This window comes from Peromyscus californicus, unplaced genomic scaffold (genome assembly GCF_007827085.1).
Source record: "Peromyscus californicus insignis strain IS unplaced genomic scaffold, ASM782708v3 Scaffold_10__1_contigs__length_136768540, whole genome shotgun sequence".
Lineage (NCBI taxonomy): Eukaryota > Metazoa > Chordata > Mammalia > Rodentia > Cricetidae > Peromyscus > Peromyscus californicus.
The window spans coordinates 34,306,754-34,450,932 of NW_026294391.1; the positions used below are offsets into that span (position 1 = coordinate 34,306,754).

General features: G+C 38.6%; 1 protein-coding gene across 1 annotated transcript; it reads left to right on the forward strand.

Moving 5' to 3' along the window:
- Positions 1-51,537: 51,537 nt before the first annotated feature.
- Ptchd1 (patched domain containing 1) lies at positions 51,538-104,365 on the forward strand. The gene is made up of 3 exons (XM_052730433.1): positions 51,538-52,171; positions 87,565-88,225; positions 99,041-104,365. Exons 1-3 carry the CDS (start codon positions 51,653-51,655, stop codon positions 100,693-100,695), a joined length of 2,835 nt encoding a protein of 944 aa, XP_052586393.1. The 5' UTR covers positions 51,538-51,652; the 3' UTR covers positions 100,696-104,365.
- Positions 104,366-144,179: the final 39,814 nt, after the last annotated feature.

The window sequence follows — 144,179 nt, forward strand, 5'->3', positions numbered from 1 at the left end:
CATCACTGGTGCAGTAGTTGAGATCTTTATGTCCTGATCCACAGGCAGCAGGGGGAGTGAGAGGGACAAGAGGAGAGAGAGAGAGAGAGAGAGAGAGAGAGAGAGAGAGAGAGAGAGAGAGAGAGAGAGAGAAGAGGGGAGGCAAGGGGAGAAGAGGGAAGGGGAGTAGAGAAGAGGGGAGAGACACTAGGCCTGAAATGGACTTTTGAAACCTCAAAGCCCACCCCCAGTGATACACCTCCTCCAACAATGCTACACCTCCTAAGCCTTCCCAAATATTTCTACTGGGGACCAAGCATGCAAATATGCCTATAGGGCCAGTCTCATTTTAACCACCACAGTAGTTATGCATGTGAAAGCCAGGAGTTGATACCAGGTGTCTTTCTCAATACCTCTCCATATTGTTTATTGAGGCAGGGTCTCTTGCTGCACCTGGAGCTCATGGATTTCAGCAAGTCTGGGCAACCAGCCCACCCCAGGGATTTTTCTGTCTCTACCATATTAGGAAGCTGCCATGCCAGTGAGTTTTGAGGATTCAAACTCTAGTCATTACATTTACATTGACCTAAAAATTCTCTGCTTTCATTTGTCTTATTATGGGGGAGGCCAAGATGAAATTCTTTGAACACAGATGAACTCCTGTCAAGCTTTTTAAGGTTATCTAACAATTGCTAGAGACTTGCTTCTTAAACAAGACACATTTCCTTTTCTCCTACATCATTTTCTCTCCTGGTGGTAAGGGAATACCACAATTCCGAGTCTTTCTTATGACAAAAGGGTAGTAGAATAGAGTGGGGTGCTAGCCTCCAAGTATTGAATACATGACTAAGCAGTCACACAAGCTTGGGACAGATTCTACAGTGGCTTCTGTCACTAGTCATGAAAAAAAGATGTTTGGCCACCCACAGTGCTAACTCATCTCACATGGAAAGGGAGCTGGACTTAAAAACAAAGAAAAAAGAAAAAGAATGAAAATAAGTGAAATTTGATTCTAATAATTACATTTAACACACCCCATTTCAGTTATATTATGTCCCTAGAATCCCATAATCACTTTATTCTCAGTCACAAAAAGAAAGGCTGAGAAGACAAAAGAAAGTAAAAGTAAGTGAATACTATTCACAAATCAGAAAAGAATACAACTTCTGATAAGAACAGGAAAATTTCTACTGCAGGGATGTGCTAAACTGCTCTAGTAGATAGCCCCCTAAATATACAGCTCAATTAATAGAAGTATACTCCTTGCTTACATAAAACTCCAAAGTTCATGCCCTAGTCAGTGGGTGACTCTTCTCTTACGTGGCAATTTGTATATTCATAGCCATTCCTCTTGTGTCTTTAACATCCTAATAGCTTTATCATCTGCATTGAGCTGAAAAAGGACAGAAACAATGATGGAGCTATCTAGAGGAAAAAGAGAAACAGTGCTTCCACTCACATTCCATAGGTAAGAAATGGTCACCCTGACATACTCAACTATAAGGGAGACTGGGAAATATAATTGAGTTGTGTGTGACCTAGAAGAAAATTAAATACAGCAAGCAATCAGAAATCTCTACTGTAGGGAGGCTATATGTACCTATTTCATTTGTTTTGAAATCTAACATTTTTGTTCAATATTTAACATGATAAGCATGGTGTCTTTGACAAAATGCCAGGTGAGCCTCCGTTTTCTGGGAAACCCACAGATCCACACAGGACCCAGCCTGCCTCCTTTACCCCTTCCCTCTAGGTCAGCTGCCAATATCCAGAGGCACACTCTTACCTGGGAAGCTACTGACCACTCCAGCCTGGGACTCAGGTAGTTCGTCTTCACTCTCCTTCTGGTTCTCCACTTCCAGTCCAGTGTCATCCCCAGCCCTGTAGCAGACCACATGCAGGGTCCTCTCTTCTCTTTCAACTCTGTACCCTGGGCACTCCTCAGATCCTCCTGACAGACCCAGCTTCCCTCCCTCCTGTGGACCTTCTCCATCACCCTTTTGATTCCCATTATTTTGTGTCAACCTCCAATATCTAAAAGCACACTCTACCCAGGAGCTCCAGTGGCCACACCTGGCAGAGTATCAAAGGCACACCCTATCAGGAAATCCACACCTACCACACTCTCCTAAGATTCAGAGAGGGCAAGAGAAACCAAGGAACAGAACACATACCCAACAAAGACAAGACCAGATATCAGCACCTAGAATTACAATCATCCCAAACCCAGATGCCTAGACACCAGCATATAAACACAATCAATAACAGCCAGGACAATATGTCTCTACCAGAACCCAGCAACCCTACTACAGAAGGCCCTGAGAAACGCAATATAGCTGAAGCATAAGACAAGGACTTCAAAATAGCCATTATGGATATGTTCAAGGACCTTAAAAAGGAAGTGATAAATCCCATTTTTAAAAATATCTATAAAAACCTCAACAAACAGTGGAATGAAATGAAGAAAACAGGTCAAGGCATAAAAGTGGAAATAGAATCAACAAAGGAAACCCAAACTAGGTTAAAATGGGAAATGAAAATTTTAGAAAGTCAAACAAAAACCTTGGAGGTAAGGCTGACCAACAGAGTGCAAGAGATAGAAAAGAGAATCTCAGGCATTGAAGACAAGATAGAAGAAATGGATACTTCAGTCAAACAAAACATTAAATATAGAAAAAGTTCAGGCACAAAATATCCAGGAAACCCAGAACACCATGAAAAGACCAAATCTATGAATTACAGGAATAGAGGAAGGAGAAGAAACCCAGGTCAAAGGAACAGAAAATATTTTCAACAATACCAGCGAAGAAAATTCCCCTAACCTACAGAAAAAGATGCCTATCAAAGTACAAGAAGCACACAGAACACCAAATAGACTGACCCAGAAAAGAAATTCCCCCTGACACACAATAATCAAAACATCAGACATAGAGAACAAAGAAGAAATATTAAAAGCTGCAAGGGGCTGGGCATAATGGCACAAGCCTTTATTGAAAGCACTGGAGAGGCAGAGGCAGAAAGATCTCTGTGATTTCAAAGCCAATCTGGTCTACATAGTGACATAGTGAGTTCCAGGATAGCCAGGGCTACATATAAAGAACCTATCTTTAAAAAACAAATAAGCTGCAAGCGAGAAAGATAAAGTAATATACAAAGGCAGACTCATTATGGAGACTTTAAAACAAAGAGACCACCAAAGATGCCGGCACATATTACTATACCCAGCAAAATTTTCAATCACAATAGAGGGAAAAAAAGAAATTCCATGATAAAACCAAATTTAAGCAGCATCTATCTATAAATCCAGCCCCGCAGAAGATACTAGAAGGAAAATTTCAATCTGAAGTTAACTACATACAAAAACACACAAGGAAAAAATAATCCCAGACCAGAAAATCAAAATGGAAAAACCCACATGTCTTGGAGAGGTTAAGCATACAAGTAACATACCTAAACTTAATAAAGGAAATTTACAGTAAGCTTGTGTTCAACATCAACTTAAAGAAAAGAAACTCAAAGTAATTCCACTAAAATCAGGAAGAAGGCTAGGCTTTCACTGTCTCTATACCTATTCAATATAGTACTTGGAGACTTAGTTCACTGGTTCTCAACCTTCCTAATGCTTTAATACATTACCTCATGCTATGATGACTCCCACCCATGAAATTATTTTCATTGCTACTTCATAAATGTAAATAAACTGTTGTTATGTACCATAATATAAATATCTGATATGCAATCCCTGTGAAAGGGTCATTTGACCCTCAAGGGGTCATGACCCACAGGTTGAGAACCACTGTCTTAGGTAGAACTATAAGACACCTGAATGAGATGAGAGGGAAGCAAATTGGAAAGGAAGAAGTCAATGATCTTTATTTGCAGAAAGCATAGAAGTATATAGACATGACCTGAAAAATCTCACTAGGGAACTCCTATAGCTGATGAACACTTTCAGCAAAGTAGCTAGATACAATATTAACTCACAAAAATCAGCAGCCCTCCTATATATAAATGACAAATGGACGGAGAAAGAATAAGGGAATACAACACCTTTCACAACAGTTCCTCCCAAAACAACATATCTTCAGGGGTAACTCTAATAGGAGACCATGGTAAATGAAGACCACATGAGAATAGGAAGAAGCAAAGTGCTAGAGAGGTCCACAGAAATCCACAAAGATACCCACACAACAGACTGCTGGCAATGGTCGAGAGACAGCCCGAACTGACCTACTCTGGTGATGGGATGGCCAAACACCCTAATTGTCATGCTAGAAACCTCATCCAAGTACTGAGGGATCTGGATGCAGAGATCCATGACTAGGCCCTGGGTGGATCTCTGGGAGTCCAATTAGCGAGAATGAGGAGGGTTTATATGAGCGAGAATTGTTGAGACCAAGGTTGGATAAAGCACAGGGACAAATAGCCAAATGAATGGAAACACATGAACTATGAACCAATGGCTGAGGGGTCCCCACTGGATCAGGCCCTCTGAATGGGTGAGACAGTTGATTGGCTTGATCTGTTTGGGAGGCATCCAGGCAGTGGGACCGGGTCCTGTGCTCATTGCATGAGTTGGCTGTTTGAAACCTGGGGCCTATGCAGGATTGCTTGGCTCGGCCTGGGAGGAGGAGACTGGACCTACCTGGACTGAGTCTACCAGGTTGACCTCAGTCTGTGGGGAAGGCTTTGCCCTGGAGGAGATGGGAATGGGGGGGGGCTGGGGGGAAGGTGAGGGGGATGGGAGGGGGGAGAACAAGGGAATCCGTGGCTGATATGTAGAACTGAATTGTATTGCAAAATAAAAAAAAATTACAAAGGAAAATAAAAAAAAGAAAGTGAAAGACTTGTATAATTAAAACATTAAGACACTGAAGAAAGAAATTGAAGAAGATAATAGAAGACAGAAAGATCTCCCATTGCCCTATAATACCAGTATAAAGAAAAGCTCATCCTACCAAAGCAATCTACAGATACAATGCAATTTTGATGGGGATCAAAATTTCCAACACAAATTCTTCACAGAACTTTAAAGGACACTTTTCACCTTTATATGGAAACACACACACACAATAATATGTGATAGCTGAAATAATCCCGAACAATAAAAGAACTGCTGGATGTATCAGCATATCTGGTCTCAAATTGTACCACAGAGCTTCAGCAATAAAAATAGCATGATGCTGTCATAAAAGAAGACACGTTGATTAATAGAATTGAAGACCCAGACATAAGTCCACACACCTATGTACACCTGATTTTTTTATAAAGAATCCATAAATACACACTTTGACAAATGATGCTGGTAAAACTGGATTGTTACAAGTCAAAGAATGCAAATAGATCCATATTTATCACCTTACACAAAATACAACTCCAAATGGATCAAGGACATCAACATAAGGCCAAGTACATTGAATCTGATAGAAGAGAAAGTAGGGAATATTCTTGAACTTATTGGCACAGGAGATTTTCTGAACAGAACACCAATAGCACAGGCACTAACATTAACAACTAATAAATGGGATATCGTGAAACTGAGAAGCTTCTGTATGGCAAATGACATCATCACTTGAGCAAAGCAACAGACTACACAATGGGAAATGAATTTTATCAACTGTACATCTGGTAGAGGGCTTATATCCAAAATACATAAAGAACTAAAATATGTCTATCAAGAAAATAAGGAGACAGTTGTGTAGCTGGGTCTGTTTGAGGGCCCCCTGGCAGTGTGGTCAGGATCTATCCCTGGTGCATGAGCTGGTTTTCTGTATCTCATTGCCTATGGTCAGTTACCTAATTCACCCTTGATAAAGTGGGGAGGGGCTTAGTCCTGCCTCAACTGAATATACCAGGCTTTGCTGTCCCCCCATGGGAGAACTTACCCTGTTGGAGGAGGGGATGAGGGGTGGGGTGAAGGGTAAAGGTGGGGGGAGTGGGTGGAGGGATGAGAGGGGGATCTGTGGTTGGTATGTAAAATGAATTAAAATTGGGTACAGATCTAAACAGAGAGTTATCAATAGAGAAAACACAAATGGTTGGGAAAAACTTTAAGAAATGTTTGACATCCTTAACCACAGGGGGATTGTAAATCAAAACTACATTGGGATTTGATCTCATGTCCATCAGAGTGGCCAAGATTAGTGAAACAAAAGACAGCTAAGTTGCTAAGATGTGTGAGGTAGGGGAAACACTCATCCACTGCTGGTGAGAGTGCAAACGTATAGGCACTATGAAAATTAATGTGAGGGTTCTTCAGGAAGTTGGAAATTGATCTACCTCAAGACTCATTCTTAGGCATATACCAGAAGGATTCTCCATACTACCATAGGGACACTTGCTCAATAGTGTTCATTGCTGCTCTATTTGTAATAGACAAAAATGGAAAACAGCCTAGACATCTGTCACTTGATGAATCAACAATCAAATTGTGGTACATTTATACAATAGAATACTAACAGATGCTAGAAGAAAAAATGATACCATGAATTTTGCAAGTAAATTGATAGAGCTAGAAAAATCATCCTGAGGCAATCCAGACCCCAAAAGACAAATATTCGCTCATATGTGGGTATTAGGTTTTAGGTCTTCAATAAGGAAACTACAATCCACATAAGGCAGAGGTTATGTATAGAATAAGGGACTAAGAGGTGGAAGGAAGGATCTTCCTAGGACAGGGAAATAGAATAGATAGTTATGGATGGATTGGGGAAGGGAGACGAGAATGGAATGATCAAACAGAGAGATAGAGGGAAGAGGGGGTTAAGGAAGGGAATACGGTGAGGGACAACTAAAAAGAAGTGCCATTTATGAGGTTGTATGGAAACCTAATACAATGGAAGCTTTTTAAAATATATACGTATATGAAAGAAACCTAAATGGAATCATTAAATATTGGGGGAAAGAAAACCACAACTAGACATCTCTTGCTAAAAATGAAACTTCCAGGACCAGGAATGAGTTATATCTAATTGAATTGTGACCAGAGGTCCGATGGAAACTCCTTAAACAACCTAGGCTATTGCCAAGGTGATCAGTTTCTCTCCACAAACTGATGGTAAGGCCCTATTGCTGAAAACAATGCTTGTATAACTCATTAAACATAGATAAGTCAAGCTGGTGCCTACCTAGAGCCTTCACTTCTACTGATTGGTGTTCATATTACTAGAAGATATTCTGCACACTACCAAAGGAGAAAGATAAACAATAACCCAATTACAAACCCTGATATCTACAATGGTGACCTTCCTGCAAGATATGATGGTGCAATAGCGGCACAAAAGTTGTGGGAGTAACCAACTACTATCTAATTGGAATTAAGTCTGTGAGATAGAACCCATGCCCAACACAGACTGGTGGCCAAAAGCATGAGACTGGATAGGCCAGGGACCTAGAAGAAAACCAAATACTACTGTTCTGATAAAGGAATAGCAATAAAAGGAGTTCTAAGGACATTCTACTATACTCATAGATGAGTGTCTTGCTCAGCCATCATCAAGGAAGCTTCCTCCTGAAGTAGATGGGAATAAATACAGAGACCCACAGCTGGACAGTGTGCAAAGAGTGAGAGATCTTGGAACATTCAGTCCTAAATAGGATGTTTCTATCAAATCCCTCCCCTCAGGACTTAGGGAACTCTGCAGAAGCGGAGGCAGAAAGATTGTAAGAGCCAATAGGTATGGAAGACTCCAAGGAAACAGTGTCTTCCAAGCACAACAGGGACTGATGCACATTTGAACTCACAGAAATTGTTTCAGCATGCATGGGGCCTGCAAAGGTCTAAGCAAGATGGGGGTCCCAGTGCTGAGAAGGAACGTAGACACAAGCCTCCATCCCTAACCCAGAAGCTGTCTCCAACTGATAACTGCTTGCAAAGGAAAAATTACTTTTCTCCTATGGAGTCTCACTGGATATCCAAACCACACACAAGGGCAGGTCCCATGCCCAGCACTAGATGGCCAACACAAAACAAACTCAATGGTATTTTTGAGGGTTTTTTTTTTTTTTGCCTTGTAATGCTTTGTCTGGGCTTTTTTTTATCACATAGATATTTTGCTTATATATTGTGGTTTCTGATTTTGTTTCATAGGTTTTCTCTGTGTGTAAATGTGTGTGTGTTTCAGCACCTGTATGTGTTTCTTGCACTTTGTCTTTGGCTCTTTCCCCCATTTGTTTGTTTTGTCCTATTCTGGTTTTCTTGTTTTCTTTTACCTTATTTTATTTTATTATTTTAAGATAACTTTATTTTCTATTGAGAGGGAAAGAAAGGGAGTAGGTTTGCATGGATGACGAAGTGGGGAGGATCTGGGAAGGGCTAAGGGAGGGGAAACTGTAATCAGAATATATTGTATGAAAAAAATCTATTTTCAGTAAAAAAAATGCTGGATGAATGTTGTGAGTCAGGAGGTGAATCATTTGATATTTCATTTCATATTATTTCATGTAATTTTATGTATTAGATATAATATTTCATTAAGGTTATTTTAATACTAAGGCAATGTAAAAGTCATCACTGTCTCTTTTCAAGTTCCAATCTCTGGGTTAGAAGATGGCTCAGTGAGTATGAGTGCTTTCTCTGCAAGCATGAGTACCCAAATTAAAATCCCTATCAACCACATTAAAGAAAAAGTCAGCAAGAATGTACATTCCTGTAACTGAAGTACTGAATAGGTTACAGACATGTGGCTATCAGAGGCTTATTGGAGAGAGAGAAATGAAGACAGACACCCAACATCTTCTTTTTTGCCTCCATGTATGAATACACACTTGTACGTGCAACACACATACACAGATACAATTCCCAATCTCACATTTTATTCAGAGTCTTTGAGCCTGAGTGTCCAGTGATGACCCTAGAATAGGAGTAAAACAAAGATCATGGAGGAATGCTATCCCATATACTGTACCCTTTTCCCAGACACACACACCACACACACACACACACACACACACACACACACACACACACACACACACACACACACACACACACACATATGAGGAGAGAGATGAGAAAGAACTTTTTCTTACATTTCCTTTGCTTTATTGTTGACAGTTGCTTAGTGATTATGATGAGATCATTATACTCTATTTTTTTTAATTAGTGTCTCCATTTTTTTTAATCTACCTGACCTTGGGTTCCTGGGTACAAATTCAAATATTGGTTCTCTGAAGTAAGAGAACAGAACACAGATTCTCCAGAGGGACCCAACGGCTATCTTTCTTGACCATTATCTTATAATGTAAGAGCCTGCTGAAGTTGGCCTCTTTCCCACTCCTCCTCAGCATCGTCTCTGTAGGGAATTGATAGTAGTACTCTATCACTATGTTGGCAGACCTCTTAGGGTGGTAATGAAGAGCGTTTTAGCTTTCTTAGGCACAGGAGACTCTTATACACCTTTGTCATGCCAAAGGATGGAAATGCTAACCACATCTGACACTCTGCCCCTCAGATAGAAGAGATTATCTTATTTTCTAGCTGTGATAATTGTGCCATCTTCAGTCTTGGAAGGAAGAGACAAGCTGAATGTTCTGTGAAGAGGAGAGAAGGAAGGAAAAGTTGTCACTTTTCCAATCTCTATTCTTCCCATAATGGCTTTATGGCCCATAGTCATATTTTACTTTAAGGGTAAAGCATGCAAATAGGAGAGAGATTTTGGCACCTGATCTACTGAAACAGTGCTCTCACTAGGCAACCCCCAAAGACTGTTCCTAAGGACTAAAAATTCTCTGAACCAAAAGCACTGGGGACTTGGTGCTTTTTGTTCTCATATGTGAGTTCTAGTCAAAATTCCAGGTAAAAGCCTACTTTGCACTTCACACCGTGACTGTGAAAGGATTTCTTTGTTGCCTGAAGCTTTGACATTTTGGAGCACTGAATTTGATTTCTGGCTGCCTAATCTGTGGGGTATCTTCAAGTGAATGATAACAGTCTCTTATCAAAAAAAAATGTGACTATTCAATACATATAATTCTTGCCATCCCGTCTAGGAAAACAGCTGACCTTTGAGCATACAAAGCTGAATTCAGAGCACTTTTACTTTTGATTTTTTTTAACCTAAGATAAACACAAAATCAGTGATACATCATCCATGAGGCACAAACTGAGAAAGTACCATGGAACTGAAAGCAAATTATCAGCAAGAAAAGAATTTTAGTTGTGGTGATTATGAACTGTCCACATAGCACCGTGGGAAGAAATTTGGATACCATTGTGAGGGAAGGGAGAGAAGAAAAAGCCAAGCGTAGTTGGAAGTTGTAATAAAAATCATGTTATAAATGTATGAAAGTGAAAAAATGAAACTTATAATTTTATATAATGAATATATGCTAATAATAAAAATATAGCCTTTTAAAAATATTTTAATAGTTTTCTACAAAAGCATATCTGAGAAAAACAAAAAGAGAGCCAAAATCAATATGTAAAATGTCTACTAATATATAAGAACTATATAAATGCTGTGTTTATTAATATATGGGCATATTTGTGCACTCTTTCATATATACTCATATATGCACGCATATATCTGTGTATGTTGTGGTGATATTGTGTTCCCCAAAATATTGTGAACCCTAATAAATTTATCTGGGGTCAGAGAACAGACAGCCACTAGACACAGAGGCTAGAAAATGCATTCCAGAGACAGAAATCCCTCTGGATCTCTGTGAGTTCAAGGCCACATTGAAAACAGCCAGGCATGGTGACACATGCCTTTAATCTCAAGAAGTGAGCCTTTAATCCCAGGGAGTGATGGCAGAAAGGCAAGATATATAAGGCGTGAAGACCAGGAACTAGAAACATTTGGTTGGTTTATCATTTGGCTGGTTAAGCGTTCAGGCTTTCGAGCAGCAGTTCAGCTGAGAGCCATTGGGATGAGGACACAGAAGCTTCCAGTCTGAGGAAACAAGACCAGCTGAGAAGTTGGCCAGGTGAGGTTAGCTGTGGCTTGTTCTATCTCTCTGATCTTCCAGTGTTCAACCCAATACCTGGCTCAGGTTTGATTTTATTAATAAGAACTTTTAAGATTCCTGCTACAGTGTGTATTAATAATAGTTCTTTCATTGATACAGCCCTATAGGCTAAATTTTTAGGCTAAATTTTTCCTTGTACATTTCTGTTTTACAAATATGTTGTTAATATATATTGATAATAAGATGAATAGTGGCTACATATGTTGAATTCATACATCTGACATGCTATGATAAATTTACACACACATCACAAACTTTAAAAAATGACAATAAAGTTGGAACTATGATTTATCTTCATTTTATAGATGAGATTTTCTATTGCACAGATGGAAAAATGGTATGGCTAACTGGTGGTAAAGCCCAATCATGAGTCTGGGCCTGTTTTACTCTGTATTTGCTTCCTTTCGTCTCTGCCATCTAATTACACAACTGATAATGGACACCAGATAAACTACAGATCAGAAATGGTTCAATAGTGATCCACGTGTTCAAGGTGAGATAAAATGGAGGTATGCTTTCCATTTTAAGGCAGATTTACGAAGAGGCAAAGAAGGTGAAGAGACACTGGCTGCACTGTTGGCTTTATTCCCCTACAAAAGAGTTATAAATCATGGGAGAATAAATGAAGACAGGTGATCTGGGTACAGACTGGAGACTGTACTGATAGCACAGCTGTCAATGGAAGGTCAATAATTTATGAAAATTCCACTTGCCTATAGACTCAACTTAGAGCTTCCTATACTGGCCTGTAGCCCAGGTCATTCCCAAATTACTTTAAAGGCCTTTTCTATAGATGCTCCAAAAAGTTAAAATCTTAATCATATTAGATATACAAGAAACCACTGATGTCCTCCAAATCACAATGTTCATGAAAAGCAGCAGTGGGTTACAAACAGCAAGACACTGACAGTTAAAGAAAGCATATCAGGAAAAGCCAAAAGGTCTTCAACCCTAACCAAAAAACCTATAGAAAATGAAGAAATCTTGCAGCAAAAGACTTAGCCTTCCCCAGAGAAGAGCACGCCAAACACACCTACCTACAGGTAGCATTATATGGACTGAACTGGTTATAATTTAGGAATATATATAACAATTACTTGGAAAAAAGGAGTCCATGAATTTAAAGGAGAGTGGGGAAGGGTATATGGGAGGATTTGAAGGGAGAAAAGGGAAGGGAGAAATATTGCAATTAAGTTAGGATCTCAAAATATTTTTTAAAGTATATATCTAAAAATAAAGTAAAGAAAGAAAGCCCATCAGGGCTGAAGAACCAGAGACCACCAAGCAGGCAGAACTATTTAGGCAGGATAGTTGGACAAGAGATAGGACCATGTAAGCCCTCCTTATTTCAGCAGTCCCTAATGACATAGTGTCAAGTGCAGTATAGTATAGTCCAAGACAATACCATACAGAAGAGAAACATTAGAACAAGAAAGGATTGCAGAAGTCATTGGTGGTCACCTAGTGCACTCCTCATTTTATAAGTACCATGATGAAAGCACATAGCTATTGTTCCTCTTAAACACAGTCTTGAATCACTGAGAAGAAATAATGGTGATGTCAGATATTATGCTTATGAGGTTACAAAAATCAAAAGAAGGCATTTACACACTCAAGCTTCTGGTTTCTGAGAAACATTCTTTTCTGAAATATTTTGTTCTCTGATGAGGTCAGATATATGAGTCATTGTGGTAAAACCTTGGAATTATATTAGTGGATGACATTCAGCTTTTTTAAAATCTACTATCTCTTCTCAACTTCACACTTCTATGAAATTTCCAGGATGCATAGTTGATACTATTTTCCTCACTTCATATATTTGTCTCAGTGATGGTTACATTTACCAGAGCTATCATGAATATTTGGGTCTCATAATGGATGACTTTGGTATTTTCTTCTGTGTTTTACCATCTGACAGCTTCTTTTGAGGAAGCTAATACTGGAAGTGAAATTGGTAACTGAGAACAGCTGGCTATGCAACATCATTCATGCATTTATTCTACAAATATTCATTAAAAATTTGAACCAGATATTGCCACAAAAGTACTATATGGGACACATCAAATCACAGTTTTAGCTGACAATCATTATACTCTCATATGTCCATGTTGAAATGAGGGTCAGCTAATTAAAGATAGACTCAGCTAAGCAACTCTGCTGATCCCACGGAAGGGAGACCAATCTGCTCTAGCTTAGCCCTGCTCCCTATGTCTCTCATTCTTCTCTTAAGACTAGAAAGTGTACCAGACATAGAAAGACAGACATCATTGGTTTTCTCGATATGTGGAATTTAGACACGTATGTGTGTATATGTGTGTCTCTATGCGTGTGACATGAAAATGGAAAGTGCAATATCAAAGAAAGAGCCCTAACACTAAAGGGATAGGGAGCAGGAAACAAGAGAGGGCATTTAACATGAAGCAGACTGCTTAGGGAAGAAAGGAAACTAGTAGAAAGGGGGAATAGGGAGATAGGGAGAGTAAAAGTATAACTTGTCCATGAATTTTTTTTTTAGTGAAACCATTACAAAAAAGAAAAAACATAATGTGAGCCTTGTACCTCTCTCATAGCCATTGCTGAGGTACAAACTGACAAGTTCTATTTGCAAGCACCTTTTGATCTTCCAGTCTGCCTTTCAAACCTTGGAACTAATGCCATCACATTGGCCAAAGCAAGTTGCACAGACAATTCACAAACAAAGGAAAGAAACATAGATCCTGCCTTTTTAATGGTACAAACTGCAGAGTCAGTTGACAAAGGATGTGGGCAAACAAAGAATGGACCTATGAATGCAATTTACAATTCCTACAATATTCCAGGTGCTAGGGACACACTGCCGAACATGACAGACGTTGACCCCTTGGAGCTTACAGTGAAAACTGATAAAATTAGACATGAGTTCCATTGCAGCCTGCTACAAATGCAATCAAAAGGTACTAATGTAGGTAAATCTTCTGTGCCTAACATACATTTCTGGGAGGAGTATATTCTTTGAGGGATTATTTTGAACTCTATTAGCAAGATGATCTGATATGATATAGTAGTTCAAGGGAATCATTGTTTTCATTTAAAGAACCAAAAGAATGGCACTCTGCACTCTTCTGCATATTTGTCAGCCTAGGAATCAGAAAGTTCTCATCTAAGAAGCAAAGGTGTTCATTCCACTCCTCTGTCCTTTACAAGCATGTTGCTATAAGTCCTGTTGGCATTGTAGTAGTCTCTACTCAATTCAAATATTTTGCTGAGACCCATCTATGTACCGGGCTTTTTAAGGGAATCTCCATATAAGACTCATCTACTTCTCTTGATAATCTTGTGAGAAAAACTAATACAAGATTTAGCCCATATTCAACAAGTGATTATTAAAGAACTAGTTAATATGCCAGGCACTGGGTCTGCCAGATAGGAAATATATGTATTTCTGGCCCTCCAAAGCTCACATTCTATTATAAGAGACAGACTTGTAAACAATACAATTAAAATATAATGAGATAAGTGCCTTTACAGGAGACAGTATACTTTAAAACATTATGCAAATGTAACATATTATAATTAAGCAGAGCGCTAGGTCTCAAAGACCTCATCCTGTTTTCAGAAGTGCCTAATTTATCTAGAAGGAAATCTGTGGTGCTGAGACAATTTGAAGTGGAGGGAGGAATACCCTGATTCCAAAACCATATGCCATCGCTGTTCCTACTTTCTGAGAAAATATGATTAAAAAGAAAAAAATAATGCATGCCAGCCCAGCTGATAACGATAATCTTTGAAGATTCAAGGGAAGACTCAAGAAGTACATAGGCCCAGTACAGGGATAGGAAAAGAAGAAAAATATAGAAAACCAAGGTATTGAGGGAACCCAGAGCATTAACCTAAAAACTTGAACATGAAGCACACAGTGACCTTCTCTGGACATTTCCTCTAATTTCTTTGATAGGAAATAAATGTCTGTGAATTCTAGTCACAAACAAGAATTTATTTATCAGCTCTGGCCCTTACAAATAATTGTTTGCACAAACAACCTACCTAAATGTTTCTGTCCTTCTCCTTACTTTTATTCTGCCCATAAATGATTTGTAAAATAAAGCATGCTGGTTGCTAGAAGGGACATGATGATATCAGCTACCGAATCAGCTTATCTTACCCGAAACTTTCACTGACAGATATAAAATGGTTTTAATAAAGCAATACTCTCAGACATGAAAGGAGTTATTTATCACAAATCATAAACACCTAGAAGCCCAATCACTGGTGATTAGAGATGCTACTGAGAATATCAATGCCACAATCTCAGTCATTAAATGACTTTGCCAAAATCATGAAACTTTTTTAATTCCATGAAAAATGAATGTCTCTAACAATAACATGTATAATTAAGCAAATATTGCTATGCAGTTGGAAAACTTCATTGTCATCTGCATCAGCCTCAAAGATAAATTTATATATGTAGATCAAAGAGAGAGCCTTACAGCCTGTTGATTAACTTAAAAGTGAATGAGGAGTTTAAGACCTTATTAAATTCCTCAAAATAATCGGAATAAAAATGTTTTGACTTGTAAATAGTCAAGTACGGCATAAGAGATTGTGAAGGAGATATTGTTATCTATTGCTTGAGTTGAACTTTGCGCCTATGGTCACTTTCATTCCTTGTCTCTCTCAAGCTTCAACATTCTTAAACCTTGCTTCAATTAATGATGTATTTAAAGCCAAATCAAAATTATATTATTAACATATGAAAGGTCTTCCAGGATTGCAGGAACAGAAACATTAAGGAGAATTTCCCTCAAGTCCCCCTTAGTCTTTATCCTTCCAACAACTATATAGTCAATTCTTACATTAAATCCCTCTCTTTTAAATTCCTAGTGTACTCTCTCCCCGACCCCTTCCTGATTCCCCCTGTTCCCATCCCCACCCTCCAAGGTCGACCTTGGAGATCTCTTCTATTTCCCCTTCCCAGGGAGAGTCAAGTGTCCCTCCTTGAGCCCTCCTTGTTACCTAGCCTCTCTGTGTCTGTGGATTGTAATAGCATGGTTATCCTTTACTTTATAGCTAGTATACACTTATAAGCGAATACATGCCATGTTGGTTTTTCTGGGTCTGGGTTACCTCACTCAGGCTTTTGGGACCCTATTCATCATGCTGGTTCATCTTGTCCAGTCTTAATGCAAGAGGAGTTGCTTAGTCTTACTGCAAATTGATATGCCATGTTATGTTGATATCCATGGGAGGCCTGCCCTTTTCTGAATAGAAACAGAAGAGGAGTAGATTTTTTTTGGGGGGGGGAGGGCAGGACTTGGAGGAGAAGAGGGAGGGGAAACTATGGTTGGAATGAAAAACAAATCAATATTTTAAAAATTCCTAGTGTAGTTTATCTTAACTTAATGAAATTCTGACAAATATTTCACCGAAGTGGTGATTTTCTAAAGAGACTGGATTTTTCCATTACTACTGAAATACTGGAGAGGGGAACAATATGTTAATTTTAGAAGCTGTAGAGGCAATTCTGGTAATATTGCAGTCCCCCACTCTTATGTGATTCTTTCAAAGACATACTATTTACTTCTGTCTCCACTGGAAAATACGGCATTCTGCAAGGAGTTTCTTTACTTGTTAACTCCAATGTTAATTGCACATGTGTTTACAGTAGTAATCTGTGACGATGCTAGGCCAAAAATGACCATATTTCTTAACCATTTCTTCAAAAGTTGCCCAACCTGGCACTAAAAGAAGGAAATGCACCAGAATTCCCATGTCCTTCTCCAGAGCCTAACCTAGTGAACCTCCCTGACCACCCCATTTACTCCTTCTCCACAACCCTCAAGATCTAGTCTAGTCCTGGCCACCCAGGCCTGCACTGCAGCAAACCTCTAAGCTTCAGCCGCAACCTGCCCTACTTGCAACCACCCACAGTTCCATTCATTGCCACCTACAAATACCTCACCCACCCAAACTTCTCCTCCAAGGTCTAGCTTGGTGAGTCTCCCTGACCTTTCCATCCACACCTACTTCCAACCTGCCAGATCTTGTGTAGGTTCCTCATTCAGTGCCCTGCCGTAGTCTGACCTCTCTTGCCTGCTCCTCAGAAGATCTCTAGGCATTGGCAAAGACCCTCTCTATATATCTCCCAGCCCAAAAGACACTCCATGCCATATCCAACCATTCCAGCCAGACAGACCTACTCCCACACTCGAGGCTTAAAGGAGGAATAACATTCTATATACCAGCCTAGTCTCCAATATTCACCTAAATTCATTCCACCCAAGCCATTTCCAACTTCTAGGTCCCACCTGATTGAAAAGTCTTTCTGCTTCTTCAACCTGCTCCATCTATAACAAATTCAGAACTAACAAAAGAAGCCCATGTGCCAAGATCTCAACCAAAAATACAAACAATTTGAAAAACCAAGCCAGTATATTCTTTCTAAATCCCACCCATACAAGAAGCACACAGAACACCAAATGGACAAGACTAGAAAAGAAAATACCCACAACATAGCATAGTTGAAATACTAAGTACACATAACAAAGGAAGTGTATTGGAAGCACCAAGAGAAAAAACACAAGACAGATATAAAGCAATATCCACCAGAATAACAGCTAATTTTTGAAAGGACGCTTTAAAAGCCAAAAGAGCCTGGAGCAATGACTTCCAAGCTGTAAGACTATGATGGCTATCCTAGACTTATATACTCAGTAAAACTATCTGCTGTCCTTAAGGGAGAATTTTCTAAAACATAAATGGCCCCCCACCCAATTTTATGTTCAACAAAGAAAACCTTAAAAAAAAGTACAGCAAGTATTATTATTGACTGAACTAAAAGTGAGCACAGCAGAGAGAATGTGGGAAGAAGTATGAAGCCATAATTATTAAAACACAAAATATCACTGAGAACAAAAACATCATCAAAATTAAACAATAAAATGAGCATGATTAACACAAATAATTCAATAATAACTTTAAACACTAGTGCCTTGAATTCTTCAATCAAAAGACACAGGCTGACCCAATGGATGGAGAAACAAAATCCATCCATCTGTTTGTCTACAAGAAGCTCATCTCAAATTTAAAGATAGGTACCACCTTATAGTAAAAGAATAGACAAAAGTACTCCAATCAGATAGGACAAGGAAGCAAGTAGGCATTACTAGCCTAATATCTGACCAAATAGACTTCAAACTAAAACTAATCAGAAGAGATAAAGCGGTACACTTCATTCTATTCAAGAATTTTATTCATGTCTATTCAAGACATTACTATCTTAAACATATCAGCACTAAATTCTAGGGCACCTGATTTCATAAAAATTCTACTACTAGATTTAAGTACACAGATTAACATCAATCCATTAAGAGTAAGGAATTTCAATACCCTACTTAATCCAATCATCAGGTTATCTGGACAAAATGTAAGCAGAGAAATATCAGCATTAATTGACATCATCCATCAAATGGAATTAACATACATCTAAATAATATTCTACACAGAGACAAAAGAATGCACATTCAATCAGCAGCATATGGAATCTTTTTTCTAAAACATACTACATCCTAGAATACAAACCACATCTTTACAAATTCAAAGAGATTGAAATGATTCCTCATATCTTCTCTGAAAACAATGCAAAGGAAAAAACTTAGTAAATACACAAATTCATGGAGATTAAAGACCTCCTTACTGATAGATGAATGGGTCAAAGAAGAAATCAAGAAAAAAATAAAAAAATTTCCTACTAAATGAAACTAAATGAAAATGAAAACACATTGAAAGCAGTCCTATGAGGGCAATTCATAGCTGTAAGTGTTTGCATTAATAAAACAGAGGGGTACAAGTAAGTGGCTTAGCAAAGCAACTCAAAAAGTTGGAAAACAACAAATCCAAACCCAGTCTATGGAAAGAAATAATAAAAATCAGAGCAGAAATCAACAAAATTCTAGCAAAAATACAAAGAATCAACAAATCTAAGAGCTTGTTGATTAAGAAGGTAAACAAGATTGACAAACTCCTGGACCAACTAACCAAAAGAAAGAAAGAGAAGACCCAAATTAACATAAAATTAACAGAATCAGAAATGAACCAAAATTTAACCAATAAGATATCAACAACTTAAACAGATTCATAACAAATCAGGAAATTAACAAAATGCCTTTCAGCATAAACCAATAAAAGCTAAGGCCAGATAGCTTCACAGGAGAATTCTCCCAGACTTTCAAAGATTTAAAGTCAACTCTTCTTAAACAATTCAAAAGAAATCAGAAGCCGAAGGAGCACACCAAACTCCTTCTACCAAGCCAGTATTACTCTAATACCCAAGTCAAATAAAGACACAACAAAAAATAAAATTAAAGGCCAATACCTCTGATGAACATAGACTCAGAAACATACAAAAAATACCTGCAAACAGAATACAAATATACATGAAAATGATTATACACCATGACCAAGTTGGCTTTATCCCTGAAATGCAGTAGTGGTTCAACATGTGCAAGTCAGTAAATGTAATAAACTACATAATTAGACTTAAAGAAAAAAAATCACATGATCATCTCAATAGATGCAAAGAAAAGTCTTTGACAAAATCCAATATGCCTTCATAATAAAAGTTCTGGAGAATGTAGCCGGAAAGGAATTCATCCCAACACAATAAAAGCTACCCACAATACAATAAATCCACAGCCAACATCATCCTAAATGGAGAAAAGCTTGATTCAATACAACTGAAGTCAGGAAGGAGTCATGAATGTCCACTGTCCCCACTCTTTTTCAGCGATGTGCTTGAAGTACTAACTGGAGCAATAACGCAAGAAAGAAAATAAAAAAGATTCAGATAGGGAAAGAAGAATACAAACTATCTGTATTTGCAGATGACATTACAATATATGTTAGAAATCTCAAAAAATCTTCTAGAAAACTTTTGAAATGATAAACTCAGCAATGTGGTAGTATACAGAATCCACTTGCACAAATCAGTATTTCTTTTATACAACAACAAGCATACAGAGGAGACTCACAAATATACTCCCTTTAGCCTCAAAGAAAATAAAGTATCTAGGAATAAGCCTAACTGAGGAAGTGAAAACTTTAAATCTCTGAAGAGATAAAGAAAGGCATTAGAATATGGAAAAATATCCCATGCTCATAGATTGTCAGAGTTAACAGTACGAAAATGACCATTGTACCAACAGCTATCTATTCAGCAAATGTAATCCCAATCAAATTTGCTATATCATTCCTCACAGAAATAGAAAAATCCATCATAAAATTCATGAAGAACCACAAATGACCCCGGAGAGCCAAAACAATTTTGAGCAAAAAGAACAATACTGAAAAGGTTACAATTCCAGATCTTAAGCTATGTTAGAGAATACTAAAAGAATTACAATTCCAGATCTTAAGATATATTACAGAGTCATAGTAATATAATAGGTTACTAGCACAAAAACAGACACATATACCAACAGAATAAAATTGAAGACCCAATCATGAGTACATATAACTTCAGTCACTTAATAGTTGACAAAGTTGCAAAATATATTAACTATAGAAGAGACACTTCAAAACAGAGCTTGGAAAACTGGATGTCCACACTCAGAAGAATTTGACCTGTATCTATCACTTTGCACAAAAACCAAGTACAAATGGATCAAAGACCTAAACATGAATACTGATACACTGAAACTGATAGAAGAAAATATAGGCAATAACCTACATGATAAAGGTGTAGGAATGGGAGAGAATCTTTGCCAGCTATTCACTGACAGAAGATTAAAATTCAGAATATTTAAAGTACTCAAAAAATGAATGGCCCACTCAAAAGGGGGCCTTGGATCTAAACAGAGTTCTTAAAATAAGGAATAAAAATGGCGGCTAAGAAATATTTCAAAAAATGTTCATGTTCCCTAGAAATTGAGGAAATGCAAATCAAATCAAATTGACTGTGATTCCAACTTCCCCTGTCACAATGGCAAAAATCATTGGAACAACTGAAAACAAATGCTGGAGGGGATGCACAGAAAAGAACCCTTTCTGTCTGCTGGTTTGATTACAAAGTGGTAGAGCCATTATGGAAATCAGTGTGAAGAATTCTCAATAAGCTAAAATAAATTTATTGTATGACCCAGATATAGCACTCTTGGTTTATGCCCAAAGGATTCAACATCCATACTTGTTCAGCCATGTTCATTGCTGCTCTATTCACAATAGCTAGGAAATGGGAACAACCTATATGTCCTTCAGTCAACATATGGATAATGAAAATGGTGTACATATACACAATGGAATGTTATACAGCTATAATGAAAAATGAAATCAGGAGGTTTTCACATAAATGGATGGAACTAGAACATATCTTATTGACTGAGTTAACCCAGACCCAGAAAGGCAAACATTGCATGTTCTCTCTTACAGGAGGCTCCTAACTCCAAATCTTCAGATGTGAGTATAAATCCTAGAATAACTACAGAAACCAGCGAAGTAAAACTGGATCATTGCCAGGATATGGGGTTGGGGAGAAATAAAGAGAGGAATAACAGAGTATAAATTATCTGATAAGGGAAATGGGAAAGGGGTGCTATTTTAGGAGTGACGTAATACAGAAGAAGGGAGGAGGGTAAAGGGGAATAGCAGGATACACATGAAAATGGGGAAATGTGTGTATGGGGGGGACATAAATACAGAAGAAAGAAGGAGGGTGGCTGTAGCTGAAATTTTCCTGGTCCCGCCAAGCTTCCATGGCCCCACAGTCCCACAGCCACTCAGACCCAAATGAACATACAGAGGCTTATGTTATTTACAAACTGTATGGCCTAATGGCTCAGGATTCTGCTAGCTAGCTCTTACATCTTAAATTAACCCATTTCTATAAATCTATATTTTGACACATGGCTTATGGCTTACTAGTATCTTTACATCTTGCTTTTCATGGCAGCGACTGGCACATCTCTTCTGTTCCTCCTTTCTATTCAGAATGTACTGCCTAACCCTATTATGCCTCACCATTGGCCAAACAGCTTTATTTATCAACCAATCAGAGCAACACATATTTATAGCATACAGAACGACATCACCCATCAGATAGCAAAATAGTAAGAATGTCTAAAATAATCATAAGAAATCATACTATTAATTATTTATTTTTAAAACATCTGTTATAGACATTATTCTGTGTGTGAATATACATATACAATTTAAATGAGTTTTTCTCATCGGACTGACAATGTTCATTCCAAGAGCCAAAGATCACATGACAAAAACTCCAGTAGCAGACATGACATGTCCTCTTCTGAGTTGTCCATAGGTGTTGAAGAGACTCCCAAAACATACAGTCTATTGCTGTTGCCGTTGATACTCCCAGAGGTGCAAAGTAAGTCTCTGTTGATGAAGACACCATGCACTTCAGAAACAGAGCCTAGAGGCCTTGAGCTGGAACTGGCCTGAATGCCTCCTCCCTGAAGACTAGCTTTCATGATAACAGAAGGCACCATGCATACTTCCAAAGGAGAGAAGCAAATAACAATCCTACCTAGCTATAATAACTATAAAGCACAACAGCAAGCAGCATGGCATAGTAACTCTAAAAGTGCAGTAGAGGCATATATACCTTGATGGAAACCAACAGATCTCTGGTTGGACTTAAGACCTATTTAACAAGAATGAAATTGTGCTTGATATTGGAAATATAGCTAACTACTCAGTGTTAGTGAAGTCATGGATCTTGGAGGAGAACCTACAACCACTACTTTACTAAAGAAGCAAAATCCCTAACAACAATCTAAAAACATTTGTTTTTATACCCACAAATAAGTGTTATCCTCACATCTCATCAAGGAAGCTGGAAACCACTACAGAAAACCACAACCAATCAAAATGCAAAGTTGTGGAGCCCAGTCCCAATGGACACATCTACAAAACACTCTTGCACCTAAGGCTTAGGTAATATTGCAGAAGAAGAGCTGGTAAAGCCAGAGAATTGGGGAGTTTGCTGTGAGATTGTGTCTCCTAGGAATGTCAGAAGCTACACCCATAAAACCTCACCAATATGACTGACTGCCTAATCATGAGCTGAACAAGGACAGGGGAAGCCTACTAGGCCTCAATCCTACACAAAGAACTGCTGTGGGATGTTCTGTATGGCAAATGTGTTGCTAATTAGTCAATAAATAAAACACTGATTGGCCGTTGGCTAGGCAGGAAGTGTAGGCGGGGCAAGGAGGAGAATAAAGCTGGGAAGTGGAAGGCTGAGTCAGAGAGACACTGCCAGCCGCCATGATGAGAAACAGCATGTGAAGGTGCCGGTAAGCCACGAGCCATGTGGCAAGGTATAGATTTATAGAAATGGATTAATTTAAGCTGTAAGAACAGTTAGCAAGAAGCCTGCCATGGCCATACAGTTTGTAACCAATACAAGTCTCTGTGTTTACTTGGTTGGGTCTGAGTGGCTGTGGGACTGGCAGGTGAGAGAGATTTGTCCTGACTGTGGGCCAGGCAGGAAAACTCAAGCTACAAAGAACTACAGTCAACTATGGAATCCTGAGTCTTCCCCCAGGGAAGGGCACACCAATTGGTTATCCAATACCAAATGATCAGCCCTGAAAACATACACACAAGTAACATTATATAGACCGAGCAGGTTATATTTAAGAATATTTATGTATATCCATATATGCATACAAAACAATGAGAAAAGAGGCCATGAATTTGAAAGAGAGCAAGGAGGGCTATATGGGAGGGTTTGTTGGGAGGAAAGCGAAGGGATAAATGTAATTATATTACAGTATAGAAAATATATGAAAAATTTAAAAATAAATTTAAATAATTCCTTCAGAAGGGAGCACCAAAGTTATTAGCCCCCGTGGCCATTAGAAAGTACACATATAACCATACCTATACTCAAGGACATGGACAATCCCACAGAGATAGTGAAGCAGCACTGTAGTCCATGGCTTAGGTATGGTTTCCAAGCACTTGATATTGAACAACTATATCAATAACTGCACTTTAGAAGACAGGACTGTTGGGCTGAGGAGATGGCTCCTATGCATGGGTTGAGATTTCCAGCATCCAGATAAAAAAAATCAGCCATGACAACATACACACTAATAACCCCAGCACTGGGTAACTGAGAAAGGTTCATTGGCCAACCAAGCTAGCCCATCAGGAGCTGCAAGATACCTCAGGCTTCCACATGCATGTGCACATATGCACACACAACAGATACACACACACACACACACACACACACACACACATGAATACAACACACATGAAAGAAAGATACTTTGAAATAAAAAGAAAGCAGCTCTAGACACACTCCTTCCCAATATAGATCATTGGTCAGAAATGAGTTCATGCTTTTTAAAGTCATTTAGAAAATTGGAAACACTTTCATATTGGTTTTTACACATGGATTCCATAATTATGTTGTTATATCTGTAGGGTATCTTTATTTCTCTAGTGTGTTAGTTGTACTGTATTTTGATTAAATATTAACCAACGAATATTTCAAGAAATGTAGGAAGATGATCCCCTAAACAAGTATCTTTATTTTTTTAAGAGTTTGCTTCTAAAAAATTATTAATATAATGAACAAAGGTAAGCACTGGAAAACTAAGCTTGGGCAGGTATGGAGTGCAGCATTTACCTCCCTTTCTGAGCACCACTAAGCCCCTCATGCCCAGAGCTAATATGACCTCAAGAAAATGAAGCCAGTTTTTAGCTCAGTGATTTACAGGCAGTGAGGAGAGTTGGGAATAAATGCTAATAATGGTTTTCAGTCAAAGCAAAGCAAAATACAAGCCAGCCAAAGCAAATATTTTCTTTCTTATGCTTCCAGTTGACATTTGTGTGGCAGGATAAGGCCTACCATGATAAATAATTTTTTTGAGTTAACAGCCCCTGCATTAGTTTACCTTTTAGTGGGGAAAAACCCATGAAATCATATAAAGGAAATGGAGCATAAGACAAATGTTTCACAGTGGTTCTCTTTTATTTACCAATTCCTCAGGCAGGCTGTTGACTCATCTTAAATGTTTTTCTTTCCCACCCCACCTGGCCTCCACTGTACACAGCCCACAACCTCGTCCCACATCTAAAGCTCCGTCTGTACCTTTGCATTTGCTCCATTATTTACCACTATTTTCAACTCTAATTTGTCATAGGCCTTTTGAGTAGGTTTGACACCGTAACCCCTAATTTATAGGGCAATTTATATTTATTGTAACCAGTCTTCAGTTCTATTAAAAATGGAAATTGGGGGCTATATTTGTCAGGTATATATGTGTGCATGCGTACATGTGTGTTTTAATAGGAACTGAACCCAGGGCCTCATAGGCAAGCACTCTACCACCACACAATCAAAATTTGTTAGCCTAAATCTTTTCATATTTGCATTGTCAATGGTTGTTTGGTGACATCTTTAACATGTGTTAAACCTGTTTCCCAAACACTGAAAGTTTCTAAGTAGACTAGAAAGGGGCCTAGAGTTAACTAATATAACCTAACAGTTTCCATACAGAGTGAAGTCCTTAATCTATCTACTTATTTGTGCTTGAATATATCTGCATATGTACTGGAAATTTATTATGTAAGTCTTGTAGATCTTTCTTAATTATTATGAATTCAGATTGCAAGCCTCCAACAAAGTATCAACATTTAGAGGTTGTTTCCAGGGTTCTGTCACAGAGAGAGAGAGAGAGAGAGAGAGAGAGAGAGAGAGAGAGAGAGAGAGAGAGAGAGAGAGAGACAGACAGACCTTTGGTAAAGCAGATGTTGATACCCAACCCATATTCTTTGCCACACAGTGTTCTCTAATACACCTATGGCTTTCTAGGAAAGTATCTGAGGCTTTCTCCCTAGGGGAACTTTCTGGGCTCCAGAACATTTTCTATGTACACAGGGAGCAGCTAGAAGGCACAATAGTTAATATCTCTCCCTCAGTGACTATGAGCCAATTAAGAATACTGTAATGGCCAATACTATCAATTCAATAGCATCTGGAATCACCTTGAAGACAAATTTTTGAGCATGTGTGTAAGATAATTTCTGTTAGTTTCATTAAGATGAGAAAATTCACCCCCCTTTAACAATGGGCATCACCATTCCAGGGGCTTGGATCCAAGACTGGAGAAAATGACAGAAAGAGCTGAGTATCAGCACATCTTCCACCCTGCCCCTCCCCCATGCTTCCCCATCTCTCCCTCCTTTTTCTCTCTATCCTTTTATCTACAGATGCAATGTGATCAGCTGATGCAAACTTTTGCCATCTTGTCTTCCTGAAGTAATGGAGTGCACCTTAAGACTGTGGGCCAAAATAAAGTCTTCCTTCCTTAAGTTGCTTTAGCAAGTATTTTGTTGAATCAATGAGAAAAGTAACTAATAAAGATACACACCCAGCTTCCTGACTTCTTGGTTGGGACAATTCTGAGGCTGGTAGTACAAAATCTCTTAGTGATGTATAACAGGATTTAATCTCACACAAAAAGCAACCCTATCATTAATGTGCCCGAATTAGCTACCTTCCCTTCCTTATATTGCTTCCCATCTAACTTTCCAAAGGTTCTTAGAATCAGCTCCTAAATAAACAACTGGCATTCAAATATTTTGAGGTTGGTTTTTATACTGCTGGAGATAAAATCCAGAGCCTGGTTGTTTCTAGGCTAATGCTCTACCACTGAGCTACACCACTATCCCTTCTGGCATCCCATTTTTATCTTAAGATCACCATATGAGGCGCCCATTCCAAACTGCCAACAAATATTTCAGTGCTGTACATAGGCTTTTTCCACCCATAAACTGGACCAATGAAATGTCTCATTTAGGGAATGGAGAAATAAAATGATCTTGGATGTTTGTTAAAATATACTACCATTTCCCCTATAGGAAACATTGGCAAGTAACAAGATCTACTATTATATTATTAATAATAAAAATACACTTTTGGGCCACAGGCCAGTTAAACATTTTAATGAGGAAACACTCTGAATAAAGTGGAATCTGGGTCAGAGGTCATGAACTTCCTCTATCTCCAACCCAGACATTGGTAATACTGCCTGGACAACTGATCCCAGCTCCTAGTTCATGTAACAACTGGTAGTCAAAAGTTTTGACTGGAACTTAGGGATCTCTTAGGAATAGCAGCCCAAGATTCTAACCTTTCCTGGGTAGGTCTCAACCATTTTAAAGTTGGTACTAGATACATAGAAGGCAGAGTAAGGTTATGAGTTTCCAGAAAGTGATCACTTGACTAATTTCAGCACCCAGGACCCAGCTCTGGGAAGCTGATGTTAGAATCTGTTTCTTCCCTAGGTCCCTTTAACTAAATCTTACACTGAAAGAACAGCTTCTATTACAGTCCTTCATCAAATATGATGCTAGGTTAAACACTCAAGACTCAATGACTAATAAAAGAGACCTTTCTCCTCTGCCTTTTGCAAATGTATAGTGGAATGCACAAAGACAGACACCAAAGCAGGCAAACTGGTAAGTGCCATCAAAAGCAGGGAATAGAAGAATCCAAATAATGCCTGGATCCCTCAGTTCTCGGTACACAGAACATACACAGGGAGCAGGCTAGAAGAAATAGCATATGTAACGATATGAATGATAATTATTCAAGGAACAGAAAGGAGGTCAATGTGGGCAAAATTAGGAGGACAGAGCCCAAGAACTTAGAACACTGACACATACTAATTGTCCTACTGAGGGACTCTTTGGGAAAGCCCTCAATTCCTCAAACGAAAACTCTAGATTGAGATAAATCTTTCCATGTTTTTAGACACACTACTGCCTGCTTGATGACCACTAATTAATTAAAACTAGCCACTAATTTAACAGCTATTCATTAGAAATTTTAGTTCTGAGCTACCCCCATCCAGAACAATTAAATCAGTAATAGTAGGAACTGGAGTCTGGGCCTGAATGTTATTTCAGTGTTTCATGGTTGGTCTCATGTATATCCGGCTTGGAGAAGCAGGCCATTGCACATGATTTAGTTCGTTAATGAACAACTAGCCAGTCTGCCACTAAGCCAGGCCTCATCTGGAGTGTGAAATAGGTGAAATGAACTGAAGTGTGGGTGGGTTCCGTGAGAGCTCAGTCTGGGTAGGCATTCTAGTTCATTGTGTTCTTTGATTTCCAATATCTCAGAGATAAATCCTTCCATCTCATCTGAAAGAGGAAAAACAATCACGATTCAGAGAATCAAGTTTCACAGATCATAAAAGTAGAATCAGGACTGTGTGTGCCAAACCCTACCCTCTGTGTACCACTGGACTGCTCTCTAAGGGAGAGGTGCTCAGCTGTAGCCCTTAAGAAACTAAAAAGGAAATTTAGACAGTTAAAAGACAGTGGAATAGAGAAGAGTCACATGAGGAAAGTATCAGAGGATGCAGGCACATTCCATCCCTCACCATTTTTCCATGGGCAGTGCTATCAAGCACAGTAGACACCAGTAGCCATTCTTCACTCAAAAACTTCTCCTTGGCCTTTCTGTGGAGAATTTTTAATGTCTTTTTGTTCCTCTCATACTGCACATCTAATTCATTAAAACAAACAGTATTGCATGTGCATGCTCAATAACTCCAGGCTCTAGCTACAACATCTACCTGGACAACTATATCCCTTCTCATGGATTAAGTGTTGTTCATGCTTCGCTCCAAAATTCCTACCTGAAAGCTCTGATTTCCAATGTGATAATATTCAGAGGTAGGGCCTCTGGGAAGGTTTTGATTCGCTCATAAAGGTGGAGATCACAGTGTTAGATTCATGTATTTATAAAAAGAGAAGAGGCCCCGGGAGCTTACCCTCTTTCTGTCGGGTGAGGACACAGCGAGGACACCTTGAACTGAACTTGCCATCACTTTGACCTTGCATATATGGTCTTCAGAACTATGGGAAGTAAGTTTCTGTTGTTTAACCTACCCAGTCTATGGCATTTTGGTATGAAAACCCAAACTGACTAATACTACTGTAGTCCAAGTCTCCACAGCCCACCCAAAGCAACCCACTCCTGCAACTTACTACTGGACAGTCTTTCTGCACACAGCACCCAGATTGGACAGTGGGTTAGATGGCAGGGCATGTTGATGAAGCAGCTTGCTCCTCTATTCAAGCCTGAAGTAACTTCCCACTTCAAGGAGACTGAATGCTACACTATAGCTCCAAATCTTCTGAGCTTTGAGTCCACCTATTCTTCAAGTTCTGTCCCTTGCCATGCTCCTTCACTCTCCTCCATGCTGACCTTGACTTCTTCACCATTTGCTGCCAATCCAGGGCATCCTTAGTTTCCAGTCTTTCTTTCTGGGGTGCACCTACCCAGATCTTTGCACAGCAACCAGTTTGTCATTTAGCTCTCAAGTGTAACTTCCCCTCCATAGAGAGGCTTTTCTTGTCACGACTAAGGAGGACATTTGTCCCCACCTTGCTGGTTATGAGTCAGGCATTCAATAATTATTAGGCTAGTAGTAGGTATGCTACTCAAAACTTTATAAACTCAAACTAAGCCTATGGCCAGAAAGATTGTGATTGGTCCATTGGAAATTCTATTCACAATATTGCTTGACACACTCTTCGGCCATAAACTCACTGCTAGTTCTTATTCTTTGGTTTGCAAAATAAGAATGATGATCAGCACAAGTGATGAGGTGACCTTCTGACTGAGAGACCAATATGGACTAGTAACTGCACACCTGGTGCCATATTCAGAAAGACAGAGGACTTTCTGAATCCTTCCCTTGTACCTTTTTCTCCACATTTGATGCTGGCTTTTCATTTTCATGTAGCACATTGAGGTAGGAAACAAACATATTACACAGGCTGGCATTCTGTGAACAGCCATCAGACTCCCATCAAAACAAGAAAGCTTGCAGCAAATTAGCATGAGAAGGTATCCCAGGTTCAGACCAGACTAAGTGTTCTCATTTCCTGCAAGATAGTAAAGTCTATTGTCATTAAAAAAAAATGCAAACATTGGGAGGCTGGAGAGAAGTCTCAGTCAGTAAAGTGTCTGCTGTGCAAGCATGAGGAACTGAGTTTAGATTCTCAAAACACATGTAAAAATGCTTCATGTGGTGGCACACACCTGTAGTCCCAGCACTGGGGGATCAAGAGGGACAGAAACAAGCAGATTCTTGAAACTGCCAGCCAACCTACCTGAGTCAATGAGCTTCAGGTTCAATTAGGCTCAAAATATAAATGTAGTGAACAATCAAGGAAAGACACCCTATGTCAAACTCAGGCCCTCCACATCTACACACACAATACCATACATACACAAAGAATTATCAACACCATTCTGAACTTGGCATTATCTAAGCATTAAAACAAAACCCAGTAAATGGAATGTAGCTTCTTTGTCAGATCTTCCATGAAAAGATGGATATTTCCTGGGACCAAGGACAGATTTGCCCCCATGATTAATGTCTGGTCTTTTGCTCATCTTTCTTGATTGCACCATGGTATAGCTCATTTTACCCCTCTATGATAAAGGTTTATGAGTAGAATCCAAGGAGTATATAACTTAAATGGGAAAGTTTCACCTTTATACTTTCTCTGGTCTCTATCTACAATTTGGTGCTCACTTTGCTTCAGCATAGGCAGCAAGTCGCAGCAATGTCGGTCACCATAAAATAAAAATCTCCCTACCACATTTCAGTTGTTAAACATGTCTCAAAGTGAAATCCTCTTAACACTCATCGCTACTTCCAAATTATAACAGTTATTAGACTCATGGCAAAATCTTGCTATGTAGCATATAAATAAAGAAACATTTGCATTATTCTATCACAAACATGACTTTGATAAATATTTTGATAGCTAAATTTCAATATAATTTATTTCCTTTGTTCTCCTATGTATTTTATTTTATACATTTAAAAACAATTTCTGGGCAAGAACTCACAGGCTTTAACAGTGTTGCATAGCTCTCCATGGCAAAAGAAAGATTCAGAAGGTTTAGCCTTGCTCCTACTCTAGATCATATATTAAAACACCTAGAAAAATCTCACTGATTCATCAGAGAAGTTTCCAGCCTAGGGAACCTTACAAATAGGTGATATTTAACTTATCCATCTTCACAAAATGCTCTTCTGCCCTTTGTCACCTTGGTTAGCAGTGTTTGTCATCCTTCAGGAGTCAATGCTACTATCTCTCTAATAAACACTCAGGCCTACCTTTAATGCTTTCTGATATGCAAAAGCAGCACTAGTGAAAAATAGCTCCCTTGGGGAAAAATAATTTTTTGATTTAAAGTTTCTACTTGCCATCTTTGCCAAAAATTCTGCACACCCCCGGTCTCACCAGCAGCCATGGGTGAGAATGCATGCCCCTCCAGAAGAGCACTAGAAATTGCCATTGGTCTTGACTCTCCCACTCTGCATCCTCCCTATATATTTTTCTTACTAATCACACTGTTCCTAAGAGAATCTCAAGCTTTGTTAGACTGGCTTCTCCTTGTATGAGCAGTAAGAAAGAGGGTCTCCTTGGTATGATATAGGCAACTTCTTTTTTTCTCTTTTAGCTCTGAGGATTCTGGAAAGTAGGTTTACCAGGACACTAATCTGGGGATTCTGGAAAGCAAGTTTACCAGGACACTAAAGGGAAAGACAGAAAACATGTAGAAGCTTATGCAGAAAAAAAAAATGCAAAAGTCTAACATCAAGCTTGTCTTCAAAGACAGATTTTTAAATTATTTTAAATTAAAATATAATTATATCATGTCTTCCCCTCTTTCCTCGCTCCAATCCCTCCCATGCACCCTCCCCGCCCCCCCCCCCCCCCCCCCCCCCCCCCCCCCCCCGCTTTGCTTGCTCGCAAGTTCATGGCCAAAGACATAGTTTTCATCCTAGAACTACTCCTGACTGGCTTCACACTGGCTTATCTGGCATTACGGCTGGGTGCTCCAGCCCCTTGTTGCTTTCCTCCTCTTTGTCTGGTGGCTAGCGCAAAAGAGTGGTAACTCTGAATCCTAGTCAGAGGGACCTAGCTACTGGATCAGAGCTACTAGGCCTGGCAGGATTCAAGGATTGCTGAGTTTTCTCTAGGTGTGAGCAAAGTGAGAAGAGGCCAGTGGCACAATCCCAACGAAGGCATTGATTCTGAGAAGCAGGAAAAGAATATATAGTGTACAGTAGGGGACAGAGAAGAAATGATGGTGGGGAGTAGCTGCTCCAACAGTCTGAAAAAAAGTATTTGTCTGTCTCCCAGCTGAGTGCCCTTCTCTTTGGTTCCCCCTTGAGGCTATTCATGGTACTGCATCTATGCCTAAAACTTGACCACAAGTAATCCCAGCAGTCCTACAGGAGCAGAAATGCACACAGATAGACAACCTAGATCCTTCCTGATCCTCCCAGCACTTGTTTCCAACCTCCTTTCTGTTCTTCTGGGAATCAAAACAAGCATTATATTTCCCAACCTCTTCTAAATTTATGAGTGGCCATGTACCATTAATGAGAGTTGGGGAATGGCTATATCAGTAAAGTGCTCACAGTGCAAGCACCAGGACCTGAGTTCCAATCCCCAGCACACACATTTTAAAAAGCCATATGTGGTGGTGTGCTCCTGTAATCCCAGCATGGGCAGATGCCTGGAGCTCCAGGGCCACCCACTGAATTGATGAGCTATGGGTTCAGTGAAAGGCCCTATATTAAAAAGCAAGGTGGAACTCAGTTGAGGAAGATAGTTGATATCAATCACTGGCCTTCACATGCACGTGCATACACATACACACATACCACATACACAAAAAATAAAAAATAAAGAGGAAATTGTGCAAAAGGAAATTTTGGTGATTGTGAAGAAATAATTACTTTCTTTATTAAGAAATAAATAGTGAGCTACTTATCACATTGATCAGTCAAATGGGCCAAACACATATTAGCTGCTTAATAAACACCTGCTGCATGAATATAATCTTTTATGTCCTACCCCCAATATACCAAGCTCCTTGACATCAGGACTTTAGTCTTTTATTACTTTGTAATCACCAACTGATATCCATAGTGAATTTATAATATTTAATGGTTTGTATCAAGAATAAAATATGTTTTACTCCAGGAAATTCCACACAGCAATAAAAAACATGATTTTTGTATATACATATGCAAATATATAAGCATAAAATGAAATACCCATGTATAAACACATATTATATTAAATTAAGTGGTGTCAAATAAAAGTTTGACCTGACAAAATTTTCTCATAAAACTTCCAGGTAGGAATTCAACCCTCTGATTGTTCCTGAATCATGCACACGTACTTTCAATTATTTTCCTATGAACATTTTGTAGGAAGAGATCATTGACAGTTAAAAGAGGGTTGGAAGAGATGGCTCAGCAGTTCAAAGCACTTTCTGCTCTTCTTGAGGATCTGGATTCTATTCCAGCACCCACATGCAGGCCACAGTGCTCTGTATCTCCAGTCCCAGGGTATGTCACTCCCTCTTCTGGCCTCTGCAGACACTACATAGACATGGTGCACAGATATGCAGCAGATAAAATACCCATACACAGAAAATAAAATAAAGCAATTTAAAAAAAATAAAGAAAAGAAGTCAGGCTGGCAAGATGGCTCAGCAGGTAAATGCATTTAACCTTCAAAATAGGTGACCTGAGTTCAATTCCTGCACTCCCATAAAAGCAAAAGGAGATAAGCATCTAACCAACTCACAAAGCTGTCCTGTGACCTCCACACATGTGCTGTGGCACAGACATGTGAACACAGAGAGAGAGAGAGAGAGAGAGAGAGAGAGAGAGAGAGAGAGAGAGAGAATAAATAAATATTTTTAAAAGAAGCCACTCTGAATACACTATCAGCTTAATCAGAGAAAGATGGCAAGACCTTATCACAAGTAAAGCAAATTGTCTTCTAAAGTCAGGTGCATTCTGATAAACAGATACTATGACGTTATATACAAAAAGCCTATAGCCAGCAAGACATGGCTAGCACTGATGCTCAAGACAGGGATAAGGGGGCTAGAGAGATGGCTCAGTGATTAAGAGCATTGTCTGCTCCTGCAGAGGACCTAGTTCCAGTTCTCAACTGTTTGTAACTCCAGTTCTGAGAAATCTGTTGCCGTCTTCTAGCCCTTACGGGCACTGCGTGCAAATGGTATACATACATACATGGCAGGCAAAATACCCATACACATTTAAAAAATGCATTTTTTAAAGAAGGTGAATAAGCTTGCAAACCACAATTCATTATTTACAACAAGAGGATGGTTATAATCCAAGTATTCAAGATATAATTAATAGGAAGACATCATTCTTCTTTCTTCCAGATAAAATATGATAGCTATGTAAAACTCTAAAGCACAAGCAGGAAGTCATGTAATGGATAAGATAGGGTAGAGATGACTGTAAAACATGGGTGGAGATAGAGCAAATAAGCCAGAAAACTAAAGCGTGTACTTCAAGCAAATTGGAAAGGATGATTCTGAAAGGGCTTCTGAAAATTCTTAGAAGTGATTGGCATACTGCCTGTGTGAAAGAACAGCAGCAGCAGCAGGAGGAGGAGAAGGAGGAGGAGGAGAAGGAGGAGGAGGAGAGGAGGAGGAGGGGAAGGAGAAGGAGGAGGAGAAGGAGAAGAAGGAGGAGAAGGAAGAAAAGGAGGAGGAGGGGAGGAGGAGGAGGAAGAGGAGGAAGAGATTTCATGGATGGACTGGAACCCATATAAAGCATTCAAAAAGGACAATTTCCAAATTACAGTCTTCAAGCCTAGAAGAGACCTAAAACATCATATATGTGTGTTCATCCAGGAATGGTGGTGCACACTTGTAATTTAAGCACTCTGGAGGCTGCAAGGATGACAAGGTTGTCTGAGAGTTAGAGGCCAGCTTGTGCTTCATAATGAGACCCTGTACCTCCCCCTCTTCCAAGATAAGAGAGAGTTTTTTATCACAATTCAAGTTCCTCTTTGACCCCCAAATTGTAAAGCAATTTTTAGTATCTGTCCTCCAAAATGTTAAAAGAAGCATGAATCAAAAGGCATTAAATTTTTAAAAATAGGATTATATGTTCCTAGCATCCAGCTGACAGCAAATTTATGAAAACTGGATTACTCTTTCTACTTTGATGTATCTCTACCCACAAACACCCAATCCAAAGTGCTTTTAGCCCAGCTTCCAGACTGCTGGGCCTCTTTCTAGGTCATATAGATCTCTTTCTAGATTTCATAGGTTGAATTGTATCCCCATAACATTCATATGTTAAAGACTTAACTTTCTATATTTCAGAATGTGACATTAGGAAATGGGGTCATTATAGACATACTTAGCTAAGATGAGGTCATACTGTAGTTCTGCATACCCTCATCCAATATAACTTGTGTTCTTAAATGGAAAATTTGGATATGGATACACACACACACACACACACACACACACACACACACACACACACACACACACAATGCACATGTAGAAAGAAAAAACATTAAAGCAGAGGTCAGCATGACACACCTATAAGCCAAAGAAAGTCACAGATTGAAGCCTGTTCTAAGTTCAGAGTCCTTACAAAAAGCCACTACCCTACCCATGTTCCCCCTCACATCTCAGACTTCTATCCTGTAAAACGATGGATGGATGGATGCTGTTCAAGCTGTCTGGTTTGGGGCTTTGTTATGTAAGCCCTAGGTTTTTAGCACACTAGATAGATAAGCAAAACCTGCAGCCAGTACTGTCTCTGGTTCTTTCACCTGTCCTTAGGACCTTTTTCCTCCTACTGGGTTGCCTCATCCCATCTTGGTAGGAGGATATGTGTCTAGTCTTATTGTAACTTGTTATGCTGTGTTTGGTCGATATCCCTGGGTGGGGGGGGGGCTGCTCTTTTCTGAAGAGAAATGGAGGAGCAGTGGGTCTGGGGGAGAAGGGAGGTGGAGGAGGGACTAGGAGAAAAGGAGTAAGGGGAAACTGCTGGCAGGATGTAATATATGAGAGAAGAATAGATTTTTAAAAATCCTCTGATATATATATTTTCAAGTGCTATCTCTTTCACAGATTGTCTTAATGCCAATAATGAATTACCACTGCCTCAGTTTTCCGAATTTCTTATATAGGTTGCCTTTTTTGCCTTTGGCCCCTTCTTATGTATTTACTTCCTTTCCACAGTTAGAAAAATCTGTGTTTACTAATTTCTAAGATGATATTGATGTAAAGCCATCTGTTCAATGAAAAATATTCCTGCATATATGAGATAATCAGCAAACATGGTTCCAATTAATGACTTAAAATTACTATTTAAATGTTGACTTGGATGATGCCCATATAATGTCAAAATGACTGATTTGGATGTGAATATTTCAAACAACTCTGTTTTGTTGATATGATGATAAATGGTGTGGTTGATTGTTGTTCTACTAGCTGACTGACTAGATTGACCACTGGGTTTTGGCATCATAAAGCATAGCTTGGATTCCTTTATGATTATCAGGAGAGCAAGCCAGAGAAATAAAAAGGTCTTTCCTTTCTTTAAGCTCCCATGGCTTATTAATAATAAAATATTATAGTACAGGAAATGTTCCATTTAGGAAGTATCACTTAATAATATTAGTTAATAGTCCTTCCTGCGGGATTTTGTCACCACCTTATTTTACCTTTATTGTTCTTTTGGGAAGTTCATTATTGTGACTTCGGTGATGCTGTTTTAAAGAAATCAAAGTGTTAGTATTTTAGGTGAAGCCAACTAACCAATAAGCCTATGGAGCTGAAAATAAGTAGGGAGGGTAGACAAGAAATAGGGGAAGGGGACTGAATACATGTGCATGATCTCATTTTCCACTTTTTCCCATTCCCCAATTTTGTTTACCACCCACCAGCCAATATGATGGCAACTGAATGAAGAGATGGAGGGTAGAATGAGATGGAGTAAGATGAAAAGGATAGCTTGAACTGCAGAAAAGGGGAAATGTGAACTTGATAAGTTAATTAGCTGTCACTATAATAAAATATCTGAAGTGATTAAGTTACGGGAGGCAAAGCTTATCCGGGCTTTGGAGGTTCTAGTCCAAGGTTGCTATGCTTTGGGCCTCTTGTATGTGTGCATGTAATACAGGGCAGAGCACACTGCCCACCTTTTGGCAAGAAAGCAAAAGATAGTAGGGAAGAGGATAGGGTGCCATAATCCACCTCTAGAACAGGCTCTTGTGATACCCTAAGGACTTCCCACTAGACCTGGCCTCTTTGGTTTTTTACTTTGTTTTGGTTTGGTTTTTGGTTTTTTGAGACAGGATTTCTCTGCGTGTATTCCTGGCTGTCCTGGAACTCGCTCTGTAGACCAGGCTGTCCTCAAACTCACAGAGATCACCTGCCTCTGCCTCCCAAATGCTGGGATTAAAGGATGCACCACCACCTCCTGGCTTAGACCTGGCCTCTTAAAGGTTCACCATCTTCTAAAGCCCTACTTTGAGGACCAATTTTTTTGTTTGTTTTTAATTGAATTTATTTTGTGTGCATGTGTGTTTTTCTTGCATGTATATCTGAGCACCACTTGTGTGCCTGGCTCCCCAAGAAAGCCAGAAGAGGCTGTGGTTGTTTCAATAATAATGGCCCCCATAGGCTCATATATTTGAATGCTTAGTCATCAGGGAGTGGCACTATTACAGAAGGATTAGGGGGTGTGGACTTGTTGAAGAAATTGTGTTACCAGTGGTGGCTTTGAACTTTCAAAAACCCATACCAGGCCCAGTTTTCTCTCTTCTTGCCAAATGCAGATTAGGTTGTAGCTCCCAGTTACTGCTCCAGCACCATTCATGTTTTCATGCTCCTTGACATGCTGATAATGAACCAAGCCTCTGAAAGTGTAAGCAAACCCTAAATTAAATGCTTTCCTTTATAAAATTTGCCTTGGTCATGGTCTCTCTTTGCAGCAGTAGAACACTGACTAAGATGGGGACATCTGATCTCCCTGGAACTGAAGTTACAGATGTTTGTGAGTCACCATGTAGGTGCTGGGAATAAAATCCAGATCCTGTGGGAGACCAACCAATACTCTTAACTACTGAGCTATCTCTCCAGCCTCAGGACCAAATCTTCAATACATAGGTCTTTTGAGGGCATTCATCATCCAAACTACAGCACTGGGAAGGCTTCAATCTGAGTCCAAATCACACCTACTGCTGTTACTCAAGCACTGGGTTTCTGGCTGCCATCAAAACTTGTACGCAACAGCTGTCACTATCTCACAGATCTCTGATTCTTTCATTTTCTTCTGGCCATTTCCCTCTTCTTGGTGTAAAATGAGAGATTGTCATCATGGTCCCCACATTCTATCATTGCTGCTCCATGGCCTAAAAGAATGTTTCCAGCTAGGAGGTTTCATAGAGGGTTTGTGCAGCCACAGCAAGATGTGGACATAGCAATATGAAGTTTAGGATTCTAAGACAAATATCTTCATACATCTGTATAAGTAATAGATTGGTAAAACTTAATATAGTTTCTAGATAATCCCCCTTATTATGAGATTTTCAAGTAATATTTTAAGATAGTGAAAGCATCTTTTCATCACTAAAGAGAATTTAAAAGAATACAAATCAATAATCAAACTGTAAGCCAGGTGTGGTTATTCATATCTGAAATCTCAGTACTTGAAAGGCTAAGGTATGAAGATTTCTTCTATGATTTCCAGGCCATCCAGAACCATAGTGTGACCCTCATCTCCAAAAACAGCAAAAAGGGAACAAACAACAGCCAGGCCTGGTGTCATATGCCTGTAATCCCAGCAATTAGGAAGTTAAGGGAGGATGACTGTGAGTTCCAGGACATCCTAGGTTGCATGGTTAGTTAAAGGACATCCTAGACTATATAGCATGATTCTTTCTCAAACCAAAAACAATAATTTAAAACTTCCATTAAAAACTAACCATGATCATTACTGGGGTAATGTAAAATGATTCAAGCCCTTTAAAAGCAGTCTTAAAGTTAAGCATGGAGTTACTATATGAACCAAAAACTAAAATAAATACTTATATCTGCCCCAAAATACTAACAATGGCACTTTATAACAAGAATAAAAATACTTCATTAATATGGTCTTGTATTTACAATGCCCCATACAGGTGTCAACAAAACTGTCTCACACTATAAAAATGTTGCTTTTATTTTCTTCAGTTTGATTGCTGGTTAACTCTAAGTGTGGTGTGGTGTGGTGGTGTGTGTGTGTATGTGTGTGTGTGTGTGTGTGTGTGTGTGTGTGTGTGTGTGTGTGTGTCTGTGTGTGTGTGTGTGTCTGTGTCTGTGTCTGTGTCTGTGTGTCTGTGTGTATGTGTGTGTGTGTTTCCCAACAGAAATAAAAGCTTCCATTGAGGAATGCAGCTTTATGTTTTTTGTATAGAAGGTATAGTCTTTGTTCACTTTAGGAATAGGTGGTTTCAAGTCAACAAAATGAACATTCTCAGGTATGAAAGAAAATGAGATGAATCAAAAAGAGGACATTTTCCAGAAAATCTCACCTACTAAAATCATACATTCTCTCCATTCTCTCTCTTTCTTTGCCTTGTCTTCATCATCTGCTGCCTTTCCTACTCCAAATGAAGTTTCCTCACCCAAGCAACTAGATATAAAAATCTAATGAAAATCCTTTGGGATTAATAGATATGAACCTCTACATTATGGATTTGACCTGATGGATAGTAGCACCACCACCTTGTGGGATCCATCAAGCCACTAACCCTTACGGCTACTTCTCATACCTACACCATTCCATTTAGATCACGTGTCATGCCATAGGTTACAGCTTAACACAAAGAGTCTTGCTTCCTCATCACAACAAGAAATTCAAGAGAGAAATGCTATAAGGATAAACTAGTACCTCTGGACTTGGGTATAACATGACATGCATGTCTAAACTGATAATTTGTCTTCAGAAACAGCAATGCAGTATTTTACCTTCATTTTTCGATCATGTAAGTCCTACCAATTCCATGTCCCTAAAAGCCATATGTATTCATCTTTTTCTCTCCATCCACTGACTCCTACCTTGCTACAGTTCCAATCATCTCTTGTCATAATTATTGTGTTTTCTATACATATTTACTGAGGTATAACTTATATTTCATTAAGGTCACTAGAGTTGACTAACTGCTAACCTTTGAAACTCTATTTTAATGCCATCTTTTATGGTTGGGAACCCCCAAGACAGTTCCCAAAATAAAGATGAAGATGCAGGTGGGTTTTGTCTTTCTTATTTCTTTTCATTTATTTGTTATTTTAGATGTATAATTCCCAGAAAAGAGAGTGAGAAAATAAAGAAAACAGAAAAGACAAAAAAAGGGGGGTGAATGTGATAAATATTAGTGCTTTAATGATGTGGGAAACTGAAGATTCACTCAGCTGAGAATTCTTTAAAGACTTGTAGGAAATGCATCTTTAGATTGTTGCATACTTTCTATGCAACAGGCAATGAATCCTGTGTCTTTATCTGATTTTTCCATCTTTCATTGAGAACTGGTCCTAAGGATGATAGGTTTCTGGCAGTTCTTGCCTGTTTCCAATGCCAAGTCTTATACTTTGTCTGGACTAGGAAACATTGATCTCTTTTTTTTTCTTCCTAAACTTCACTTCTCCTGGTAGCTGCCTCCTGATTTAACTTTTCTACAATTCTAATATTTGTAATATGCAAATCAGATTTTACCATTAACTAATTCAATGACATAATGCCACTCACTATAAAGAAGTGATTAGCCACTGGGACCAGGATGCTTTGTAACTTTGTAATTTTTTTTTAAAGTTAAAGCAAGAAGCAGCACAATTCTGATAACAGAAGCAATGAAGTGCTTTGTTCTTAGGTTATGCTCTGGAGTACAATTTTTGAAAGGATTAAATATATAAACATCAAAGGAAGACTGCCCTGAAGCTAAGACTTGTATCAAAAAAAATCTCCTGCTTTGTTATGTCCCTTATGTTTAAATGTAAGACAATGGATCTGGAGATTGGAATAGTCTGTTTATTTTGTGCAATAAAGCAAAGGAAGAGAAATAAAGAAACATTCCCTAGTAATAAAATGACTAGCAGTGAACCACCAAGAAAAGGAAGCATTTCAACATGTATAAGGTCATAGTCTACTTGGTTGCTTTTTCTGTTATGTATTTTAGAACTACTTGACAGTTTTCCATTTTACCATTTTAAGGAATTTTTCTTGGTAGAGTACAGACAAGAACTGCAGAAGTTTTGCCATCTGCAAACACTTTAGGTTCCATAACAATATTTTTGTTGGTCCACAGATCTCCTCTAAGGAATAGCAACATCAGAAATGAATCCAAACACTGAAAAATTAATGGAAAGGCCACAATATTGCCACTTTGCAATGCTATTAACTGATTAGCAAATACAGAAATAATATTAAATTCTTTATGATATTCATAGCACATTGTTATCTAAGATTTTTTGACACATTATGATAGCCAGTCAAGTCATTTTAGAAAAAGAGTCAAGAATTTTCTGTTTAAAAACAGAATTACAAAACAGAAAAAAAATACATGAATTTTAATATCAAAATAGTCCTGGGTTCCATTTGTACTTCCATTACTGTGTAACCCTGGACAAGATAGTTAATCTCCTTAATCCTCAATTTCCTCCTTTTAAAATGGGTTTGACAATTATTAATAATCCATAGAATAATTTTGCAAATTATATAGGCTAAGAAAATACTTGAAAGTATGTCGGGCTAAAGTTAGTACATAAAATATCCCTTCTCACCTTCTCTATCATAAGTTTTCAGCACAATTATTCCTAAAACACATAAATTATACATTAGTCATTCAAAAGTTCCTCTTTAAATGTTTTCTTTCTGAGACAAATGCATCCCCAAAGCATAAAGTATAAGGCATAATTTGAAATAACATATAAGATTTGTGGTACATTAATTTTTTGTTTTAGTTTTTCGAGACAAGGTTTCTCGTGTAGTTTTGGTGCCTGTCCTGGATCTCGCTCTGTAGACCAGGCTGACCTCGAACTCACAGAGATCCGCCTGGCTCTGCCTCCTGAGTGCTGGGATTAAAGGCGTGTGCTGCTACCACCCAGCGTGGTGCATTAATTTAAATGCATGTCCAATTTAATTGACCTAGCTTGCAAAAGATGATAAACTCCTGGGTTACAGAAGTTTAAAGAAAATCTTCAGGTCTAAAGTTTCTATGAAAGCAACTTGGAAGTGATAGAAGCTGAAAAGGGTAGAAGGTAGCCAGATCTGTCCCGGGTTCTGAAAGTGAGTAATGCACCTAAATGTTCCTCACTTAGACTCAATGAAATGACACAGGGTTGTCTTAAGATAAAGCCTGAATTGTACTTTTCTACCATTAAGAAAGTGATATTATTCAGGTACTCTGAGAATAAGGAATGGTCATTCTTAGACCAAGCTCAAAAGTTTAAAACTGTTCCAAATATGAGGAAGGAAGAGACCTCAAATAGTTCAATACAATAACCAAGAAGCTATCCAAAGCAGACGTGCACTAAAATTCAGTTTCCTGCTCACTCATTTGAGCTCAAGACTAGTTTGTGTTCAACATGCTCAGTGCTTCAGACTGTTCTTTGTAAACCGTGTCTAAATCATTGTCTCATGCACCCATTCACCCTAGACTGTTCACCTTACACTCACTTGTAATTGGGGAAATGATGTTCATTTAGTATTGACAACATTTATTTGCATATTAAAATGTGTTCATCCAATTTAAAGGGTTTCTTTTAAATCAGCACACCTATCCATCTTATTTATAGCCCAAAGTTCTCATGCAGATTAATATATATTTTGAACATGTAAAGTCAGAATTGTTAAATTCTCCTTTAAAAAAAAATCTATCACTGGATCCAGTAAAGAAAGTTCAGAAAACATTTGTCTAAATGTGGCAATATGCTCAAATTACACATCCAATTCATATATTTGTCTGTAATAGGCCACCAACATGTATTTACTTAAGCCTTCTCTGTGACAAGTCCTGCCACTGAGGATATAAAAGTAGAATTTAAAAGTTCAAGGTAAGATTCTGGAACATTAGGAAATTAAAAACTATGTTAAGAGAATGAGAATATTATAAAAAAAAAAACTTGTGTCAAATTAAATATGCAAGAAACTCAAAATAGTAAGTAAGATGCTAACTCTGGGCTAAAGGTATTCTAATGCCAGAAACAAACCAAGTATTATATATGCCTGTGTGTGTGCAATTGTGCTGAGATATATCTTCAGTCCCACCTATGCCTTTCCAGAGCCCATACACACTACTGGAGTGGAACTTCTTCTCTGGCATTACTTTATAGCAGTTTACTTTTTAATTCTTTGTATTTACTCAACCCAATTAAACTACAAATTAGTCAAGAGAAAGGAAGTTCTCTCTGTTCTCCTAATTGCCAACCATAGTAGTACCTTTCTTACTGACACAATTTTCATAAAATAATTTGAGTTAAATTAATTGATCTTGGTGTGGTATTCTGAGAAAGTTTATCAGTTAAATGTGCTTTGATTTTAGGAGAACCTTTAAGAAATGGAAGAGTTTGAAAAGTGGGAAGTATGTAAGGCTACACCTATTACGAGATAAAAGCTAAAGGTTTTAGCCTAGCCACCTGAAACAATTAGTTGCATTTTAAGCACGGATACAAAAGTGGTGTGTATCAAAATATTCTTGTCAATGAAAGAGACCCTCTTAACCCTGAGTCCTATGTTTATCCAGGGAAATGATACTATATGAAAGTTTTCCTTATGTCATAATGGATCACTCTCAAAGACTCATGGTAACACTGGAGATCCTGCTAAGTTGGCAGAACATTTTAAAAACCTGCACGTATGATCAGCAAACATTTTTTCAAAGATCATCTACACATAAGAATGTGTCTCTTCGCAGGCTTTTTGGAGCCCAGCGCCTATGCTGAGACACTTTGTACCTTGGTGTAGGGAGCAGGGACTTGGACCTGCCTCAACTGAATGTACAAGGCTCTGCTGACTCCCCATGGGAGACCTTGACTTGGAGGAGGTGGGAATGGGGGGTGGGTTGGAGGGGGAAAGGCTAAGTGGCGGGAGAAGGGAGGAGGTGGGAGCTGTGGTTGATATGTAAAATAAATAGAAATTTTTTTAATAATAAAAAAGGGGGAAAAAGAATGTATCTCTTCTGCTGTACCCATAGAGCAGTGTCTCACTCAACCATCATCAGAGAAGCTTCCTCTTGCAGTATATGGGAACTAACACAGAGACCCACAACTAGACAATGTGCAGAGAGTGAACGATTGTGGAGCACTCAATCCAAAGTACGATATCTCCATCAAACGCTTCCCATCAGGGTTCAGGGAACTATGTGAAAGAGGAGGTGGAAAGATTATAAGAGCCAGAGATGGTAAATGATATCAAGGAAACAGTGTCCTCTGGACACAACAGGACTGATGTACTATAAATTCACAGAGACAGTAGCAGCATTTATACAGCATGCACAGGTTGAAGGGCAGACAGAGACCCAACACTGAGAAGGAGAAGTAGACATAAGCTACCATCTCTAACCAAGAAGCTATCACAAATTGACAACCTCTTACATAAGAAAATTTAGTTTTCTCCAAAGTAGTCTCACTGGGTTTATTAAACAAACTTAAAGGAAGGCCCCTTATGCCCAGGGTAAATGGCCAACAAAATGAACTCAATGGTATTTTTGGAGGTTCTTTATCTCTTATTGCTTGCTTTGAGCATTTTTTTTGTCTTATTGGTCTTCTGTTTGTACATTATGGATTCTGATTTTGTGTTTTTATGGTTTTTGTTCTCGTGTGCGTGTTTGTGTGTGCGTGTGTGTGTGTGTTTGTTGCACTTTTTCTTTGTTCTGTTTTATTTATTTTGTTGTTCTTTGCCTGTTTTCTACAGAGAGAGAGAGAAAGGGCATGAAGTTGGGTGGGTGGAGAAGAGGGATGGAGCGGAGAGGAGTTGAGGGAGGGGAAGTGAAGTTCAGAAAATTATTTTTTGTTTAAAAACAAAAAAGGAAGTTCTGAAGTTCTATTTCACTGATGAAGGATGTGATCTAAGAATCCCTGTAGAAACTTGAAGCATGAGTGCTACCAAACCCTACTGTCTGTTTGTATAGATATCCATAGCAGAGTTTAAATTACAAATGAATAAGAAAGTAAAAATAATGAACGATGTACTAGAACAATTACCACACATGATATAATATCTTAAATAGACATGACATTTGCCACAAACATGTGTTCTGTCATTAACCACAAATTTAAACCATCTTTAGAAGTTGTGCTGGTTAGTTTTATGTCAACTTGACACAAGTCATTTTAGAAGAGGGAAATTCAGTTAAGAAAATGTCCCATAAATAGCCTGTGCCTATGGTGCATTTTCTTGACTGATGACTAATATGGAAGGGCCTAGCTTACTTTGGGTGATGCCACCTATGAGCTCATGGTTCTGAGTGTTATAAGAAAGCAGGCTGTGTGAGCCATAAGGAGTAAGCCAATAACCAGCACTCCTCCATGGCTTCTGTATCAGCTCCTGCCTCCAGGTCCCTGCCCTGCTTGAGTCACTCCCCTGACTTCCTTTGATGATGGACTGTGATTTGGAACCATAGATGAAATAAAACCTTTTCTTCTCAATTCACTTTTGGTCACTGTGATGGCTAATCACGGTTGTCAAGTTGACTACATCTGTAAATAACTAAAACCCAAGTATCTGGGCATACCTGTGAGACATTTTTTTTTTCATGATTGCATTATTTGATGTGGGAAGACTCACCACATATCTGGGCTATGACAACTGGTGGGAGCCAACTCAGAGGACATCAAAGAAGGAAACTTTTGCTTTCTGCCTGACTGTCCTCACTTTCACTATCAAGTTCATCCATCCTGTTCTTGAGTCATGCCTTCACTGATATTAGAAACTACATCTTAGGGATTCTAATGTAGATGAAAAACTGGCCTCTCTCTAGGACCTCCTGGGACTCCAGCACAAGACTGGGACTTCTAGTACATCCATTCTTACAGATACAACTACTATATGCTTGGTCTTTCTGTCAGGAAAATGACGTTGTTGAACTACTCACACCACAGCCTGTAATCCACTCTAATAATTCACACACACACACACACACACACACACACACACACACACACACACACACACACATACTACAGTTGTGGCGTTTTTTCACAGAAATTGAAACCATAACTAAGACAGAAGTTATCCTTGTGGTAACATTTTTTGGGAGTACATTGTTGCTCTTGGTTAAAACAAATTTAAACCAGTAGATATCTCATAGAGACAGATACACTCAAGGTAACATTTACATTTGCCATGGGATATCTCTCACTTAGAGTAGATGATCCATGTAATGCTTCAGCCTTTCCTGAATGTGTTCACAATTTCCACAAAGAAATTAGAGAAATCTTTAAGGATGGCAGATATAGGAATAGATCATCATCAATATATGAATGGTATTGAGATGATACAAAGTAACGCTTAATATGCCCAACTCTGTGCCATCCTTAATTACAGCCTCCCAAGCATCATTTGCATGATAGTGCTATGCAAAGTGACTTTGTTTTTGACATAAAACTGTTTAAGATATATGCATGGAAATACTTTTATTGTTTTTCAATCAGAAAATGCCATTGCGTCTGAAGGCTGATAATAATAGTTTACAAGACAAGAGTATACCTCTCTTTCCAACCTTACCAACCAAATAACATCTTCTTTTGAAACCCAACACCATGCCATAATCAATGACTCTGAACATCTCTGAACAAGCCTGAGCCAAGAGATTGATTTCAACAGATGATAGGATTATCTGTAATGTCTGCTTAATTCGTTACTGTATTAAGGAAAATTTTTATACATGTGAAGGGATGTAATTGCCTACTCTAACTTAACATTAATTGGGAAGGTATCTGATTGGCCAGATGTAGTGTTGCAGGCCTTTAATCCCAGCATGCAGGAGGCAGAGTTAGGAGGATCTCTGTGAGTTCAATGCCAGCCTGGTCTACATAGTGAGTTCCAAGACATCCAGGACTATACAGTGAGATCTGGTCTAAAAAGAAAAAAGAAAGGAAGGAAGATTTGACCCTAAAAACGAATAGAGATGTAGTCAGAATTATAGATTATGTACATAATATTCACATCTTCTCTTCAGTGTCATTTATAATACCAGAACTGTTTTAAAATAATCTGATAAAAGTTTAGTCATATGAAGGTATCCTATATAAGATCTTCTTTAGCAACATTAATTGACATGAGAAAATGTTCATAATTTTAATGAAAAAAATGGGAATTCATACTTGTTATCAATTTTTGAAAAGAAACATATAAACAATATGCATATATTTCAATACCAAATGCCAACACTAGTACAAGCTTCATTTCATTATAGAGATCTAAGAGACATTTCAATAAAAGATTATTATATAGAAAATGGGTTTGTAATCTGTGGTTTGACAGTTTAGGTCAGTCAGCAAGCAGGGATAGTTTTATGAGTGGGTGACTTGCTAAGTCTTTATCTGAATAGAGAGAAGTTTAGAACAATATTTTAACTTATTTTTGAAAGACCACAATAGTGAATTTGATTAGTTAGGATAGTGACCTGTTTGGTCACTTATTTTGAGTTGGACAAGATTCGTGTTTTGTCTTGTGTACAGACATGATTATGGAGTTGTCCTCATTTGGTCTTAATCTATTACAGTTACACAATGCTCTTATTTGGCATCAGTGTTTTGGAAAATGGTTTATGCTCACAAAGAGAACAGCAAAGCTTAGATGGTAGAACCAGGCCTGGCTCCTAGCAACACCAAGGCCAGCTAACAGCACTAGGCCAGCTCCTGGATGTCAATGACTGATTCTCTTTTGCATCTCACACACACAAAAAGATTATAATTATTCTTATCATTTTCTGGCTGTTTGTGAGATTCTAAGTACTATTTTAAGTGTTTTATATCCTTCCAAACTATTTAAATCATCACAGGAACTCCATGGAGTACATAGTATTATTATTCCCATTTCCCAGAAAAAAAGAACTAAAATAAAAGGGTAAATTTATTCACTTGATAAATGGTAGGTAGTAAGTAGTGGAGCAGGATTCAGTGCCATAGTTATAAATGTTACAGCCTTAGTTCACTCTAGTGTTTACATGTGCAAGTAATTTTTAACAGAGGTTACTTTTAAAAGGTGGTGGGCATAAAGGGAGACAGGTATCTTCCCTTCTTTCTTATTTTCTAAATTTTACAGTATTACTATGCATTAATAAATATTTAATAAGGTAAAGAAATCATCTATGAATAGACTGACAGAAGCTCTGTTCCCAGTGTTACCATCCCAAATCCAAACCAAAGTCTTCAGAAGTGGTCGTGCTTCCATAGAAGTCTAAAAGGAGAAAAACACTGTGCAAAACACGTGCACACACATACACACTTTTCTCCCTCCTGTCTCTTTCCTTTCCTCTTTGCCTCTTCCAACTCTTTTAGCTTAATTTAAGCAATGCTAACTGTATTGCATATAATAAAAAGATTGCGGAATATTCGCTATCAGGAGGTTTTGACTCTGCATCAAAGTGGGCAAGGTAGAAGTCCCCTCTCCTGGAGATACACAAGGACAGAGTTGGAAGAATGAGAAGACAATGCCTTGGTCTCAAAGAAACTGATCTGTGTGGGAGGGCAACACAGCTGGGCAATGCAGTGTCTCCTGGTCTAAGATTCCGTTCCGGAACTGCAGAGAGAGAGAGAGCACTGGGATCTTTAGGCTGCAGAAAGGCTGGTATAAAAAAGCAAGGAATTCTAGGGATGAAAACTAAGCAAGGTTGTGAGGGAACTATTTGGAAAGACAAAGATTTCAGAATGAAGAGCTTCGCCCAAATGTTAAAGGTTGCCAAGTAGACCTGTGTGTTGATTTCTGTTCTCTTACTTTTGTCCCAGGGCTGGTGGTACCAGGATTTGTGGAACAGAGACAGATGTTAAGCCTCCTGACAGGTGCCCACCCACCACCTGCGACTAGCTTAGTGGAAATGAGCTGGGTTCACAATATTTCCCGCTGCCACCCTCACCCTGCACCCTTCTCTCTTGTTCTTTACCGGACTGAGTACTCAGAGCAGCCACCCTGCCTTTTAGCACCTCAACTGCTCTTGTATGTATGTGTGTGTTGGGGGGGGGGAGGTGTTCCAGTGCTGGTGCCCTTGCTGCAACTCGTGCTACCTCAGCGCTTGCAGGGGCACAAGTCAATGAGGCTTTTCCCTCCGCGATCATCGTGAATCAGCAAAGCGCTGCAGAGCAGCAGCATCTCAGGGAGCAGAAATTAAGATGCTGGGGGAAGGGCACAAACGGAATGTGGCAGGGGAATTTCTAGCCGGGCTCCGTACGTCCTTCCTAAGAAGGGCAATATAGAGTGCAAGGGGGATGTGGGCTGGAAGCTGCGGGACTCCAGAGGAGCCTTCGAAAAGAGAGCTGTTTGGCGAAAAGCGGGACTGGCAGAGAGAAACCAGCAAGAGACAGGTGGAAGGACCTAGGAAGCAAGCTCAGGCCGAAATGGACAAGTGTGTCTGTCCCCAGGGTGGACAGATTAGCCTTTGCAGGCATTGCTGAAGGATCATAGATGTGGTATAGGGAAAAGAACGGGAAAATTTAAAAAAAGATTCCCAGTTCCACGACTTCCTATCTCCAACGTGCAAGTTCTCAAGTTCAGTTTGAGAAGTAAAGGGACCCATTGGTGTTGGGGAGTCTAGGAGGATGGGGAATGTTAGGAAAATGCCTCTATCAATCGCGTTCTCCCCCTCCTGCCCAGGGCTGGCTTGTCTGTCTCTGTCTCTCTGTCTGACTCTCTCTCTCTCTCTCTCTCTCTCTCTCTCTCCTCTCTCTCTCTCTCCTCATCTCTCTCTCTCTCTCTCTCTCATCTCTCCTCCTCTCTCTCTCTCTCTCTCTCTCTCTCCTTCTCCCTCCCTCGCTCCCTCCCTCCCTCTCCCCTCTCCCTTATTCCCTCCCTCCCTCCCTCCCTCTCCCAATCTCCCTCCTCCTCTTCCTCCTCCCCCACTATTCCCTCTTCCCTCAGCTTGGATTAATATGCATGCCCATGCTCAGTAGTATGTGCCACACTCAAGGGACCGCGCCTCCCGCCACCGACACTTCCCATTCGACCCTTGGCACTTAGAGGTCGAGCAGACCAACCAGAGGTTTGGGGTGGACAGATCAAGCTGTTGGAGCTCTGAACATTAGAACCCCTCTTTGTGCTCTGGTTCCCACCCCCAAACCCTGGCGGGACGGGCGCCCTCAGTGACCCAGACTCGGTGGATCCCACTCAGTCTGCATGGACAGACCCCGGGGCTTAGAGCGCGCAAAGAAATGCGCTAAATTGTACCTGTGCGTGGCCGTTCCTGCCGCCGCAGGTCTATCCCAGGCCGAAGCCGGCGCCCGCCTTCTCGGGGAAATCTCCCCAGGGGAAGTGTGAGGGGAACCACAGTGGCTGCCAGCTAGCTCATGGCTGGCGCGCACACGCACAAGCCCAACTTTGCCAAGCCTTCAGAGCCCCTCGGGCTCCCCCGCGCCCCCTGTGGCTCGACATACTCAGAGACTAGTATATCTCCTGGTCTGAGATAAGGGTCCCCCTACTCTCACATTGTCGTGTGTGGAGGAGGAGCAGATGGAGTTAGGGAGAGAAGGGGTTTAAGTACTGACTCCTGACTAGCCTTCCCTAAACAATCTACACCCTCAGGGGCGCCCGCACCAGCTCCGCTGCACCAGATCCCCCAGACCTGCCAGTGACGACAGAGAGAGGAGGAGGAGGAGAAGGAGAAAAAAGAGGCAGGATGGAGATAGGGGAGTCTGGCCACAGACTCCACGGACTGACTGAGTGTCATTATCAGCACTTTTTTTTTATTGGGGAACGGGGTGGGGAGGGTGGTGGAGGGACGTGCAGCAGAACTGTCCAGTTTAATCCACTCTGGAACGACCCAATTTGGGGCTCAGGAGAAAGATTGTCCTCGGACACATTTGGGGTGGACGGACTCCAGACGCACACTGGTCCCCTGTGGTGCCCCTGGGAGCTGCAGTGTTGGGGCGATCTTAAATGGCTCTTACTTGGGAGGAGGCGTGATTTCCACGCTGGAGCGTCTCGGTTCCCCACCCCCTCTCGGCAACAGCCAGTGCGCGCCACCACCTGAGCCTGGCAAGAGCTGGGGCGCACGCAGTCCTCAGCCTGCTTCTTTCCTCGTCTGGAGAGACTTGGCTCGAAGCGGGTCTGCCCGACGCCCCCATTCTACCCCCTAACGGGAGAACTCTTTTACTTTTTTTGTTTGAAAAATTCGGGCCATCTCTTTATTTATCTCCGAGTCTCCCGGGAGGAGGCCAGGGGGTGGGGTGCGCTTGGCCCGCCGAGCCGGGGGAGGGGGAGCGCGCTGAGAGGAGGGGACTGGGTGTAGCCTGGAATTCTCCGTCCTCGTGTTCCAGGCTGGCGCACAGAGTCTCCCGGCGCTAGCGCCACCGCCGCCGCCGCTCCCCGCGCCATCCCGTCGTTGGCTTCGGGGATCGGGTGAGTGGGGTCATGACGCGCCGCGGGGGCCGCTCCCAGCCCCGCCCGCGCTGAGCGGGGGACGCGGCAGTGTAGCGTGTCGCCCCCCAGGCCGGGAGGGCAGCAAAGGGTGGGGAGGGCGCCCCGGGTAGGGCGGGGGGTGGGGGCGGCGCGGAGACCGCCAAGCTGGGGGGCTCTCCGGGCAGGCGCGGCTGCGGGCAGGAGGGCGTGTCTCCAGCCGGAGGGGACCCTCCCGAGACGCGGCGCGGGACTCCCCGATGGTGGTGCCGCCGCTCCAGGAGAGCTCAGGGTCTTGCCTCCGCCGCCGTCGCCGCCGCCGCCGCGGGCGCCACCACCACCACCGCCGCCCGCCGCCGCCGCCGTCGCCCGAGCCCGCGCCGAGCGTGCGCCTCGCCCTCCTCCCGCGCCCGCTCTGCTCTAGGATGCTGCGGCAGGTTCTGCACAGGGGGCTTGAGGACGTGTTTCCTCCCCGGCTTGGCCACTTCATTGCCAGTCACCCGGTCTTCTTCGCTTCGGCGCCGGTGCTCATCTCCATCCTGCTCGGCGCCAGCTTCAGCCGCTACCAGGTCGAAGAGAGCGTGGAGCACCTGCTGGCGCCCCAGCACAGCCTAGCCAAGATCGAGCGCAACCTAGTCAACAGCCTCTTCCCGGTCAACCGCTCCAAGCACCGGCTCTACTCGGACCTGCAGACCCCTGGGCGCTACGGCCGGGTCATCGTCACCTCCTTCCAGAAAGCCAACATGCTGGACCAGCATCACACGGACCTGATCTTAAAGGTGAGAGCCGGGCGGGTGCGGGCAGCCCCTGGCGGCGCGGCTGCGGCGACCGGGCAGGCTCCGCGCGGGGGTCCCGGCTGAGAAAGCCGCCTCTCCTATCCCAGGCGGTGGCTGCCCTACAGGGGCTCCCCTGCACTTCGCGCCCCTGGGCAGGCAGCCTGGAGTCTCTCAGGCACCAAGGTAGGGAGTGTCCGGGTCCGGGTCCCGGTCCCGGCCAGGCCCTGCCCTTACTGCCTCTGCTGTCACCCCGCAGCTGCTGCAACAGTTGGGGCGGCGGCGGCCGCCACAGTGCTTTAGTCAGTGCCGCTTGTTTTGGTCGCAGTGGGCTTGGGGGCAGGGAAGCTTTGGGATAACTGGGCCAAGAAGAAGCGGAACAAGAGAATACATTCAAGAAAGTCCCGCTGCTTGAGAACAAAATTACTATGCAGGAGGAAGGAGGTGAGGTTCAGAGACACCGTTCCCCTATCCCACATTTGTCACCTCCCTTCCTCTAGCCCCCCCCCCTAAAGTGTTTTGGGAAAGGTTGGTGTGGGTTGTATGTAAGGGACAGAGAATGTGAGTTGGCATGCTAAGGAAAATAACACCCACCCTCAACCAACCAAAAGTGCAGTCTCTGGTGAGGACCGGGGCAGCCACCAGCCCGCTCCTCCCGGAGCAAGGTAGCCATTTATGTATTTGAGAGTGGGAAATGGTGCTGGCAATTCAGTTATTTCATCTTTCATAGTACTTTCAATGCACTTAAATACAACTTCTTTGGGAAAAGAGAGAAAAGGTTGATATACTTTTATTTGGGTTTATTTGAACGCGTGGGTGAGGGGCAGATCCAGAGGCCAGAAATCAGGAGCCGGGATGTGGCCCTGAGAACATAACAGGAACACAGAACAGAAACTGGTTGTGCCATCAGCCCCGGAGGTGGGAATTTGATGTGCAAAGTGAGGTTAATGGTGATAACTTTCAAGAAGTTCCCAAGGAAAGCTGAGGAGTGAAGACTAGAAAGGGAAAAGTGGAAAGACCATGAGAGCAAAAAAAGAAAAATAAAATAAAAGTGAGAACGTTTCATCTGAATCTAGGTGGAGACTATGAGGTTTGTTTACTTCAGCTTCTGCTCTCTGGAGGGCAGACAGGAACCAGTCCCAGCTGAGATGCCAGAGAGATGATGGAAAGTGCTGGTTTCCTGTGGGGTCTCTGGGAATAGTGGAAGGTTAGATTCTTCCTTCTGCCAAAGGGAGTCTGCTAGCGAGCCTGGGGGAACTCTTTACTCTGTCTCTTCCTCTCCAGGTAACCACGTGTCCCTAGAGACAAGCTCATTTTCCTCTATAATTTCCCTCTCTGTTTGTTGACACGCTATTCACCAGCAATTAGTAAAGAGGGGGATCTGGCTGGGGACTGACTGGCATTGGAACATTCTCACATCCAGTGGACTGTGGTATTTCTAATGGCACACAAATCATTGCACATATTCAGTTATTGCAGAACCTTATTAACATTAGCCCTGAGATGTTGGTTTCTTCTCAGAGGTTGTTTTTCAACATCAAAGTGGGCTTCCTTTTTTTTTGTTTTTTTAATACTTCAGAGCATATATTGTGATACAGAAAAATACAGTTAGGAATGTTTATTCAAGAATGTGTGTAGTAAAACTATCACAGGCTTAAGGAAACTAGAATGTAGCAAGTCTGGCCAGTCGGAAATACTTCATTTTTTTATAGATGATCTTCTAAGTTGTGTTTCTCCTTGGATTCCCCCCCACCGAGGTGTTTCCATTGGCTTTTTTCTCCCTCTCTAACAAACCACCATGCCACTGTGACAGGCAGTCACCAGTTACATTCACGTCAAGGTTAATGAGACATCATCAACAGGCATATCAGACGTTTTTGCAATTATATTCTTTCTGTTTGCTGTTGACTGGTTCAAAACAAACCAAAAAAGCATATTATAAGAAGGCTGGGACTGGAGAGAAACAGGCTGGATTTGTCTACATGTCAAAGAAACAGTCTTGAAGTCAGTGGACTGTTTCTAAAAAATGGGATGATTTTTTTCATGGTTTAGGTATATGGGTAAAAAACAAAGCAAAGCCAAATGATGGTCAGAAACTCATTTCCAGATGATGGCTCTCTAGTCAAATCAATTGGTACAGCTTTATAACAACGCATACTTATGAAACATAGGGAATTGCCTTTGATTTTTAAATTGGATATCCATTTAATTCTTTATATACTCTACTCAACCCCTATTTTTGGTTGGTATGGAGCAGGGGGATAGGAAAATGGCTCTTCAGTAGTCATGGCAATGTAAAGTGTGGGAGTGAGCACTCCCCCCACCGGTTTTTTCTACTTAGAGACATGATGACTTGTCCTTTTCAAAAGGTATTGGGAGTGAAAGTGTTACTGTCCCTGTCACTGCTATGTAATCCCCATACTTTGTTATTAGCATCAAGGACAGTACCACAGACATTTAACATTATACACTAACAACCTCTGTGCATTTTATAGCATCTCATTTGAAGTTAAATGAGTAGGCAGAGCTGGAGCAGGGCTTGAGTTTTCTGGGTATTGCCAAACTGCAGGAAGCAACTTGTAGGGGCTGCATAAGGTACTTCAAGCATAATGTTTTTCTCTACATAATACCATTCAATGAAGGATATTGTTCTTCATGTATTAGGACACTTAATTGCTGAAGAAAAATAAAAAGAGAAAAGAAAAGAAAAAAAGGAGAAAAATAGACTGAAGGTAGTTATGACAAAAAAAGGTTGACTTTTAAAAATGTTATTAGGAGAATAGCAGGGAAAAGTCTGTTTGAAAATCTCATTAATCCTGGTTCAAAGGTGCTTTCTCAAATTTGTGCAAATGATGTGATTATGTTACTCTACTGTGTAGTAAAGAATTCGACCCCATACTGTGTAGGAGGTGACTCTCTCCAGCAGCCTCTGAAGGCTGCAAGGCAAGTTTATGAGTTTAGGCAGAAGTGGATAGAGTCCAGTGCTGTTAAGTAGGCCTCAGCAGTTCATTTTTGAACCCCTTTAAATAAACACTGATCTTCAAACGTCTTTATTTTACTACACAATTACATTTAGCTCCTTATCCTTTTAACAAAAAAACAACGATGATCATATCAGCTAGTTTCAAAGTAGGGCTTCACGGACTTTTTGGATAAATATTTTCATGATTATATAAGAAGAAATGTAAGGACATCCCATTGCTAATTAATCCAGGCTATAGCCAAGGAAATACTGGATTTATCCTAGAATCATCCATGTAGAGAGAAGAATTAGTATAGCTGAGTCCTCAGAACGTTCTTATGTTCTTATCATCTTTGCCCCACTTACAAGTTATAAGCATATCCTATGTTTAGATACATTGAGGTAGTGCCTCTACCACATCTTACAGGAAGACAGGGTACTCTTTAGAAGTTAACTGACTTATCCATGAAACAAATACAAAGACAGAACTGGAACACCAATTTGAACTATATCCTAGTGTTCTTTTCAGGATATTCCAGTCCACTGTCTTTCATATGATAAACTACTTTAATGATTTTAAATCAACATTTTTAAATTACCCAAATGAAATATATTTGACCAAAGTCTAATTTATATCCTCTCTTATACTGTCACTCTAATTGGAAAATTTTCTATTACACACACACATACATACATACATACATATATATATATATATATATATATATATATATATTCCAAACACACAAAGCAATACTTGTTTTTCATTATCAATATATTAAAACATGAAAGATAAACATGACTGTTTTCCTGATAAAGTGCTTGTTCTCTGGCAGAGTCCAGGCACATTCTATCCTAGGTCACCTACAGCCCCTGGCAGATACTTGTTACTCAATAAATACTTGGTGAATAGACCCTTTCTCACTTAGTAAAGCATTTATGCAATAGGTAAAGAAAAATCCATAGAGGCTACCTTGAAATGTAACTTCAAAATGGCATTTCAATTTTTATAACTTTATAAGCAGTTCCCAAGCAAACATCAAGTTTCTGTCCTTAATAACCTCTGCAGTCATAGCAAAACATATTTTGGCTTTCAAACTGATTAGGAGAATTTCCTTTGATATATATATATATATATATATATATATATATATATATATATATCCTCAAAGAAACCCCACAGGATATTTAATTCCATACCAGACATATCCTCTCACTAAGGATGTGGTTTTTCATTTACTAGGGAATCTCATTTGGCTCAAATATTGAGTTTCCATTTTATTTAAGCTGTTCATGTTCATGTTTAAGTACATTTGATAGAATTAAATTGCAAACAAGATTAATAGAATTTAACTTAGAGGTATTTGATTCAGGCATTCTGAGAAGGGCAACACAACTGCTAGCTTATGGTAATTAAAAAAAAACAGTATCTAGATGAAGATTCCAGCTTATGGAAATTGCCAGAAGAAATAATAATCTATTTTTTAGCTAAATAGTTTTTACACTTAAATTGTTTTCAACAGAACAAAATATACACCAGGGACTGTTTGGGTCTGTTATGCTTAAACATTTACCATCTGATTATTTACATATGAAGTTCCTACATAGTATTCTAAAAGTCCAGTATTGGGGTCATTTCATGATGTCATTATTATTAAAATAACTCATAAAGCAGTATTTTTCAACTGGAGATAACCGTGCCCCCACCAGGGAACAGCAAAATCTAGTGATATCATTATTATTATTTGTTGTTGTTGTTGTTATTGTCATAATGATGGTGAAGACATTGTGCTATTGATATTTAGTGGATAGAGGTCAGAGACACTGCACAGCATTCTATAATGCCCCATGTAACAGCCCTCCAAACAAGGTATTATCTGGCTGCAAATGACAGTCATGTCAAGTTAGAAAAATCCTCTTCTTTATGTGTTTGCATTTATTGAGACTTTTTTCAGCTATACTGATTAATAGGAAAAAAATATCAAAGAGAAGTTCATACCCTAAAGTCTTACTGAACATTGGGGACCAATGTTCTGATGTGTGAGCTGGTGCTCTTGCACAATTGGGCAGACACCAGATTTTCCAGTGTAATCTTCCTAAGATGTGGTTAGCCTGCCCTCTCCCATAACTTTTTCCCTTATAGTCTAATCATACCTGCTGAAGAGGAACCAAGGGACCGAATGTAGTCTAACTTCTTAAATGGCAAGCTGCTGACTTGATACCAGCCTTTGGGACTTGGCAGATAGTAAAGTGCCCATTATCAGTGTGCCTGAAGCTTCAATCTATAGCACTTGCCCACTTAGAACAGGATTTTTCTCACTGTGTGTAAGACCCCACTGTGAGTGTTAATCTGTCAAGAAAACAAGCAGGCAGCACTTTGCTGCCTATTACAGCTGTTCTACAAAAACTACAAAAGCAGAGCTTCATCCAAGGAACATACAATCAAAGAACCTTGAGTTTGGAAAGAACTGTAAAGGTCATCTCAACAGACTCTGATTCAGGGATCTGCTCTTAGGAGCTCTGGGTGTCTTGTTTGGTGACAGGTACTATGACACCCTGGGTAGTACAGTTCCTTCTATGAGTTATCCAGGTGGCAGACATTCTAAGAAAAATAATTGAGCCCAAGTCTGAAAGAGCAGCATTTTTGCATTTGTCCAGTATGTAAATTGCCTTGTACATGTTATTTTTGTACTAGGGGGAAAAAAAAGAGACTGAAGACACTTGATTCTCATTTCATGAGAGGTACACTCAAATAACCTGGGTACAGTCTCATTCTGTGTTGTCTGACTTTTAAGTAAACTGCATTTGAATAGTTAGTATCTCAAGTACCCACCTTACTTTTCTCATTTCAATTTGAAGAACATTACAAGAGAAGGTGATTCATTCCTATAATTCTAATACTTGGGAGGTGGAGGCTGGAGGTTAAGGCATTCATGGTCGTTTTCAGCTTCATGGTGAGTTAGTTGGAGGTCAGTCCAGTGTACATGAGACCCTGTCTCAAGAAACCAACAGAGATTTTAAGAACAATCATTTGCTCTCCTCATGCAGGTAAGCATTTTGAACCAACTTCGGTTATTATATGAGCCTAAATTGACATTTCGGTATAATCCCAAAGAGAAAACCTAATTTTTTAATGACTCTAAGATCTTAATAGATTCCACAAGGAAGGATGAATATTTTTTCAGTAACTTCCCAAATGGAACCTTTAAGGATCCACAAGACAGACTACAAACTTCAAAGAACTATTCAGCATTTAACTGGCGAGCCCTTATGATAAATAAGAAGGGAATCAAATGAAACAATTTATTTTCTTCTTGAGGTAGCAGCATCCCTTGGAACAGAAGCTAGGGAAATCTGAGCTGATAAACTTTGACTTGGTGGGATGCGCCATCTGTTACCTGATTTGGGGGCTCAGTATGAGCCCTGACTGAGAAGTGAGATAGGCTTAAAGTAGACCTTTGATGTCACCTGCTTGGTAATATATCACAGCCAGCAGGCCTGTCTGCAGCACTGCCTGTGTCTCTGCCACATACCCAGAAGGCCACAGAACTATGGAGGTATCCTGCCAGACTGATTTAATGACCAGCAGGGGAGGTGAGTAATCTCTAACCTTTAAAAAACAAAATGAAACAAAACAAAATGAAAATCAACACTAGTTGTTATTTCATGTAAGATGCCCTGAAAAATATATCATAAATGTTGTATCTTTGAGTTCACAGTTCACATTTTGAACAAAAGGGGGCAATGAGGGACTAGTGAAGCTAATTTGTATATTAGTGTTCTGTAAGAAATCCTCTAGAAAAGGTTGTTTTGGGTATTTTAAAAAATTTAGCTGTTCATCCAGGATTGTTGGCCCATGCCTTAAACCCCAACACTCAGAGGCAGTAGCGGGTACATCTCTGTGAGTTCAAGGACAGTCTAGTCTACATAGTGAGTTCCAGGATATCCAGGGCTATCTAGAGACCCTATCTCAAAACAAAAATCTAATTATTAAGTCTTCCACTTTAGATTTAAACCGTGGGCTCTAAGAACAGTCAAGATGAGAATTCATTTTAGTTTAAAGCTATTTATCTTGGGATAGGGGAGTAGGAATAAAATATAAGGAGTAGTAGGAAGCCAGCCAGGAGGACATTATCAAACAAGTGTCCACTGTGGGCACCCAGATCAAATTCTCACTAGCCCACTCAGGGAGACACTGGGAAGTAAGTGTATGAGAAGCTGCCTATTTATCCTCCAGTTCCAGCTGATGTATCTGCATATAGGAATAATAAATGATATGCATTTCTACATGCAGAATTGTCCCCACTTCTAGATATTTTAAATCCTCAATAAAGCACCACAGGTGATTGTACTAATTGACTTTGACATGTGAAGACAAGTGTAAGCTGAGAGAACATGACTGGAACCATAAGACCATCTGTCCTAAGGTCTTATATCTAGTCAGAATTTTGCATTTAAGCACTTAGGGTCCAGTTCCTAGATGATACCCATCCTTTCACTCAAGTAGATGAGGCTCATCTTCATGAAGCTTAAAGTCTTGAGACAACATATCTGTTTATTCTTCAGTTTTCCAAGAACCACCAGATTCTGAATAGATGATTCCAAGCAGGGCTTAGATACAACCAGATAATGTGATTTTAGTTGCTGAACCTCCACATTTAAATGGCTCATGTCCAACCACTCCTTATGAACTCAAAAGTCTGCAGGCCTCCATCTCATATCCAGCATCTTAACATATCTATTATTGTTCTTCCTAGAATTGCCCTTCTCCCTTTAAGATCTGATTCTCACACCTTCAACTTCTGAGCCTTTCTCAGATTCATGGCTCCTTCTTGTCCTTAATTCTGCTTGACTTGCACTGGCATCCATATTTCATTAATGCTAAGTAGAGAGTAGTACATAATTTTCTGTATTTTCATGATACTTTCTCTAGGATGCTGATAAATATCTCCTAGATCCTAGCAAAATGTGTCATGTGAATCAAGTACTTAATAATTAAATTATTGGCAATTGGTGACTTAGAGGATGGAAAATGTACTTTTCTTTCTTCTTGATTTATTTAGGTCAAAGAGATTTTTTTCACATGATTTCTTTAGGTGTCTCTTCAGTTTTCATCTTTGACAAAACTTGATGATAAGCATCTGCTCCATTTCGAGATTGGTGAGGAGAAATCCTTAGAAAATCAAACACCTTACCAACCTCCCTGGTTTGTGCTCAGTTTGGGAAGATATAAACTTCCACACTAAACAGTTTATTCCCATGGAGGAGGTAGAACACTCTGCAGTTCTCTTCAGGTATCCTGGAAGTCAACTCTTCACTCTAGACATATCCGGTTTTTGCTTGGAGTAAAACTCAAAATATTGGCCACTCCCATATTCAAATTCAAACATGAAATACTTGTTTGTTTTTCAAAATCTGGGACAAGTGATTTTCCTTGTTATGGCATTGCTGTTACAGAGATCTGCATTTCTATGTTACTTCTTCCTACTCCTCTTAAGAGTGAGTGAATCAGGACAACATAAAATATTGGTCACAGAGACGAACTTGAAAGAAATGATACCATTACAAAAATCAACATGTATCCTGTGAATTGAATAAAACCTGTAAGACTTTCAATTTCCCAGCTTTGGAAGTAAATACTTTTTGCCTATTCCATGATGCTCTCTTGCCGTCACTACTGCCAAAGTTTTGTCAATTCTCTCGGAATGTCTCAAGGAAAAAATCATTCTCTGTTCTACAGCTATCAACTTCAGTGTTCAGACGTTTAATCCGTTAATTTTGCAAGGTTTGAGTTGTTGGTTTTTGGTTTTGCTCTTGTGATTTTATTGCATATGGGGAAGTGATAGACTGAGTAAAGTTTACTTGACTGCACTTGGACATTTTAACCAGCATACACACATCACCTAGAACTATTGTTGAACTGTAGATTTAAACTATAGATTGTGATTCAGTGGTTCTGGAGTGGGACTTGCAATCTGCATTTTTGTTTATTTGTTTGTTTTCTTTCTTCTGGGGGATTTTGTTTTTTGGACAAGGTCTCTCACTTTAGCCCAGGTTACTTCAGACCCTAGGCAATGATTCTACCTCAGCCTCACAAATGCTGTGATTACAGGTTTGAGCCACCATGTCCACCTTAGTCTGCATCTCCATCAAGCTCTCAGGCAATGTTGATGCTGTTGGTCAGCAGACCACATTTTGAGGAACAAGGCTTAGATTTCGCTGTTGCAAATAGAATGATTTTGAATCAAGAAAGTCAAGTTTAAGCTCCCATTCTTCTAAAGTGTGTATGTGTGTATGTGTGTGTGTGTGTGTGTGTGTGTGTGTGTGAGAGAGAGAGAGAGAGAGAGAGAGAGAGAGAGAGAGAGAGAGAGAGAGAGAGAGAGAGACTTTGGTCAAGCCACTGAACTTCTTTCATTTGCACTGGGTGCAATGGCATCTTTTTCACCCATTTAAGGTAAGGCTACAATGAGATAAACATGTGAAAACATTGTGTAATCATATTCCTCTGTAGGCTGTATGATTGTATTACTATTTGCTTTTAAAATGACTGTTATTTCCTCATATGTGCCAGCTCTTTGAACACGATTATTGCCTGTTGAGTAAATACACATTGAGTAGTTTTTTTGATCCAACAGACAATAATTGGTGCTAGATCTACATCCTCAATACTCAGATTGCCAATGTGTTGGTCTTTAATGACTCCACCTGAGTCATTACAGATGATTAGATTCATCCTATTGTTGAGCAAGCAGCAAATCTGCACAAGTTCTTAATCAGGCAGAACTGTAGATAGGGCAGGATGCTTGGAATTCCAATTCATCCAGGTAGTTTCTCAGGGCTCAGAACTCCTCATCTTCATGCTTGATAGGAGCTTTGCACACAAGGAAGTCTTCAGTTCCTACCCAGGGATATACCACTGGTATAACAGTCTCTGGGAGGCAGTGGGCTCTGTTTCCAAGCCCTCTTTCCAGTCTTAGCAGCCTGACAAGAAAAGGGATTCTCCAATAATTTAGGTAAGAGAGTTCCTAACTCTTCTCTCTTACTTAATTTACATGACTCCAGTGTTTCCCTGGGAAATCTTGCTCACATAAGTAGGTCTGCAAGCACTTCAAAAGAAAGAGTGTTGTCAGAATTGCCCTAGATCAGGAGAACCAGGCAAATGATAATTGAAAATTCTTTTGAAACTGAACTGTTGGAAAATTTTGCTGACTGAAGATTTTTATCATTTAGGTCAGTGTATTTCACCACCCACTCCTTTTCAAGATTTATTTTTATAGGTTATAAAAGAAATAATAATTATCTTCAAAACAAATCCACCAGTGAAGATACATCTGCTTACCTGGTTTCCTCTGCCTTATGCTCTCAAACAAAACCATTGTCATTGTTAAGTGAGTGTTAATGGTGCTTCTCTAGTTTTAAAGTGCTTCTGAAGTCCTTGGGAATCTGTAGCTGCATAAATTCCCAGGGATGCTGATGCTGATCTGCTGACCACATGGTGGGCCTGAGGCACCTTGCTGTGTCTTTGTGTGTGCTTTTTAACTGCTTCTATATGCTAAAGTAGTAGCTCTCCAATTTGAGCCTAGAAGGCTTGTACAAATGTAGAATGGGTTCCACCATGATTTTCTGCATCAGTATGACTGAAGTAGAACCTAAAACTGTATCTCTTCCAATTTTCCAAAGTGGTGCTGTGTCTCTTAGTCCAGGGACCATATTTTTAGACCTCTGATATAATGCATCCCAGCAGTTAGCTGCCATAATTAATTCCAAAATGGTATTCTTGCCTTGTAGAAACTGGGCAAAAAATACAAGCAGGGTGCAAGTGTTACTATTCATTGGTGAATTCTGAATGATATTATAATAACTATTGTACAAAGAGTTTTATCTGAATCTAAATAGTTGAAGTTTGCAGCATAAACCAAGACATTTCCTCAGCTGCCTATCTCCAAGTGGTATAAGTTGACTCAAGGGGCTGAGCAGTATAAAGAAAATACTGAGACAGAGCAAGAAATTACAGAGAGAGAGAGAGAGAGAGAGAGAGAGAGAGAGAGAGAGAGAGAGAGAGAGAGAGATATGGATAGGGAGACAGAGACACACAGAGACAGAGAGACAGAGAGAGAGACAGAGAATGTTTTTACTACAAGCTTCACATTTACAGTTACCAAAGCTTCCTTTCTCCCAGAGACTTTCTATGCTGGATTATAAGACATTTGCCTTTCCATCAAAGCAAATCAGATCACAGCAGGCACAGATAATAATAACTACATGCTATGTTTCTGAGACAGGACCCCAGCTATGTAGTTGTCCTGAAGAAATATTACTCATAGCACTTGTTAAAGAATATTAAAGTAGATAGAAACAAATGTAATTATGGCATTTGCAGGAAAGTGGATACAACTTTCTGTAAATAATCATTTTGAGTGAAATAAGATAGACTGGGAAAGATAAAATTGCATATTTTCACTCAGAATCTAAATTTTATATATGAACTACATGAAACTAGACTGGGAACCATCATTTGGTGGAAAGAAAGGAGACCATGACAAGATGGTAGTAACATAAATGTTATGCAGGGTATGACCAAAATGCATATGTATATCACATACATGTATGAAAATATCATAATGAAACTGCTCATTTTGTATGCAAACCAAGAGACATTTGTTAGTTTAAATAAATGATAAGACAGACCTTACTCAGTCAGAACCATTGAAATAGGTATAGGATTAATATAGTACTCTGTGGCAGGAGAAAGAGATCAGGATTGATTATTAATACAAGGAAAAGTGGTAATTTATAGTTAAGGAACAGGGTGGGGAATGGTGGATGGAAACTTATTAGAAACATCAAGGATAAAGAGATTCTGGCTACATCAACCTGATATGATTCTTGAGGGAGGCAGGCCAGAGTGATTAGATATTATATGGGGTCATCCAGGAAATGAAGAATTTGGTCAGATGTAATTACTAGTGTAATACAAAGGAGGGAAGGGGTTCTGGCTAGGCAGGACTCCTGCTCAAATTATTTGACTCACAGACAGACAAGGAAGTCTAAAAGCCATGATGTAGTTGGAAAGAAATATCAGGAGCTTGGCTAGAGTTTTGTAAAGGAGAGGGTTTTTGTCAGTTTCCAGAAGTGAGTTGTCCACATGGAGAACCCTGACAATGAATGTTCAGTTTTAACTACTGTTGGAGTTTAGTGCTATTAGAGACAGATGGAGTTTAGTAAGCTCCAATTTGGGTCGGGTAGAATAAGCAGTGCTTCAGAACTCTACAGGTCTGTGTTTTAAGGCTGTGAACTGTTGAAGGGTCCTTGACCAAGTTGCTTAAACTCTCTAGGAGTCTCCATTTTGTTCCATGTAAAATTGGATCATCAAGACACACGTTTACTCCTGGCCTTAGCAAAGACCTCCTCTCTGGAGCAAAAATTGAAAAAGCACATTTCTGAAACTTTATCCTAGATTTTCCTCTACTACAGCCCCTTCAAAGCCTTCTCTTAGCCTACTTAAATCAACATGAGTCAGGGATCCATAAAGCAGTCTATACCCCTGGAGAAATACTTATGGTCACAGGCACAAGTCCACTAAAAGACTGAGATTTCCTTGCAAGATTATAAAGCATTTCCCCTTCTCATATTTTACCAGTATATGACAATGTTACAATATATTAACAATATATTGTAGTTAAAATAACAACAAGATACAAACTGTCTTGGTACATGTATGTAAGAAAGACGAAAGTCAAAAAAGAGACAAAAACAAAAACAGTCAGGGAATTTGAAACTTTGGGAGCCCAAACAACACTGAACATTAAAATGACCCCTGGCAACTAGGTTAATATAAATTCTCACTATGAAGGCCTATTATCTCAGATCCCATTAATCGATAATGTCCAACAATGAAAAATGTTTTACTCTGAGGAGCTAAAGGAAACATCAGAATCGAACCAGTATAAAACATATGTCAGAATTTTCATATAGAAGTTAAAATAACTACAATTAATATGTTGAGGACTTTAGTAGGAAAAGACAACTCAAGAACAGATGGGCAATATGATCAGAGATGGGAATTCTCTAGATTAATAAAAAATGCTAGCTGGGGACTCTCTGGAGGAATAAAAAAAGAAATGCTAGAAAGAAAAGAAACACTGGGGCAGAATTGAAGAATGACATGAAATCACCAATAGAAATAACAGACAAAGAATCAGTGAACTTGAATTAGTTCAGTAGAAACACCACAAATTGAAACACAAAGAGTTAAAGAATGAAAATGATAAAAAAAAAAAACTTCTTACAGAATATCCAACTGCAGAACAATATCAAAAAGGTATAATATACACAAATTTGGAATACCAGTAGAGAAAGTAGAATGAAGCAGTAGCCATAATGAAGTATTCATGGCCACCCCCTCCCAAATTAATGTTATACACTAAACCACTAGTCCATGTAGCTCAGAGAACACCAAGAAGAACACGTATTCATCACATCACTCTTATGCAAAACATATTCAAACTACAGAAAACCAAAGACAAAGAGGAACAAAAATAATGGCTTTAGTTATCAGAAAAAGACAAAAGCAAGATGAGAACAGAGTAAACTAAAGTATTGAAGGAAGAAATAAAAGCCCACCTACTTAAAATTCTGTGTCCAGCAAAGTCATACTTTAAGATAAAAGAGATGTAGAGACTTTCTCAGAGAGAATTCATTGCCTGCAGACCTGTCCTGCAAGAAGTTAAAAGTTGTTCACATTGAAGGAAAATCAGAAACTCAGATTTACATATAGAAAAGAGTTAAGGAATAAATGAAATTATTCAAAATATTTCAGTTTTATTATGGTTCTTTAAAACCCCTTCATTTAAAGCAATAACAATGTTTTGAATGATTATAACAGAGAAGTTAAATGAATGGCAACTGTGTCACAGATAGATGAAGAGGAAATGGGAGTACCCTGTTTTAACTGCAGTACATGGGAATCAGTGTAGTTTTATTTGAAGGTGAACTTAGGTTAGATGTAAACGTGCCCTGTAAGTATTAGAGCAACTAAAGAAGTATGGTTGATTAAGAGAGAAGATAAAAAGTTCAGTTAAAACCAAAGAAGGTAGGAAAAAAAGTAAAATAAAAAAGAACAATTGAAATCGCTGTAGACATTAGTACAACCATATCAATAATCAGCATAAATGTGATATATATATATATATATGTATATATAATCAGTCAAGCAGAAGACAGTGACTACCAGTGAATTATGAAAAAAAAAAAGGAACCGACTCTTTGTGTTCTATAGTACAGCCGTGTTAAACATAAAGATTCATATAGGTAAAAGTAAAGAGATAGAGAAAGATATATGGTGCTGGTACTAATCTAAAGAAAGCTCAAGTACATATATGAATTTCAGACAAAAGTAACTTCAGAACTAGGAAAATTATCAAAATTAAGGAGGGGCATTGCATAGTGATCAAGGGATCAGTTCTAAAGAAAATGCAAAGACACCTAATAACAGGGCATCAAAATACGTAAGGCAAGAAATGAAAGAACTGAAAAGAGAAGCAGATAAATTCATTATTATACTTAGAAACCACAACTTCATTCTGTCAGTGATAGATAAAATAAGCAGATAGAAAATATGGATATAAATGGCATGGGCAAAGTAAGCGGCAGTATGCCTACAGCTCTGGAAAGTTTAAGGATCAGACTATTATAATGACAGCTTTTATATAGGGGTACAGGTTAAAAAGGATAATTAAGATATTGTACATAAGGAGACCCACTCTTCCACCCAGGAAACCATTGTAAATCTATAAACCAAGAGGCTTAGGCTAGGGGAGCTATAGAAGGAAGAAATAAGATTAGTCCAGCATTTGCTAAAATGTATTCTAGGAAAGTTTCCTTTGGTGTTGTAATAAAACCAAGCTCTGTAGCCCAGTAACTTAGAAAAACAACTGGGGTTCTCATAATGAATACACACAGCCATTTTAAAGACTATAGAAAGTTCTTCTGTTAAAAAAACAAAGCAAAACAACAATAAATTAATCCAACCATAACAACAAAAAACTTTTAAATCTGTTCAGCTGAGCATTTGTAAAACTTGTTCAATATGGACACTTTCTGGTTTTTCGTTGTTGTTGTTTTTGTTTTTGTTTTGTGACCCCATCAACATCTCTGAGAATCAATGAACTTCAGAACAGACACTAAATCTTCTAGGCCCATAATTAGGCAGATAGAATCAATGAGGCTTGCAGATCACTGGACCTTTGAACACAGCAAGAGAAAAGGATGATTTGAGTTGGCAACTATCCTGCTTGAGTGAATAGAAAGAGGGAAAAAGGGCCGTGCTACTAACCACAACACAACAGTTGTTATAACCAGTTTAGAGGGAATGATGCAGCTGTTGAGTATGTTCCAGTTAAAACATTGTGATAGCCTATATCTACAAATCTTCAGGAGATTGATGGAAAGTTAGGTCTAGATTGGAAGACAGGTGCTGACGTGAACTGGAGGTAGGTTAGCCTAAAGGTGAGAAGTCAAACTGTGGAAATCAAATTTATTGTCATGAAGAATTTAGTGGGCAATAATAAGATCAGAGGTTACAGAGTCACTGTTTTCAGTAAAACCAAATTTGTAAATCAACAAATGTATATTTACTTAGAGGGAAACAAAAGGCTAGGTAGACAGATAAGAGGAGGAAAAAGTGTTGAGTCAGGGAATTCATTACAGAAGTGAAGGAGAGTTTCAGTGACATCTCAGAGAAGTCTGCAGAATGCATTTGTTGGCCAGGGACATAGTAGGAAGTATGGCTGTGAATAAACCATGCCCAGACTTTTACAGAACCTACTGAAACTCCATGGACATTTCTATATGCTGAACCATTTCAGATGTTCGAAGTCCTTTTTTGACTTTGCATTAATAATATTCAACTATGGATATCTGCTAAGAGTAAAGATGAAGATGAAGACTGAAAGTTAGCTATGAATTTGTGTCCTTCGAAAACATTCTTGAGTTTTAAATCAGTACACAGATAGAGTATACCCTGGAGTGGTGTTATAAGGGAGTGGGAAGGGTAGGGGCAAAGGTAGCAAGCATCAATTACTTTTTGGGTAAACATGGTCTCACTTGCTATGTAGTCCAGACTGGCCTCAAACTCACAATCAGCATCCCCAGTGCTGGTATTTTAAACATGTGCTCCCATGTCCAACATGAGTTACTTTTCCAACTGTTACTTGCGGACAAGAAATATAAAGAGTTTTTTATAGATGGAAGATGTGGCTGAAGTTAGAAAGCATATAGGGTCAATAAGGCCTTTTTCATACACGGGAAAGACAGCCTATTTCAAAGTGCATGAAAAGGAATTCGTAGAGTTTGAGAATGTAGAAGAGAAAATAAACTACACTAAGAAAGACAAAAAAAGAAAAATGTAAACCAATGAAAGAAATTGTCCTTTTAGAGAGGGAAGGTCATGACTTTGATTTTCACGAATGAGAATGATGGGTGCAAATGTAACTATCATTATGGATTTGGTATCAGCATGTTGAAAAAACTCAAACAATCAGACTACCGGAATGGGAGCTGAAGTGAATCTTGTCAAGTGCCAAAGAAAGAACATTCTAGTATTTGTGGTTGGGGCAACCAAATGACAATGGAATGAGAAGAGACTAGATAGTAAATATAAGCAATCTCTTTCATAGAGTTTGAGCACAAAAACAATAGTAAAGTGTCTCCTTCTTGTTTGGTCTCAAAGTGGGCTTTTACATAGAGAACAGAAATTGAAGTGGCAGAGAGGCAAGTTAAGAGAGTTCACACAGGACATGCTTAGGTTTCAGAAGAATATGATTTACAGATAGAGAAGGGTTTATTCAAGATGGGTTTTTTGTAGTTGAATAGCTCATCAGAAGAGACTGCAATGACTGAGAATAATTTAAATAGAAGATGGAATGGTGACTTTCCAATTCTATCATATGTCTAACTAGCTGTTAACTGTGGATGCATGTTAGAATCATCAGAGTAATTCAAATATATTACATAAGACCTCACACTCACTTATTTTCATCTCAGTGGCATAAAACTAGGGTGACCTACTCCAAATGTGATCCACAGACTGGCAGCATCTCCATCTTGTAAGACCTTGTTTGTAATGAAAACTCTCAGGCCCAACTTACACAACTAAATCAGAGTAGGCATTTTAACATGCCCCCAGTACACATTGATTTGTGAATACACTAAAGCCTAAAGTGCTGGACTAAAGCATAGTCTAGAGTGGGGCCCACACATGCCCACTTTTTTGAAGCTCACCTCTATGATTCTAATGTACAATCAGAGTTGAGACCATCCCTGCTATGGAGAAAAAATCATTTTAAAATTTCCTTAAACTCTTGTGATAAAAGTTCGTATCATTCCATATATATACCAAAAAAAATATGTAAAAACTGGAAACACCCAAATGATGCCTGGAGTTAATACCATCATACCACAGAGAGCATCATGGTTTTGATAGTGTACTGTAGTTATTTATATAAGATATTATCATTACAGGAATCTGGGTGGGGTATATGTGGGAACTCTGAACTCTTGTTTGTGATTTCTTGTTAGTCTCTCCTTGTTTGAAAGGAAAAAAGAAACCGTTTAAGTGAGGAGAGATCATGTCTAGCATGAGACAAACTGCTGTCTATCATTATCTAAGAAGTGAACAGGCTCTATCATTCATTGGAAGGGAGCCATGGGAGGAATTCCACTTCATAGGTTTTCCAAGCACCCACCCAAAGGAGGATGCAAAGTTAAGACCAAGAAAACTTAGGAAGAATGCCCTTGCACTTTTTTTTATCAAAAGAGTAAAACATTTTTTTGAGTGGTTAGGCAAGTGCTCTACCACTGGACTATATCTCCAGTTGCATCTTCATTTTTTTTTTTATTTTGAGAGATGGCCTCATTAAGTTGTCCCAAGCTGGCCTTGAAATTGCTCTGTAGCCCATGTTGCCCTTGAATTTCTGATCCTCCTGCCTTAGCTTCCCTAGTAGTTCTTATTGCAATTCTGCACCATCAGTCCCAGAAAAAAGTATGTAAAACTGAGCTAGACTGGGGAGATCGCTCAGTGGGGAACAGCACTTGCTGAGCAAGCATGAGTGCCTGAGTTTGAATTCCCCAACACCCTTGTACAAAGCTGAGTATGGCCACATACACACCTATCAGCCAAGAACTGTGAGGGGAAGTGACAGAAGGATCACTGGAGCTTTCTGACTGCCAGTCTACTTTAGATTCAGTGAGAAATCCTGTCTCAAAGGAATAAGGGTGAGAATGATAAAGCACGACACCTGAATCCTCCTCTAGCCTCACATGTGCACCCTCATGCATGCACACAAATATGAACATGATGCTACACACACACACACACACACACACACACACACACACACACACACACACACACAAACCCTTAACTTAAAATATACAATCAAAATCCTTTCAACCTAAGCTATCTTTTCCTCACTTATCTAACATATATAAAGAGAGAGGAGATGCATGGTGGATGGCCAGTGGCCTCTGCAGAATGATCTGTCAAAGGTACTACTAGTCTCTACCAAGAGCTTTACTCATTGAGTTACTTGCTTCCCACTGGGAGTCTCCCTTTCTAAAGTTATTTGTAAAATATGTGAAAATGTTTCCTTTCAGAATGGTCTGCTCTTCAGCATTTCAGTTTTCCTATCTTCTTCCTTAAAAAGAAAAGTTGCAAAGCCTGCTACTATTTACTACAACAATACAGAAGCATTCTGTAATATGCACTAAACACATTACAGAGTTTGGCAATTGTTGGAAGTGGTTAACTTGACATGGAAAACAATTTAAAAGAAGACTGCTGTGTTCTCAGTTCTTCTATTACATGATGTCTCGGCATTAACAAGAGAAACACATAAGCTCATCCACTTCTTAAATTAAGTGAAAGCTTATTTGAGGTCTGTAGGCTGCTTTATATTGATTCTTGGAAAATTACTTCTACCTGGAAAGAAAAAATGACAATATTTAAACGTCTTTACTCTTCATTCCTGCGTGCTATTATTTCTAGAAATGCATATATTAATATTTTCCTGTATAGTCTCTTGAGCACTGGGCTAGAAAAGGAGTACTATACTTGTTTGTTTCTTTTTAAACTGCCACAACATCTTGTACAAACATATGAGAACATGAACTCAATTTAATTTATGCTCTGGTTCTTATTGGCTTGTTACTTGCATTTCTACTTGTTTGGCCTTTTTTTTCTCCTTAGCCTTTGAGAACTAGGCAGTACTTTTTACTTAATCGCCTCTCAGTATTTAAGTAGATTTCAGGAGTGGCTGCTTAACGGATGCTGGAGATGCCAAGGAGACCATATAAGAGTGTGCCTACTTGCCTGGAATGTTTGTCTTAAGTGTCATATACCTTTGTTTGCACACAGTGTGCTGGGAGCATGAATATAATAAAGACTGAAACTCAGCTCTTTCTTAGACAGCTAAGAGAATATGGCCATTAAATTATGGCAAGTGATGAAATAGATGTGTCTACACACAGGAAATCAAGAAGGACCTAATCTGCATTTGCAATGCAGCCTTCCTGGAGGAGATGCTATCTAAGCTGAGGCTTCTCACAAACCCCAACTAGAAAGACAAGGACAGGACTATAACTTGTCTACTCACTATGCCACCCTTCTAGAAACAGTACCAGATTCTTGAATATGCTGCTTCATGGAAGGATCTCCCCCTAAATAAAAGATACAGGACTCTTAAAAATGTCATATACACACTTTCTGTACCATATCAAATAAGTTCCTGGACAATACCATTTTACTAAACTTTGCCACAAAATAACATTTTTTCCTTACAAATAATATAACCCTCACACCATGAGAAAAAAAGTTGCTCTATGACAATAATATCACTAGACAGCCAAGAATATGAGATTTCTGGGCATTCAATTATACCATCATCTTGCCTCATGAATAGCACTGCTGGGCAAAGGTGCCAGCTCCCATTTTCTGATTGAGATCAGGGAAGGTTTCTCAGTTCACAAAAGTATAACTGGGCACCTCTAATGGATCTGATGGGCGCTTTATATTATCTAATTCAGAAACCAGCAACACTACATGATAATCTTGTTTTGACAATAAGGAAGCTGAAGGCCCCGAAGGATGGTTTGCTCGAGGTCATCAAGAAGTTTTTTAGTTGTCTATGAACATAAGTCTGTGTGAATCCTATGTCAGATTGTTTCTAGAATGTCATGCTCCCTCTGACACTCTCCTTTCTTTTGGTGTATCTCACAATACTCACTAGTCTTAAACTTCGATTTTTCTCCTACAAATCAATAAGGAAAAGACACAGCAACCCAATAACCCAAAGGGCAAAAGACTTGAATAGGCACTTTGGACAAGAAAATAGCCACATAGATAACGAGCACATGGAAAGATGCTGAGTTAGCTTCAGTCACCATGGTGATGCAAATTAAAGCCAAAAATGAGATAGCAGTGAACACCCACCAGAATGGTGAAAGTTATAAATAATACCAAATATTGCTGAGAATATGGGGCAACCTCAACTCTAATGTATTGCTTGTAGGCATATAAAAGGATCTAATCACTTTAGAAAACTTAACCTAAATATATGCTTGCTCTGTGATCTTAATATTTCACCCCAAAGTCTGCATATCCAGTGGTATACAGGAACTGACTCCTGAACTCTCATTGGCCACATCTTTTCCTACTTTGCATTCCCTGAATAACTTGAAATTGGCAATTGTGGAGATGTTTACAAATCTCAGACAGAGCTATTTTTATTAGAGAATTACAAACACATCACTCTACACCTGAAAGCTATAATTACATATGTCCTCCAAAGCCTTTGTCCATGGAATTTTTATTTATAAAAACACCAAATGGAATTTACCTAAAAGGTCCACCAACATAGAACAGGACAATAAAATGTAGTATCTTCTCATAACAGATTACTAACACATTGAATACAAACAAAAAACTACTTAAAAGCATAAGACAGATAGATTGTGAAGGCTATTTCATGAGTAACAAACTACACAAGCATGTACATACTACACAATTCTATTTATAGGAAGCTCAAGAAAAAACAAATAAATATTAAGAGATGTTAGAACATTTTTTTCTCTAGGATTGGTGGCAGGACATAAGGGGTCCTTTTGGTGCTAAATATAGTCTCTCTTGATCTGAATGATACTGTTATGGATATGTGAACAGATACTACATAAACTGTACATTCAAGATATGTATACTTTACCACGTACAAGTTATATGTCAGTAATGAAGAGTGTATGCACATACACATACCCTCTAGTCAGTGACCCTATCAGTAAGGTGGAAGAGTACAAAGCATCTGACAATGGTGAATACCAACAAGAATGAAGGCAGCTCAAATCTTGGCAGACAAACCCACTCAGTTTTACCGAAGTCCAACACACTGCCACCATGGAGACTTTCAACACCTGTACTGGCAGCACAACTGATGCATGGAGAATTTGTCTCCACCAGCACATAATCCCCAGGCACATCATTGCCTGGGAAAGGATCCAGTGAACACATCAGCTGTCTCTCCCACACACCTACTGCCATAACAGCAGAAATGCAGCCATGTAAAGATAGGGACTCTTATCCAACTTGGGCAACATGCCAGCATTTGCTGTCAACAGAGAACACTGAAGTCTGAGACCTTACCTGATGTGATGTTCTGGAATGATGCAAAGAAGCATCTAACTATATTGCAAAGCTTGAGGTTTTTTTCTCTTCAAAATAAGCAAAAGTCCAAGAGATGGCTACTTCTTTTATCATAAGCAAGAAGAAAATGAGAGATTATGTCATTCTACTGTTTTCTACTCCTGGTAGGATGCAGACCTAAGCCCTGCTTGAGGAGTTATGGTACAGCCATGCCATCAACATACCCTAGACATAACATGTTATTTCCTTTGGTCCTTAATGAAAGATAATAGAGTTATTCCACAAAGGAGGAATATGTGAAGTTGGTAGCATCCTGCCATATATATCTATGAACTTCTTAATGCTACTTGGAGAAGTATTAATTGCATACCTACTATATGTATCATCAAAGGAAAAACTGTGTCCCCATGGAAAGATTGGAGATGTGATTTTAACTTTACTCTCAGTGCTGAGTTTCTTTACTACATAACCATATTTGAATATCCAAGACTTGCGGTGGTGGTTTTGGAATAGTTTAGTGTTTTGAGGACACTAAGAACCACATTCCAGAGGCATTAGGCATTACTGAACATTGTTTGAGTTTATGTTCCCCTACAAGCCAACCCTGAAACAAGAAATCAGATAAAGAGAGTTTATTTGAAGGGTAATGAGAGGGGGAACAGAGAAGTAAGCCAGAAATTGGGGAAAGCCTAAAAGGGTGTGCAATTCAGCAGGCTATTGCTGCAGGCATCTGGATCGTAATATCACTAGGGAAGCTCTGGGAACCCAGTTTAAAACACACCACGGAGTGAGCCCACCCATGGAAAGGGAGCACAGTTTTAAAACGTCAACTCCCATCTGTCATTGGTTGAGGACTTCTCCCAAAGAATGTTAATTTCCCAGCACTTCTGGCTTGCCAAGCAGATGGCAAAGTGGGCTCTTTGACAAAGAAGTGTGTATGCTGGCATCTGAAGTTGGGCAGGTGTGCTCTCAAGAGATAAGGGCTAGAGAGGATTTTAACAGGGTACCAAACACATCTGCTACCAAATAACTTCAAACAATTGGCCAAGAATTTCTGTGCTTGTGTGATCTATGCCTGCCTTTTAGAAGTGTACATACAGAAAACTTAAAGGCCACACAAACTAAATCTGCACATTTGTAAATCTTCAACTACTAGGTGGTCCATTGAGACATAAATCGGAGAAATGAAGTACAAATAGTTCACCAGTACCTTAGGCCTGAAAGTTGTTTTCCAGTTTTACTACCTAGTTTACTTCTTGACATAAGCTGTCAAGGTTTGTAAGAACAGATATAGACATAACTCCACCTTCTTCAAGCCAGTATGAGCACTGGAGTTTCGACCTTTCAGAATTGTGGTAGATAGTGTGCTGCTATTTTATGCTCTCTGTTTGCCTCAAAGCTCCAGTATTTCCCAATCCAGCTATCACATTTCAGGCAGAGTGGTCTGCCCAAGAAACTGTTCTGATCAGCTAGTTCCCCTGTTTTATCGTAAGCAAGAAGAAAATGAGAGATTATGTCATTCTACTGTTTTCTACTCCTGGTAGGATGCAGACCTAAGCCCTGCTTGAGGAGTTATGGTACAGCCATGCCATCAACATACCCTAGACATAACATGGCTTCCAGTTGCCTTCAGGAAAAAGTTTATCTTCCAACTTCAACAGATAAGACCCTGTGGTTGTATCTTCTGGGACATTAAAAGGCAGCCTAAGTTACCTGTGATGTGCTCTTTTTAGAGTTGTTCTTCCTATGAGATGAATTTTTGTACTTGCAATAGTTTCACTTGTGTACTATATCTCAGCCATGTTTGAAATACATACATCTAATTGCAGAAAAAGTCAAAGAAAAGTAAGTAAAATGGTTTGTTCTAAAATTTATCATCCATGTCCAGTTTGGTCAGCTTGTTATGCAATGTAAGTGAATTGTCAGGTTTTTACTCCTGTGCTCTTTTTATCATTAAAATTAGCACAAAATATGAAAACAACATTCCTGTTTGTATGATAAATTCCATTACCACAATATCCATCAAAAGTGTTAATAATATATGCACAATCTTAAAATAGACATGAGATGATAGACACACAGTTTTCTATGAGTGTCCAGATTTTTGTATTTTTATTTTTTTCTAAAACAATACATTATACATGAGAAATTTAAACTGCCCTATAAAAATTAAGCATAGTACAATTATGTCAAATTTGGTGTGTGTGGGGGGGGAGGTATAGTCTAAGGCTAGCTGTTGATCTAATGAGACCAACCACTTGTCTCCAACATGTAAGCGATAGGATCGAATTCAATGTCATCTGTTTATTTAAGATGTAAATGATGTGCATGTAGCACAGTAAGAGCCTATGGGTACAAATGAGTTATCATTCACTGTCACCAGAGGAAGTTTAAAACAGGAAGAAAGAACAAACTCTGAAGGTTCAATCAACACATCTTTCGGCTCTTGTGTGCCTTGCACTATTCTATGTGCCTAGGATATACAGGAGTAAATGAACCAAAATCCCTGCCTCAGAAAGCATATATGCATTAGTGGTAAACTGCTTTTGGGAAAGGATGATACTCAAGTACCCTAACACCTATGGCTTCCAGCTGATGTTTTGTAGTAAATCTAAAGCTGCTAGCCCTTGTTACCAATAAAGGTTTTTTTCTTTGTTTGTCTGCCTGTGCACCCCCCCAGATGTTGGTAACATAGTGTTCATCCCACAGATTCAAGGAGAAAGACCACATACCAATATCCTGGCCAAATTAATTAAAGTAAGCTTTATTTATAATGTAAGCATTGTATTTAAGGTTCTGTGTCCTCCTGTAAGGCAGGGTTCAAGAGATCAATGCTGGACATGGGGGAGACAGGGTTTTTTATGGCTCAAGGTTCGAAATGGGGGATCTGGTAGACAAATAAGCAGGGGTCAAGGAGGCAGAACATAAGCAAAACAAGTTGGTCATAACAATCTTCTGAAACAAAAGGTATGGTTGCGAGGTGGTCATAACAATCTTTTAAAACATAGGCATGGTTGCAGTTTCCTGGAATAGACAGTATAAAACCACACTGTAGTTAAGGTTATAGGTGGGGCATGGCCCAATCCTTTAGAAACAGAGGTTTAATCGTGAACAGAATTGAACCTAGTTTGTCTTTACTATAAGATGGCTTTCAAGTCCAAGATGGAGGCAGGCTAGTTTATCAGGAGGAAACAAGCATGATGCAAAGGATATATTTTAAACTATGGAAAGTATCCTCCCTTTCCACTTGTTTTCTTCTCTCTGCTTGGGTAAACATACTTGTCACTGGTAATGGAGTTATGTCTTCTCTTTGAAGTTTCTCTTGGAGTATCTAGCATTTATAGGGCTTCAGGATTCAATGTAGGACAGAATGTGGTTGCTTCTCTTGGGCAATTTTGTCATGTTTGACCCTTTGATTTTGCTATGCCAGTGTCCTCAATGCTGTGGTCAACTATGATTAAGTCTCATGCAGAAAATAAATTAATCAATACCCAAATTCCAAAGCAGAGATAGCAAGAGATAAAGTCTTTACTTTGCTAAAGAAACTTCCATTAGGAACAATCTTCTGAGCCCAATATTTAAATCTGGGCTGATCTACATGCTAAATTTGTGATCTGGAGCAAACTGTTTAAATTCCTTGAGACAGTTTCCTCACCTGAAAATGGAAATTATAGTTTCTAGTTCCACCAGTGTGAGTATTAAATGAGGTAATACATGTAGCATTCTTCACACTATGACAATAGGAACTTGGTGTCCTTTACATTGCTTCCTTTACATCAACTACCTTTCTCTGACTGGTCTATATTTCTTTAGTTGATGTGCACAATCATCTCACTAGAGAACTAATGTAAAGTACCTGGGATCAGTTTTAGGCTGGGAGTCTGTGCTGCAATTAACAAGTGCCAACTTTCTTTTTTCTTTAATGTTTTATGCATATGGGTGTTTTGCCTGCACACACATCTGTGCGCATGCCTAGTGCCCACAGAGGCCAGAAAAGGGCATCAGATTCGATTCCCTGGGACTGGTGTCACAGATAGTTATGAGTTGCTATGTGGGTGCTAAGAATAGAACCTGGGTCCTCTAGAAGAGTAGCCAGTGCTTTTAACTGTTCAGATATCTCTCCCATGTGCCTACTTTCAAACACAGGCTATCCAGCTATTCTCTTAAAATGTTTATACTGATACATACTAACAATTCCACTTGCCTCATAGTCTAATGACATAAATTTGTAACCTTTTCACTTCATCAAATATACTTTTCAAAAACAACTGAGGAAGATCCTAATTTAAAAGAAAACATGAGAGCAGCAAGGCAGAACAGAAGATACAGATGGAGTACTCTGCTTGTTCATTTTGTTTTTGTTCTCAGTCATTTTCTGGATTGTGCAAGTGTATCAGAAACTGTTGATAGGCTGACATTTGACGTTTAATTTATTTTCCAACAGTCCTAATGAGATAAGGTATCATCATCATCATCATCATCATCCCCATTTTAAAGAGGAGGAACTGAGGCATATATGTACCAAGGCTGACACTGAGAAATGAGGCCAGGCAACATGTCTCCACCAAGACACACTCTACCACCAATATCAACACCTCTCAGAAGAATCAAGGCCTTAGCAAGCCCAATCATAGAAATAATCATAGCCTTGGCCATTTGCTGCCAGATCATGAAAACAAGAGCAGCGGCTGAGGCACTCTTTCCAGTTTTAAGAGTATTAGCTTTGTGTGAGCACCCTGAGAGAAAAATTATTTCCAGTGGAAAATGTATTATCTGGTAAGATTCTTTTATACTGTGCATCAGGCATTCATTCTAAGGCTTATGGTCCATCATCCAGGAGAGGTGTTAGCATGCCATCAAGTAGAACATTCTGTTGTCATTGTTTCTTCAGTCATCAGTCTTAATTTTTGTTGTTCTCATCCTTAATGCCCATTTGAGGAAAACATGACAAAGAACTCATCTGATGGGGACATTTTTTTCATGAAGTATAAATTTAGGTTATTATTTGCAATTTCAAATATTTTATGGATGTGGGTTATATAGTATTTTGATTTTTTTTCTATGGGCTAAAACTACTAAAAGTGTGAATTCTGCTGGAATGCAGAGGCTTATGCTCAGAATGTGTGCATCTTTGCTTTTGTTTGTCAGGGGGAAAGGAACAATTGCATGAATGAATGTGTGATATTATTCCTAATGCATGGTGCCCTGACCTCCAAACAAGCTTCTTTGGGAACCCAAACAAAGACAATGACTTTAAGCATCTAATTTAATTCAGATCCATTATCTGAAAGAAAGATAATCCTTCCCTCAAAGGGTCATTGTAATAACATATAAAAGGTGCTTGGCCGGGAATTCAGTATTTGCATTCTTATTAGAAATTGTACCTCCTAGACTGGAGAGATGTCTCAGTAGTTGAGAGCATAGACTCTTCTTCCAGAGGATTCAGGTTTAGGTTTTGAGCCAAACTAGCCTACTCAGTGTACTGTAAGCCAATGATAGCTTTTTGTTTTGTTTTCGCATTTTTGTTTTTTGTTTATTTGTTTGTTTGAGACAGGATCTTTCCACATAACTCTAGCTGTCCTGAAACTCACAGAGATCCACTTGCCTCTGCCTCCTGAGTGAGTGTTGAGTGTGCTCCGGGACACCCAGCAATAGACTTTGTTTCAAAGGACAAGATGACCTTTAATCTCCGTACTCAGGAATCAGAGGCAGGTGGATTTCTGTGAGTTCCAGGACAGCTAGAGGTATGCATAGAGACCCTGTCCCAAAAAATAGGTAGATGACTGCTGAGGAATGACACCAGAGCTTAACCTCAGGCTTCCACACACACACACACACACACACACACACACACACACACACACACACACACACACACAAGTTCAGTCTCCAGATTCTTCTATCTACGTGTTTTTTTCCCCTACATCTATGTAGTACATGCTCCAGGCACCCTTCTGAGTAAAGAGAATGTAGTAATAAACCATACATGCACTCTAGCATGGCAGAATTTGTATTCCCATAGGGACAGCAGAATATGGAAACAAAGAGACAATGGTACATCATAATTGGTGTTGTGACAAAGTTAAAATAAGTTGTTTATGTCAGTGATTGTTTTTCAGTTGAAGGTGTTATCAGGGCATATGATTAAAGGGAAGTGAAGGAAGTGGGCACACAGATTTAGTAGGTCCCAGAGGTACATTCCAGTGAGCCTCAAGAGTCAGAAGAGCAGTGAAGTTGGAGCACAGCAAAATATGAGTCTAGAGGAGTCAGCACGGACAAAGCCCCATGTAGTTGCTCACAGTCAGAACTTGGGTTTTACTCTAAACATGATGGGAAACCCTTGGGGGATTTAGAATAAGGAAGGTGGCATTTTTCATAGGTTCATTTTTCTTCATCTTAAATGGCCAGCAAAATCAGGAAGGGAGGCCATCTGACTCCTAATGCAGTGCTCTTCCTACTTGGGTCCACATTCACTAGACTAAATGTCCTTGGCTTCTTGATTTTACTTTCCTTTGCATTATTGGCTGTGGTCTCCTTCCTAAATCTTAAAACAATTGTTGCCTGTTCTGTGCATTTGACTCCTTTGCCATTTGGCCAACCAGCTTTAACTGTCTCCTATTTCTATGAGCATTGCTCCTGCTACAGCTATTAAACAAGATTCATTACCCATGAACTTGCTCAGCAAGTATTTAAGCTTGGCCATGAAAGCAAAGTCAGGACATAAGGGAATGAAAAATAGTAGCTCTGATTAGAAGGTTTAACTTCACAGATTTCTAGGAATCTTCAGATATTGGGATTCTTTTTTTTAATTAAGTGAAAATTTCTCCCACATTATGGAAATAATTACATTACATTATCTTCTCATCCAGATCAACATGAAATCAGGCAAAAGCTGCAGTGGTATACCACATCTGCTTTTTACCTTCACCAAGACTATTTTTGTTTGTTTGTTTTGTTTCTCAAACCTCGGGTTCAGTACCTTCCAATTGAAAGTATATCTGTTTTCCTAGCTAAGCCTTGGAATACAAACTTAGGGAAATTAATGAAATGGGGTTGTTTAGGCTGATTTTCAGTATCAACACCCACAGTCTGAGAATTTACCCCTGTGAAGTAAAGATCAAACAGGCACGATGGGCTCTCCCAGACCTGTACTGCCATTGCAATATTGAGAGAGGCAACAAACAGTTTGATATGCATGATTCTAGGCATGCATGTGCAAAGGGAAATGTGTGACTTGATAGTCACTTGTTTGGCTTCATCCACAGCTTAAATTTGGTGTCCTCTGAAAAATGTAATGTTTCAAAGGCAGAATGATTATTTCTGTTCACTTATTAAGGGATGACTAACTTGCTGTTGGCTGCTCTACAAATGAATCACAGTAACAGTCCCCAACTTTGGACTTCTGGTGTTCTGATGTAATGCGTGGCTATTAAAAGAAGAGGAAAGAGAGTGGGTGAGAGTGAGCTCATGCAAAGACAGAACGTAACACACAGTGAGCTAGTGTAATTTATGAACTGCAGAGACCAGATCCATCTATTTCAAGGTGTTTCCATGTGACCTGGGTGAGGATATCTTGCCAGATTCGACCTGGCCACCTATAGTGGCAGAATATAGAACCTAAAGAGGACCTAGAATTTGGAGGGATTCAGTGCAGAAGCCACTCGATGTAGGGGGAAAAAACAACCTATTCCTTGAATGTATTTCTAAGCAAATTTGATTTCGTATCACTTGGATGGTAGTATCTGACTGCAAGTTATATAAGTTAGGAAAAAAATCAACGATATCTCTTGTCTTTTTTTTTTAATGTGTGTAGCTTATTCTGCAGTAGCAGCAGAAAATGGGGTGGGGACATGAAACAAGGAAGAGAAGGCAGCTGAAAATTGGGATGCTGTGCCAAGTCCCACTGGAGTGACTTTAACTGTATCCTGCCAGAGACCAAGGAATACCCATTTCCTCCAAGTGTTTCCTCACAGTTGGGATTGCTGGGTGACTGAAGGTACTCTCAAAGCATGTTAAGGGCCCTACATGGTCAGAGTCAACATCCTGCCTTTCCTCCCCTCTTTATAGCAAAATTGCATCAGATCTCATATCCCACAGGTATTTTTCCTGTGCTAATCAGCAGTCAGAAGCAGATACTTCCTTCCTTCCACATCCCTTCTGTACCCTCCTCTACAAGGTGTCCCTGCTGTCTTCTGAGGAAGGTGCGAGTGTGCCAAGGAAAGGCAGAAAGGAAATTAGACTCTGGCCTGTGGTGACCAGCAGCCCATCCTGGCTTTGTCCCAGACTCTGGCAGAAGGGAATTAGAAAGGCCAGTGCTTCCCCAGAATGAGAAATCACTCAGAGAAGAGAATCTTAAGTATATCCATTTTCTTTGTCCTGTTTTCTTTCTGTGTTTCATCTTGTTTCAGATCTGTCATTACCTTAAAAGGAGCTTCAGCGTGTTGGAAAGTGAGCCTCAAGTAGTTCTAATAAATCTCAATTGTTATTTATGATGTTAACTTTCTTTCACCTAGTATCTGATTGTATTGTTTACAGATGTCATTTATCTTAGAATAATGTGACATTACAAATACAATGGTGGGTTCTTGAGACAATCTGCACCAGGTCTTCTGCATATATGTTATGGCTGTTAGCTTGGTGTTCTTGTGAGACTCCTAATAGTGGGAGTAGGTGTGTCTCTGACTCATTTTCTTGCTCTTGGGACTCTTTCCCTCCTATTGGATTACAGTGTCCAGCCTAGATATGAGGGATTTGGCCTTCTCTTACTATGTCTTCTTTTGTCCTATCTGGCTGTCGTCTCTTGAAGGCCTGCTCTTTTCTGAAGGGAAAAGGAGGGGAGTGGATCTGGAGGTAAAGGGGAGGTGGAGGTAGCCAGCAGAAGTGAAGGGAGAGGAAACTGTGGATGGGATGTATTGTATGATAGAAGAGTCTATATTCAATAATAATAAGAATAAAGAATCAGCTAGGCCAACACCCTTCTTATGACTGAAAATGTGAGATCTGAAGTCTCAGACCTAAAGCAGTAGAGTGACATCCTTAAGATCTCTAGCATATGGAAGGTAAGCAGAGTAGCCATGTTGGAAGCCCACACATCTTATTACCAGATTCTCTTTTGCCTCTTGGCTGAAAGGAGGAATTTTTAGTAAGCTCTTCTCCAAAACGCTTCATCTGGCAATTCTAGGCACTGTAGGAAGAATAGAAAAGTATGAGGTCAAAACCCACCCCCTTCATTATTTGTTCATATTGTCATGTGAAGGTGATGTCTAAAGATGAGAGTTAGCTGTCTGCATCATCTCTGATCTCTCTGATTGGACCTCCAAGTGTGGCTGTTCCATAGCTCAGTCATTTCACTGGAAGCTATCTGAACCAGGTGGCCTGACAATTCTCCATCTTTGTCTGATTCTTCTCTTTTCTTTCTGCCAAACTTTTGTTGGTCTCTGGCTGTGTTCTGCTATGAAGTTAGGCCTGCATCTGCTTTTTACTTTGCAAGTCATCATAGGTGATTTATTGAAGCTCATTAAGCCTCAGTTGCTCCAACTGCAAAATGGGGATAATAATTTAAGCATTTCTACAGTTTTAATCTTGATAAGGTTTTAAAATGTGTTGAAAATGTTTAGCAGACTAGTCACTAGTACTATTATCATTCTTAACATGAAGAGTGAAAAGAGCAAAGAGGCTGACAGTTTAAATGATATTTTAAGAGACTTGGAATGAATTTCAATTTAACATTCAATCCTGATGTCTTTAGAAGCAAACATATAATAATCAAAATATCATGATCAAGATTTATATAGGCTCAGGCTTTACTAATACAAAGTACTTGGTGTTACTGTTAGACACTTCTCATTTTGTATACTGTATTTCATGTAATTTTGCATGCATGAATGCAAGCACACTAAATTTAGGAAAATTATCATATTACTGACAACACAGTAGATTTGATGAGTACTTATTGAGTGTGTCTTTGCTTAATGGCATCTATACATAACCATACAAACACAGATTTTTCCATTGACCCATGTAATGGACTCAGATTATGCTAAGTGTCAGGGCTACAAATTTGTCTTATTTTCGCTTCCTTTTCTTTTCTTAAAGCCTCTTAACTAATTTATTGCTACACTCATGTGGGTTGCTGCTGTTTATATTGTAGATTAGCTGAAGCATAGTTTCCATCTTTTTGGTTTTTCATTTTCATTTTTCTTTTTAAAAAAATCTTGCAAATATACATTGTACCACAACTTAGAATGTCAGGGTTCTACTTCTCTCCTTGGGGCTCCCTCAGGAAAGTAAATTAGAGCATTCTAAAACCATGAATGCATGTAGACATCTAAATATGTGCAAGATGTCTGACCATGACAAGAGTGAAATGTGTTTATCCTTGACATGTGATCATTAGAGTCAATGATGAGAGCTGATTGAGTTATTTCAAAACTCATAAAAAGGAGTCTCAACTTTTGGTTTCTATTCTATCTTCTCACCTCTTATTCCATAGCACAATCCCACAGACTCTCCCTGTCAGGGGGGTGGCCTCAGTCACCACCTAGCTGCTTTGTCATTCATTCTATGTCACCCTACCACTCAGAAACAAGAGTGACACATGTGCTACCCACCACTCCATCAGAAATTCAAGGCAACTGCATCTCACAGCATCTCTACTGCTGAGTTAAGAAATTTTCCGGTCTCAAGCCAGTAAGGTTCCTTCCATTTTCCAAGACTCTCAGCAATTGTCTGCTAATACAAAGGTTAATATGGTGTCTCCTTCCTTCCATGTGTAATCCCAGAGGTCATAGCAGTAGATCTGCAAAGTTGGCAGATCACTAAATAGTTTATACCTCCCCAACCAGCAGGGCATGATCATTGCAGGGAATGGATGGAAAAAATATCCCCTGCTATAATTGGGTTCAGCCCTGTGGCTTAACACCATCTTATTTGGCAATCTTTTCCTCTTGATATATTTGGTAATCACTCTAAGGGAGATTTATTACACTGCTTATGGGAACAAACAATGCACTAAATATTACACATATACATGCTTTCAATATCACTTCTCTAGTCTATTCTGACTCTTTCCTTGCAGTCTTCGACTCTTATCAAAATTCTCTCATCTTTACATTCTTCTTTATTTTTTCCTCTTCTAAAATAACCTTTTACATTGGAAACTTTTGGTGATTAGGAATAATCCTAACCAAGATTTGCAAGCCTGTGCTTAGGCAAGAGTGGACAGAAAGATACTTTCAGAGCTTAAAACCACTGAAAGATATTTTTCTGGCCATTAATCCCAAAACACCAACACAAAAATTTACCATATGGTTCGAACTATAAAAATAGCCTCCTAGGTATATCTGGAAGACTATATGTATATGTGAAGTAAATGAAAGTATTTTAGCCAAAGATAATACAATAAAGTATTTTCTGAGCCTAAGGGTTGGTGTTCATGAAGAGATGTGGAGGAAGGGGACACTGGGAGTTAGAATGAACAACTCTATCTCTAAGTAAAGTCCTTTAACAGCTGGTGCTTCTCAGACCTTTTCAAAAAAGCATACTATCCCACTCACTAAGACACAAGCATGGCAAAACATCTTCACCAATAATCCATTTAGAACAGATTGAGAGGAGATGTAGCAGGGTCATGTAGACATTCATGGGAGAGTCCACTCTGTGTTAGGCACAGCCATAGATACACTTGTTTATCTAACACCCTAACACATGTCTCTCACTGGCCTCATTTTTGCAGACCAGCTACATTTACACAGATAAGACAAACCATCGTGACAATAACTGGCTAAGGAGTTGAAACAGTTAAATTGGGGGCCTATGTATCTACAGTTGAAACAGAAGATGATGCAATTTTAAGATGCCAATTAACCCTATCTGCAAGGCTTCCATGAGCCTTTGTATTCTAATTATAAACTGAATTGCTGAGAGGAGGTAAAGTGTGATATTCTGTCACATGGTAGTAGTTCATTTAAATCCCATAATCCCTTCACAAACATACTACCTGTTCTCTTACTTGAGATATTAGATTCTATAAACACTTACATGTGATTTTAGCAGCAGGGTAAAAAAAAAAAAGCACAAATTCAGAAATCAGCTGCTGGCAGGAATCCTTACTGCAGTTCTGGCACCTAGAGGTATATATGACAAAAACCTAAGAACACAGGCCCTGTTCAGTGTGCTAGATATAACCTGGTTCTGCCTTTTGTGATGCATATGATCATGGACAAATGATTTAAGTTCTCCATGTCTCAGTTGCCTCACCTAGGAGATAGGCTAGTGTTCATACCTACTTTGTGATTTGGTGTAATTTCTAAGTTAGCTAATCTGTGCTAATGCCTAGAACTGTGCTTGGCATGGAGTGGATGTTATTTATCTTCTTGTGTGCAATTTGATGGCGATTATGAAGTAACTTGACACAACCACAATCTGACATTGGTCAAGGTGTGTAGAATAATTATTGTAGCACTGGGGATAGAAACCATGGTCTTGTATATAATAGGCAAGTACTCTACCAGCACACTCCAGGCCTTAAAGTGTATAAAAGTCACATTGTGCTCCTCTAGTATGATTTCAATTTATCTCAGTTAGACTCTTATCATTTAGCACCTTTCCCATCTATGCAGACAATGAGCAGCAGAGTAGGCAAGGGCTAGTGTCTTAGTTAGGGTTACTATTGCTGTGATAAAATACCATAACTAAAGCAGGTTGGGGAGAAAGGGGTTTATTTGGATTATATTTTCTTATCATAGTTCATCAATGAAGGAAGTCAGGGCAGAAACTCAAACAGGGAAGGATCCTGGAGGCAGGAGCTGATGCAACAGCTATGGAAGAGTACTGCTTACTAACTTGCTCCTCATGACTTGCTCAGCCTGTTTTCTTATAGAACCCAGGACCACCAGCCTAGGAGTGGCACCACCCACAATGGGCTGGGCCCACCCACATCAACTACTAATTAGGAAAATGTCCTACAGGCTTGCCTGATCTTATGGAGGCATTCTCTCAATTGAGGTTCCCTCCTCTCTGATAACCCTCACTTGTGTCAAATTGACATAAAACTAAAACAGCACAGCTATCAAGGTAAACTTCTTGACTTTTATAGTAGGGAGTAATTGGATAAGCTTATTAAGCTGCCCTGCAAATTGGCAGTAAGGGACTAGCCTTCAGAAGACCTCTGCATTCAGAACTGCACCTTCATTGACTTGTTACATCGTGTTTCCAAGAAAAATAATAAACAAGAGACCTGTGTAAGATTTGCAAACATTATAGACCATTTTGGTCACAAATAAAGAGAACATAGAAGTAATATTGGTACTTAAATGCAATACTTCTCAAATGTTAGCACCATTAGAATCTCTCAGAAGGTCTATATAGGTTATACTCCAGAAAATCTGATTTCTCAGTTCTGGAATAGGGCCTAAGAATTTGCATTTCTGATAAGCTGTTGGGTTGATGCTGCTAGACTGGGAGCCACACACTGTGAAAAGTACTGATCCAATGTATGTCTTGCATCTCTACTACCTATTGTGGGCCCAGCCCATTGTGGGTGGTGCCACTCCTGGGCTGGTGGTCCTGGGTTCTATAAGAAAACAGGCAAAACATTTTACTTAAACTCTCTGTCTTAGAGATGGAACTAATGACTTTCTCTTTCCCAAAAAAGAAGAAACATTTTAATCTCTGGAGCTAATGTTACTTATTAATGTCTACTTGTTCATTAAAAAAAAAACTAACTGTTGTTTTTCTCCCCCATAGTTGCATACTGCTGTAACCAAGATCCAGGTTCCAAGGCCTGGCTTCAACTATACGTTTGCCCACATATGTGTCCTGAATAATGATAAGACTTGCATTGTGGATGACATAGTACATGTCCTGGAAGAGCTAAAGAATGCTCGGGCCACCAATCGGACCAATTTTGCTATCACGTATCCGATCACTCACTTAAAGGATGGAAGGGCTGTCTATAACGGGCACCAACTTGGAGGTGTCACTGTACACAGCAAGGATCGGGTGAAATCTGCGGAAGCCATTCAGCTCACTTACTATCTGCAGTCAATCAACAGTCTCAATGACATGGTAGCTGAGAGGTGGGAGTCCAGCTTCTGTGACACTGTCAAACTATTCCAGAAATCCAACAGTAAAGTCAAAATATACCCGTACACATCCTCATCACTGAGGGAAGATTTCCAGAAGACCAGCCGTGTATCAGAACGTTACCTGGTCACCAGCCTGATTCTGGTAGTCACCATGGCCATCCTCTGCTGCTCTATGCAGGACTGTGTCCGCAGCAAACCCTGGTTAGGCCTACTTGGATTGGTGACCATAAGCCTAGCCACTCTCACTGCAGCTGGAATCATCAATCTTACTGGTGGGAAATACAATTCCACCTTCCTGGGAGTCCCTTTCGTCATGCTAGGTAATTACTGCCTTGCCTTTTCTTTTCCTTGTTTTTGTTGTTTGTTTCCTATTGATGATAGTAACTAGTTTTCTCGGAGAGCCATTTAACATTTTTTTTTCAGTTATAGTGTTTTCATTTTGCTGAGAAGGCCTGGAATGAATTCTGTCAAATAGTGGTCATCACCAAGGAGCAATCTAATCTGGTACAAATGCCGGAAAGTCAAAGGGTTTGGCTCTAGCTGTGTTTCTACATTTAATCACTCTGTAGTATTAGGCAAATAGCAATCTTGTCTGTGCTCTAGTGTGTTGGGGTGTGTTTGCTCAAATCAGTCCTAAGTAGGGGATGCAGATGCAAGTAGTTTATTTAGGAGAAAAACTCTAGTAGAACCAGTGTGGGGATGAAACAGATGAGCCAGGAAGGCAGACAGCCCTGAGGATGTTAGAGTACTTCTGTGGGTACTGGTAGATCAGCCCCCGGGAGACCTTTAGAAGATTAGGTAGGTCCTCCTCAGAGAGGTCCTCCTCAGAGAGGTCCTCCCTGAAGAATGAGGAAGCTGGGCTATTTACACAGAAGCCCTGGGTGAAATTCACTAAGAGTTGCTCCCCTGCATAGTTAACCCCTCTGCACTTTCCCCCTGCAGCTAAAGCAACTCCCCAGGTGACTGTGGTGAGAAGCCTTCAGGGAGTTTTAGAATTGCAAATAGAAGGGCTAGCGGGTTCTGCTACTTTGCTTCCTTTTTCCATCTATAAATGAATAGAGTAGATGTGAGCATCACACAAAAGGATGTGATACTTAAACAAGAACTTGGAAAGCATCCTGTGAAATATCGGTAGCAAGGATTTTTTTTTTTTAATTAATCTTGCTATGAACATCTTAGAGTGGTGGTCATGGGGTTCTTCCAGAGTTTTTAACTGCAGAAGAACATCAGGAATTCCTTAATAGAGTTAATGCTCAAAACAAAGTCACAGTGTTCAGAGCATTAGCTGTTCTGCCTGCCTGCTATTGAAGATGATTGACTCGTAAAGTTCCTGTGAGCCAAAGATTAAATGAGGTGACTCTGCTTACTGTGGCAACTACTCATCAATTCATCTACCAAAATTAAAATGTCACTTGGGATCAGATACCACAACACAAGACAGTTGTGGTTTTCTGTTGTTGTAGGCTGGCAAGTCACCACAATTTATTTCATTGGTACGCCTTATGCCATGTTTTAGAGTAGCAGTAAAAAACAGAATTTTCATAAGAAATCGCTGCTGAATTACAGTTAAATGATAAGTAGGGCTGATGGAGCTGCATTCTGCCCTCAATACTCTGTGACCTATGCGAATTGAGACCTAGTCAATAAACATATACTAGTAGCTTTTGCGGAAAGCAAGGCACTGTGGAGAGGCCAAGCAGTCAGAGAATCTGCCAGATCAATTTAGTTGTCACTCTTGAAAACAACAGAAGAAAGCTGCCTTACTACAGTCTGCACCCAGGCTGATAAGAAGGCAGAGCAACCTCCCCAGTTAAACTGACTCCAAGAATGTGTAGGTCAATTGTGGAATCCAAGGCAGTTCCTCAAAGAGTGGGGAGGACTGAGTATTAGTAACTTCCTCGGAGAGGTGAGTCAGGTTTAAATTAAGATGTGTTGCTCATGATTAGTCACATGCTTGAGTGCTTGGAATCTTTTTTAACTTTTCATTTTAAAAATAGTGGTTCTGTTGTTGCTTTTGCAAGACAAAGATAAACAAGAATAAGAAATAGGTTGGGAACTGAAGGGAGGTACAAAGGTTCTTAAGGTGACAAAAAAGGGTGTGAGAGCTTGGGAAAGAACTGAGAGTGGCTTTATGGTACTCCAACCTATTACCAATGATCACAAAGAACTTTATAATATTTAAAACTTCTTAAAATTAATGAAAATAAGGAAAATAAATTACAGTATTTAAAGCTTCTTTGAACTAATTGTAAAGTAACAACATTCAAACCTGATTTTATTAAGCATAATGAACTGAAAATATTCAAAACTTCTTGAAACTGTACAAAATAAAATTAATTAGAATCTTTAATATTTCCCCAAATTTACTTTGTATTTTTAATGATAGTTTAGGAATTCATTATAAGTAAATATATATTATATATATATTATATATATATATACAAAAAATACAAAATAATATGTCAGATAATATTGATACAGTAGGGGATGTGAGTGATGTTAGGATGAAATGATGCCCTTAGAGAGGATTGCCTTTAAAAAGTGAGTCCAGAAATGGTTAAGTAGTTCCACAATTCCCCAGGGACTATCACTGAACTTTACCTCAGAATTTAATTCAGAAAACAAAACAAAACAACCACCACAACGGTAGACAAACAGGCATTTGCAGTAAAAGAGAACAAGCAGGACAGGTGCCCAGTCCTCCCTTCCTTGTTTGGGATTTGTGAAGAGTGTTCCCTGCATTGATTTGATGGCAGTTTTTCCTGCTAACAATCAGCCTGCAACCTTTCTGTACATTTTCAGCCCATACGGTTTTCAAATTGTTTAGTCACAACATGAAAGGAAACTACACATTTTAGTGGCTAAGGCCCATTTGCAATAAAGACTTTGCACGATGTAATGTGTGTTTAATATGCTCATAAAGCTAACAATGCCTGGATTTAGGATGCTTGCCCTTCTGGATTTCTCAGATAAACTCTTCATCCTTCGAGGATGATTGTAAAATGAAATATAAGCAAGAACAAATTCATGAATGTACTCAAGACCAGCGTTTAGTTCAGTTTATTGATGACTAGTCCTAAATTAACAGCAAACATTTCAGAAGACCAAGAATAAATGCAGTGCTAAGAGCTTTGTACTACACAGAAATTAGCTGTCTAGTAATTTGTTGTCTATTAAAGTACTTAATATACTTAACCAAATCAAGTTATTAAAAAAATCTTCTTGATTTAGTTTGTCATGTAAAACTACATCAAATCAAATCATTTAGAAGAAAAAAGTTTCATAAAATAATGAATGCAGGAGTCTCCTTGGTTATTAAAAAATCTATAATTTGTCAAGTATTATAAATTTCAAATTCAACAAACTGAACATTCTTAGTGTGACCGCGGTCATGTAAGGCCAGATCCAGCCAAATGCCAAAATGGCAGTTGATTTACAACGGAAAATTTTAAGACCACATGGGTTAAGCAGTATTAACTTGACAAGATTCCACCAGAGGAAGGAATTTGAATAAACGGTGAGAATTCATCATAATGGGATGTGATTGTAGGTTTCTAGCTAAGATGATACATGTTATCTCTGGCAAAAAGAATATATCCTACACAGATGAATCAGCTTGGCCATAATGTAAGCATAAATACCTCATGATTTAGAATGTTTTTCATCAGTGTCTGCATATTAGACATTTCCAATTCTGCCATAACCTCTATCCAGATAAGTCAGGGTAGTTTATCTAAAACTGAAATCCTCAAAGGTCTACAGTATTATAAATGCTTATTGTCATTTTTTATTTGCTAGAATTTAGAGAAGAACTTAGTTGGTTATATTAATGTCAGGTAGTGAGGTATTAGTATTTGTAAACATCACTTTAATCTATTATAAAATATCATCTAAAGAATGAAGATTTACATATGGTTGTCCAGGTGAGGATGATTTAAGAAGTTGGCATCAGTTTTATATGTTCCCACTCTACAGGTGTGGTACTTATTCGTGCAGCTTTGCTTATTATACACAAGTCAGGAAAGGAGTAGAACACTGGAGAGTGTAGAAGGAACAGAGGAAGGTTTTATTCCTTATCCATATAAGAAGTTTGTTTCTCATATACATTCCATGCACATAAAAGAGAGAATTGAAGCCATTGTGAAAGATAGTTTAGATATCAATTTCCATGCAGCATTTTAACTTACAAAGGTCACTTTATCTTTGTTGAGATTCAAGAGCCCTGGAGACTGGACGAGACAAAAAATACTCTTCAATTTTTAAGAGGTCAAATGTCAAGTCCAGGGTGCTCTCTTCTAAATTATCTAACCAGTGGGGCACACAGCACTTATATGACTTATCTCACCAGACTTTACAGTTTCAGGGATTTGAATGGGAAATAGAATGTATATTAAGTGCTAAGAGGGAAATAATATCAGAAAAGTTGTCTTCTTACAGTGGTATATTCTAAGATTATCTGAATTTTTAACAGGAACCAAAGATTAACTTTAGTTCTTTAAGGGTTTGTTCTCACTGATACCACTTGAAGTGTGATAACAACGTATTTGGCCAATAAAAGGGTTACACTAAATTGTGTAAGAAGGTTATTCACAATTGAAAAGATTTATTCCTTAATTATTTATACTCTCAGTTTAAACAATCTTGAAAGGTTTTTATATTCTAATATATTCCTAATTCATTAGAAACATGGGGGAAAAATATCTTCTGGATAGTAACAATATCCAACCATCTTTTACCTAGAAAATTGACACCAATACCCAAAGATATCAGAACGATAAAAATGGTAATTTCATGTAATTCAACATAACACATTACAGTAGAAATATGGTATTTGCAGCAATATGACAATCTATATGATAGAAGAGAAATATGGAATAATATGGACATACTTAGTTTAGATATAAAACAGTTAAGAGTTTTAATAGTTTCTAAAACAAACCGCTTATTAAGATTTTGTTTCTCATATTTCTTTTGTCCACCTGATTTTAAATAAGTAAATTATTCCAGGCCTGAAAAAATGACTCAGTAGTTAAGAGCTCTTGATGTTCTTGCAGAGAACTGGAATTCAGTTCCCAGCACACAAATTGGGCAGCTACAACTACTGATACTTTCTTCTGACCTTTTCAGACACAAACACACACACACACACACACACACACACACACACACACACACACACACACACACACACACTAATAATAATAATAATAATAATAATAATAATAATAATAATAATAATAAATTAAATCTTTCAAAATAAGAGAATAATTCCATATAATATTTTCAAGGTTGTTTTTTACCCTTTAAATAATGGTCTATAATTGTATAATTTATAGAGATATGGAATCTAATTTTGTGATTAGTTCTTAACAGTCATATTATTGTAAAGGGAAGGTGGAAAAATAGGGTGGAAGTAGAACAAAACAAATTTATTGATATACTCCTCGCCATAATCTGTGACTAGGGGCACAGATTATAGAAGGCAGAACTCATCTGAGTAAGGGAGCTGTATCCTTGATACAGGTCTCCTAGGTAAACTCTGGGTAATCTGATGACTTAGTCTCATCCAAAGAATGGGAGAGCAGCCAACATGAGCTTGGAAAAGCAGACCATAGGAAAAAAACCTAGTTTCTATTTGTACTAGAATATCAGAAAATTGCAAAATGATTCAGATGGGTCAACAGGAGCTTACTGTGCAAGTTGAATCACAGTCATTGTGAAAGAACTTTTGCTGTTGACTTAAACTCTACATTATTAGCTAGGAACAAAATGTCAATAGCTTTCTAGAATGTTCTCTGCATTGATCAATATAGCAGCACTAACATTTCTCTGCCTCATTTGTAAACAAATTCCTCATCAGCCTACTGTTTACTTTATATGTGCATAAAGGTATGATTTGTGTGCATAATGTATTACAAATAACATTACCTATAGCAGATATCATATAGTATAGAATTACTTTATATTATATATATTAGAATTAATTAACATTAATATTATTTAACAGTGCTTATTTTTGAATATTTAAACACAGATATCTCTGCATATATTCAAATATTTTATATATAAATATTAAAATATGCTTAAATAGGATATACCATAAATATTTGTGTTTATATATTACATGTGTTTTCATGTGAAAAGATACTACACAATGGCCATAGTAAATATTATGGACCCTATTTATATATACTGGTTTCATGTAATATATTTACATATAATATCTAAATACTCTAGTATATTTACATATAATATCTACATACTCTATCTTTAAATAAAGAAGGTCTATTAGCAAAATAATTTATTGGACTTTCTTATACAGTTATCTACCAAAGGAAAATTATTTCTCAGATTCAAACCCTTTGCTGTGATTAGAATCACTAGTATGTATCAAGTCTCTAGTAGAAAGACTAAGATGCATACATCTCTCCCTGATACAAGTATCTGTCTTTACTTAAGTAGAGTACACTTTTACTCTTACTCTTAACTGTGAGACAAAACAGGCTGGAATAAGCCAAACAATTCATATTGTAAAGTAAATGTTTATAACCGACAAATTTTAAATGTAACCCCATTAATTAACTTCTCTCTGAAAACAGGTGTTACTCAATCCAGAAATATATATGCTTGAGATTTCTTTTTGAAACAACAAAAATTATGAATTTATGCAGATACCATTGAAGAACAGCATTTTATAAACACGAGCTACTTAGTGAAATTCATCTAATAGTAAAATACATTTTAAGTAGAGTTTGTTCATCCATTGTAATCTATGGATTTTTTAGATGACTGTACTTGTTTTGTTTCCATACATGAAATTTGGCACTACACAGTTCTAAGTGACTTCATTTTCTCCTGACATTACATGGTTTCATACTAGACCTTAAAGATGATCTCCCAGTAAGCCATGTCAGTGTAACTCATCTTCTCACAATTCCTCAAGGAACTCAAGCTGAGGAAATGCTGCTAGTAGGGAAGGGATTCAAATATGAGCATTCAAAGGCATCAGTCAGTCGCTCTGCTGGTCTGTGAAGACTGGGGAAGTAGGGAAATCTGGGACTAGGGAAAAACTAAACTTACAAAATCCAGCAGTACAAAGGAGATCAGTCCTTATGATTAGTCTTTGACAAAGCAAGCAAGCAAAACCAAATCTCCCAGAAGGTCTTTCATAGAAAAGCATTAAATAAATTTAAAACATGATTCACTTTATGAACAAGTTTCTAGAAGCATATCTACTGGATAGAGTTAACTCTCAACTATTTGCTAGTGAATTCCTTCCTTGGTAGATTATAAACAACCTTGAAGGCTTTGGCTGTACCCCAGAAAAGAGCTTGGGTGAAAGTGAGATTTAATCTGTGAGTATGCCTGAAAGTCATCCTAAGTGACTGAAGGATTAGCTAGCTGAGTTTCTTCTACTATTAGTGTTATTTATCATCTGTGCTGCTGTTTCTCTTCATTAGTTCCAAACCCTGAAAGTGCACACACACACACACACACACACACACACACACACACACACACCCCTTCAAGTCACTTAAGGTGACTTTCAGGCATACTCACAAATTAAATCTCATCTTAACCCAAGGTATTCTCTGGGGTCTAGCCAGAGGTTTCAGGGTTGTTTTTACTCTCCCAAGGCAGCTACAGCAAGCATGTGAAAGTCTTAAGATGACTTATGTCACTCAGTTCTCTCTTTCTACCACATGAGTTCTGGAGACTGAACTTGGTCATCAGGCTTGCTGGTAGACACCTTTACTGACAAGCCACCTTGCCAGCACCAGACAGTGCTTTAAATTTAACACAAAGCAAACAACAATACGTTTTCTCTTAAAACACCTTTTTTTTTAATGAAGAAAATAATACTCAAACCTCAGAAAAAATGTCTTCAGTCCATAGGCAGTATTTTAGACTACACCCTGTAAGATTTGGCCTCCAAGGTTCCTAAGAGAGCTAAAGAAGGGACCCACCCATGTGAGAGGAAAGTGGAATGGAATGGATCCTATGAAAAGCCACCCCTCCACATTTCCCTAACTCTAACTTGCCCAGTTTACTGCTAGAGTAGCAGCAGTAAATGATAAAGCCAGGACTGGCTGACAAGGGAACGAAAAGATGTTTCTGTGTGGTGAAATGGTCCTAATTACTCTTCAGGTAGCCCCATTTTCTGTCCCAGTTTCCCCAAATTAAGAGAAGCTGCTTTCATAGACCATTGTCCCAAAGCAATTTGTAATTAAAACCATACCTTTAAATGTCAAAACTAAAGGAAACCCAACTGTAATTCTGGACATAGAAGGAATTTCACGGGTGTTTTATGGGCTCTTAGAGTGTGTTTCTTCTTGAGTCCACGCCAGGAAACAGGGTTCCCACAATTTATCTTTCCTTTAAGATAATAGGCCAACCTCTTAAGCATAAACATAAAGCTGTAACCTGAGTCTAGTGCCAGCCAGGCACTCCAGGCTGCTAACAAATCCCTAAGAGGTGCCTGTAACTCTCTTGGCACTCATCTCTCCCTTGACTGACTGAGGTGTAGAAAAGAGTTAGGGATCAGCAATTATCCCAGAAATTCAGGGACTCCTTTGAGATATTATACAATTACAATTTGGAGTTGAGAGTACAGGAATCTGATTGACAGGTGTGGCTTGAGAAACAAGGTTCTAGCCTACCAGGAGTAGTGACAGAAAGGACATTGATAACTAGCAAAAAATGAGTGATCAGATAGAATAGTTTCTCACTGCCTTCTCTGACCTCTGGGAGGACCTTCACACACACAGAAAGGAGGGGAGGGGAGGGGAGGGTTGGAGGAGGGGAGGAGAGGGTAGGGGTTTCCAAGAGCCGCTGAGAACAAAATTAAAATTTTCTCTTTGGAAGTGCCCCTTGAGCCAAAAACATATGCGAAAAGACTTAGGACCTAATGAAAATGATCAAACTATATACAATGGGCATTTAAAAGACAGCAAAGGAACTCATGTATTTTCATCTTTCCTTGAGTGTGATTATTTTCAACCTGGAACCTTACTTATTATCTTTTTGCTCTGTTAATTTAAAGTACTTTTCTCATTCAGCTCCTATGATTATTCAACAGTACACTAAGAAATTGAGTCCTATTGTATTGTCCAACAAGTATCAGAGTCAGATAATACCATTATAAAATATCACACTAATTTTATTTTTAACTTATATTTAATTTCATATTCAGTTTTACATTTAATTTTCACTAAAATTCTACTATAAGATTAACTCTAATTCTGCTATATGATCTTTAGTTCCTTGCCATATTTAAATACTCAGTACTAAAGTCCTATTTTGAAGTATTTTTGTTTGCAGCAAGTAAATACTCTAGAAAACTATTTGTACTTTTCAACAACTCTTGAGGTGTGTTTACCTTCCAAAGCTTGCTTGTTCATCAAGGTCCCAGATAAAATGGTCAAGTATTATTTTCCCATGGCACTGATGTCTCATAGGTATTAGTCGTCTTATTACCCACTGACAAAGATTAGTTTGCTTTTAATCAAAGATTGGTCAGTCCATCCAAAGAAAACTGGAAACAGGTTTAATAACTAGTTTTCCCTCTTGAGACTAGACATTGTTAACTGCCTAAAACATAATTAACAGCAAAATGCCAGTCAACAAATACACTTTCACTTCATATCTGGGGAATTTAGGTGCTCCGATTTAATAGGGGCCATGGTACTAGTAATCAAATCAAAAGTCTTGGCCTGACCTCTAAAAGCAGCTGTAAAATGTCTAATAAATTAAGATGAATTCCAAATCCTTCAGAGGAAACAGGCCAATATCATTACTATGTAATAGATACTCATGTTTGAGGTCAGGACTTTACAATAAGGATATAAATACTAGCCTGGGTGCAAGGTGAGACATATCCTCAGTTATTTTGCATACAAGATAATGGTGACTCACTTCACTCACATTATACATGGCTGCATATATTAAATTTCTTTTTTTTCAAAACAAGTCTATCACACCAGAGTAAAGTGTTATTCTCAATAATGAAACTGAATTTGCCAAGGTGTAGAAACAGACAATTACATCTTCTATCCCAGTGCCAAGACAGGAGTTATCAGAAGCCATGATGGGTCATTTTGGCAGGGTTTTTAATGTAGCTTAGAAGTTCAGGGAGGTACAGCAAGGAAATATCTGGTTCCAACCAGAAGAGGTGCAGAAGCATGCAACTACAACATGGGCAGTCACAGCTATGCTACCCCAATGTTGCTGGAATCCTAAACAGGAAGCCAAGAGCCCGAAGCAGTTAAGGGAAGTTGTTACCAAAAGGCCACTGCCAAATAGTATCAAGAATTTGGCAGAATCACTGTATACTTGATATGTTATCTGTGAATAACTAGAATTGGTGGAAAAAAATTCCTAAAGACAAATGCAGGTCATATACCTTAAATCTGGTTGTCATTTTTAGCAATAGCAGTGAGGGTTCATGTGAATCTTTTTTTTTTCTTTATTTTTCTTCTGTATTCTCCACTCAAACTTGTTCCTACTTATTTTGCTTTGCTCTGTTTCTCAGATTTATTGCTTTCTGTTCTGATATTTAGGGAAGAAAAAAGAGACTGTGATTTAGTTTCCTGTCAATACTTAAACTAAATACAGTACCTCTTTATCACTAAAGACCTCTGCTTGGCCAATTTTAAAAGAAAGTATTGGACACTGATTGGGAATAACCTGCCCACTGCCTTCCTCTGTGCTGACCCCTCCCATTGGACCTATGGGAATATAAACCAAAATGATCAGTATCTGCAATATTCTATGGAGTGTTTCACCAGCCAAACTGTACTAACATCCACAAGCTATTGAATATATATATATATATATATATATATATATATATATATATATATATATATATATATATAAACTTCTTAGGCTAGTGAGAACTATGAAGACCTCTGCTATTGTAGCTATCTGAAAGGAGACTATCAAAGAATACGTATGATTCTCCAAAACACAGGTCTACTTCCCACAGGAAGAGTCCCTGACATTTCCAAACTTGTTACCACTACAGCTGGTTATATTTACTATGATTTATTAAGCTCCCATGATCAAATTGATACCTCTCTTTACAAAGATTTGTTTCTTAAAACTTTTGCTCTGATCTTTTTCTGCCCCTTCAGGTCATGGATTATACGGGACTTTTGAAATGTTATCCTCGTGGAGGAAAACTAGAGAGGACCAACATGTTAAAGAGCGAACTGCAGAAGTCTATGCAGACTCCATGCTTTCCTTCTCTCTCACCACTGCCATGTACTTGGTCACCTTTGGCATAGGGGCCAGCCCTTTCACGAACATTGAGGCAGCCAGGATTTTCTGCTGCAATTCCTGTATTGCAATCCTCTTCAACTACCTCTATGTACTCTCATTTTATGGTTCCAGCCTTGTGTTCACTGGCTACATAGAAAACAATTACCAGCATAGTATATTCTGTAGAAAAGTTCCAAAGCCTGAGGTATTGCAGGAGAAGCCAGCATGGTATAGGTTTCTTCTGACAGCTAGATTCAGTGAGGACACAGCTGAAGGCGAGGAAGCAAACACTTATGAGAGTCACCTATTGGTATGTTTCCTCAAGCGCTATTACTGTGACTGGATAACCAACACCTATGTCAAGCCTTTTGTAGTCCTCTTTTACCTTATTTATATTTCCTTTGCCTTAATGGGCTATCTGCAGGTCAGTGAAGGGTCAGACCTTAGTAACATCGTAGCAACTGCAACACAAACCATTGAGTACACTACTGCCCAGCAAAAGTACTTTAGCAACTACAGTCCTGTTATTGGGTTTTACATATATGAGTCCATAGAATATTGGAACTCTAGCGTCCAAGAAGATGTTCTAGAGTACACTAAGGGGTTTGTGCGGATATCCTGGTTTGAAAGCTATTTAAATTATCTTCGGAAACTCAATGTATCCACTGACTTACCTAAGAAAAATTTCACAGACATGTTAAGGAATTCTTTCCTGAAAGCTCCTCAATTTTCACATTTTCAAGAGGACATCATCTTCTCTAAAAAGTACAATGATGAGGTTGATGTAGTGGCCTCTAGAATGTTTTTGGTGGCCAAGACCATGGAAACAAACAGAGAAGAACTCTATGATCTCTTGGAGACCCTGAGGAGGCTTTCAGTCACCTCCAAGGTGAAATTCATTGTCTTTAATCCGTCTTTTGTGTACATGGATCGATATGCCTCCTCTCTGGGAGCCCCCCTGCACAACTCCTGCATCAGTGCTTTGTTCCTGCTCTTCTTCTCGGCATTCCTGGTGGCAGATTCGCTGATTAATGTCTGGATCACTCTAACAGTTATATCTGTGGAGTTTGGAGTGATAGGCTTCATGACATTATGGAAGGTCGAACTGGACTGCATTTCTGTGCTATGCTTAATCTATGGAATTAACTACACAATTGACAATTGTGCTCCACTGTTATCCACATTCGTTCTGGGAAAGGATTTTACAAGAACTAAATGGGTAAAAAATGCCCTGGAAGTGCATGGGGTAGCTATTTTGCAGAGTTACCTCTGTTATATTGTTGGTCTATTTCCTCTTGCAGCTGTGCCTTCAAATCTGACCTGTACACTGTTCAGGTGCTTGTTTTTAATAGCATTTGTCACCTTCTTTCACTGCTTTGCCATTTTACCTGTGATACTGACTTTCCTGCCACCCTCTAAGAAAAAAAGGAAAGAGAAGAAAAATCCTGAAAACCGGGAGGAAATTGAGTGTGTCGAAATGGTGGATATTGATAGCACCCGAGTGGTTGACCAGATTACCACAGTGTGATAGTATCTGCTTCATATATTTTTCACCCTAGGTCTTACCAAGAACAAAAGGCTTATGTTGATGAAACATAGTCAAAGTTGCTCTGTTTTCAAAAGTAAGAAACAGGCACTGAAAAAAAAAGTAAAAAAGTAAAAGATGAGGATAACAACATTAAAGCAAAAGAGTTGCTTTAAAAAAGAATTTACGTGCACATACGCGCGCACACACGTGCGCACACACACACACACACACACACACAGGAAGCAGAGTGTTTTACATAAGATCAAACAGAGGAAATCTTATTAATAAGCAAGATCCCATTTTACCCACACTGCAGAAGTTACTGGTATTGTAATAAAGTGCAACTGATTGCAAGGTCAGCTGCCATGATGAAAATATCTTTAAGCATTGTTCAAAAGAACAAGGCTTCCTAAACTTCTGCAGGGTTGTAACTCTACTTAGGTTCTGTGGTTTGAAGTCTTCATTGTCTCATCTACCACCTCAACACTGAAGGAGATTCTGTAAAAGTTCTCATCACCAAGAGGAAGCCAGGACCTCTGAAGCAGATTCAATAGACTGAACATCATTCACAAATTGAAATTGAGTTACCCCAAATTCACTTAGGTGAGCCAAGTTTATTTTTTTTCATGAATTAACTTGTCATATTCCTCCACTGATACACTTTTAACACCTGTATGGTTTAGTTAATGCACCCAGAAATCAATGACAGCTCCAGCACTACAGAATTGGGGCAATTCTATTTTAGAATATCTTGTTACTTGTCATCAGATGGGTCTACTTTATAAGTTACAGCTTTTGGCAGGAACCTCTGAGGGTGCAAAGCCACAGAGCCAAACCCAAATGGCTGGCATGTTGGAAGAAAAGCAGGTGTCTATTTGAACCTACAGAGTATCTCTTTATTAACAAAAAAGAAGAGCTGGCTGGTACAGATGTTTGTGGTTTGACCTTATATGCACTTTTGCATAGATGCCCAGAAACAACATCTGCCCATGTATCTGAGGAAAAGAAAATAAACACTAAAATCGTTATTAGCCAAAAAGTACCAGAATGGCTTTGTTGTAAGATGACTTCTACTTGACTTAGTGGAGAAGAGGAAGATCTTTGGTAAGTCTAAGTCCTGGCAATGAGCCACTTTATAAAAGTGCTGGTAGACAAAGGGCTCAAAGGAAAATAAGTGGAAATTCCTGGATAACAATAATCACCACTACAAACCTATCCATAACTGCAGCCAAATTCCCCTGCTATACTGGCTGTACCTCATCTTCCTGGTCCCCTAAAAAGCCTTTTTGCTATCTCTCTACTTCATCATAAGGCCCTCTGTACATTAACATGCCCAGATATTTATACAGTTCAACAGTTATATCTACAATGGCAATGATTCATAGATCTAAACAAAGACAGTTTGATATGAAGGGGTATGTATGCTGCCCTCAGCCCCCTGTATTTCTTTAAATCCATAAAATGAAGCCAAACCCTGGGTTACATTTGAGGCAAAAAGCTACAATGTCTTTCATTTTTAGAGATGTAGCTTCCATGCCATCTCTAATGGTAAGCATTTCCAAAAGGCTTATTACCTTTCAGGACCTTAGTAGATATATTGTAACATTTCCCCATCTTCCATAGAGGGGGAAGCAGGCCTTGAAGAATGAAATAACTTACCCAGGTTGCACTGCTAGTGGAGTTCCATCATTTCAGCATGGCTAAGACAGGGCAGGGCAATTACAGATTTTCTCATAAGGTAGCTACTACCCCTTCCAAATATATATGTAAGGTAAGAACATAAGGCTTCATTGGTCATGGAACAAACATATTTTTAATGTCTGGAAGGAAAACACTTCGGATTTAGGTTGGCTACTATCCTTCTAAACAGCGAAAAAGCCCAAATGATTGTGATGTAACCACACCAAGTGAGTATCTGTGCTTTCGCTCTCATGTGCTTTTGTCTATAAAGCTCTAACAAATATGCTGGGGATTGTAGCTAGTGCATCACACACATGCTCAGTCCCCCCTGCAGACACACTAATCAGTCATACCAATGTGTTGCTCACTGAACAAGAAGATGAGGAGCTTTACATCTAAAGACAAGTATACTATTCACAAAAGGGCAAGTTTGCATAGTTGATGTACTCTCAATCAATTTTCTCTCTTATGGGCCTGCAACTAGGCAATTATTTATAAAACACAACTGAAGAAGGGATTGGTTTTATTCTGAAATTATATGCTGCTAAACCATTTTCTGAAGAGTGTTTCTAAATCTGCCATTGATTTAGTGTCAACCATGTGAATTCACAAAACTGACACAACACATGCACCAATTAAACGGATTTTGTTGAGAATTTAATCATCAATTTGGTCAACCAGAATGACTTACTGTGGAACTTTGTTTTATGACAGTAGTTTTCCAACTTGATTGAGTCTCTGTGTATCTTGAGATGTTGTATTTTTAAATGAAGGGCATTTTCAAACTTGTCAACTTCTCTTTTCAGCACTTGAAATCAAGGTTTATGAAATTCTGACTGTGAAATGAATTTTTCTATTGGAGGACTGCATGCCAAGATTTATTTATTGTTAGGCAATGATTATGTATTTGTTGATATTTATTATTGATTGTTGATTATGCTCTGACAACATTGGTATAACCCCACCATGGAGAAGACACTGTAGAAATATCTCAAAAATTTTAACTCTTCATAAATTTTGCTTTTTAAATTGCTAAAAGGGAAGGAATGATCTCAGCAAAAAATTAATTTTTTTCTTTTAATTAATTCCAACCAAGACATTAATGTCCCCACTTTACCAAAGAAACTCATTTGGTTGGTTTTAAGTTGGTGTTTGGTGTCCATTTACCAAAGAAAATGTTCCATTCATCAGAAATATTTTTCCTGGTCAACTAAAATACTGTGATACTTGGGCCTTCAGAAGGAAAACAGGAAAAGCCAAAGTAAGAGGAATGATATTCTCTCATTCAGTGGAGTTCAGCAGAAGATGTGAATTTGCAAAGAAACTGGGGTTTACAAGAAAGAAAATGACAATTGAAATTGGACATTATTATTCAGACATATAGTAATGCTCCAACAAGTACCATGAGGGATTCACAGGCTAACAGTACAGTTTGTTCCAGAGAAAATGTAAAACAAACCCTCATGAAAATTCCTGTCCATTGTTCCTGCTAATAATTCTTTTTTTGTTGTTTGTTTGTTTGTTTGGGGTTGGGTTGGTTTTGCTTGTTTGATTAATGGGGTTGGCTGGGTTTTATTTTGATTGGGGAAGGGGTTGTCTTCATTTTGCTCTTGTTTAGTTTGTGGGTTTTGTTCATGTGGCTTCTGCTTTTCTTACCACTTTCACCATTTTCAGTTATAAGTGAGATAATTAGAGGCCTCCTCCATGGCCACAGTTATTCATGCAATTTACTGCTCTAAAAAGACCCTTGAAAAACTCTTTATTTTGAGTAACCACTGCCCAATTTTCTGTGGCATTCTAAGACTATGACACTACCTTCCTTCAGCCCCAGCAACAGACCTTGGCTGTGTCCCTCATGAGAACAGGTCAAATGGAGAGTCATCTTCGGGGTGTGGTATGGTATGAGGCAAAGCCTCTTGAACACAAATGGTACCCTCTTCATAATGGCTTTATTCCTTTGGATCTTATTAAAGTATCCCTGCAGCTTGTAGCAGTGTTTGACCTCTGTGAATCTCTGTTTCTTCATCTGTACAATGGGGATAACAACAGTAAATATCTTTAAATTCAGCAAATCTTGAGTGCCTAATATTACCCATACATTGTTCTAAAGACTGGACATACACAAGCAAACAAATCAGATAAAGCATGATCTTGCTTCAGAAAACTTAAGTTTGAGTGATGTTGCGAGTTGGCTGAGGATTGAGACGGTGTTTAGGAAGCACTTGGGGCAAAAAGAAGGAACTCAAGGCATTATTATATTTAATTTGCCAACTTCACAGTGTAGCACTATGGCTCAAGATAAAAACTTCCAAAGTGTTTCTCTGCTCAAGATTAGATCTATATAAAAGTACGATGGGTTACCACAGAAGGATATTAATTATTAGTTTTTGAGGTCACATCAAAAATAAGCTGGATTACCATGTGGTGGGACAACTGTAAAGAGGTGCAAACATGGATATTGGGGCTGGACTACAAACCTTTAAATGAGATATAGATAATTGGTGGGGATGGAGAGAGTAACACTTATTACTCTCTCTCTCTCTCTCTCTCTCTCTCTCTCTCTCTCTCTCTCTCTCTCTGGCTTGTCTGATGACATACATTGCTTTGGGGTAATTTGCTTTGAAGTTTGTGCTATATGAAAAGCACCAGGTATTAGAAAATAAAGCATTTTTACAAGCATGTATCACGTAAGGGAAAGTATTATATTGGTACTACACTGGCAAAAAACAAACAAACAAACAAACTGAGAATGCTAGAGCCAACACATGGCAGAGTCCCTCCCTGTAGTGACTACAACTGTTTATTTTTGTTTTATGCCAGTCCAGGAGAAAACAAAGAGAGAAGAGAATGAGCTAGAATCAGTTCACCTGAACCGTCAATGTTAATATGTTCATTCTCCCCAGCTTGCCTCTCCTCTGTCCCCTCTCTTTGCCCAGGTGATCTATTTGAAGTCCTCTTGGGTATCTATGAGAGTGCCATGCAAGGAAAAGGAAATGAGATGCCAGAGAACTGTAGCCACCACTTAGAGTTTTGCTTTAGAATCAAATTAGCACAAGGCTTCAGAAAAACCTACTTAGTAGAGAACAGAGGTTTCTTTGCAAAGTACAAAGAAACATGAGAAAACCAAAACCTAGAAAAGTGAAATATTCACAGAATTAGTTGGAAGAAGATCCAGGACTATAATTGAAGTATAGTTTCTAGCTTCAGTTTATTCTCCATTCTGCCACCTTACTTCCTGATACTGTGTAGCTAAATTACGGGTTCTCAATTCAGGAATCATGAATGAGTTGGGGGAGGGAAGAACACTTAACCTCCCTAAAATTAGATTGCATGCAAAACATGTGTGTGTTCAATAAGTACATTTTGCTAAAGAGAGGGTTCATAGTTGTCATCAGATTCTAAAAGAGTTCTCCATGACCCACTGCACCGTCCTAAATTAATAAGGACCTCAGTGGGAGTGCAATCCTGGTGTCCTCATTTTGGCTAATGAACAGTCAAGAACTTCTCAATATGCCGGGCCTAGTGCCTACTTCTGTCCATTTGTTCTTCATTCATATTTTCACTCATTTTTCATCCTGTAAGCATATTTTCAGCATTAATTTATGTTCTAGCATCAGTTAAACATAGCTTCCCAAGAAGAAGAACCAGGAAAGGATCTCTCTGCACTGTGCCCTTGTTGTCAGGAGTAACACCAAAATACTACAATACTTTCACTGTTGTGGTAAAGTATATATCAGTGGTTCTCAACTTTTCGAATGCTGTGACTCTTTAATGCAGTTCCTCATGTTGTGGTGACCTCCAGTCACAAAATTATTTTAATTGCTACTTCATAACTGTAATTTTGCTACTGTTATGAATCATAATATAAATATCTTTGTTTTCTGATTGTCTTAGACGATCCCTGTGAAAGGATCATTTGACCCCCTAAGGGGTCACGACCTACAGTTTGAGAACCACTGGTCTATATTGCCTCAAAATTATAGTAAACACAATCTACAGACATACACAGAGTGAAAAACTGACAAAGCCTACATGTAGACATGTGCCCTGTCAACCAGGAAAAGAACAGCCTATTTCCAGGCTACTTGGTTACATATTACTTGGCAACAGTATATTGTGTCCCTAAAGAGCCTGCTCCCAAGAGACTCCTATCTCAAACTGTGTACACCAAGCTTATTTGCACATACTTGTAGGAGCTGACCTGGCCATAAAAATGGAAAAAAATAGTCCTGATCATCTTGATAGTACTGAGGGTGGAAAATCAGAAATTATTACTATGGCAGACAAGTACATTCAAAGAAAAGTGCCTTACACATGTAAGCAAATAAAAGTCTAGTTCTCTTGAATACTAGAGAGAAGCTAAACATAGTATAAGTTGATTGAGGAAGCACCTGGTGGCTCTCTTTATAGTATAAACTTTAGGCATATAGAATCCTTCTGTGTTTACCTAAGGTAAGGTTGAGAGAATCACAGGTTCACCTTCCCTGAACATAAATCACCGAAAACTCATCCATGCCACTTCCGCCACCCTCTGTCTGGCCATGGTAAGGTAAAGACTTCTGAGGTGGAGGAATATTAGTCCCACTTTGTAACATCTAATACGAGGTTCAAGGGCTATATATTTGTTGGGAATCTACAAAGATTTGTCTAATTCCTACAGAAATGACTCTAACAGCCCATTTACCAAACCCATTCAAGGCTCATTCCTGAGAGAAACTCATAAAATTTTCTTTGTCAAAAACAATGTTTCTCTGAGCTTTTCCAGATATTCTTTCAATTAGCATGCCTTTTTAAATTGCTGTACCAGAGTCACCAAGATAATTTCCATGATGCCTCCAAAGAAGTGTGGACAACTAGGCAAAACTGGCAATAACACTTTGGCTCTGCTCCACATACACACTGGCGGGCACAGTACATACATAGATACATATGAGCATATATTACACAGAACACAAGTACATCCACATGTATATAATACCTACAGCAAGTATTTAAGTGTACATGATTATACTATACATATGTGTGCACATTTTGCACATGTATGTACATTTGCATACCACTTTTTACAATAGGCTTAGCAAATGCGAGGGTATTAAAATACCTTGGCCTGGCCCTTTGTGTTTTATGAAGGTAGGCTAAGAGCTTTAGCTGTACATAGGAAACCCTAAAAAATGGTATTTTCACCCTCTATGTTCTCCCTATATATTGCCACATCTGAAAACAGCCAAACAATATACTTTAAAAACAAGAAATCTGAACATGTAATTTACAAATTGCTAATGAATAGTTCCATGGTTGAAAACTGCACTTGATGAAAGTTTCCAAGTACTGAGAAATAATAGCAGAGACCCAAAATGACAGAAATTTCTTCCAAGGTCTAGAATTGTGAAAATGGATCTAGAATCATTGATTGGTGGTCTAGAGAAAAGGAAAGTGGGTGGGAAATACAATAAGAACATAGGTGGTGATCACTCCATCTTGCCAACTTACAGTCTTGGGAAAGTGAACATTTTCCATTCATCCATAACATCAATTTGGTGGAAGAATCAGTGAATGCCATATACCTCAAGGAAAGGAGACACCACCATGGAAACCTGGTTATTTAAAAAATGAGTTTTGATGTCGCTAACATAGCCTCTATGTAGACCTATGGCTCAGGGAGCATCATGGAAGAGGGGGTGGAGAGATTGTAAGAACTGCTGCAAGACCGTGTCTTCCAGACATGACTGGAATGCTGCACCCATGAACTCTCAATACAGTTGCCTGCATAAGACTAAACAAAACATACCGGTTGACATGCCAGATATGGATGGAAGAATATTGCTCAAAGTCCTGCCCCTAGGTGAAGAACCACAAGCAGTCAATGGCTGCTAAGGCAGGAGAAACGGTTTTGTTCAGGGTCAAATATTCAATCCTAAATGGCCAGCCTTAAACACATCCACAAATGGGAAATGATAATTGAGCATAATAGTTTGTGTGCATACATACATACATACATATATATATATATATATATATATCAATAATTATAGAAGAAGAATTCAAGAACACCTAAGAGGAGTTGAGGTGGGGGCAAGATGGGTAGAAATCATGCAAATACCATGTACTCATGTGTAAAATTCTCAAAAATATATAAAATTGAATAAATATAAAAATGGAAGGTGAAAAAATTAGCTTAAGAGAAACACCACACATGCAACAGAACTATCTATGACTAGAAAATTATAACTAACTCACAAAGACAGTTGGGGAAGTGGACATTAAGAGGGTCCCTGGTGTAGTATCTCCCTCACAAAACTATGAACCAATGGCTGAGGGGTCACCAACGGGATCAGGCCCTCTGAATGGGTGAGACAGTTGATTGGCTTGATCTGTTTGGGAGGCATCCAGGCAGTGGGACCGGGTCCTGTGCTCATTGCATGAGTTGGCTGTTTGAAACCTGGGGCCTATGCAGGATTGCATGGCTCGGCCTGGGAGGAGGGGACTGGACCTGCCTGGACTGAGTCTACCAGGTTGATCTCAGTCCTCAGGGGAGGCTTTGCCCTGGAGGAGGTAGGACTGGGGGGTGGGCTGGGGGGAAGGTGAGCGGGGCCGAAGGGGGAGAACAAGGGAATCCGTGGCTGATATGTAGAACTGAATTGTATTGCAAAACACACACACACATACACACACACACACACATACACAGACATTTTGAAATACATCTGTACTATGTAGCTTAGGCTAACCCCAAACTCACAGCAATCTTCCTACTTCAGCCTCTTGAGTTAGACTTACAATGTGGGAGGGTGTGTATCACCTTTTCTATTTCCCTATAGCAGGGGAAAAATGACTATTGGGAAGCTGAATCCAATCAGATCTGCAGGAAGTGACAGATTAGGAGACCTAAGAGTAGTGAACATTTTCAGTCTTCACTACAGGATAGATAGAAAGGCTCTAACTGGCAAGGTGGCTCAGTGGCGAAAGGAGCTTGCTGCAAGACTGAAGACCTGAGCTGGATCCTCAGGACCTACAGAGTGTAAGGAGATAACCAACTCCATAAAGTTGCCCTCTGACCTTCATACATGCACCATGGCACGTGTGCTCCCCCAAAACAAGACAAATAAATGAAAAACAAAATTCAAAAGACATAAAGCCTCAATCTGTACTTTTTAAATCTTTCTTTTACTGAAAATAGATTTTTTTTGTACAATATATTCTGATTATGGTTTCCCTCCCCCTTCTCCCAGTTCCTCCACACTTTTACTCCTATCCACATCCATACCCTTTTTGTCTCTCCTTATACAACAAGCAGGTATCTAAGGAATCATAATAAAATATTATACAATAAGATAAAACAAAATTAAATGAATTAATCTGTACTTTTTTAAAGGATCTTGCATTTTCTTTAAGTTATTTATTGACCCATAATTCCTCTTCAATAACTTGGACAAAATACAGTCAGGCTCTTGCCTTATGGTTTATGATCTTATAATTTGCCCACTATCCTGGATTCATTCCCCAACTTGAAATATGGGAACTGAATTACTTAATGATAGGTTAAACAGGAGAAATATGGCCTCCTTATTTTATTAATTAGTAATTTAATTAAGTTTTAGTCCTTATTTCATCAAATTTCTTTTTATTATTAATTAAATTTATTCATTTATTTTACATCCTGACCAGTTTCCCCTCCGTCCTCTCCTCTTGTTCCCTCCCCTCTACATACAATGCATTCCTCCTCTGTTTCTGTTCAGAAAGGGGCAGGCCTCCCATGATGGGTGTCAACAAAGCATGGCATATCAAGTTGAAGTAGGACGATGCTCCTCCCCTTGTATTAAGGCTGGGCAAGGCAACCCAGTATGAGGACTAGAGTTCCCAAGAGTCAACCAAAGCATTAAGGCCAGGCCCTGCTTCTACCACTAGGAGTCCCACAAGTAGATCAAGCTTCACAACTGCTACACATACAACAAATTTCTCTTATTCATTTAAATGTACTAGTGCTTCATAGCTTTAGAAAACTATCTCTACATGGTGCATTTATTTTTTTTAATATTGAAGGTAACATCTGTTGATAATTATAAACAACAAAATAGTAGTAATTATTAAATGTTGATTTGGTAGTATAACTTCTTTTATTTTCCATAACAAAGCATTTTACTATATTTTTATTATTTAAAACAATTTTTAAATTTAAATACATTTAAATCATATTCTTCCCCTCCCCCAAAAGTCTTCAGATCCTCTTCCCCTCCCTACTCACCCAACTTTAAGTTTTTTCTCAAAAAACAAACAAAAATCCAATACAATATTAAGAGGTGAAACCCAAAACAGAAGAAACCATACCAAATATTTTGTTATGTTTAAAAAAACAAAAAGACATAAATTATTTAAATATCAAAATGTGTCTCTTTTTTATTGTTATCCCTTATGAAAGAAGCTCCTGAAATTGCATATTAGTTTATAAAGTTTGAGGCTAAACCATACTTTTTAAGTTGTATCCACGTCAGTAGATCACGAGACCATGTTTCTCAGAGTACCATGTATCACTGTTCAGAAAACTTATCTGTTTTCTGGAAACACCACAGTTGTGCCAAATTTCCAGTTGGGTTTCTTAACACTAGGCAAATAGATGATTCTGTTAGCAACAAATTATTTTTTAACTAGGAAAATATATCCAAACACTAGAAAACATAATTAGTTAGGCTTGGTCCATTCTGAAACAAACAGTGCAATTGCCCCTCCAGCTTGACAATGCATGAGTCACATCACTTTTATCTATGGCAGGCAGCACTTGTTCAAATGAGATTTAACAGAAAACTTACCTAGAACAATTTCCCACAAGAAGTTGAATCACTTTCTAGCAACAAACATTAATAAACTCCTAACCAAGGAGCTATTTATTGGCAGTTGATAGCTGCTGGGGAGAAAGACTGGTTCTTTATTGAGGATATGATCACTGACAGGATTAAAAGTGCTCCAGTCGATGCCCCACACCAATGCACATATGGCAGCACTAATTCAACTTAGTGGGTAATCAAAAAAATACAAGAAGTTGGGGGGTGGGTGTTGGAGCAATAAGGAGGAGCTGGAGGGGAAAGTAGAGGTGGATATGATTGTATTCCACTGTATACAGGTATTAAATTCCCAAGAACAAGGACAAATGTGATAAAAAAAAAAAAAAACAGGCAGGCAGGCAGACAGACAGTCAGACAGAAAAACCCTGTCATTTTACCGAGATATAGTGGCACACACCTATAATCTCAGCATTAGGAAGCCTGAGGATCCCTGTGAGTTCAAGTCCAGCCTGGGCTATGTAGATAGTCTGTCTTAAAAAAACAGAACAAAATAAAAATAAATTTCATATTGGTACAAGGTGTGTGTGTGTGTGTGTGTGTGTGTGTGTGTGTGTGTCCTTCTACTTCATGATGGCTAAGGCCTTCTGTACATCAACATGCCTAGATGTTTGTGCTGCTAATTTGTAGTATACACAGGTCAACATCGCCTAGATTTAAACAGAAATAATTGGTCTAAGGAAGCTATTCACTTACACCAGTGAGGCTGAAAGACATAAGGGCAACTTCTGCAATATTTTCTCTTTTAAATAAGTTCAAGAAAAAAATCAGTGTAATAAAAATAGCCCATTTTTTCAGAAACAATGTCCCATATTTATGCTACTTGAATTTCCTTGATGCCTAAATACATGTATTTACATCATTCCACACCTACCTACACGGAAACAAAATCAACAGGGAAAACCATCCCACTGATGACTGGCAATCTCACAGTTCCCCTCCACCTGACTAGCTTTCAGCAAACAGTCATAGTTTATGCTTGCACATAGAGTTTATAGACTGTGGAAGCCTCCAAGCCATTCAGTACACAAACCCCAGGAAATGACTCATGCAAAACACAGTGAGTCCTTCATTGACAATCTATTCATATTAAAATCATATCTTCCAATGGACCTTTACATTTTCAATGTAGGCATCAAATCCCAAGTGTAGGGGCTGGGGAGATGGCTCAGTGGATGAAGTGCTTGCCACACACGCATAAAGCTGTTAGCTTGGTGTTTTTGTGGGACTCCTAACTGTGGGAACAGGTGTGTCTCTGGCTCTTTTGCCTGCTCTTTTTCTCTTATTAGGTTGCCTTGTCCTGCCTCAATGTGAGAGCTTTTGCCTTGTCTTATTGTATCTTCTTTTGTCGTGCTTGGTTGCTGTCTCTTGGAGGCCTCTCTTTTCCGAAGGGAAACAAGGGTAAGTGGATCTAGGGGAGAAGACAGGTTGGAGGGAGCTGGGGGCAGAGGAGAGAGGGGAAACTGTGGTCAGGATGTATTGTAGGAGAGAAGAATCGATTTTCAATAAAAAAAAAATAAAAAAGAAGCTGAGTTCAAATCCCCAGAACCCAGGTAAAACTGGACAAAGTGCCATGCATTTGTACTCCTATAGTAAGATGGAAGGCAGAGACAAGAGAATCTCGAGGCTCAGTGCTCAGCTAGTCTGGTATATCCAGCAGTAAATAACAAGAGACTGTCTCAAACAAGGCAGAAGGGTGGTAGGTGAGAACTGACACCTTAGGTTGTCTTCTATCCCCCACATGCATACACATCCAAGACACACCCGCTCTGTCTCCTACAAACACCAATGTGCATACACACACATACACAAACATAATTTTTAAAATTTCAAGTGTAAAAGATTTTAAATTTGTTTTCACCTTCCTTTATATCTATTTTATTGATATTTCAAAATCATATATGTTTGTGAGATGAAATGTGATGCTTCAATATCTGTATGCATTGTGGAATGATGAAATCAAACAAAATTGGATATCCAAGCCTTATCCTTTTTATTTCTTTTGCTTTCACATTTTTATGCATGTGTCAAATCTCCTCATAGATTCACACCAAAGAGTGAAGTGGCTGCAGGCCAGGAAAATGAGTTGGAATCTTTCATTTTCTTTCTCTCTCTATGTCCAGATATTTAAATACTCTTTGACAGAAATTAGTATGCATTTTTGCTGCTGTTTTAGTTTGTGTTTTCCAGATGAGATGCATATGACTCAACAGCCTACAGATTGCAGTCTGGGGTTTTTGTTTGTTTAACAGGCAATACCTTTTTTAAAAATAAAACTTTCATATGGTGCCTTCTTTAGCTTAGTGGTCACAATATTATACCTCTATCACTATAGAAAGAAAGCTCCATTTCTTGGCTTTATTTGAATGCACTATATCAAGTGGACCAATAAAATTAGGGCAGCATCTAAAATCACAGACCCTTTATACAGTTAATAGAAGCCTAGAAAAAGTTTCACCTCTCTTTTCTGAAGAATTTTCCACTGACATTTAGATGGTGGGGGAGAGGAAACTCTGAATGTACTTGTTTATAGGTAAAAAATTTACATGAAGTAGGGGTAAAAATCCTACAAAAGTAATAAAGCAATATATGGGGTAAATGAAGCAATTGTGCTAGGCGAGTTTTATGCTTGAGTTCTTTTCACAAGGCTAACTGAATGGATGAGTGATTATCACTGTCACAAAGAAAGTTTCTATCTAAAATGATATGTTCCAGGTACCAAATTATAATATTGATCTCATAATAGAAAGGATTTGGATGCATTCAGATCTTGTCTCAATAGTACTGTGCTAAAGCTCAGCAGCTGGGAACTGCCATACTCCTGTCTGTTAAAGTCCTTATTTAGCCTATTTCCATGGAAACTGAAACCAGATTCCCCTCTCTCTCCCTTTTTTATCCCTCCCTCTCCTTCTCCCCCCACCTCACACACGAGGGAAAGTGTCTAGAGTCTGAGGTTGAACTTAAGTGTGTAAGTATCCACAAGATAATTTCTGCATGGATCTTCACATACCAATAGTAACTCTCCAGCAAGTGGAAAAAGGTGCACCAGGCTGACTTCTTTTTAAAGAACCCAAACTTGTAATATGAATTTAAAAAAAATCCAAGTTAGAAAGCTATTTCACACTAGGCCTCCACTACCAATTGCTAGAGGCATATCATAGTTGTACACTCAATTAATTGAGCTAACTTGGAAATATTTCATGGTGGGAAGACATTCATAAGAACTAAATTTAATCTTTTGGATTTTTGCCTATTTTGTTTTACTCTGAAGAATTGACATTTCTCTAAATAGTCTGGAAAATAAGGGATAAGGAAAAGAGAAAATGAATGAATTCACTTTAAACTTTCAACACATACTTGGTTGTATTTCCATCCTAAATGACAAAATAATGCACATGTCCCAGATTTACGGACAGGACAAAAAGTAGGTTGCTACCTTAAAAACACAATAATGTTGGAAGAAGAATGAATACCAGCTTTTGGCATGTATCTACAATGAGGTCATCAGGCAAACTGGATGCCTTCTGTACATAGACAGTCCTTGGTAATGGGTAATATTTTCTCATTTCTGTCCCCTTTATCCATGAGTAAAGATACAAAGGAAAATTTCTTTAAAAATAATCTGCCTCAAAAATATACTGTAGACTATTTGAGTGTTGAATGGGGTTCTTTTTAATCACACTCCTTTATAAAATTGTGACTGTTGTAACTCATGAAGTATTTCACTCTGGCTGGAACACAAACCAGAATGAAGGGCTGCAAAGAATGGGCATTGATCAACAAGACAACAGGGCTTGATCTTAAGCTTAGAATAGTTTTTTGATCTCATTGTAAGATATTTTCATTTGGCCTTGACACATAAATGGAAAGTCTTATAAAGGGATGATAATGCTGATAGTATGTATTCAATCAGAAAACTGAGACAGGATATACTCTGTATTCAAAGTCATCAGAGATGGGTAGTCAGTGATATCTTACTTGGGAAAAATTTTAAAAATCACTTCTTAGGATTAAATATTAATAAATATCAATGAGTGAAAGGCAAGAAAACTAAAATTTCTCAAACTAAAGCATGAGCCATGATATCAGCCCGACCTACTTGGCAGCAAGTGCTAGTTCTCCTCAGGAGTTAGATTAAGATGGCATTCCACAGTCTACAGAAAAACCCTTATTCCTGTGGCAAAATTTACAGAACAGCAAATTTTAAATAAAAAAATTCCTTGAATCACAGTATTCAGATAACTGAGTTCAAAAGAACTATAATAAATAGTTCTTTCTACAGCATAAGAAGGAATACAGATGCTGAATCCATAAAAAGGCCGATTCTCATGAACTGCAGGTCATCAAATAAATGATACCAAATGATTTTATTTGTTTGTATTCCTATGAATTAAGAAATACAAGGCTGTTAGCAAAGAGGTCTACTTAATTTTTCACTTGATCTTGTGTTTTGAGAAAATTATAGGAAAACTCAAGAACTCTCAGAATGTGGAATAGTATTAAGTGTGGTTAATAAATATTCACAACTAATGTTCTATGATTTAAATAGTAAAACTTAGGAAGATCTGACAGTAGTAATTGATTCCTTTCCATTTATACAGAGTGTTTAATTATAGAAAAACTGAGTTGTAATACTCTGAGATTTGTAGTCCAGCACTCTTTTTATCAACATAATATGAAAATCTGGAAATTCAACATTATAAACCACAAACTCATACTTTGTCTTTATTTTTCAATCATTTAGGACCTATAATTTCTCTTTCCATTAACAACTGGAATAGAAAATCATTACAAATGAAAAATATTTAGATCATATTATATTGGTGGTTTTTTTCTGCCCATACCAATTCCTTATTCCTTCACAGTTTCTAAGGGCAAGTATATCCACAGATGGCAGCAAATATGACTCATATGATCTTGATTAAAAACTTTAGTATTTCTAAATACTCCTGGGTCACAGTAAGTGGTGGTTGATGTATCTTCCAGATGAATTCTATTCCAAAAATTATAGAAGTATGTATCTACAACTACAGACTGTAAGTCACATAATCAAGTGTAATGCCATTTTTTTATTTATTGAGCGATTTAAATATAAAACATTCAACTCAAATTAAGTACATATGTGTCACTTATACCTTACAGTGACATGGCAAAGGGAAAACAGAACAAGAACCACTGCAAAAATGTTTGCCACCATACAGCATTAAAAATAAAGCAGATGCTGAGTTGAACAATTACAAATATGTGATCTTCTAGTCAAGAATCTTCTTACCTGGGTATTACAACTCAAGTGCTTTTCAGAATTTAAGTTCATAAATGCTTTACAATCTGTTATTAACAAACTAATGAAAGAATGAGTGTCTTAGGTTGAGTCTTTCCCAGAATAAGACTCAAGGCAAGATGCTTAGGCCAGTAGTTTATTTAGGAGGGGATTTCCAGAAGTACCTGCAGAACAGACAGAAAGTGATTTGGCAAAGGAGCTGAAAATAATCAAATACTATGTTCATGGGTAAGTACTTCTATGAAACAAAATCCCACCTGTAACTTTTTGTAAATGGTTGTAGACCATCCTTCAGAGTTGTTACACCTGAGGACAAAAAGATGTTAGTGTATTTAACTTCAGCTGCTATTATATACTTTATGAAAACACTCCTTATTACCTTATCAGAATGCAACCATTAAGTCACCTCCTGCTTGCTCCACCCATGGCCTAGAAGTGAGTTGTCAGAAGAACGCAAGTGATGGCAGGAGAGGCATGCTAACACATGATGAAAGGCACTGAGAGGGCTCCAATGGTGTCTGCTAGAATTAGAAATATTCTTGGAGATCCATACAGACACTGAACAAATCCTTGATTATCTCTCTGGATCTGGAAATATTTTTTGTTGAACCTAGCAAGGGCATAGGTCAGTAATAAAAGCAGACAAATTAAACCTCGTTAAGTTCTCCATCAGAATAAGACCACCAAAAGAAGAAGAAATCATCAGTTACCAAGCAATTAAAGCTACAGGTATGGTCAACACAAAGAAAGATTTTGGTCCATCTGACACTCAGTAATGTAGGTAATTTTGAGATAAGAACAAGATTAAGTAATCAGATGACTGAAGAAAAATCAGAATTTTCTGTCAGGATCAAGAAGAACTCTAATTGTAAGTTTATCTTTTTATGTACAAGAAACTTCTTTATATGTTCAAGAAACCACCAAACCAGTGGTATGGTGATAAATTTTGTCAAGTAGCTCTCTGGAAGGGCAGAGGCATAGTCTATTTCAAGCTTTTCAGAGTTTAATGACTGATTTTGAAATTTCTAAAAATTGAACAACCCACTTTCACAAATGTAAGTTGGCTATGTGTCTAGTCACTATTTTAGGTTTAAATGGCTAATGACAAACCACTAAAATATATCTAATCCCTGAATTTTTAGGTTATGCCTATAAAAAACTCAGATTGTGGATGGATGGTTGACATGCTGATGTGGATCTCAGGATCCAATAGAGTGGAGGCTGGTTGCTTCATACCCTCTGGTCCCACATCACTCCTTACAGCCTGTTATGTGCCTTGAATATGGAATTATAATTCCAACAGAAGTTCCTCTGGGTCAGATTTTAGCAGTTATTTACCTCAGTTCCACACTGGCATCTATAATGTGTGTATTCCAATGACTTATCCAGTAATATTTGCTCAAGGTGTTTATGAGGAAAAACAAACTACATTCATATCCAAAATTTAAAAAAAGACCATAGCTGTCATGAATGTATCAACTAACATATTCATTATGGCACAACTTTATACTAAACCTTCTTTCCAATATCATATTTAATGAATATTATGCCTGTCCTGAACCATGAATAAAAAAACACATGAAATTCAGCAAACAGTTATGTTCAGTTCACACATCTGCATTCTTCCCTACCCAAAAAGTTCAGAAATGCCTGTATTTCCCCTATCGAATCTTAAAAGAGGTTCCTGTTGACCTAGTTACAGTAAACCAATCTGTGACACCAGTGGACATGCCAAAATGGATAGGGAAAACATCATAAGGTCTCAACCCTACCAAAGAACTATAGGCAACTGAGGAAAGCTGGGAACAGAAGTGGTCTTCACCAGGAAGGACCACATCAATTAATTGTTCAATGCCAAGCAGTCAGCCCTCAAAACATACACACTGGTGACATTATATGGATTTATCAGGTTATATTTAGAAATACATGTGCATATATAAACAATTTGTTTACATATATGTTAACAATTTGTTTTTTCAAAAAGAGGCCATAAATTTGGAGGAGAGTGGAGAGAGGTATATGGAAGAATTTGGAAGGAAGAAAGGAAAGGGAGAAATGTAATCAAATTATAATCTCAAAAACTAAAAGAAAAGATAAAAAAAGAAGCCACCCTGTTTCCATAAGCATGAGCTCAAACCATGAATTGATATTTGCTATGAACTTCATATTTGAAAATGATTATTGCTTCCCAGTAAGAGGGATTTTAATCACCTAAAACTTGTGCTGCTTTAATCATTGAGTGCTACCTTTGTATAACCTGCCTGATAGCCACACACAAGTTCTACTCTGAATTCATGACAATGAGTTATGTCCTGATCTTTCAGGAGTTTCTTCTGCACTCACAAAGAAAAACCCATTTTCAAAGTAAACATTCCATTTACCCCATCTTTCTTTAGTCTTGCATAAATTTTAAGTTACCAAGGCACTGGGTCAGTGATGTCTCAGCGAGTTAACAGGTTTGCTGCCAAGCCTGGCAACCTGAGCTCCATGCCTGAGATGCACACAGTAAAAGAAAAGGAGAGAACTAACTACTACTACCAGTTGTCCTCTGACCTCCACTTGTGTGTTGTAGTGTGTGTGTGTGTGTGTGTGTGTGTGTATACATAGACACAATAAATATAATACTTTCAAAGGCGTATTTCATGTACTCATCAGCTTTCATTTCACACACACTTTGTTGCCCTCTTTGCTACTAAGGTGACATATTTGAATTTAGTTTTTCTGTACCCATATTTTAAGACAAAGAATTTCTTAATGATGTTGATTGGAGAATTCAAGTGAAAAAGAATATAAGGTTCTAATTATTTGTCCATGTACAAAAGTTCTCATATTCAGAAAGCATCTCAAGGAAGGCTTGACAAAAGAAACTCTCCAGTGGCTTGCAATTCACTGTCTTTCTAGGGTTTCTTTTCATAATAACTGCCCTCTGGCTCTGATAAAGGCTGTGATTTCAAACTCCTTTGTATAACTTCATGCTCTCATCTGAAGACTAGTAACAGAAAATAACAGCATGGCTAACAAGAACTTTTCAACGCATTTCCAAGGTTTCTTCAAGAGCTATTGAAATGGAAGCAATTCTTTGCCATTTCCTGACAGATTTTCCTATGGAGAAATTGTAATCTATACAGTATTTGGATTTATACTATAGCCCATCCTACCTTTCTACCCACAGTAGCCAAACAGTACTTTTACTAACTGAAGAAATAATCAGACGAGTAAAACTAGCTAGCCAAATAACTATTTAGAAGACTGATGCATTTTTCGCAAATACACCTTTAACATACCCCAGGATCTTAAGTCCTAAGGGCATGTTTCTAAGCCCTATTATTCATACAATCCTAATCTCAGTTCCATGGACAATGATACGATTCAAGATGGTAGCCTACCACTTAATCATCACTGTGGGATTTTGGTACGACTAAAATAAGATAGGGGTAAGGAAAGAAAGCAAAAAGTGGAATTCCTAATATGTCTCCCATCCAAGCACTAACCAGGCCCAACTCTGCTTAGTTTCCAAGTTCAGAAGAGATCAGGCATGTTCAGGATGATATGATCATAGACTAGAATTCTTAATCTCTATTTAATTAAACTTCATTTCTTTAACACAGCATTTTTTCTTAGAATAAATTTGGCAGCTGTGAGTTGTCATTTATAGCTACTCTAGAATTTGTAAATGCTGAAATATACCTCTTTCTAAAAATATCAGATTTATTTTTCTGTTAAACCATTACTGATATATGTTGTCTTCCCAGAAAATATCTTCTGGTTTTGAATCAGTTTCCAATTAAGTTACACTTCAGCTTCAATTGTTTTGACCACAAATATTTTAACTAGTAATTTCAAGTAAATTCCTTAATGTACAAAGGAAACACGTAATTCAAAATACCTCTTGGTTAAATGGTATCTCAACATACATCACCACAAAATAAAGGTTCAGTATGAAAAATTATTTCTTTAGTGGGAAAAAAATGAAGAGCAGTGCTTTGTTTATTATAAACTAGATGTTATATACTGAGTTGCCCATGCGAAAAATTCTGTTTCTAATAAAATAGTGCTCTATAAGGAACAAAGTTCCTTATAGCCATTGTATAAAACTCATAATTTTCTGTTATTAACTATGATCAATTGCTTGCATCCATTTACCCATAAAATATTCTGACTTCTTATGTAAGAGTATCCTAAATTTTTCTTAAGTATTCTACAAAGGAAAATAAGAACTTATCAGACATGTGAAGAAAGGAGTGGTATACTGGGCAGGGTTTTAATATTTCTTCTGCTCATACTGGCTTCTAATTCACTACCAAGATAATATACTCCTTCTGAAGATGAACAATGAGAAACGGTTCCTGAAATTGAAGAAATTTTGATATCTTATGGAAAAGGATATCTTCAAATTATGACCAATATTTGAAAATGTCTCTTGATTTTAGTTTATTTGATTGTTATCATTTCTGGTACCTCTATATGTAATGACTGAGTATAAATAAGAACAAATAAAACATTCAAATTTCATTTAAGTATTCTGTTAATGCTTTATTTGTTGCATTACACACATAATATATCTTGTGGACAAGTAAATTTATCAAAATTTTGAGTCACACAGATTTTATGAATGCCCTATATATTAAAACTCACCTGATGGTTTCATAAAACAGTTTATATTCACTGCAGCGTTCACTGAAATTTCTACTATAGAATTTTTCTAAAACAAGATATTACATTCCATTGTGGGAGGCATGAATCATGACAGGACTCATTGTAGGGCAAAGAAGGTATGAAGGGCAATACATGACTTCATTCCCCAAGAGAAATAAATCCCAGTCATTACACATCAGCAAGTATGTCTGCTATCAACTTCATAATTTTTGTTTATTCTCAACCAGTTTGGTAGAAGTTCCTTGACACACACACTCATTCTGGGATAGTAAATATCTACTAAAAATGACAGTGAAAAGTACAGAGTTCAGTGAAGCTTGGAAATAAACTAAGGAGGGCAAGAGAGTGCTACAACACTGCAGAGGAAACAGCATCAAAACTGGGTCTGATTTTACGGTGCCCACCTTCAATTAATACCTGCTGGGTGAGGGAATATCTGATTCCTCTTACAGGATGACACTGGATAGATAAAGTACACTCACTCCAGGGAAGGCCTCATGCTTAGAAGAAGTTGGACAAGACAAAACAGACTCTGGGTTTTGTATGCTTTTCTTTTTGTTATGGGTTAGTGGTTTTGGTTTTTGGTGGTGGTAGAAGCCTTTTATTTGTTTATTTTGTTTTGTTTTCTTGGGATGTGTGGCAGGGGAGGGAGCCGGGGATGATCTGAGAGAACTTGGGGGAGGGGAAAGAACATGATAAAAAGATGAAAATGTTTAAAAAATTTTAAAAATATATCATAAAAAATAAAAAATAATTCTCCAAATGCACTCCTTGATTGGAAAATATCACTTCTAGGTATGGCCACCATCTATTCTCTACCTCCGAGTAATCCATATCTGGTTCTGCTCCTTGCAATTCATCTGTAATCAGCCAGGATGACAAGGGTCTCCAGATCAATACAACAAACATTATTGTACTTTTCTTTCTCTCCCACAAAGCATGGCACCACTTAGACATTTTTAATTCTTGCACTTATTTTTCAAGCAAAAGAGAGAGAGAGAGAGAGAGAGAGAGAGAGAGAGAGAGAGAGACAGAGACAGAGAGACAGAGAGACAGAGAGACAGAGAGACAGAGAGACAGAGAGACAGAGAGACAGAGGAGAGAGCCAGAGAGAGAGCTTTCTCTGGGTCAGTGAAGTGGGGCCTGTTGAGCATGGCCCTCTGATTTCATCACACGTGGTTCATACGGCCCCCCTGAGGTGACATAGACCACAGACCTCAACACAGACCCCAGCTGCAGCTGAAACAGGACCCAGACATGGCCCATGGCAGCAGCTCCAGCCAGATGACATCCTGGCTCCAGGTGGAAGAACTGGTCACCCAGATTGGGATGGCTCTGGTGGCAGCATGACCCCTGGACACCAACAAGGCCACAGGTTGCAGCCCCAACCCCAGGCTTCTGTGTGACCTTTGGTGGCAACACGGGCCTCGGACTTCAACACAGACCCCAGCCGAGGTAGGACCACAGACCCAGACATTGGTCCTCAGCAGCAGCCGGGTCTGTATGTCACCATTGCCTCAGGTGGCAGTGCAGGCCACTCATATTGGCTAGGCCCCAGTGGCAGCACGGCCCTTGGACACTAATATGGCCCCAGACCTCAGGCATCCACATGGCCTTTGATGGTAACAGAAGTCTTAGACATCAACATAGACCCTGACTGCAGTAGGCCATAGACCCAGATACAGCCCTTGGCTACAGCTATGGTCTAGATGTCACCATAACATTAGGTAGCAGTACAGGCCACTCAGATCTGTATGGCCCTGGTTGCAGCATGACCCCTAGACTCTAATAAAGCCATAGGTTGCCTTCCAGATCCTGGGCCTCCTCATTGGCCATAGACTTCAGCACAGACCCTCCTACGGTAGGACCATGGACCCAGACATGGTCCTCAGCAGCAGCCCAGGTCTGGATGTCACCATGGTCCCAGGTAGGGGCGAAGGCCACCCAGATCAGCATGGCCCCAGTGGCAGTGCAGTCCTTAGACACCAACACAGCTCCAGGTGGTGGCCCAGACTCTGGGATTCAATATGGTCCTCAATGGTAACAAGAGCACAGACATCCACACAGACCCTGGCTGCATTAGACCCACAGACCCAGACATAGTCCCCAGCTACAGCACTGGCTCAGATATCACCATGGCACTGGGTAGTAGTATGTGCCACTCAGATCTGTATGGCCTGGCTACAGCAGCTTGATAAATGAAATGGTTCATGGTCAAAATAGTTATTGGTCATTAGCAAAATTTAATAGCATTTAATTAATTTATAGAAAGCAGGCTTCATTAAATGTCTTAATCAGTCACCTCAACAAGAAAGATGTGCTTTTTGTTGGTTTTTTGCTTGTTTGTTTTTCTGTACTACAGTATGCTGTTCTGACATTGTATATTCCACCAATATAGTGGAAGTTCATTTGAGAAAGATCATCACTATGGAAATTTGGAGTGTTGTGTTAATTTGGTCTCTCTTAGACTTACTATCACTTCTGATATATGAAGAAATATGTTTATATTAGGAACATTTTTTTTTTTGGTTTTTCGAGACAGGATTTCTCTGTGTAGCTTTGCTCCTTTCCTGGAACTCGCTTTGTAGACCAGGCTGGCCTCGAACTCACAGAGATCCGCCTGCCTCTGCCTCCCGAGTTCTGGGATTAAAGGCATGCGCCACCACCGCCCAGCTAGGAACAATAATTCTACAGATTTAAATTGAGAGATGATAACAGTAGAAGCCATGTTTATGTGCATAATTAGTGAGGAGATAATAAAATTCCTCTAGCCAATGTCAAAGACAAAAATAGCTCTATATGCTGAGCTAGAATGGCAGAATGTTTTACAACATAGTTTTAGGACTTTTACTTTTTAAATATATGAAAGATTATTTTGTTTTGAGAAATTTATTTTAGAATTACATAATATTCTTCAAGACTACTGAAAAAAAAACAGTCTCAAATTTGATTTCATCATTGTGGAGAGACTTGTAGAAATACACCTAGAGACAATGTCTACATATACTTAGAATATGGAAACAGTGACAAAATTAGGATCAGAAAATAGCCCTAGTGAGCAACTGAACATTGGCCATGGGGTAAGATTGACTACCTGAACTATTGGTTCCAGATCACAAATACCTACTTACTATTTAGGGCAGGAAATTCTCTGGATGCATAGCTAATTTTTAAAAAGAGGCCATGAATTTGAAAGAGAGCAAGGAGGGGTATATGGGAAGGTTTGGAGGGAGAAAAGGGATGAGGAAATGATGTGATTATATTTTAGTCTCAAAAATTAAAAAATAATTTAAAAACAATGTTCTCTGGAAATGTGAATGCTCACTAGGAAGATGTAGACAAACCTACATAATAATACAAGCAATGTAAATCCAGGTTGCAAAGTGAAAATATCAATCAACTATACTAAATGTATAAATTGATTAGGTTTTTCACCCAAGTTCTACCGATTGTCAAGGTAAGGAAGTTATCAGGGCAGAAATAGTAAATTGATTAAATTAATCAAGATACAGATAGTTTTTATTGACAAGTTGGGGAGGAAGGTTAGTGTAAATGTAATTGCAACTTTGGCATTGCTCAAGTTGTTGTTTTATATGAGAATGCATTATTAAATATGATTACATTGTACATCATTTGATATGTACTTCTCACCTTATTTTTTTTGCTAATGACTTATTGCTTGATAATTACTTCAGTGTATAATATGGAAATGATGTAAGACAAAAAGCAAATTCAATCAATTGTCTTATTCAAATTCAAAATGTAAAATACGTTAGGGGAGAGAACTTGTATCATCAAAAACATTTGGGACTGTTAACAAATGTACAGTACAGTGGGAGTTCAACAAGTTTTGCAAAGTAGCTGAGAGCCTTGAAGATGAGGAACATAATGGCTTGCCATCAAAAGCTGATGCTAACTAACTGAAAGAAACCATCAAAGCTGATCCTTCACACTACATGAGAACTTGCCAAAGAATTTAGCACGGATAATTTGACATTTGAGACAAACTAAAAAGAGCTCAGTAAGTGGTTATCTTATGGGATGATTGAAAATTTCAAAACAAATGAACACATAAACAAAAAACACTATTTTGAATTGTCATCCAATCCTATTCTACACAGCAATAATGAACCCTTTCTCAAACAGATTGTGACATGTGACAAAAAGTACATTGCATATGACAATGGACAATGACCAGCCCAGTGGTTAGATGAGACTAAGCTCCAAAGCACTTCTCAAAAGCCAAATTTGTACCAAAGAAAAGCAAGAGCTACACTTATCTGTGGATATGAGAATAAATAGAGTGTAGTTAGGGATTATGCTGGTTTAGTAAAGTGGTGGTGATTGTTGGTTCTCCTCCAAGATCCATAACTTCACAAGTGATGTGCAGTTGTCTAGTTTTCCAGTACTGGGTATGATTTCTCTCTTGTTAAGCAAGCCTTAAACCAAATTAGAGAGCTGTTGCTTACTGCTGAGGTGTGTGTAATACTACTGCACTTTTAGGGTTATGGTGTCATGCTGGTCATTGTTATGGTTCATAGACATCATAGCTGCATAGGACTGTTGATTACCTTCATCCTTTGGAAACTTATATGGTACCTTCTGGCATTTTTGCAAAGAATGGGAACCATTGCAGAAAAGCACAACCAATCAAAATGTAGAGTTCTGAGGCCCAGTCCCAACTAATAACCCTATATAAAAAAAACCTGCACCTAAGATTTGGGGATCATGGCAGAAGAGGGGAGCAGAAAGATTGTAAGGGCCAGAAGAACAGAGATATTGCTGTTAATTCGTATTTCCTAGAAATGTCAGAAGCTACAGACATGAAGCATCATCATCATGGCTGCCTAAATATGACCTGAGCCAAGACTACACCAATAGACATGTTAACATGAAATGGGGGAAGCTCACAAGGCCACAATCCTAGACAAATAACTACAGGCAACTAAGGAGTGCTAAGAGTGGGAGAAAAATTCTTCCACAGAGAAGAATATATGAACTGGTAATCCAATTCCAAATGGTCAGTCCTGAAAACATACACAAACACACAAGCGACATTATACAATGAGTTCAGGTTATATTTATTTATTTATTTATTTATTTATTTATTTATTTATTTATTTAGGAGTGTGTGTGTGTGTGTGTGTGCAACAATAATGAAAAAAAGAGACCATGAATTTGAAAGAAAACAAGAGGGACATGAGAGGGTTTAGAGGGAGGAAGGAAAAATAATTGATGGCATGAGGTAAGGATCTATGGATCTATTTTTATTCTTTTGCAGATAAATTTCCAGTTGTTGCTAATCATGATGGCTCATTCCTCAAATCGTGTTTGAGAGTCCAAGGCAGAAATATTGCAATAAGTTCAAGGCCAGCTTGGGCTACATAGTGAGTTCAAGGCCAGCCTGGGCTGCAGAGTGAGGCCTCTGCTCAAAAATAGAAAAAAGAAAAAAAGAACACTTGTTTCAGAATAATATGTTGAAAAGACTGTTCTTTTCCCATTGGAGGCCAGCCTGGGGTAGAGAGTGAAACCTTTGGTTAAAACAAAACACTTGTCTCAGAATAATATGTTGAAAAAAAACTATTTTTCCATTGTTCTTTGCATACTAATGAAATTAACTCAAATTATGAGTTCATCCACTGATCTATACTAATACATCTACCCTTATGCCAGTTCCACACTGTTTTCATTACTGCAGTTTAGAAGTTCCAAAATTAGCAAGCAAGAGTCCTCTAACTTTTTATTTTAAAAATTGTTTCAGTTGCATGGAGGTGCCTTGTAATTACACATAATTTCTAGAAAATTTTACTTTTTTAGTTTTGGAAAAAATACTAAATTTGGATTTCAATAGAGATTTCACTAAATCTATAAACTATTTTGATAAGCTTTTCCGACCTCCCATTATTCACTCTTCTGATTCATGAACACAGGATACCTTTTCATTTATTTCAATGTTCTTTAATTTCTCTTAGTAACATATTAGAGCTTTCAGTCTTTCACATCCTTAAACTTATTCCTAAGTAGCTTTCATGGCATTGTAAGTGTAATTTGAAAAAGTTTAGTTTTAGTAATTTATTGTTGTTAGACCTCAAAGAAATCTGGGGCAAATGGTTAACTGAGTGCCTATTAACATCAAAGCAGAAGGTGGTCAGCTCTTTCAGCATCATTTGGTACCTGTGGCTCCTTCCTTCTTTCCCAGCATGACTCAGTAATTGTGGCTCCTCCCAGCACTTCTCACCCTACCCCCTACCCTAAACCTCTCCCTCCCAGGGGCTGTGCTTCTGCTTCCTGCAGTCTCTGATCCCTATATAATAACCTCAACCATTTTAGTTATGTGCTCTCTTGGCTCCTGGCTGGCTCTGCTCTTGGATCTCTCTTGGTTTGCATGCCACTCACTTCCTCTCTCACTGCCCCCACCCCTACCCTCACCTCCTCTCATGGCCCTGTTCAGTCTATACCCTTCCAGAAGCCTCTAGCTGTTTTCTCCCTCATATCTACAATAAACCTTCTCCTTCTCATGACATGAGTAGTCACGTCCTCATTTTTTTTTCCCATTCATCTGGTGCTGAAAGCTGGGAGCAGCATTTATGAGTTCCCTTCTAAGGGATTTGGCCTCTCTGAACCAAGCTACTGATTTGACTCTCCTGAGGTATGTATGGCTCATTTGTTTCTGTTGGCTTCTGCCACCCACCATATTTGACTCCAAATTCTAGAGTCCAACTCTTCAGTCACTTCTTCTCACTACATGCTTTAACCATCTGCCTCTCCTCATCTACTCGGTAAGTGTCCTCTCTCTGGCCCTTGGAGTCTCCTATGCTTGGGCACCCACAACATGGCCATCTCAAACCTCCCGCAACCTCTGGGGCCCCACCATGTGGGCACAACTCTCTAAGACACTTATCCATCTCTCTCTCCTTTCTGGAGTTTCCTCACCTCCCTGTAGGAACTGCTTGCTAAGTCCACACCTAGCCACTGAACTACTGGCAACCAATAGCTGCTGGGAGAGGGAGAGGCAATTTTCTTTAAGAATGCAGCCCCTGATAAGTCCACCACTCTCCAATGGAAGGTCACATATGCAAGAATGTATAGGAAACACAAATTAGACTCTATAGATGAAAAAAAAGACACAAAGTTGGGTAGGTAGGAAAGGGAGGGTGGATCTGGAAGGAGTTGGAGTGGGGGTAGATATGATCCAAACACACTGTATGAAATTCTCAAAGAACTAATTTTTAAAATTGGGGTATTAAAGTCTCTATTATTAATATACTTACTTTTATTTCATTGTGTCAGTTTCTCTGTTAATACATATGAATTTTGTGTGTTTTCTTTAATTGAAAATGGATTTTTTTCTACAATATATTCTGATTATGGTTTCCCCTACCCATACTCCTCCCATTTCCTTCCCACATCTCTTTACAGATCCACACCCTTTCTGTCTCTTCTAGGAAAACAAACAGGCATCTAAGGAATAGTAATGAGATAAATAAAAAACAAACAAACCAGGATAGACAAAACTACCAAAAAAGAAAAAGTACCAAAGGAAAAGCACAAGATGCAGATACACACACACACACACACACACACACACACACACACACACACACACACACACAGAGAAATTCTATAAAAACTCAAAACCAGAAGCCATGATGTCTATGCAAAGGACCTGTAAACAAATATCCTGACTTAACAGTATGAGACAAAGAACCTCCAATGACATCATTGAGTTTGTTTTCTGTTGGCTATCTATCTACTACTGGGCATACAGCCTACCCTTTGGAGTAGTTTGTTTCCCCAGTGAAACTCCCTTGGAGAAAAATAATTTTTATTTGCAAGCAGATATCAATTGGAGAAAGCTTCTAGGTTAGGGATTGGAGCATGTGTCCACTTCTCCTCTAAGCTCTAGGACCCCATCTTTTGCAGACCTATGCAGTCCCTGTGCATGCTGCCATAGTTGTGGCAGGGTCCTGTGCTGTTCTCTTGGGGGAGGGGGAGAGTAGGCACAGAGTCAAGGACACAGACTCTGAGAGGATATTGAAACAACAAGATCTGTTTATTCAGGAAGAGGCAAGCCTTATGTACCCTCCACCCCATCTCAGGGGAAGGTCTGATGAATATGCATCTGCTGGTGTGACATACCTGTCTCTCATCAGTACAGGTCATCTCAGATTATGTCTCAGCTGCTGTTGCTAAGGCCCTTAGGCAGATCCAGATTGGCTCTCAGGAAGTATTTTATGTGCATGTTCTCATTACTGGTTTGGGCTGGCAGGCCCTCAGGCCTGTTAGGGCTGAGCCATTCCACACATAGTCTCTGAGTTTGTATGTCCACCAGTCTTCTTAAATATAGAAGGCCTTAATTCATCGATGTCCTCCATCCCCTCTGGCTCTTACATTCTTTCCACCTCCTATTCCACAGGGTCCCTTGAGCCTGTGGGGCGGGGTGATGGAGACATCACTTTTAGAGATAAGTGTTCCAAGGTATCTCAACTTCTTCATGTTTTCTAGCTGTGGGTTTCTGTATTTGTTCTCATCTGCTGCAGGAGGAAGTTTTTCTGAGGATGGCTAAGGAAGATATAGATCTGAGAATTCCAGAATGTCATTAACAGTCATTTTATTACTATGTTCCTTTAGATAAAAAGTATTTGGCTTATCTAGTCTTAAGTTCTTAGCCACCTAAGCAGCACTGGCTATGATTTCCATGTCATGGAGTGGGCCTTAACTCAAATCAGGTGTTGGTTGATGACTCTCACAAGATTTGTGCCACCAATGCAACACTGTTATTCTGCAGACAGGTCACTCTTGTTTATCAGAGAGTTTGTAGCTGAGCTGATGTTTACCTTTCTCCTTTAGTAGCATTCAGAGTACCTTCTAGTATCAAAAACACCAGTCCATAGGGGTGAAGGCTCTATGTAGTCACCAGCTTGATTTCTCAGTGTTCAATGAGTTGTGTAGGCTATCTTCAGCAATGGAACCTTAATGAGATAGATCCACAGGAGTTTGCTTAAGGAATATTAGGGAAATTAATTAGGGTAAATTGAGGAAATACACTCATGAATACAGAATGGACTAGACAGTTGAGGTTATTCTCTGATCTGATCAGGAGCAAATCCACCTGGCAGTTTGTTCACACCAGGAAGCAGACAGCAGGGAGAAGGGATCTCATGACCCCTCTCTTCTCACCTTTTAAGATGTCACATATGATAGAAAGAAGCACAGCCTCCTTGAGACTGTATGGCCCAACGTCATGGGCAGAGCAAATACCACTACATTTTTACCTTTCTGTGTAAATAAGAAGATTCTAAGCCTATATGCAAACTATGTACAAGAAGAATGATTATCAAGTATTCTCCAGGAAAAACAAAGGGTAATAACATAAACAAAGATGGAACTACAACCAACAAGAACATCAAATAAGAAACACATGCTAAATATCCAGAAATGTCCAGACCATAGGTAAATGGCATGTTACAGAGATTACTCCAATAGCTGTCCTATCCTGAAGAATCTAACTTTAGTACCTAAAATGTTCTTAACTAATATATGAGAGGATTATAACTGTTAACTATCTAGTCTTCAACCCTATCAAAGACCTGAGAAGGAAAATAATATTACCTGAGAAAACAAGAAGGGCAAGCAAGCAATTTCCAAAAAATTGCAGCCTGGACAGTCACCTAATGTTTCTCAGCACCATTGCAGCATCCATTATTGGCTACAGGTCTAGAATATCTGACAGACCATTATCAGAAGCAGGAATTTTGAAAGATAGTCTTACCCTATCTTGGCAAGTTTCATTGGTCACTTTTCTTTGTGTTCTGCTCATCCAGAAAGGACAGCATAGATACTGTCAGCAGTTGAGGCAAGGGCAGGTCTTTGTCCAGCAGGCCATTTTTTGCCAAGAAGAAGACAAACTTCCATACAGAGTGTCTTTGAAGCTCAACTTTCTCTTGGGAGTAGATAGGTGCTGCCAGGAGCTATCGTGTCTCACTTCAACAGAATTCTAAGTTATCAAAACATTTAAATGCCATTTTCTCCAGGTCTATGAAGTATTTGAAGATTACCTATCCATCTGACATATGTTTCTGTAAATATGGAAAACCTAACTAACATAACCATAGATATGACAAGCATGGGTGACTATTAATCTGTAAGTCTTATCTACCTAAATAACCTAAGGACCAAGGTTTCATAGTAACAAGGTAAACAATCTGTAAACAGATGTAAAGTATAAGGATAATGACCTCAAAATTGTGACAATATACAAAGTATCTTAAATGGAAGTAGAAATGTATAGTGCAATATGACAACAATATCCTTAATATGTATTAATATACAAAATATCCTAAATAGAAGTAGAACATATAGACAGTATGACAAACATAATTTTACATTTATATCAATATACAAACTGTTTCAAGTAGGAGTAGGAGCATGTGTACAATATGACAGTTATAGTTTTGAATTTGTATAAATATACAAATTATCTTAAGAAGAAATAGAAAAATAGTTTATATTTGTATCAATATACAAGAATCCATATCAGTGCAAATTGTCTAAGGCTGATAGTTTGCTAAATTAGTTTCTAGCAGATACAATAATCTACATTAATATCCTATACTTTAATATCCTATTCTATCTATCCTCCCTTTTTTCCAAAAAAGAATCCTGAGTCTAACTTTTATTATTCCACCCCTCAACTCTATAACAATTTATCAGAAACCCTGATAAAATGAAAACTTTTGGGAGAGTGGGTACCTTAAAATTGCTTCCTGCTGTTTAGGGGGTGACGGCATCTCTGTGGGATCCTGTAAGAAAGCCAAATGGTTTTCTCAATAGGACTAGTTGTAATGTTTGTAGCCAGTCTCAGAGTAATGGGAAAGATTATCTGAAGTTCTGGCTAGAAGTGTAATAAGATGGACCATCTCATTTTGGAACTGTCCTGAAGAGTTCGCAGTCCAAAGCTGGTCATTGAGTAGTGTTTTTTTGGTTCAATGGCATCATTACGGATAGGGGAGAGTTGTTGTTGTGGGGCCACATCTTCCTTCTGAAGACTACAGGGATTGCTATTGGAAAGATTTATTTTTAACTGTGGAAAACTTGAACATTATTAATATCAAAATAGAAAGTTTGAATCTTAAGATAACATGACATATAAGGAAAGTTTCCAAGAAATCAAGAATAAGCATGGAAAGAAATAGACTCTTGACAACAGTGGTCCCTAGATTATTGGTTTTCTTCTGTTTCACACTAGTTGGCTTTTCTGATGTGCAACAGAATCTCCTTATTTTTTCTTTTATCAACATGGCTTGGGTTTAGAGAAAAAGAGGGCCACTTTCCAACTCCAAAGCCAGCTTGATTTATAATTGAATTGGGATCACAACTATTCTAGAGTTAAAGAGATCTTGATGTTAGGCAGTGAGATATTACCCTGTAGAGTATATTCATACCAATAGGTCCTTCCCTTCTGCTGTAGATGTCTAGGTATCTAAGGCCTTATGATTTTTTGAAAATAGGTATTTCTATTATCCTGTAAAGACAAAAAACAGAACCCTACCCTGACCCTTGTTGGTTGAGTTTTCCTTACATCCACAGCTTTTCTTTCCCTGCAGAAACAAAAGCAAAATCCCTCCCCCAATGTAGGATGTATCCTGGTTTCCATTCTGAAGCCAACACATCTTTGAAGTAAACAGGTTCGTTTAGCTCAGGATTTTTTTTTTCTGTTATCCAATGTCTCTCCACAGCTATTGTCCTTCTCTCATCAGCATTAAGAAAATTCAAGGTTAATAAAGCATTATGTAATCTATTTATAGGAACCATTGCTACTTCTTTCTGTTTATTTAGCATATCTGTTAAAGTTCAATTAGATCTTTCTGACTCCTTGGTCTGAGGGATTGTGTGGTATATCTGTAATATGCTTTATATTGTAATAAGCAAAAAACTGTCCCATTTTGAGACCTATGTTGGAGCATTGTCAGCTGTAATTTGTACAGATATTGCCCTGATGGTCATAACTTATGTGTGTAATCACAGAGTCAGCCTTTTCAGAACTCATAGGAGTTGCCCATTGAAATCCTGAATAGGTGTCAATGGTATGGTGTACATATTTTAATCTTCCAAATTCTGCAAAATGAAACACATTCACCTGCCAAATTTCATTACTTTGTATATCTTTAGGATTGCTTCCTGAAGGTAATGGAGTTTGGTTATAGAAGGAACAAGTAGGGCATTATTTTAAAATTTCCTTGGCTTCTTGCCAAGTGATGGAAAAGTCCCTTTTCAAACATTTGCTATTTACGTGGTGTTTCTTATGAAATTCTTAAGCTTCTACCACATTACCTATTAATAATTGATCAACCTCATTATTACCTTGTGCTAAGAGGACCTGGCAGACCCGTATGGGATCTGATGTATGTTTTATATATATAGGATGTTCCCTATTTTGGATGATTTCCTGTAATTGTATAAATAGTAAAGCTAATTCTGTATTATCAGGAATAAATTCAGCAGTTTCAATATGTAAAACAACTCTCTCTGCATATTGAGAGTCAGTGACTATATTGAGAGGGTCTATGAAGTCCATTAGTACCATAAGAATGGCATACAGTTCTGCCTTTTATATAGAATTGTAGGGGCTTTGAACCACTTTACTTAAGTCTCCTGATTTATATCCTGCCTTTTCTGATTTGTTTGTATCAATATAGAATGTGGGGACTCCATAGATTGGTTTTTACCATACAATGTGAGGCAGGACCCATTCAATTTTTTTTATGAATTCTATTCTCTTGCTTTTGGGATAGCAATCATTAATCTCTCCCAAAACGTTACTGCAGACTCTTTGTCAGTATTCTTTATCTTTCCATAACGAGGAAATTTCCTCATTAGTTAAAGGTACTACAATTTCTGCTGGGTCCATTCCCGTCAACTGACAAAGTCTCAATTTTCCTTTTGAAATCAAATCAGAGATCTTTTCTACATAAGTCCTTAACTTCTTACCCAGTTTACATGGTAGAAACATTCATTCCAATATAATATCTTCCCCCTCTGCATCAAAATTCCTTGTGGGGGAGTGTCTAGAAGGGAGTATGACTAGAATGCAGTTATGTTCTGGATTCACATGATCCATATGTGTCTCTCATATTTCCTTTTCTACTAGCCAATTCCTTCTCAGCTTCAGTTGATAGTTCCCTTGGAATATTTAAGACTTTGTCCTCTTTTAGGATGTTGGCCAAATTTACTAGTCCATATTTAGGTATTCCAATGATGGTCTGTAAGTCAGAAATGCTTCCTAATAACTTTTGAAAATCATTAAGAGTCTGTAATCAATCTTTCCTGAGTTGTAACTTTTGGGGCCTAATGTTTTGTAGATTGTAGCTAAAGTTTTCCTGTGTCCCACCTGGCCCACAGTCAGGACAAATCTCTCTTACCCACTGGTCCCACAGCTGCTCAAACCCAAGTAAACACCCAGATGCTTATATTATAGTATAATATAATATAAGCTCTATAGTAATTAGCTCAAGCTTATTACTGACTAGCTCTTTCACTTTAATTAACCCACAATTCTTATTTATGTTTAGAGATGTGGCTTGGTACCTTTTCTCAGTTCTGCCTTCATATCTTGCTTCCTATGTGTTTGGCTGGCTGCTCCTAACCCAGCCCTTCCTCTTCCCAGAATTCTCCTCATCTGCTCAAACTGCCTATACTTCCTGCCTGGCTACTGGCAAATCATCATTTTATTAAGGCAGTGTACAAAAGCATTATACCACAGTAGTAGGATACTACTATCCTATACCATACTATCTATCTTATACCATAAGCAATTAATAGAATCTCCTCTTTGTATTTTTTGGGGAGGAATTTGTAATCCCCAGTAAGGCCAAACTTTCTTTACTTCTTCAAACATGCTTTCTAAGTTACCTCACTTTGGATCAGCTAATAAGATATTATCCATATAATGGTAAATTATAGATTGTGGAAATTATGCATGAATTATTTCCAATGGTTTTTGCATAAAATATTGGCACAGGATGGGGCTATTTAACATTCCCTGTGGGAGGATCTTCCATTGATATCTCTTGACTGGCTGAGAATTATTATAAGTAGGTACTGTGAAGGCAAATTTTTCTCTATCCTTTTCTTGTAGAGGTATGGTTAAAAAAAACCAGTCTTTTAAGTCAATAACTATAATAGGCCATTCTTTAGGTAACAGAGATAGCAAGGGTATCCCATTATGTAGGGAGCCCATAGGCTGAATTACTTTATTTATGGTGCTCAAATCTGTCAGCATTCTCCATTTATAAGATTTCTTTTTAATAGCAAATACAGGAGAATTCCTAGGACTGGTAGATTCTTCAATGTGTTGAGCATTTAACTGCTCCTGAACCAGCTGTTCTAAAGCTTGTAGTTTCTTTTGTGTAATAGGCCATTGTCCAACCCAGACAGGTTTATTAGTTAGCCATTTTAAATGTTGGGCCATTAGTACTTCTGAGAGTTCAATGGCAGTTGTGCTCTGTTTATATACAGCCTGAATGGTTGGTGGCTGTTTTTTATAGTATCTTATAATATTATTCCAAGAAATATGAATTGGTCTAAATTCTGCTTCTGAGATTGGAGGAATTTTAATCTGGGTATTGCACTGCTGTAACAGATCTTGGCCCCAAAGATTCACTGCTATGTTTGCCACTTATGGCTTCAGCCTTCCTCTTGGCCCTTCTGTCTCTATGCATTCAACCCATCTTGAACTTTGTTTTACCAGAAATAGGGTTCCAATCTCTAGAAAATGGACATATACCTCTTGAAGAGGCCAATTCAGATGACATGATTTTGGTGTAATTATAGTCACATCCACACCTGTGTCCACCAGTCCTTGCAGGACAATGTTATTAATTTGCATTCTAAGCTTTGGTCTTTGTTCATTTATGAAAGTCTGTCAAAATACTCATTTTATTGTGTTTTTTGGAATTTTTGATCCATCTATTAAAGTTGTTCTATCATCCAGTGCAGTATCATTCTTTACATTAGGCACTGGGTTATTTTATTATCCTGGGGAGGAATTTCCTCTACAGCGATTGGAAATGTTTGGATCATGTTTGATTTGGGGGCCAGTGAGAGGCCCCCCAAGGCATTTCCCACTGGTAAAGAGTTGCCTCATATGTCTCTTGTAGATCTTCATTCATTGGTCCAATGTCAGTCTTTGCCACATCTTCTGCATAATCCAGAAGGTTAGGGTCTCCTCTTTGAGTTATTTCTAGAAGAAGCATTGTTTATAGTATTACCCTGTCTACAATTTCTTCTTATATGACCTGGTGTACCACAGTCAAAACATTTGGTACTTTGATGCCTTCTTCCACCTTTGGAAATCACCTCTCCTATCCAAGCCTCATTACCATAGTTATGAGACTCAACACCATTTACATGTTGAATCCATTCTTCCAAAGGTGCTGACCTGACCTTTAAAGGTGTAAGTATTCTTTTTCATTCTGTATTGGCATTATCAAAAGCTAAAGATTGAGATAATACTTGTCTTAATTCTTAGTCTGATACTGCCTTGTTTATAGCCTTGGTCAGTCTTTGTTAAAAAAAAAATCAGTAAATGGTTCTTTTGACCCCTGAAAGACCTTCGTATATAGCTCAGTTGGTTTTCCTGGTTCTGGAATTTTTTCATAAGCATTTAAAGCTGCAGCCTGGCTAGCTTAGTCAGTAGAGCATGAGACTGTTATACTCAGGGTTATGGGTTCGTGCCCCATATTGGGCATGAGATAATGCAATAAATCCATGAGAGTCTGCTTAAGGAGTAATAGAGAAATTTATTAGGGTAAATTGAGGACATACACTCACAAATACAGAATGGAGTAGACAGCTGAAGTCGTTCTCTGATCTGACTGGGAGCGAATCCACTTGGCAATTTGATCACACCAGGAAGCAGGCAGCAGGGAGAAGGGAGTTCATGATATCTCTCTCCTCACCTTTTAAGATATCACATATGACAGCAAGAAGCACTACCTCCTTGAGAATGTATAGCCCAAAGTCATGGGTGGAGCAAATACCACTACAGGACCTTTCTGTCAGTTTTTGAAGAGCCACCCATAATGCCTTGGCAAAAGCCTCGGTTGTTTGGGGTTTCTCCTGGGACCCCTTTACACAAGAACTCTATTAGATGCAACCCATTCCTGGTACTGGAAGCTTCCTTTGGTGACAGGAGATGTCCAATTGAGACTCTGTCAACTCCATTGTTTGGTGATGTCATTTAGATCACCATTATATATATATATGTGTGTGTGTGTGTGTGTGTGTGTGTGTGTGTATGTATATATAATATATGTATATATTATAGGAAGCTTCTGCTGTATTAGGTTTCCATGAAACCCCTCAAATGGTCCTTAGTTTATATCAATTTTGATTTATATGTTTTTGGATTTCTGTTGGGTGATATCTATACAGATGTAACTGTGATATATATCATATAATTTGTATCTTGAATGTCTCTGAGAGGCCAATATTTTGAAGACATTTTCTCCATGATGGAATTTGAGAGAAGAAACCTAGAACATTGTTATTTGATCTTCTTAAAAGCAATGGTAGAACCCTTGCTTTATTCTTTTTTTTCTTTCCCGAATGTGAGGTAAGAAGTTTGGTTCTACCACACATGTCCCAAAATGATGTGCTGGATTGACAAAGGTACAAAAGCAGTAAAGTCAACTAATCATCAACTGAAACTCCCAAAACAGTAAGCTTAAATCAATCTTAATAAGTCGTCTTTTATCTGAGGCATATAGAATACTTAACAACACAACATCTTTGATGGTTGACACTTTAAAAAATATATGATGTCTTTTTCTGTCACTTGTAATACTTTATATATTAGTTTATTGGGTCTGTACTAGTATAGTCACTGCAGATGTCTTTTGTTCATGTTCAATTTTCAGACAGTAACTTTCTCCACTCTCTCACACTCAATTTATTTTTGTTCTTGGATATAAAATGAATATTTTGAAGACAGTATGAACTAGATCTGTGTCTAATCCATTTTACAACTTTCTATCATTTAGTGAATGAGCCCAATATATCTATATTGACAGTAACTACTGATGAAGAAGTATCTCTGCCATTTTTTTTTTTTTTTTTTTGGTTTTTCGAGACAGGGTTTCTCTGTGTAGCTTTGCGCCTTTCCTGGGACTCACTTGGTAGTCCAGGCTGGCCTCGAACTCACAGAGATCCGCCTGGCTCTGCCTCCCGAGTGCTGGGATTAAAGGCGTGCGCCACCACTGCCCGGCATCTCTGCCATTTTTAATTTGCTTTCTCTATCATATAAATACTTGATTCTTCAGTCCTTAGAATGCTCTCCATCTTTATTTAATTAATCATTCAAATATACTATATTGATTATTTTCATTAATTTTATTCATTCATTTCAAATGATTTTAATGTTTTTGTTATTGGCTCCCCTATGATTTATAATTAATATCTTTATAATATTCAAGATTAAATTAATACCAACTTAATTTCAATAGTATTCAAAAATGGTCTTTATAACTCATTCATACTTGATAATGGTGGATAATTGTTTTGATGTGTTCTTGGAGTCTGTTTGCCAATATTTTGTTGAGTACTTTTACGTCAATGCTCATGAGGGAGATTGGTCTGTAATTCTCTTTCTTTGTTGCATCTTTGTTTGGCTTGGGAATCAGAGTAATTGTAGCCTCATAGAAGGAGTTTGATAACATTCCTTCTGTTTCTATTGTGTGGAACAATTTAAAAAGTATTGGTATTATCTCTTCTTTGAAGATCTGTTAGAATTCTGCATTGAAACCATCTGGTCCTGGGTTTTTTGGTTGGGAGACTTTTAATGACTGTTTCTATTTTATGGTGGTATTTTATTTGTACTGAAATGTGATTTTAATTGTATGTTAATAAATAAAGTTGCCCGGGGGTCAGAGCTATTAGAGCCATAGCAAGAGCGTGGTGGTGGTGGTGCACACCTTTAATCCCAGCACTTGGTAGACAGAGCTAGGTAGATCTCTGTGTGTTCAAGGATACAGCCAGCACTGGAGACACACGCCTTTAATCTCAATACCAACCATAGAAGACCTGGAAGTCTCTACAGAAAGGCAGTGATGAGGCAGTCATGTGTTTAGGTTTACAATCAATGAGAAGGCAGAACAGAAAGTCAATAAAAAGGACAAACACACAGGAAGTAGGTCCCTTTCAGAGAGCTCTCTTGGCTGAAGAGGATCGCTGAAGCAGGAAGGGTGAGGCTCTTAGTTCTGACCTCTTGGCTTTCTTCTCTGAATCGGCTCTGTGCTTCTTATTTAATAAGACGGTTGGTTACATCTACACTATTTCCTTAGGGGTTATTGGTCTATTTAAATAGTTTATCTGGTCTTGACTTAACTTAGGTATGTGGTACCTATCCGGAAAATTATCCATTTCTTTTAGATTTTCCAGTTTTGTGGAGTAGAGGTTTTTGAAGTATGACCTGATGATTCTCTGGATTTCCTTATTGTCTGTTGTTGTCTCCCTTTTCATTTCTGATTTTGCTAATTTGGATGCTCTCTCTCTCTGCCTTTTGGTTAGTTTGGATAAGGGCTTGTCTATCTTGTCAATTTTCTCAAAGAACCAGCTCTTTGTTTCATTGGTTCTTTGTATTGTTCTCTTTGTTTCTATTTTATTGATTTCAGCTCTCAATTTGATTATTTCCTGGTGTGTAGATGTAACCAACCATCTTATCAAATAAGAAACATAGAGCCGATTCAGAGAAGAAAGCCAAGAGGTCAGAGCTAAGAGCCTCACCCTTCCTGATTCAGTGATCCTCTTCAGCCAAGAGAGCTCTCCGAAAAGGGACCTACTTCCTGTGTGTATGTCTTTATAGTCTTTCTGTTCTGCCTTCTCATTGGTTGTAAACCCAAACATGTGACTGCCTCGTCACTGCCTGTATGTACCGCCCTCCAGGTCCTTAAAGGCGTGCACCACCGCCGCCACCCACTTGCTATGGCTCTAATAGCTCTGACCACCAGACAACTTTATTTATTAACATACAATTAAAATCACATTTCAGTACAAGTAAAATACCACCACATTTCCCCTTTTCTATTTTAATAAAAAGGAAAAAAAAGAAAAAGGTTATAACTAACAAAAGAAAAACTATATACAAAAGTACAATGACTATATACAATATATACAAGTAATAAATGTCTAAACAATGTCTAGTCCATTTGTATTTGACAAATTCAGAGAAAATAATTTCATTATCTATCCTATTTTGTTAAGTCCAAAATGTATCTAATTCACTTTCTATCCTAATTAATCTTCAACTATAACTAACCTTCAACTATAACTAACTAATCTTCAACTCTCTCAGAGACCCAAGAAGGAAATAATATTAGCTAACAAAAATAAAAACAGAAAGTGCATGCAAGCAACTTCCAAAAAATTTGTGAGTTGACAGAAACAGCCAGCTGCCTGGACAGTCACCTGAGGTTTCTCCGCAATGCTGGGGCATCATCTTCAGCCTATAGGCTTAGCATATCTGACAGACTCATTTGTGAAGTAGGATGTACACAAGGTCAACAGTTCAACCTCACATTGGGTGAGAGCAGTCCATGTACCAGAAACACCTGAATTCCACTAGTGTCATGTCATGATTCAGGATTTTAAATTCTGGAAATTGTTGGTTTTTTAATTCAACTGTCCATTCTTCTTGGCTGTGTATATACGGCTTCATCTCAGCATCCCGTTCTTCTCCACATCCCTCTATCAAATGCCAGTCTACTATTGAGGGGCATGAGCTTAGTTACTCTTCAAGAATAACTGTTTCAGCTGCTGTTCCATTGCACATCAGAAGCCATCGGCCCACTGTCTGTTCAGCTGCCTTCGAAGAAAAGGGCACTGTACCTTTTCCGAATTGCGAAGGCCACTTCAGGGATGGTGCCATATTGTCCTGGCCTCAGAAGATGCCTTTTGATAAAGCCATAACCACACTTGTTTTGGCAAAAATCAGTAGTCCTGTGTTTCATGTCCTGTCTGTCCACTTTGTCAGCAGTTAATTCGAGGATATTTTGTTGTCCAGTAGCTAACTTTTGCCACAATGAAAGTTAACTCCACATGCAGTTTCTTCAATGCCCATATTTTCTCTGAAATAGATTGGTACTGCCAGGAGCCGACATGTCTCATAATCATAACAAAAAAGAAAAATTTTCTAAGTTATTAAAACATTTTAAATGCCATATTCTGTAGATCTCTGAAGGGTTTGAAGATGACCTGTCTAAAATATATCTGCTCAATTTTTAAAACATATCTAATATGACTACAAGTTCTATTGTAATGTCTAACTACTAACTTTCATTTCTTTATATCCTAATAGTTGGTAATAATAACATTCAAGGATCAGAAAATTGCATTGTTAAATGAACGGTATAAGTACAATTAAAAATATACATATAGCATTTTCTAACAATATCAATTTCAATATATATAATTTGTATACAATATAAAACAATCCAATCCAATGTAAAGTATTTAAAACTAGTAATTGTCTTTTTCTTCTTCTTTCTTTCTCTTTTTTTTAAATAAGAACCTTAAATCTAATCTGCTTTGCTTAGCCTTTTTCCTAACCCTTGACAACAACTTGTAACCAACCTCCCTAAACAATGAAAATTATCCCAGACCCAAAACCCATTAAAAAGACCAAAAAAACCACCCGCCCCACACCACCTCTTTGGGAATGTGGGCGTCGTATTCTTAAAATTGCTTCCTGCTGGGTATGGGCGAAGTTATCTTTATCCTGAAAGAAAAATTTTAGGTTAATTGTCAAATTCTAGGAAAGGTAACCATATCCTTCATTATCCAGTCTGTGTATAATGCCAAAGTTCAAGGTTTATCTCAAGTGGTTATTCAAGTAGTCTTTGAGACTGGATCATCTCAGCTAGTCATCTCAAAATTGCTCTGAGCACCTTGTAGTTCAAAGCTGATCTGTAGATGATGTTTGTCAGCTTAGTGATGTTATTATTGTCCACGTAGAATTGTTGTTGTTGTGGGGCCCCAACTTCTTCCTGGAGACTTCAGTTGATGTTAGGCCTGGCCGTGATTTCCTGCAGAAAACTGTTAAGAGACTCGAACACAAAGACATATATATGCAGCTAATTGAAACCTTTTTTCTAGAATTAGTTAGTACTCTATATGACCATTCATATCTTAACAAAGTTTAAAATGTATATATAACTATATATCTATATATATTAATCTTGTAAATTTTGATATAAAATTTATACTTTAAGAAAAGTTTTAAAGAATCAGAATAGAATCAAAGAGTTGAGATTAGTAATAGAATAGTCCCTTAGTTAATTTGGCTTTTCTCCTGTCCCATAGCAGAAGATGGCTCTTTTATTCTGGCATGATACAGGGGGTTTGCATTTTCCTTTTAAAAACATGCTTGAGTTTAAAGAAGGAGAGAGCCGTTCTCCAACTCCAAAGTCAGCTTCAAATTTTAATTGAACTGGGAATATTAGAAGACCAATAGTGTTAAATTTTTAGAGAAAAGCAGAAACAAACATTTAGGAAGACATAAAATTTTTTTAGATAATATATACCCATACGCCGTTTCACTCTGTTTCTTGGGATAGATGATTTGTCCCTTTTCTTCAGTTGCCTCATTTGTCCTGTGATCTTCAGATTCCTTAACCTGCATTCTCCTAAAAGACAAAAACAAAAACCTTTCCCCAAGACTAATTTTGGGGATGTTCCTTTTTGGCAAATTATCTGATTAAATGAAAAGACATGTGGTACTGGTAAGTTAGTTTAATTGGGATGTTCATGCTGGGTGATGAACTATCACCTCCTCTAATTAAGAAGTTTCTCTTGTTCAAATTGAACCTTTATCAATTTTGATGGTACCCACAACTTATCTTCTCCTGTAGAAACAAAAGCAAAACCTCGTCCCCAACGTAACACATACCCTGGTTTCCATTCTGAGGTCAGCACATCCTTAAAGTATATAGGCTGATTTAATTCTGTAGTTTTTTCTATTATCCAATGTCTCTCTGCAGCTGTTGCTCCTTTCTCATTGGCATTAAGAAAATTCAAAGTTAATAGAGCATTATGCAGTCTGTTTCTGTGGGTTTTTGTTACCCCTTTCTGTTTATTTAGCATATCCTTTAGAGTTCTGTTTGATCTTTCTATAACTGCTTGACCTGTAGGATTATGTGATATGCCTGTAATATGCTTTATATTGTAATAAGCAAAAAACTTTCATTTTAACAGAGACATATGATGGAGCATTATCAGTTTTGATTTGTGCAGGTATACCCATGATGGCCATAACTTCTAGCAAATGAGTGATTACAGAATCAGCTTTTTCAGAACTCAAAGCAGTTGCCCACTGAAATCCTGAATAAGTATCGATAGTGTGGTGTACATATTTCAGTTTTCCAAATTCTGCAAAGTGAAAAACGTCCATCTGCCAGATTTCATTCCTTTGAGTACCTTTTGGGTTACATACAGCTGGTAATGGCATTTGATTGTAGAAGGAACAAGTAGGACATTTCTTTACTATTTCTTTGGCTTGTTGCCAGGTTATGGAAAAATCCTTTTTTAAACCTTTACTATTGACATGATGTTTTTTATGAAATTCTGAGGCCTCCAGCACATTTCCTATCAATAATTTATCAATCTCATCATTGCCTTGTGCTAAAGGGCCTGGCAGACCAGTATGGGATCGAATGTGAGTTATATATAAAGGATGACTCCTTTTCCTGATTGTATCTTGTAATTGAATAAATAGTGAATTTAATGCTGAAGCATCAGGGATAAATTCTGCAGTCTCAATATGTAATACTACTTTTTCAGCATACTGAGAGTCAGTTACTATGTTGAGAGGTTCTGAAAAATCCATTAATACCAACAGAATAGCATACAATTCTGATTTTTGAACTGAATTATAAGAACTTTGAACCACTTTATTTAAATTTTCTGATTTGTAACCTGCCTTTCCTTGTTTGTTGTCATCTGTATAAAATGTACGAACTCCAAATATGGGCTTTTCCCAT

What these genes read in the sequence shown, in the direction of transcription:
- Ptchd1 (XM_052730433.1), top strand. Translation starts at nt 51,653, where the DNA reads ATGGTGGTGCCGCCGCTCCAGGAGAGCTCAGGGTCTTGCCTCCGCCGC. An exon ending in ACACGGACCTGATCTTAAAG is followed by an intron (nt 52,172 to 87,564) that starts GTGAGAGCCGGG and finishes TCTCCCCCATAG; the next exon opens with TTGCATACTGCTGTAACCAA. An exon ending in AGTCCCTTTCGTCATGCTAG is followed by an intron (nt 88,226 to 99,040) that starts GTAATTACTGCC and finishes CTGCCCCTTCAG; the next exon opens with GTCATGGATTATACGGGACT.